The sequence below is a fragment of the Spermophilus citellus genome (assembly GCF_964194105.1).
Source record: "Spermophilus citellus genome assembly, chromosome: 10".
NCBI lineage: Eukaryota > Metazoa > Chordata > Mammalia > Rodentia > Sciuridae > Spermophilus > Spermophilus citellus.
In genome coordinates, this window is record NC_138197.1 from 67,719,484 (window position 1) to 67,831,016 (window position 111,533).

General features: G+C 45.2%; 1 protein-coding gene across 1 annotated transcript; it reads right to left on the minus strand.

Annotated features, from left to right (window-relative positions):
• Positions 1-216: 216 nt before the first annotated feature.
• VDR (vitamin D receptor) lies at positions 217-60,310 on the minus strand. Its single transcript, XM_081311865.1, has 10 exons — positions 60,278-60,310; positions 39,058-39,136; positions 35,877-36,024; positions 23,326-23,456; positions 13,400-13,584; positions 13,030-13,138; positions 10,631-10,802; positions 4,339-4,490; positions 4,012-4,128; positions 217-3,042 (listed from the first exon to the last, which is right to left on the minus strand). The coding sequence occupies exons 3-10, from the start codon at positions 36,020-36,022 to the stop codon at positions 2,783-2,785; spliced, it is 1,272 nt and encodes a 423-aa protein (XP_081167991.1). The 5' UTR covers positions 36,023-36,024; positions 39,058-39,136; positions 60,278-60,310; the 3' UTR covers positions 217-2,782.
• Positions 60,311-111,533: the final 51,223 nt, after the last annotated feature.

Here is a 111,533-nt window from a genome sequence, read left to right on the forward strand (position 1 = left end):
CCAATTCAGATCCCTAAATCTTGTTTCTTTTTTTTCCTCCCAGCTCCTAGACTTCCCTTTTGGAGTCCTGGTTATTTGCCCCTGGACTGAGTAACTGTTGTTCCCAGGGGGTCCCCTTGAGTTCCCAGGAGAGGGCAGGGGCAGAGGGAGAGCTGGGGAAGTGCAGACATTACAAAGATCAAGGTACTTTATTGATAAGGCAACAACAGCATTATACAGGGCTGAGGCAGAGACCAAAGGCCAGGGCCACCCGAGGGGAGGGGTTGATTCACATTGAGACACAGGCTGAATGTCCTTCCCCCTCCTTCTTCTGATGGTTCAGTGGGGCTACAACCCAGGGAAAAAAGGAAGGGGTTCCAGATCTAGACATGCTCTGTCTAAATTTGGGTCAGTCATCAGGGAAATGGAAAATAGGGTCTGAGCTTAAGTGTTTTGTATTGAAAAGGGCACTGGAGTATAAGTCCAAATTCTTGTCCAGCCCTGGAGTGTCTTATTTGCTTGTTTGTTTAGTTTTTTTTCTTTTGTACCAGGGATTGAACCCAGAGTGCTAACCACATCCCCAACCCCTTTTATGTTTTATTTTGGGATAGGATCTCTTTAAGTTGCTCAGGGCCTCACTAAGTTGCTGAGGCTGGCTTTGAACTGGTGATCATTCTGTCTCAGCCTCAGCTCCTGGAGCAACTTAAAAATAGTTATTTGAGCATGGGTAAGTCATACCCTCCTCCAAGTGTCAGTTGCCTTTAACAAGGGGGTCGAACTACTTTAACAATTTTTAAGCTTTCTCCCCCAGTGGAATAGAAAATTAGATCAATGCATTCTACAGCTAAAAATATTCTACAGCTAAAATCAAAAGTCTTTCCCTAGACCCTTATACAATAATAACAATATTCACTAATGTACAGTATTTTCACAATGTAAGTCCCCCCCCCCCCCATAAATAGCTCTGCCTGGTACCCTCAATATTAGAACATAGTGGAGTCTGATTCTGAAAGCAACTCATATCTAACACATTGAAGATGAAGCCATAGGTATGCTATTCTGTAATGTGGAATGTGGCCTTTAGACACGTTTTCACCTGAAGAATTTTGGGAAATGCAGGGCCAGGAGGACACTGACAGCTCTTGCCATGTTGAGTCTGATTCCTCCCAGTTTTCACAGATGTTGGTGGAGGGGTGCATCTTCTTGGGATTTGGGTGGCCATATTCCCACTGATCTTACCTCCATGTTGATTCGGAAATACTCCCCTAATTCAAGCAGTCATCTCAAAGACCCTCCATGAGTCCCTCTGGAAGAAGCCCCTCTGTGTGGCCCACACACCCACAACCCACTCGGCAGGGAGGGTTCCCATATCCTGGGTGTGGCCACTAGAGGAGGAAATGGAGTCTGAAGTTATGCATTCCCCTCCTGGCCATGTTCCCTGTGAGTTCTGGGTGGTAGAGTGATGAGAAGGGAACCAGCCCCACACTGCTGGGTCCCCACATGCTCTGACCAGCCCCTGGATCTACCAGCTCCCCCCACCAAGCCCTGAGGTGCAGGTGCTGGCTTCTTGTTCTGCATCTGGGTAGCTATCTTGGAGTTACATGTGGGCAGTCCTCTATCCCACCCTGCCAGGGGAAGAAGATGCAAGCCCCATGTGCTTGTCAGAGGGAGGCCCTGTTGTTCCAAACTGGGGCAAGAGGAGATTGGGACAACTTCCTTGCTACCGTTGGTGATCAGAGAGGGTGAGGTCTCCTTGGGGGTCAAGGTAGGAGGGCCTGCCCTCCTGGGTGGGAGGTAAGGCACTGGCAGGGTGAAGAGGAGGACAGTGGCAGGGAGGCCTTCTTTGCAGTCCCAGGGTAATTCCATCTTGCCATGTGGATGGTTGGAAGGAGAGCTCCCTCTCAACCAACCCTGGACTTTGTGACAGAGACAGCCTTGGATCACCATCCATTGCCATTCTGGGAGGCTGGTTTGCCTGTTGTCCACTGCCTGATCCTGTGTTCTGCTCTCCTGGGGCTTCTCAGCAGGTGGGTTCTGAGCCAGCAGCTCCTGCCATAGGGAGGAAGCCCAGCATACCACAGCTACTGCCTATGAGAGGATTACCATGGCAAAGGGATGGAGGTGGGCATACCAAGACTGGGAGAGTACCCTTTGGCCAGCAGGGTGAGTGAAGGGGTATCATGACGTTAGTTTTCTTGGATTTGCTCATTCTTGGCAGTGAGTGGCCCAGGCAGGCCAGGAGAAGGAAGGCAGAGGGAGGAGGCACTATTGTGGATGGGACAGAACAGCACAGATAGGTAACAGGATAAGATGGGGTAGGGTAAGGATTGTGGGTCAGTTATGTATTCTGTGTGGGCAGGGGGAGGGGTCTCCTCACCAGGCTCTGGACGTATGGGCTGGGGGAGGTACAAGTATCTCTGTCCCTGAGGAGTGGGTGCATTTGTCCTGCCTGCCTTCCTTTGCATTAGCAGCAGCCACTTAGGGAGTGGTGGGGACATCCCTGGGCAAGGCCCCTCCTCCAGCCTCTGCCCTCTGTCTCCACTTGATTTTTCTTTGTCAAATAAACAGTAACTCATGACTGAGGTCTCATGGGACAGGGGGCAACCTGTGGTCTGCAGAGAAGGGGGACCTGGTATTAGACTGGACAGGAGAGAGGATGGGCCAGACAGACAAGGGAGATGGCAGAGGTGGGGTTGAACTCCAGGAGGGGTGGGAGGGGCTGCTGGGCTGTAGCCAGTCTGGGGCCTGGGCACCAGGCCCTGGAGGAGCAACCCCACCCAGGCGCCACCACAGGCCGCCCTAGTCAGGAGATCTCATTGCCAAACACCTCAAGCACAAGGGGCGTGAGCTTCATGCTGCTGTCAGGCTGGAAGGAAAGCGAGCGATACTGCTTGGAGTGTTCTTCGTTGAGGCTACGTAGGTCCGCCAGCTTCTGGATCATCTTGGCATAGAGCAGGTGGCTGCCTGGGGGCGGGTGGCGGCAGCGAATATAGGTCTGCAGCGTGTTGGACAGGCGATCCTGGATGGCCTCCACCAGCTTGGCGTCCTGCACCCCAGGTCGGTCTGTGGCACAGGGGATAGGAGGAGAAGACACAGGGGCTCCAAGCTGACTCCCTCGCTGCTCAGTCTCACTCATATGGATACCTTGTGAGGCACTGCCCAGGCCACCCTGTATGACTGCTGACTTGAGACACCTGCCTTAAGTCCCTCAACAACTTCCCACTGCATGGAGGATGATGTCTTTTCATGAGCCCATCTGGTCCTGTCTCTCTACCTCGCCTCACTTCCTCTGTCTGTACATTGTGCCTGCATCAGTGTCCTGAGCGATGCACTCTCCGGCCTCCGGGCTTTGCTTTTGTGTTTCCTCAGCTTGGAACTCAGCTCTTCTATCTTTGCCTGACTGACTGTAACAGCTTACAAGACCTTCCTCAAGAGGGCCATTCCTGACGGCCCTTCAGCTCCATGTCTTAATCAGGCGCCCTGCTGCTGTCATATATTCTATAGATCCACAAATCTGGGCTTCATCACCAAGAGAACATCCCCAGGGCCACAACAACTTCCTCCTTGGCCTTTTTGCCCTCTTCCCACCCCAAACAAACAGAAAAGGTCAAGGGTCAAAACACACTGCCTCCAGAACCAGCCAGGTAAATGCAGAATCATTCATCATCCTCAAGGTTTTGTGTTCTTCTGAGGAACCTCAAGTGACAGAAAAGTTCATTCCAGTTCACACAGAAGAGAGCCCAAGTATTGGGAACACCCAGGCCTGTCTGTGGCCTGAGGAACCCTGTTTATCTGGTTTCTCAGAATCTTATGAATCACCTACTGTCTCTAGAAGAAAAAGCCAAGGGCAGTGAGGGATGAGGGACCCCTCAACCATTGCACACCCTAAGGGCCATACAAAGCCAGCAGAGCGATGTTTCTCTATTTCCCTTTCCTTTTGCTCAATTTTCCCTCCAGATTGCCCTGCTGGCCCTCCGCAGGTCATTGTCTTTCACCACTTCCTAGTGAGTTCCTCACTCCTGGGCTCCATACCTGGGGAGACGATGCAGATAGCCATGAGCAGGACATGTTCTTCCTCATGCAAATTCAGCTTCTTCAGCCCCACTTGGAACTTGATGAGGGGTTCAATCAGCTCCTGGGTGTGCCCAGCTATCAGAAAGAATGACCAGGTACTGTGGGTAGAACCCAGGAGCTACCCACCCCACCTCCAACCCCTGCCTGCCCTTGCTCTCTTCTCCCTGTTGTTGCCTAGCCCCACCCCCCACTATCTTCCATGTGCCTTATGGGAGCCCAAGACCTCAAGTGGGATGGAACCAGAGTCTGGGAGTTGGAAAAGGTGGAAGCAGAATCTAGACACACCTTTGGTCACATCAGTAACATTATACTTATAGTCCTGGTTGCCGCAGTTCCAGGACATGTCATCCATAGTGAAGGACTGGTTGGAGCGCAGCATGATCACCTCAATGGCACTCGACTTCAGCAGCACGATCTGGTCCTCAGAGGTGAGATCTCTGTGGTGGTTGGGGAGGTGAGGAGATCAGGCCACCAGTCAAGAACTTCAAGTCACACCAATCAGTTTAGGGTTACACCTGCTAGGTGACCATTGTGTGCCTCTGTCCTCCACTGAGGGGTTTGCTGCCTGGTTGGAGAGGGCAAGAATGTTCCTCGAGGGAGAACAACTCAACACTGACCATATGCCAAGGTGAAAATTGAAGTAACTCAGTTAATAAGAGAAGGAAAATCCAGTGACTAGGCAGCCAGAGCTATTAGTGATGGGAAGAGAAAGCCAAAGGAAGCTCCCCATACCGTGGTGTGGATAGGGTGGTCTGCAAATGCTTTGGCCCAAGTCATCTTCCATAAATCCCCTGTTTTCATTTCTTCTCCCTCTTCCTGTCCACCCGTCCTTCTCAGTAGTAAGCTCTGTCTCCAGGACCTTTCTCAAACCCTTGACCTTATTCCTACTCTCACCAGGACTGCTCCATCAAGAGCTCCATCATCTCTTAAAATAGCCTCCTCTTGGGGATCTGGACTCATCTCTTAGATCTCTCATTCATCTTTCCTTCTGCTCTTCCAGGTAAATGTCACTTTTGTGCCCAGAAAACCTCACTGATCCTCAAACACCCATAACTTGGATCCAATCTGTCTTTCCAGCCCACCCCTCCCAATGCAAATGCCATCAACCCTCCATTTCTAGCAACACTAGGCCACTCTGTATTCAGATGCTGTGTGCTTTCAGACCACAGAGCATACTCCAGCTCCAGTGAGGAACACCCTTCTTCTAATTTTCCATCATACTGTCCTTATCCTGAATCCAGTGTTATGTCTTGGACCTCCCTCCCCCATTCTCTTTAGCAGAAGCCATTTCTTTATGACCCACTGCACATCACTTAGCTCTTATTTTGTCCTTTCACCTTCAGTTCTGGTTTTTTTTTAAGAGAATTTTTTAATCTTTATTTTTTAGTTTTCGGCGGGCACAACATCTTTGTTTGTATGTGGTGCTGAGGATCGAACCCAGGCCGCACGCATGCCAGGCGAGCGCGCTACCACTTGAGCCACATCCCCAGCCCTCACCTTCAGTTCTGTTCATGCTAGTCTCTGGCTCTTATTTGTAAGTTACTTGAGGGCCAATACCATCTCTTAATTACCTTACTGTTGCCCATACTTTGACCATCAAGCCTTGAGTACAAGAGGATCAATAAATGTGTTTATGTGATAAGAGCCCAACAATTAGTTCCACTGTTCTGAGTCATAAGCTGGGCTTGTCTGAACAATGGCAAGGCAAAACCAGAGACCATGGACCCACTTGCTTTTGGCTTTTTCCTCCTTTTTCTTCCTGACTGTCAGTTTTCTCCTGGAAATCATGTAGATGGGCTGTCATCTTCTCTATGGCTGCTCTTTGGTATGTAAATACAGGAAGCAGATATTAACTGATGGGAGTTCTATATCAACAGGTGATAGATGATGGGGAATGAAAGGGCTTACATGATTAGGATGGTAGGCAAAGGACTGGTATTGAGCAATACACAAAATGCAAGAGTTGGAAAGCCTCTTGGAGACCAAGTGGGCCAATTCCTCTTCCTGCATGCCTGACAGATAGCGCTTACATAGCCTCCACAGGATGCTCCTGATGTAGGGAGCTCACAGCCTCTGGACTCAGCCATAAGGTTGTTAGATAGTTCCTGCCTTGATGGCCTCTTCTTCTGTTCAGCTTCAACCCACATGCAGAGATATTCACCCAATGCTTATAGTTTTGCACTCGAAAGAATCAGACTTCTCCTTTATCCTTGAGATGGCTCTTTAACCATGCTAGTGGAATTTTTTAAAAATTTATTTATTCATTTTTTTCCCATTCATTTGTTTGGTTGGTTTTGGGGTATTGAATTTTGCCAACTGATTTTCTCTGACAACTGATGACTATGATTTCTCTTCTTAAGCCTGGGTATGCTTTTCCTGACTGTTGTAACAAATGACCACAAATCTAGAGACTTACAACAGCAGGAATGTTTTATAGAAGTCCCAGGTAAACCTCAGGGGTCAACTCCTGATGTTGGCACAACCATGTCCTTTTCTTTTCTTGGTACCAGGGATTGAACTCAGGGGCACTCGATCACTGAGCCACATCCCCAGCCCTATTTTGTATTTTATTTAGAGACAAGGTCTCACTAAGTTGCTTAGTGCCTTGCCATTTTTGAAGCTGGCTTTAAACTCGCAATCCTCCTGTCTCAGCCTCCTGAGCTGCTGGGATTATAGGCATGCACCACCATGCCTGGTGGAATTTTTTCTTTTTTAAAGAAAAAATTACCATGTCCTCTTTCTATATTCTCTAGGAAAGATGGGCTAATAACTGTCTAAGTCTAAATGTTTCCTTATCTTTGTCACTTTTCTCTAGCTGTTCACTCTACATTTAAAAAATAAAAATTAGGGGCTGGGGTTATGGCTCAGCAGTAGAGCACTCGCCTAACACATACAAGGCCCTGGGTTCGATCCTCAGCACCACACAAAAATAATAAAAATTAAAAGTTATAAAATTTAAAAAAAATGATAAAAATAAAAATTAACATCACCTCCATTGTGTTTTGGTTTTTTAACTCATCATACAAGTAAAACATATGTATAATTAAATCTTTGGAAAACAAATGTATAAAAGCAAATAAAATTACTTATAATCACAACTAACATATACATATATATATTTTAACATACTTGAGTTCATACTAATTCCAGTTTCCCATATCACTGAAAATTCTTTCACCCAGTTCTTAGTGGGCTGGGTAATCTTACATCAGTACACTCAAAGTTATTTAAGCAGTCTCCCATTTACCTATTTTGGGATGTTATGGTAGCTTCTAACTTTTGCTACAATAGGTAATTTTGTGAGGACTATTTGTTCAGTGCCCTAGTCAGGATGGATGGCATAAGTGAACACACATCCTCTGGGTGGTTGGCCAGGGGATTTCAGTAGGGTTGCTGCTTGTTGTGACCCAGACATGCTACTGCTATGAAGCAAACCTCTGATGACCCCACATTACCACCCACAGCCAGGAAAGACAGGGACTTTCTAAGTGCGGTTCACAGCCAGAACTGGGGATGGTGGTGGGTGGGAGTAGACATGGAGTTTAAGGAAACCAGTAAGAGGGCTGCTCTGTGACAACTGGAGCCTGCTCAGTCTCTGCCTCCTCCCTGACCTGTGTGATATTTATACCCTTGTTATCATCACACCTGTGCCACTTCTGAGTACCTGAGGCGTGCCTGGTTTGATGTTGCTGTCTGGTCTTTCCCACCCCCAAGGGCAGAGTCCAGCACCCCCTCGCCTGAATTCCCACGGTATCTCTAGCAGGTTTCCAGGAGAGCTCTTATCTCTCTACAGCAATTGCTCACATGCCTATCTCTTCCATCAGACACTGAGTACCTGGAGGCAGGGACTGTGTCCTAGTCAACTTTTATCCCTCACAGTTTATATAAGAAAGTTGTTTGTTTGATGGATGGGTAAATGAATGTGGAGGAAAGGGCACAGGACAAAGGAAGTACCATGACCCCTGAGCCTTTGTCTCAAGAAGGAGTCCCTGGAAATGGAAGTGGCATTTTTAGCCCACACAGCTGGAGTGGCCTAGTCCCTTGTGCACCCACTTGGCTGTGGAATCTGAGGGTGCTTGGTCCTCACATCCAAGGCTCTTCCTGGATGTAAGGACCAAGCACCCTCAGATTTGCAAGCTGCTTCTGACAACACTTCTTCTATGCATTTCTTTTGCAGTACCAAGAAAGAGGGAGGTTTGTGGGATAAGTCTGAAAGGATGAAAGAGAGGCGGTGGGAGGAGGGAGTGGGGCCAAGTGTTCACTACAGTGCAGTTCACGCCCAGAGCAACCCATCCAGTCCCGCCCCATACTGGTCCCATGCCCAAGCTGGAGTCTCATCCAGACCCCCCTCCCCTCACCTACACAGAAGTCTCATCCTGCCTTCCCCACACCCACCACCCCCGCCTATAGGCAGCAAGATCAAAGCCACCAGGGACCATGGCCACTGTTCTTCCACTTCTTGAGAAATCAAAACCCTTAGCATGGAAACCAGAAAGACCAGGGAGCTGCTGGACTGGCCCTGACTGGCCCCTGGAAGTTGCTCCCATCTGAGCTCAGCACCCTCTCCATCTGGTCACAGTGTGTCCACATCAGTGTCCCCCCCATGCTCTTGCCAAGGTCTGCTCCATTTATATGGAAAAACATTCTGCTCTGAAACTTCTCAAGTCACTCTACAGAAAGAGAAGTTAACCCAAGGACATTCAGGATCAGTTTAACACATTTTGTATCAATGGTTTGGCACCCCTATTACCTGCTCACATGTACTTCCCTTTAGCCATGACTACAGGACCAGACTAACGAACCCTAGGGAAGATAAGACTTGAAAAGAAGAGGGCAGACTTAGGCTCAGACTTGGGGAGAAAAATTGAGGGGGAGGTAAGGAACAGGTACCAAAGGACACTGGAGAAAAATGGAGGCTGGGGACACTTAGGGAAGAGGAGTAGTGCTGAGAGATGCATTTTAATGAGGAATTTCCTTGCAGGATGGTTTCCCATGTGCGTAATCCTAGCCACCACTTAGAACACCAAAACTTAGCCTCTGGAGAGAGCCTCAGGCCATCTGTCCAACTCCCCACTAGAGCAGGGAAGAATGAATCCTGTGCAGATGAGGATGGAAGCCAGGTGCTTCAGAGTAGACTTTGGCACCTTGAAGTGTTTTTTTCTCTATTTACACAAAACAAGACTTTGGAAGAGATGGAGTTTGCAAACAGTAACATGAAGCATGGAGGAGGGAGTTGAAACTTGTGTTCAACGGAATGTGTTTTTGGTTCCAAGGGAAGGCTCTGGAGGTTAAACCCAGGGACTCACAGGAGACTCAGTCACTTGTTCTGTCTGACTGCCATCGTGGCCCTTGCTTCTGTTGCGGCAACCCAAATGTACATGTGGCAAGAGTGTCTCAACATTGTTTGATGTTCTTTTTTTTTTTTTTAATATTTTTAGTTGCTGGTGGACCTTATTTTATTTATTTGTATGCGGTGCTGAGAATCGAACCCAGTGCCTCATGCATGCTAGGCAAGCGCGCTACCACAGAGCCACAACCCCGGCCCCCTGACGTTCTTTTCTTTACAATTTTCACATTAATTTCAGGGCAAGAGCATTGGAGAGTTTCTGGTATATGGGTTGGTGAGAGGCATAAAATAAAGCAGGGCTAGTTGTCTCAGCACAGAAACAAACTGGAAAGCGTTGAAGCACTTGACTTCCATCCTAATTCTGAAGAGCAATCCTCATCTATACATTGCCATTAAGCAGGGCAATGTGGTAATTTAGACAATAACTAATTGATGGCTTCAGTATGCAGCAGAGGGATCCACAAAACAAATAATGGCAGTTCATGTTAGTTCCATCCAGAGCTGGCCAACAATGATTTATTTTCCAGCTTACAGGATCCTATTATGTATTTATTTATTTTGGTATTGGGGATTGAATCCAGTGGTGCTTAACCACTGAGCCACACACCCAGCCCCCTTTTAAAAAATATATTTTTAATTTTTTTAGTTGTTAGTATACCTTTATTTCATTTATTTACTTATATGTGGTGCTGAGAATTGAATCCAGTGCTTCACATATGCTAGGCAAGTACTCTACCACTGAGCCACAAACCCAGCCTTCCCCAGCCCTTTTTTTGTATTTTATTTAGAGAGGGTCTCACTGAGTTGCTTAGTGCCTCACCATTGCTGAGGCCAGCTTTGAACTCATGATCCTACTGCCTTAGCCCCCTGAGCCTCTGGGATTACAGGCATACACCACTGCACCCAGCTACATTATATATATATTTTAAATCAAGATACACAGTGAAGTTTTGGAAAGAATGAAGATTTAATATACATAAATATGGATGTAGCTATCTCCCAATATATTTATTAAAAATGACAACTTGGTATTGCTGGCTCATAAAGCAGTGCTGGAAGGGCTACATTTCCTAAAATACAGATTCCTGGGCCTCCCCCAGAGATTCTGATTCTGGAGGTCTGAGGTAGAGCCCAATCTCTGTTTTGGGGAAGCAGTGGTTGGTGACCTCCAAACCTTCTAGCTCCATCTAGGATTCTGACTGATCCCCAGACATTGCAGAAACTACTTACCTGAATCCTGGGATCATCTTGGCAAAGCCGATCACCTTTTGGATGCTGTAACTGACCAGGTCAGCTAGGTGGGGAAGCATGGATAGTTGGGACAGGTCCAAAGTCACAGAAGGATCATCTGGGTCTTCTTCACTTAGATCCAGGTTGGAGAAGTTAGATGGCTCCATCATGTCTGGGGAAAAGGAGGAAAGAGTAGGAACTATTTAAGAATACTCAGGCCGGAGCAAGGCATGGTGGTGCATACCTGTAATCCCTATGGCTCTGGAGTAGGAGGCATGAGGATTGTGAGTTCAAAGGCAGCTTCAGCAACTTAGTGAGGCCCTAAGCAACTTAGCAAGAACCTGTCTCAAAAAATAAAAAGGGCTGGGGATGAGGCTCAGTGGCTAAGCATCCTGGGTTTAATCCCTAATACTTCCCCACAAGAAAAGAATACTCAGGCCAGGTCCCTCTTGCCTGCCCCTACAAGGACCTCATGTGCCCTGGAAGCAAAGCCAACAAGGGACCCCACAGTGACAGCCTCCCTCCAAAGGCCACACTGCCGCTCCAGGATTCCCTCTGCGTCTCTTCTGGTCTCTTCTAGCAGTGTGAGGTGTGAAGCAGTAAAATCAAAGAGCCAGAAATACTTAGAGAAACAAGACTTCCTTGAGCCATGATTTTGGAGACCACGTGATTTTGCAGAGCATGGATCAGATGGTCCTTTCCACACAGCCTGCATCAGAACTTGGCCTCTCCCTCAGCATGGGCCCAGTGCAAGTCAGTGCTCTTCTGTGATCTCCATTAAAAATGAATTTGGGACCAATCAACTCGTGTGTGTGTGTGTGTGGGGGGGGGATGTTCAACCTCCCTAGTGATGAAAGAACTACAAAGTAGAACATCTACACTATTCACCTATAAACTGCAAACAAATGTTTAAATGTTAATACCAGTATTTGTAAAGATACAGAGAATTAGGCAATTATCATGCAGAGCTCAGTGCTACAGGTGTACATCTGTACAGGTGATCTAAGCTATTTGACAATAGGGGTCAAGGTCTGTAATTAAGTGTACTTTTTGACCAGTAATCCCACTTTCATGAATTCACCATAAGGAAAGAATTCAGAATAACTGTAAATATTTATCTACAAGCAAAGTATTATCCTTCTGAAAAGCTGGGAAATAATCTAGCTATCCAGGTGGCAGGGGATTTAGATATGTTATATCTCCGAATACTATGCAGCCTTTAAATACTAATACTATATTATAGATGAATAGTGAAAGACATGGAAATATGATACAATATACTATTTCAATTTTTTTGGAAGTACTAGGGATTGAACCCATGGTTGCTTTTACTACTGAGCTTCATCTACAGTTCTTTATATTTTGAGACAGAGTCTTGCCAAATTGACCAGGCTAGCCTCAAATTTGCAATCGCCAAGTCTCATCCTCCTGAGTCACTGGGATTACAGTCATGTGCCACTGCACCTGACATACGTATACTATTAAGAGAAAAAAAAAAAGCAGTGATCTGACTTAGGGCACAATTCCATTTCTGAATACAAGGGATCCCATAGTGACAGCCTCCCTTCAAACATATGTGTTTTTAAAAAAAAGATGAAGAAGAGATACCTCCTAATGTTAATTTTCTTGGCTCAGGAAGATTAAAGATTATACATAAAATAAATTTTATAGATAATGCACTTTAACAATGTATGCTCCAACTGTTACCTCTGTCCTGCTGGCCCTGGAACCCCTTCCATCTATTCTGGATCCATGCACAGATCCATCACTGAGTCTGAAAATTTCTTATCTAAGGGATGTAGTTATCCAGAGGGAAGATAGGGTTCCTATCCCTGCCCTCAAATAGGCCCTGAGTGGAGGACACCAGAGCTGGGTGAGGGGTGGAGGGAGAAAGGACAAGGGCAGGGGAGGATGAGGAGGAGGATGAGGAGAAAGGTATAAAAAGGCCATAAGAAGGAAAGACTGTGCCTCCCAGGCTCTTGGGTGAACTGGAGGTAGCTGATCCTCCAGGGCTATAGTGCTCTCCCAGAGCTCAGGTAAAGCTCTGCTTTCCACTCTGATTTCACCTCCCCAAACAGCCCAGAATCAAAACATCATTTAAAGGAATCAGGTCACCCCCAGGGAGGGAGACAGAACCTGGCTTAGAGGAAAGAGCATGGATCAGATGGTCCTTTCCACACAGGCTGCATCAGAGCTTGAACTCTCCCTCAGCATGGGCCCCATGCAAGTCAGTGCCCTTCTGTGAAAATGAGGTTGTTTTGAGGACACTGTGTGGTGCACAGTATGCAAATGTTGGTCACAGTAGGGAGCTTTCTGCCTCTTATCATCCAGCAGCCCAAGGACAGGTGGGTGGGCTCCCCTCCCCTGTTGGCCTGGCAGTGGTGGGAAGTCCGGCTTACCTAGAGAGGTGGTGTAGAGATCTGAGCCAGAGGAAGAGGAATTCCTGGAAAAGCTGGGAGTGTGCCCTGCAGGATGACTCCCTTCTCTCTCATGGTCTCGAACTGGAGGCTGGAAGGGAAAGACGGGGTCTCAGAGGCCCCTATTTTCAGGAATGCCTTTTTGTTTTGGTCCTGATCTCTGACAGCAATGGTTTCAAGGATGATCTACAGGAATAGAAGGCCTCCCAATGCCAGAGGGGCAGAGCAGCTTCTGTCCCTTCCCTGATTCCATGCCAGCAGGCCCATGGCTCTCCATTCCTGCTCCCAGCCTGGCTCGTTTCTGGTTCTCCGCTAGCTCTTGCTCATACTCCCTGGCTGGAGGCAGACATACCCGGAACTGGTCAAAGTCGGCATAGGTGGGATCATAGGTCTTGTGGTGGGCATCCAGCAGGATGGCAATGATGTGCTGCTGTTCCTCAGATAGCTTGGGCCGCAGACTATCCTTCAAGGCCTCTTCCTCCTTCCGCTTTAGGATCATCTCCCGCTTGCGCTGCACCTCCTCATCTGTCAGTATGACTGTGGGGGCAGGAAGGGGAGTCAGGAGGGCTGGTCCACAGCTCCTCCAGGAAATGTTCATCCAGTATTAAAGGACCAGCATGGAGGAACTGGCTGTCTCCTCACACTTGGGGCTCCCTGGGGCTCCAATGCCACAATATGGAAATAAATTAGGTTAGCTCTGATGAAAAGGCAGGCACATCCAAGAAGAAGAAAGAGGATCTGGGAGGCAAGATGGGCTGGCATTAGGGAGTCTGGATTCCCAAGAACAAGTTGTTGGATCTTTAGCAAACTGCTCAAACTCTAGGCTTTTGCCAGGTGCAGTGGCGCATACCTGTAATCCCAACGGCTTGGAAAACTGAGACTGGAGGATCGCGAGTTCAAAGCCAGCCTCAGCAATAGCGAGGTACTAATCAACTCGGTGAGACCCTGTCTCTAAATAAAATACAAGAAAAGGGCTGGGGATGTGGCTCAGTGGTTGAGTGCCCCCAATCCCAGTACCCTAAAAAACAAAACAACTCTAGGCTTTTGTTCTCCCATTTATAGAATGAGAAGTTGGACCATATAACTTGTTTCTTGCTATTTTCTCCATAATGAGTGTGTGTGTGTGTGTGTGTGTGTGTGTGTGTGTGTGTGTGTGTAGGTGGGGGAGTTTTAGGACCCAGATGCGAGGCTGACACTGTGCAGGTGCTCATGAAGCATTAGTCTTCCTCCACCCTCCCACCCCATGGCCTATGGTCCTGAAGAAGAAAGATATGAAGGTAATGTTACAGTGAATGAACAACTGTGTGGACACTCACAGTTGGAGTGATGGACGATAAGAGATACCAAAAAGATCCCTCTTCATAGTGATTCTTACATCCATTTCCCAGCATGAAACTCAGGCATCTGGTCTACCCTGACCATCTTCTTTGGTTATCTGCAAAACTACCCATCTTCCAGCCTGTCCAGTCTTGATATATCTGCTCAAGGAAGTTTTTGAGCTCTCTTCGAGTCCCTGAAGGCTAACACCTCACATCTCTAATCTGGGATGTTCTCTCCAAGTTGCTAGTGGGTGACTGGCCATGAGACCCTCTGTCACTTGCAGGTTTGGGCAGGGATGACCTGCCACACTGTGCTGGGATGGCTGCCCTGGAGGGTGGGGCTGTAGCAGGGATGTCTGGCACAACAGCCAGGCAAACAGACCTCCTGGCCAGGGCTTGCAGAGTGCTGACGGCAGGAGTGGGCACTGGGACATCCTGTAGCTACTTGCTCTTCTCTGGAGCTGCCAGGCATCTGCCCACAGTGCTGGGGAGTTTCACAAGAGCAGGGAAAGGATCAATAACCCCAGAATGGGAGAGTTCCAGGCTTCAAGAAGGGCCAATTGACCCAGGTACCCTAGGTAAGGGGAGAATGAGAGAAGTTGGTGGGGCCTGAAGAAGAACCTAAGGCTGGTGGGAGGATACAACCAGGGCCACAGGCATAGCAGGAAAAGTAAGCCTACGGCAAAAGATGGAGCCTTCCCTTCACGCTGAGGTAAGCCATACCAAGAGGAGGGCTGGGAGGAGGCCATGCCAAGGTGATTGACTCAACCACCCAGAGCTGCCAATCTCCTCCCACAGAGGGTGTCTACTCAGACTCTAAGAGGTCAAGAAGGGTGGGGAGAAAGAAGCAGAGCAGGGAAAGGCAGGATATAAGGCCCTGGCCTGGGGAATCCCAGATTAGGTGTCTGTTCTTTCTTGCTCATCTGAAGGGTGGATAAAGGGGGTAATGTGATCAGAACTAAGGAGGCCAGGCTCTGCCAGGCACACTGTGGATATCCATAGGCATGTTTTTCAGTCTTAATGGACTTTGGCATCCCTCCTGTGATTCTATGATATTATTCTTCTGCTTAGAAATGTTTCTTGGCTCCTTCCTGCTTACCAGACTCAAACCAAAGTCAAGGATCTCCAAGATTTGGCTTCTTTCTAACTTTCCAACCTCATTTCCCAGCACCTCTGGACACTGCTTCTGCTGTAGGCATGTTGGCATCGCTGACCTGTGAACATGACCTGCGCACATCTCCCCCCGAATTTCCACCTGTGCTGGATGTTTGTCCAGTTGGGTCTTCCCTCCCCAGTAGCTGTATAAGTTCTATTCACTTTCTCAATGCCCAGCTTAACACCCTCCTTTTTTGATTGCCCTGATCTGCACTGTGCTCTCGTTTCTTGTGGCTGACACGTATTTAATCTTTCCCATTCACATTGACCCCTAATCATCTTCCATTCTTTTTTTTTTTTTTTGGTACCAGGGACTGAACTCAATGCACTTAGACATTGAACTACATCCTGGCTCTTTTTAAAATATTTTATTTAGAGACAGGGTGTCATTGAGTTGCTTAGAGTCTTGCTAAGTTGCTGAGACTGGCTTTGAACTTGCAATCCTCCTGCCCCAGCCTCCTGAGTCACTAGGATTACATGCATCAGCCACATTGCCAGGCTTCAACTTCCATTCTTTAATACTAATGGTTAGTATAGGTTTTAATAAATGCCTACAGAGAGAACCTAAGAAGTTGAAAGTCTCCTTCACTAGACTTTAGTTTACTTAAGGGCAGAGGCCCTGTCTTAGAATTCTTGCTTTTCCCAACACAGGCTTCCTGGCCATGGTGCTTGCCAGAAAGTCTGACACCAAACATTGAGCACATCAACACAGACTGCACCTACTATGTGCAAGTCATTTTCCTGGGCTTGGGGAAGGACAGTAAGGAATGCATCAAGTCATATATCCCCTGAAATGTTGGAAATGGCACACATGGCACACCAGGCCACTGCATAACTGAGCGAAGCTAAACTCTTTGATTAAATAATTGTGATTGAAATATTTTTCAGAAAGACTATCTTGTAATGGCATCCTTGGACATCCTAAAACCTTTTCTCAATGATTCAGAGACCTCATTCTGAATACTCTTTGAACATTCGGGTCAAGGTCATGACCTCAGGGTTGTGCGCTTTGGAGCGTTGTGCTCCTTCTTACAGGTTGGTCTCTGCCTTTCTGCTAAGCTATGCATTGCCTCCTCTTGTCAGTATCTGCCTCTAGAAGTGTGCTTTTCTTCCTTCCAGTGTTACTTCTGATCTGTTGGGAGCTAGAAATCTTGGCGATCAAGTCTGGTATAATAAAAAGATGGTATTAATAGTAATGTATAACATACATAATTTCTTGTTGTATACCAGGCACTGTTCTAAGTGCTTTTTGTACATGCACTTATATATATTTAGTCCTCTCTTAACAATCCTTAAAGGCAGGCACTATTAATATGCCCATTTTGCAGAAGAGGGAACCGAGTCTCAAGTCACACAGCTAACAAATGGTAGAGCTGCTGTTCAGACCTGGGCAGTCTGGTTCTGGGGTGAATGGCTATAATCATAACCCCATACTGCCTCTGACCCTAGCCAGCTATGACTGCTCAGTAGGACTCTGGCTCTCAGCCATCAATTCTGACAAACAAGGTGCTCCAATCCATCTGAAGAGTATAAAGAATTCAATAAAGTAGCAAAGAATGTCAATGGCTTACTTTAAAAAGACAAAAAGGATTCATGGTTAACTCTAAAACAGTGTTCTTCCCAACTATTGCCTTAGATAGCAGCCACCATCTTCTGGGCGAGTGGGAGGCTAGACAAAGAAACCTAAGCTCTGTTTTACCCAAGGTGCCCAATCCAGGAAACTCCCTCCCACAAGGCCATGTAGTTTAGGGACTGAATAAGCCATAAGCCTCTCACATATACAGATGCTATGATTTATGAAATAATTTTTAAAGGGGTTATTAATTTCATTGGTTTCTGAAGTTGTCCTTGAACCTGTGATCCTCTTGCCTCAAACTTCTGAGTCATTGGGATTACAGGCAAGTGCCTCCATTCCTGGCAAGAGACATGTTTTGAAGAGAAAAGCCACTGAGCTAGAATAAGGGTAAATAGGTCTGAAAGAGGGCTGGGGATGTGGCTCAAGCGGTAGCGCGCTGGCCCAGCATGCTTGCAGCCTGGGTTCGATCCTCAGCATCACATCAGCACCACATACCAACAACGATGTTGTGTCTGCCAAGAACTAAAAAATAAATATTAAAAAAATTCTCTCTCTCTCTCTCTCTCTCTCTCTCTCTCTTCTCTCACTCTCTCTTTAAAAAAAAAATAGGTCTGAAAGAGCTGCATTTGAGGGGCTCTCCAGTGAATAAAGCTATGAGCTTTGGTCCCTGCTCATTGTGAAACACTGTGAAAACTACACTGCTGCTCAGCAGCTTTTTTGACATCTCCCAGGTTCCTAGCTGGATGTGACTTTGTGCAAGTTATTTCCTTATAAGCCATGTTCTCTGTCAACAAAGCCTAGACTCGAGTTGGGAAGTCAGATCCGCAAACATAAATGATTTAAAAACATTTCACGATGGCCATGGGTAACAAAGGAAGTGGACAAAATATTTTTCCAAATGAATGACAGAGACAATATCAGGTTTGGAATAATCTTTTTGGCTTCTATAGACAAGTGGCGATATAGAGACCTAAGAAGTATAGTGTGGAGCTATGTGCTCCATGTGGGGACATGGAGAGGTCTAGGAGGGGACATGGGTTGGATGCAACCCATAATAAGTAAGTAAAGCTGGAGGCTATAAAGGAAGGGTTCTTGTGTGGGAGTGCCAAATAATAACAATCACAAAGGACTCTAGAGTTGCATGTTTGTCCTGAGTTGAGTTGAGCCTGATCTCATAGACCTACAAATCTTCCTAACCTCCTACATTGATAAACTCCATCTGTTTGTAGAAATTCACACTGGGGAAATGTAACAATCATCCACTTTATGCTTTGAATATAGCTGTATTCCAGCTTAGCCACCAAATTGTTCTCAACACAGATTTATTGAGCACCTACTATGTGCCAGGCACTGTGCTAACACTGGAGAGAAAACATATATATTTGCAAAAAAAAAAAAAATTGAGGTTTACATAATAGGTGGTTCTGTGTAGATTGAGTATAGAATAAGCAACATGCAAGAGCTCAACTATGGAATGTCTTGGGTTCCAAGGACATACAGTCAACAAGGATTGGAAGAGAAAGAAGAGGACTCTTGGTGGGGACAAAGCTCTCTTTAGCTTGTCTCCAGGCAGTATCTGGAAAGGTAAAATGGAGAGAGCTCTGACTATTAGAAGCACCTGAGAGGCTGCCCTGGGGTGGACCCCATAAGCCTGGCCTTTGGAAGCAGACAGACCTATGTTAGAATGAGTGTTGAACGTTGATACCATCATCATTTTAGCTCAGAGGCATATTTTAATTCCTTCAAGCTTTCTTAGCTTTTTTTTTTTTTTTTTAACCAGGGATTGAACCCAGGGGCGCTTAGCCAGTGAGCTACATCCTCAGCCCTTTTTATCTTGTATTTAGAGACATGGTCTTACTAAGTTGCTTAGGGCCTTGCTAAGTTGCTGAGACTGGCTTTGAACTCCTGCCTCATCCTCCTGAACCACTAGGATTACTGGTGTACTCTACCGTGACTGGCTTTTCTTACCTATTAAAAAAAATAGAAGTATTTACATATTTAGGGGTTGTTTTAAGAGTTTAAGAAGAAAATGCATGTCTGACACAGTATCTTGTATCAATAAACACTGGCTTCTGCTAAAGGAGCCAAGAGGCTTTGCATACATCCCCAAGAGTGATCTCTGAGGAATCTCAGCTGACCCTTAAGAGTAGATAGGAACAAGGTCAGTTTTGACCAACTTGGTCTTAAATATCTGGCAGGAGAGTGTAGCCTAAGCACAGTCCTACATGGACATTTAAAAGGAAAAACAATGTTTTTTTTATATATAACTAAAGATGTATACTTGTGTCAGCCCTACCAAGAGTGAGTAAAGCTGGAGGCTATAGAGGAAGGGTTCTTGTGTGGGAATGCATAATAATAATGATCACAAAGAACTCATGTTTGTCCTGAGTTGATTTGATCCTGATCTCATAGACCTACAAATATTACTAACCTTCTATATCCATAAACTTCATCTATTTTTCACTGACATCATCATGAGTTACTGTCTTCATGGTTTTCAGAGACTGGCTGAAATACTAATTGTTTTTGTGCCAATTGTTTACAAAAAAGTAATGCTTTGCTGTCTTGTTTATAGTTGTCTCAGCATGATCCCTGTCCTATGTATGCCTTGTCCAGTCACCTGCCATCTGCCACTGTGGACCTCTGGACTGCTCTGATATTGAATACTCTTAAACGTCCATATCCCACATGATAGAGAACAAGAACTTTGGGTTACTTCCTTTAACTCTGCTCCCTTTCAGAAGGAAGCAGCTTAGAGATGTTGTTGCCCATTTTCCCATAGAAATGGAATGCAGGAATTCACAGTGGGGAAATGTAACAGTGGTCCACTTTATGCTTTGAATATAGCCCTTGCTGCTCTGCCACTGCAACTGATTTATTTATTTGTTTGTTTGTGTGGTTGGTGCTGGGGATTGAACCCAGAGCCTTGTGCATGCAAGGCAAGCACTCTTCCAACTGAGCTATATTCCCAGCCCTGCAACTGATTTAATTTTTTTTTTTTTTAGTTGTTGAAGGACCTTTATTGTATTTATTTATATGCACTGCTGAGAATTGAACACAGTGCCTCACATACGTGAGGCAAGCGCTCCACCACTGAGCTACAACCCCAGCCCCCCTGCAACTGATTTTTTAAATGAACATCTTTCTTTCTCTTCCTCTCTCCTTGCTCCTCTCTAATCTCTCCTCCTCCCTAATCTCAGGATAAATTGGATTTTTTTTTCCCATTTAGGGAGATTTATCTGTATTTGAGTACACACTCACCATAGGAATAAAGTAACCCAGACTTTGGGGATGGTACCAGAAGACCTCAGAAATGACTGTCTCCCAAATTAACACATGAATTACAACTCCAACAGAGAACATATGGAAGGTAGCCTTTAAATGACCTCTTTAAAAGCACCCTGTTCCTGCTGATGGGCAGAATCACAGCCTCTGGGACAGGAGTTTCCTGTGTTTCTCCTTTGCTAGCAAAGTAATAACCTTCTTTTTCATTTTTCTCAAAAAACAAAATCAAAGCAGGGCACATCAGTGTATGCCTGTAATCCCAGAGGCTTGGGAGGCTGAGGCAGGAGGATAAAGAGTTCAAAGCCAGCCTCAGCAAAAGCAAGGTGCTAAGCAACTCAGTGAGACCCTGTCTCTAAATAAAACTCAAAATAGGTCTGTGGATGTGGCTCAGTGGTTGAGTGTTCCTGAGTTCAATCCCCAGTACTTCCCTAACTCCCAGAAAAAAAAAGAAGAAAAAACCCCCCCACTAATTTCTATCTTCACCCCCTTTCCCTTTCTATGTCTCCTCTATAGAGGGCCTATCTATCCGCTCTGGCCAGAAGGAAGCCTGGGTTTTTAGCTCCCTTCCTATGGTTTTACAAATTTTGAGTCACTTGATTGTTTTAGGGAGGCTAGGCCCTGGGACAACAGCTAGCCAATCAGGGAACAGCTTTCCTAGGACTCTGAGCTAGGGACTCTGGGCCCGGACACACGTCAGCTGGGCTGACATGAGCAGGAACTAAATCTCTTCGGGGATAACCTACCCTTCAGGGCAGTGAAAAAGATGGGCTTGTGCTGGCCCAGTGCTTCAGTTCTAACTACAGCTCATCCACGGCTCAGTACAGCCGCCTGCCCTGGAGGCACAAGAGCTTGTGGGCAGGACAGGGCACAGGGCTCCGTGGGGCAGGTCTAGGCAGAGGCACAAAGCTGATTGGTGTGGGCATTCAGTTTTGGATGACTGGACCCACTATGTGGTGTGGTGTTCATGACCAGGGGCTCCTGATTTAGCTCCTGGGACCTGGTACTGCTCCTCACTGTAGTTTCTGTGCTCCTTGGGGGATCTGGAGGGGTTTAGAAGGGGACATGGGTTGGATGCTATTCTAGTCTAGCCACTAAATTATTTTCTGACCCTAATCCTGATGTTTTTCCTTTTTTGGGTTTCAGAGGATCTCTGTCTTCCTCCTCTAACAGGCTAACAGGACATCCCCTTTCCCTAAGGAACAGGCCAAAGGCTCCTGGGCCATCATCAAAGTTGACCTAACTCCTGAGACAAGTGTCTTACTGAATGCCAAGATGGAGCCCAGGCCATTCTTGGGTGGCTGAAGCTCCCTGCCCTGAAGGGGCAAAGTGCTTCACAGAGGCAGGGCAGGTGCTGCACCTTGTTTATGCCCACAGAGCAGACCTCACTAAGATGGGGTGCAAAGGCTCATAGGTCCCCAGACCTTAGGACTGCATGTTCTCACTCTCTCCAGCATAAACACAGGAGCTGGGGTGGGGCAGGGACTGGGTAGAGTGATCAGCATGTCTAGGCCTGCACTCTCCTGTAGGGGTGAGGAACCACAGCCTGGAAACTCCTCCCAGAGCTGCCAGTGTTGGCTGGGGAGCTGCGATCAAGGTGAGGAGCCTTAGTCAAGGCCTAGGAGGAAGCCCAAGGTAGGGCTCCAACACTGCCCGTTTCCCAGCAATGGTGAATTTTATTCCCATTGAGAAGACATTTCTCATCACCTAAGGCCTTTCCTATTTCTTTCTCAGCTGTTACTGGCATATCTTTCTGGTGTCTGCCTTTTCCTTACCTACCCCCAAAATGGTCCCATAGCCAGGAGGGATTCTGGGATTCTTGTGCTTGAAAGCCTACCTCCCACCCCAGACTCCCCAGGCCACAGCTTGGCAGGGCATGGGTTCTGTTCTGGGGCTGGGGTAGAGGTCTGCCTGCCAACTGCAGACAAGAGTGCTCAGCGGGAGTAGAGTGAGAATAAAATGTGCACCAGCCTCCTATGGCTGGACTGGTCTAGCCCCCTTGCTCCAGCCTAGGGGGGCTATAAGCAAGCCTCTCCCAGCATTGGCTGAATTCAACAGCATTCAAGTCAAGGGCTTGTTTTTGTTTTGGGTTTCTTTTTCTTTTTCTTTTTTGGTACTGGGGACTTAACTCAGGGGTGCTTTACTGCTGAGCCATATCCCAGCCCTTTTTATTTTTTATTTTGAGACAGGATCTCACTAAATTGCTGAGGCTAGCCTCCGACTTGTGATCCTGATGCATCAGCCTCCCAAGTTGCTGGGATTACAGGTGTGTACCACTATGCCCTACTCCATGGTTTATTTTTAATGGTGGGTCAGAATATCCCTGTAAATCATCCACGGTGGTCTTCTTCTCCAACCCTAGAGTTGTATAGGAAGTGCTATAGGAAGTGAGGGTCATCCTAGAGCTTTGGTGCTTCACCTAGCAGAATCTTCCCCCAGCCTTCCCTGGGCACCAGCCCTCAGATTGACCACGGGATCTACATGGCTGAAGGCCAGGGTGGGGACCCCTTCCTGCTAGGCTCTGCATATTTCTTCTCCCCACCACCTGCCCCTCCTCACCACAGCTGCTCTCCCTCCCAAAGTCCAGAGAAGTCTGAGCCTCATCTTTTCCTCTAGGTCTAGGGAATAAACAGGGAGCAGTGAGATTATGATGATATCCTGGAGAAAGACTGTGACCTGGGGGTCATGAAAGCAGTGCCCCCTCTCCCTCTCTCTGCTCACTCTGAGGGATCCTCCAGGGGTCTCAGGACAAAAGCACAGGACCTAGAGAGGCTCAAGGGCTCCTTGGTGCATTTGGCCCTACCGCTCCAACAGTCCTACCCTAGCAGCTGGTCATACAGAGAAAAGGCAGACAGAACTCTCAGGCAAAACTTGCACGATAGTGGTCAAAGCCTTCACGCAATTCCAGTTCAGCCTCCACCCCTGCCTCGCGCCCTAGGCACTCACATTCCTTCATCATGCCAATTTCCACACAGCGCTTGAGCCGGCAGGCCTGGCAATGGCGTCGGTTGTCCTTGGTGATGCGACAGTCCCCATTGAAGGGACAGGTGAAGAGCGCCTTTCGTTTCATGCTCCGCCTGCAGAGAAAGCACATGCCTGCACTGGGTCACTGACCTTCTGATTCCTTAGTGCTGGCTATGAATAGCCTGCCAGGTCCATTCCACCTCTGCCCCCCCCCCACCCCCCAGGATGCAGGGCCCATCCCAGCCCCTAGGCCACGGTCAGTGACCCCAGTGCCCTATGCCCTGCCCTAGCGTCATGTACCAACCAGTCCCTCCTCCTTCATTTATTGCCTCCTTAGCTCTCATCATTGCTTTTACTTACTTTTAGAGCCTTCAGTTCCCCTCTCTTTTTAAAATGACACAGGAAATACACAAGTGAATTTTTCCAGTAAAATTTTCTAAATCCCTAAAATCTGCAGAGTAGCCCTCATAATGAGGCTTTTAATGAGAGGCAAGGATGCCAGTCTCAGCTTTCAGTCTTCTAGAGTCTAGAGGTCTGAGACTAGGACAGTCTAGATGTCTGTAACTAGGACATCCTGTGATCCAGGGATGGATTTGTGCACAGGAACGTAGAGAAGGGAGAAAAGGCCCAATCCCAAACCATAGCTCTATTCACCTGAACAGCCTGCCTTGAAAGGGAGGAGCAGGTAGGAGCAATGGCCTCCTGGAAGGCAGAGGAAGCCAGGGAAAACTATAAGAACTGAAAACTACCAAAGAGTTTTGAGCTAGGGAGCTGCCCTCCCCTGTGGGGTATAGTATGGAATATTCTCTGTGTGTGATAGAGAGTGTGTGTGTGTGTGTGTGTGTGTGTGTGTAGTATGCACACATATACCCTTGCTTGCTTGTGCAAGCTTGAGGGCTCATTTTCCTAATTTGTTTTTTTTTAAAGAGAGAGAGAATTTTTTAATATATATATATATATATATATATATATATATATATATATATATATTTTTTAGTTTTCGGCGGACACAACATCTTTGTTTGTATGTGGTGCTGAGGATCGAACCTGGGCCGCACGCATGTCAGGCGAGCGCCCTACCGCTTGAGCCACATCCCCAGCCCATCATTTTCCTAATTTGATGTTCTCTCCCATGCCAACCACACCGTGTAGACTTTGGAGGCTGCATAAAGAACACCTCCCTCAAAGCCTCCCCTATCCCTGTCCTAGAGGCTTCTCACCATCCCTTCATGTGCCTCTCACCCCCCAGCAGGCCAGCCCAGGCTTATGCACATAGTGAGGGAGGGTGGAAGTCCTCTAGCTTATAGCTCTATGCAAAAATGTCCATACACTCTATGGATCAAAGCAAGTTACCAATCAGTTTAGATTCAAGGAGTGGAGAAAGATGGCTCCTTTTCATGAGAGGAACTTCAAAGTCACACTGCAAAGAGCCTGGGCTCAGGAATGGGTAAAACTTATAATCAATCTACACCTCCCAGCCCCAACAGGATCAGGCCCCACTTTTTCCCCCAGGGAAGGTGACAAAATTAAGATAAAGAAAACTGGTGACAGAATATCTTTTTGTGTGAGTTGTAGCATCTTCTAGAGAACTTCTGAGTGTGGAGATAACAGAACCTCAGGAGCAAAAGTCCCAAGTCCCAGCCCTTTCTCTCCCAAAGATGAGCAAGTAGCATCATTCTCTCCAGATGACAAGACACTAATTAGGATTCTTGGGTTAAAAAAAAAAAAAGACTCACTGATCATGTTCCCTGGAACACATATGGGGTTTAGGACAATCACACTCATCAGTTGACAGACTCAGTCCAACAAACAGACAGATGGGGACCAGACCAATCTGGCCATGGGATGGGGGAGAAGAGATCAGAGTGAGACTCTGCAGCAGCCTAGTTAGTCACAGATCCTCATATCCACAGGTGACAAGAGACCATTAGTGTGACCCCTTCATTTAATAAATGTGACCACTGAGGTTAGGAAACTTATCAATAAAACTATTTAGCAAAAGTTAAGGCTTTCATATCTGGAAGTTGGGAATCTGAGACTCAGCTTCCAGATTCTTGGATTATTTTCAACTCCAGAAACTCAAAGTACTGGGTAAAACTGAGCCCACATGCAAACAGTCGCAGGAAGTAAGCCCTTGAGTGCATTTCAAGGCCAAGAAGGACCCAGTGGTAGAGGAAGTAGCTGCTATTGGTTTTAGACACTAGCTCTGGTATGCTTCTGTGATGACCCTCATTACCCCAGGGGACAGGAGCAGACCCAGGGTTGTGAGGGGAGGTGGAGCAGAGCCAGTCTATTAGGGGTACCTTAAATCCATGCCCAGACCAGCTATGGCCCAGCCTGTCCTGTAGTTATTGCCCAGAGAGTGGTACAATACCGAGCCATTGTCTACCATTGTCCAAATTTTCAACTTTGCCTCAATACCCCGATTGCAGGGATAGTTCTTTCCTGAGCAACAGCAGAATATGGAAACTGTTGGGCTACCCAGAGATCAGACAGCCACCACCACAGGCTTGGCTCTACTGCAGGACGGGCGCCCCTCCCTCACTCCTTTCCCTCCTTCCACTCTGTGGTTTTTGAGGTTTCACCTGTTACCACAAATGCCCACAATTCTCTAAACCCACTCAAAGACCAAACGTTTCTAATTCAGAGAAAACTCTCATTTCCTTTTTTTTCTTCAAAACCAGACATTTAGCCCAGGGGTCCAAGGAACTGCTCTGTCCTCCACCCACTGTCTTGTCTAGCTCTGACCTCTTCCTGTGAAGCTTCTAGGGCCATGGGCACCAAGAAGAGCTCACAGGCGGGCTGTTGGCCTGGCCAGTGACCTGAGTCAAAGCCCTATCTGTCCCTAGCTAGGGCTGAGAGATTGCTGAGACCTCCAAAAGGGGGCATCTGGAGCCCTTCAGAGGCTCCCCTGTCCTTCCTTGGGCTTTAGGGAGCCTGCCTCTGAGCCTCACCAGGGGATAGCCTCCAAAAGCAAGGTTGCCTGAAAAGAGACTTTGGTACTTCACTCTTTTAAAAAAATTGTTCTCGTGTAGTTTTAAACCTGAAGCCCAATTTCAGGCTTCCACACAGAGGACGTTGTAGATAGCCACTCAGCCAAACTTCACCTTACTGCAAGAATGGACTCTACTGAAGCTGGGTTAGGAATACAAGGATTACAGAGCTGGGTTAACAGAAAACACTATACAAAGTGTAGTATGAAACTCGAGTATTACAAAGGAAAAAGAGAGGAAGGAAGAGGAAGAAAATGAGATGGAGAAAAAGGGAAGGGAGGAGAAGGAGAATTATAAAGTTCTGGCACTTTCTAGGGGCAGGCACACAACCTCACATCAAGACTAGAACTGGGAAGAATACAGCCTGTGCTCTTGGCCTAAATTTTTTTTTTTTTTTTTTACTTGTAGATGGACACAATGCCTTTGTTTTATTTGCTTATTTTATGTGATGCCGGGGATGGAACCCAGTGCTTCACACTTTAGGCAAGCGCTCTACCACTGAGCCACAACTCCGACCCTCTTGGCCCTTTTTTAGGCAATGCAAAAAAGCAGCTTATACATTTTATTTATTTTATTTATTTTTTTTTAAAGAGTGAGAGAGGGGAGAGAGAGAGAGAGAGAGAGAGAGGGAGAGAGAGAGAGAGAGAGAGAGAGAGAATTTTAATATTTATTTTTTAGTTCTTGGCAGACACAACATCTTTGTTGGTATGTGGTGCTGAGGATCGAACCCGGGCCGCACGCATGCCAGGCGAGCGCGCTACCGCTTGAGCCACATCCCCAGCCCCAGCTTATACATTTTATGGAAAGTTTTTTGTTTGGTTTTTGTTTTTGTTTTTGGTGCTAAAGATTGAACCCAGGGCTTTGCACATGCTAGGCAAGCACACTATCATTGAGCCACACCCCAGCTCTGGTGCTTTTCAATTATTATTACCATTGTTTAAAAATACAGTGACCAGGCCTTCTAAATGCAGAACCAGAGGAAGGCCTGGAAGATGGAGATTGGACACATGTTCTGGAGTGTGGGGTCAATGTTCAGGGAGGGTACAGAAAGCACACTAGCTGATTCCAGCAACCAACCTTGGGTCCTTCATGGAATCCTGACCCAGATCCCAGGGCGACCTTTCACATGTGTCTGGTCCAATATGGATGTTTGTGGGGCCACACTCCTCTTGGCTTATAGGCCAACTTTTTCCCTGTCCTTCCACCTTCTTTTCTTTCTTTCTTTTTTTTTTTTTTTTGTGGTGTTGGGGATTGAACCGAAGGCCTTGCTCATGCTAGGCAAGCACCTTACCACTGAGCTACACCCTCCATCCTGCCCTCCCACTTCCACACATGTGGCTGTCATCTAGTCTCTGCCCACAAGGAGTCAGGGCAGCCAGACTGCCCAGTCCTGGCTCTGTGCTTTGTCCTACAGATCCACACCCTACTCCGCCTTCCTCCCAACACTAATTGCTGAGCTGGTTTGGTTTGAGAAACAAGAGCTTTGGGATTCCACAGGAGCCTGATGCCTCGGCTGCTCTCTGAGCTGAACCCTGTCATCCCCTGGATGGTTGGCAATTATACCCCAGCTCAGGAGGGGGGGCAGGGGTGGTGCAACAAAGCTAAATATAGACACAGTTTCTAGAAAGCCAGGGGTGAGAGAGGACATTGACCGATTCTCATGCCAGAAACCAATTCATCAAAACATGAGGAAGACAGAAAGTTCATGAAAGCGTCAAGCATAGGGGGCTGGGGCCTCAAGCCTGGGGCAGAAGGCCCTGCTCATGTAGGTGTCTCTGCCAGTAGTGTGGAGTCAAATGCCCCCTGTGGGCTCTGCTGCCGCTGAGTGTCACAGAGATCCCATGTTTGGTCAGGGCACAGGAGCTGGATGGAGCCCCTGATATGAAAGACTCAGGTGAGGTGATAGAAATGTCACCTAGCTTGGGGCTGGGATTGTGGCTCAGCAGTAGAGTGCTGGCCTCACATGGCGAGGTCCTAGGTTGGATCCTCAGCACCACATAAAAATAAATAAATAAAATAAAGGAATTGTTTCCATCTATAACTAAAAAATAAGTATTAAAAAAAAAGAAATGTCACCTAGTTTGACTATGGTGGTCATTACACAATGCATATGCACAGCAAAACACTGAGTTGTATCCCCTAAATACAGACTATTTCTATTTGTCAAGCATAAACAAAGGGGAAAAAAGACCAATGTCATCTGATAGGGGTCTACATGGCAGGTTTATATGTGGTGGCATTAAGGGGTTCTGAGCAGGTAGACTTAAAAAACATTTTAAAGGAAGGTTAAAACTGTGAGAAAGAGCTCAGACCTCTTTTCTAGAAGGCAATTTGGCAACATAAACCAAATATGTTAAATGCACAGATCTTTTAACACAGTAAATCCAATTCCAGGGGTCCATCCTGCAGGTAGATCAGGCCCTGGGCTTAAGACACTGCAAAAGTGCCTGGAGACACCAGACAGAACCTACATGCCCATCATAGAGGACTTGCTTATTACACCACAGAACCTCAATACAACACCACATGACTAAGAATGTTAAAATGGGAACGAGCTTGAAGAAATATTCTTTAGTAGATGAAAGCAAGATGCAGAGCAGTGACGACAGCATCACTCCTCTGCATGTGTCACATGTATGCACGCGTGTGCACACACACACACACACACACACACACACTGCATTTTCATGCAAAGAATCCAGAAGCAAACACAAGGGGTAATAGCAATAGCTTGTAGGAGGAGGTAGGGAACTGAGAATTGGGTTGGGCGAGAAACCTAGGTTTTGCTTGTATATACTTTTGAACTATTAGCTTTAAAAAAAAATTATGGACATCACTTTTTAAAAACCCTTTCCCAACATAACTATATCAAAACTAAAAATGAAAAACAGGCTTTGGTTTGATTGATCTAGGTAGTTTAAACCCTAATGCATAACCTTGGGCAAGTTACTTAACCTCTCATGCCTTAGTTTCCACATCTGTAAAACGAAACAGCCCTACAGAGGGAGTTGTTATCAGGATTAAATAAAGGAACAGAGAATCAGACCTGGACAAAGTCAGCACCAAATAAAGGAAAGGGAGAGAAACTAGCAGGGAGAGGCAATGGGAGGCAGTGCTGGCAGGGGATTAAAGAGAGTTAGATTTTAACCATCCCATTGAGAATCTGAGACCCTGGAAGCAGGCATCATGTCCTACACCAATCCTCTAGTTCCTAGAGCAGGATTCTGCAGGCAGAAGAGGTTCAAAACATATTGATGCTTTATATATATACATATACGTACACACACACACACACACACATATATACACACACACACATACATATATATAGATATAGAGACAGATAGATAGTACCAGGGATTGAGTTAAGTGCTCCTGAGCCATGTCCCCAGATGTTTGTGTTTTTTTTAATTTATTTATATGCAGTGCTGAGAATTGAACCTAGTGCCTCACACATGCCAGGCAAGTGTGCTACCAATGAGCTCCAGCTTCAGACCCATCCCCAGACTTTTTATATTTTATTTTGAGACAGGGTCTTGCTACATTGCTTAAGGCCTTGCTAAATTGCTGAGGCTGGCTTTGAACTTTCAATCCTCCTGCCTCAGCCTCTCCAGCTGCTGGAATTACAGTGTGTACCACCACGCCAAGCTCATATTTATTCATCACTGCTCCTGATGTTTATTGCCCCAGACCTTGTGCCGGTTACAGTAACCATTCCCTAGTTCCACTGAGCACCAACCAGTTCCCAGGGAGACTTTAATGGATAGGACAGTCTCCCAGAACCCACCAGGCCACCTCTTCCTTTTTCATATCTGATATTTAATTCTTTCTGTGCAGGGACTTCTTTTTAGAGGCCCCTGCCAGCACATCATCTTCATATCTGAGCTTCCATAGTAGAGAAGAGGAGGAACAGATAGTCTGTCCTCAAAGACACTACCAAGGAATACCAGCTATCTCCACTGAAGGCCTTCTGTATCAATACTCACACATTCTCCCCAATTCCTTCAACAACCTTCAGGGAAGGTATTATTCCTATTTTACAAGTGAAACAAAAAGCCACAGAAAAGTTGAATAACCTTATGAAAGGTGGGATTAGAATGAAGATCTGTTCGACTCTAAAGCTTCTTGTCTTACATTCAAAGGTTTTCATCATGAATGTACCATTTCTCAATCTGAAGCAGAGGTCAAAAGCATGACCCCCTCCAACTCCCGCAAAGTTCAGAAGCAGGAGCAGAGGTTGTTTGAAGGACTTCTTGAGGATGAAGAAGCCATTGGAATATAGGCAGTCCCTAGATGGAAGTGCTGGGTAACATCTGGCCACATGTTGCACGGGCTCTACATTGCCCAAACAGAGAGGATCCCCAGAGCATGCTGAGGGTGAATTCATAAAAATGAACTCAGATTAAAGGGCTAAATTCCTAAAGAAATAAAACAATGACCAAAAGGAACTATGAGATATTCTTCATATCTTTGCAACTCTTTCTTGACAATGCTAGTGACTTTTGCTTTCCAGATAAATGTTCTTCCCAGGCTTTTGCAGGTTACCCTTGTACCATTCATAGCTATCTGTGCTCATCCTCTTTCAACCACATCTTGGAGCACCTGAGGAGGGAGACCAGCTGACCTGGACAGGGTTCTTTCCAGTAGCAATGACTTCCTGGTGAGCCATTTACTTGTGCCCGTGGAATGCTCTGTGTGGCCTTTCCTAAATTTTTTTTTTCCCTATTTCCTCTGCTGCCTGCAAGCACTTTGGGTTTTAATTACCTGGAAATTTGCCCTATTTCTCTATGTTTCCCTTCATGTTAACATTCTTTTTTTTAAAAAAAATTTTTTAAAAAAAATTTTTTTTAGTTGTCAATGGACCTATATTTTATTTATTGATATGCGGTGCTGAGAATCGGACCCAGTGCCTCACACATGCTAAGCAAGCACTCTGCCACTGAGCCACAACCCCAGCCCCTAAAAAAATTTTTAATTTTTAGGTGGACACAAAATATCTTTATTTTACATTTTGGTTCTCAGGATCGAATCCAGTGCCTGATGCATCATGCTAGGTGAGCACTTTACCACTGAGCCACAACTCCAGCCCCCATGTCAACATTCTTAAAGAGCTACACCTATCAATTGGGAGAACTTCCTGAAAGCTAGAACATTCCTCATGTTTCTGGATACTTACCAGTCTGCTTTTTAGACCCTGCTCTCCACAGGACCAGTAATTAACAAGGTCCCTGAGGACTTTGAGCTAGCAAACAAGAACACATTTCTCCACCCTGTCTGTTATCTTAGAGCTTACAGAAAACAGCTTCACAGTGTCTTAATTAAGGAGGTAACAACAGGGAGGAAGAAGACAAGATAGAGAGGCAAACAATGAATTGTTTCTCAACCTACCTCCCAAGATCACCTCTTAGACTTCACCATCAATCTTGATTCATTTACATCCATATATATGGATTATCCACTATATATAATTTGTAATAGATCTACATATTTTTGTCCTTCCTCTTGCTATCTGCTCTGGTTAACGCATAGCTAAGAAGTTCTCAACCATCTACAAGCTTACCTGGACAGACCTTTTATTCATGTTGGAAATATCATCTTTCTCTGACAAAGTCCACGTACTCCAGAAGAGTAGGAAGCAGATGCAACAGGAAATAGCTTACAGGAGGAATTGACCAGCAATGACCTCTAATTCCTGACCACATATCAATAGAACAATGGTCCAGTCTTCTAATCTTCATAATTGCCCTTTGGTTTGATTAGGTTGAGACTTGGACTTATCTTGGGATGAACATAACTAGCTCCTAGAGCAATTTAGCTTGACTATCTTAGAAGCTAAACCATACACTAAAATGATCAAATAGGATGGCCAGTCTCCAGAGCTTGGAAAACAACCAGTGACCCACCATTAAAGCAATGTTTCCCAAGAGTTTCCATGATAAGGGTTGAGTCTCCTTAAGAACAAGGACTTAGTGTCACTCATCTTTGAGTCCCTGAGGAGGGGGTGCCTGACACAGAGAAGGTATCAGCTACTTCCTGGGACCCAAACTGCATAAACAGACAAAAGTGACAACAAGATTCTTAAGCAACTATCTGAACTGGCTAACGTGAAAAAATTCCAAATAAAGTTTGAATAAAGCAAAGGAGGAGAAGCAAAGGGGGTAGGGAAGAGGGGACATGATGGAGATAAAATCAGTTCTTGTTATTCACAGTCATCATGATCTATAAAGTCACTGTGAACACTGGATTAGTGAATATTGGGGGAAATACTGGGTTAGGTGCTGGTCACATTTTCATCAACTGAAGAACCTTGATTTATATGTACTTTCTGTCTAAAGGTGCCTTACTTAATATACAGTTGATTTATTAATACTGAGCCAACATTCAACAGCTCATGTCTGAAGGAAGCTTGTCTAACATATGTGATCTTTCCTTAGGACACTTCATGATTTTCTTGTGCTTAAAAATACTTAGCAGCACTTCAGCGCTGTGTGTGGGAACCATTTAAAGTCCTGAAATCACCAAAAACAAAGAATTCAAAAAGATATAGCACTGGGGCTGGGGATGTGGCTCAAGCGGTAGCGCGCTCGCCTGGAGTGCGTGCGGCCCGGGTTCGATCCTCAGCACCACATACCAACAAAGATGTTGTGCCCGCCGAGAACTAAAAAATAAATGTTAACATTCTCTCTCTCTCTCTCTCACTGTCTCTCACTCTCTCTTTAAAAAAAAAAAAAGATATAGCACTAAGTGAATTGCTAAAACAAACAACCAAACAAAACCCCACTTGTTTATAGTATGAGAACTGAAATAGCATCAGGTGACTCATTTCTGCACAAGTCCATAAGTGCCATAAAAGTACTTCAAGTACTGATTATGATAACTTGTTAGCAAGTGGGCAAATTTTCAAGCACAAACCTACAAATAAGGAAGATCAACTATATGTATATCTGTGTTTGTGTGCTTATTTATTTACTTTTATTTGTAGATCAAACAATATTCAAGACAAACTCAAAGATGTTGGCTATTTATTTATTTTTGTGTTACTGGGAATTAAGTCCCAGGGTGCTCTACCACTGAGCTACATCTCCAGCCCCCTTCTTTGTATTTTTTGAGACAGGGTCTAAGTTGCTGAGGCTGGCCTTGAACTTATTATCCTTCTACCTCAGCCTCCCAAGTTGCTGGATTACAGGCGTGAGCCACCATGCCCAGCAAGAGATGTTGTTGCCTCTTTAAAAAGTGCAGCCTGGCTCAGTCACCAAGACAGGGAGACTGAAGCTAGAAGGTAAGTAGAAGAGTAACAAGACAAAAGCAATTTGCTCCCCACAATGGCAGCCCCTGAAAGCAGTGGTGGTAGTAATCAGCTAGCAGCAGACCCTAAGGGGTCCAGTCTAGAAGGGCTGAGGGGGTTATGGTAGCATCATGTGCTCTCAAGCAAAACAATTGTATTGTTGATTTATAGTGACATGCATGTGATGCATGTGCAAATGTACCACCCCTGTCCATTCTGCCATCTCCCACACTTGGCCTTGGGCATGTCAGGACCAATCCTCTCACCATTTGGAGGCCTCACACAGTCCTATTCTGAGGCTCCTGCATCCAGTGTTCTATCCCAGGGCAGCAACCACAGGTATACAGGAGTTAGAGCTACCCTAGTGAGGAACAGACCTCCAATATGTCATAATCCAACAAGTGATCACCTTTGGGCTCCATTTTGAGAGCTGGATCCCAGGGGAAGACAGAGATGGAAAGAGTCAGGTGATTTGGGGGTAGAAACTTCATAAATTAACCAAGCAGCCCAAATAGCTGTTGGGGACATTTTCTTTACAGATTGGTGACATATGCTATTTGGTGAGAATCTCCATTTTGGCAGCTCCTACCCAATGTCCTTTCAAGTCTGGTGAAGAAGTGAGTGAAAACAAAACAAAACACAAGGAGCATGGCCAGAGAATGAATGGCCATGGAGACATTAGTGGATGCTTAAGAGCATTGGTATTGGCTCATCAGGCTCAAAAATTATATCCTTATATTGAGATTCATATTTTTCAAAGCACTTTTATATAGGTCATCTCATTAATTTCCAGATTAAATTTGTATCATTGAGGGGTCAGATATTAATACACATATATAATCAGTTAACTGAAACACAGGGAAGTCAAGTTATCTGAGCAAGGACATACAATGAATGGCACCAGCCAGCCCTGCAGCCCATGATTTCCTGACTGACTGCATGCCAGGAAGTGGCTCTCAAGTGTGGACCTAGACTCCTCGGTTATCTCTTCCAAGGCAGTCCCCCCCATTCACAGCCCCTGGCAGGAAGGGGTCTAAGTAGTACCTAGTATAAAGGGCCCAAGCTCTGAAAGGCCCACCCTAGGGGAAGTGTGGGCTTCAGCCCTAAGGACTGACAGATGTGGCAACAGGACCCAGAGCCAGTGATGCTGCTGGTCTGGTTCCCCGAGTTGGGGAACAGACTGCCAGGAAGGCAAGCCGGCAACCTGTGCCAGGCCAAACAGGCAATTAGCACCCACAGAAACCCTGCTGCCCAGCGACTGCTCAGGGCCATGAAACCCTGGGCCTGCTGGTTCCTGGGCAGAGGGTAGGTGAGTGGGGAGCTGGAGGAGAGTCCCACACAAGGGCCCTGCACTTGGATTTACTCTGCCCCCAAGGTCAGGTGAGTTTGTCAGTTCAGGCAGGGGCCAGGTGGGCCTCAGAATCCTGTCCTTTTTCTAGAATCGATTTGCTCTTGCCTCTCTTGGTGGTTAGAGCCCCGTTCTCCTCTTTACCCACCTCCAGTCAAGGTGATTTTTCTGGCTGTTGTTTTCTAATATTTGCCAAATGCTAATTTTTTATAGTTCCCACTTCCACCAAACAATCCATCACTTTCCCATCTTCCCTCTGTGCCTTTAGATAGAAGCATCCTTCAGTCTTCCTAGCACTTTCCCCAGATTGTCTGCACTTGTAATCCCAAGAAGAGCAGAGGCTGCTAGAAGAGACACCAGCCCTGATTGACCCAATTGGGAGTGCTGGTACATTCCTGGCACTGCCTAGACACTCAACCTGGGACAAGCCAGCCATGGATAAGGAGCTGGGTGCAAATCAGACACAGTGGCCCAGGCAGGGGTGCATTCTCCCTTGTTCCAAGGAACAGTTTGGATTGGATGGGAAGGTAAGCTCTGAAGCCGAGCTCTGGGGCTTCCTCAAAGTCATAATCTGACTTTTATATTTGGAAGCTTCAATCCATCAACCAAGGAGAAGAAGGACAGACCCACATGAGTCAGTGCAGGTGTCTGGGTCAAGGGATAGAGGACAGAAACACAACCATCGTAGGAAAGCAACTTCTGAGGGGGTTAGAGACCACAGCTGGAGCTGAGAGGAGGTGGGAAGAAGAAACCTCTTACCAAAGCCTTATTGCTACCAGTGACTGTGAGGGCTGGCATGTTCCATGGACACAATGAGGAAGGAGAATTGGAAAGTGCAGGGGTCCTCTTCAAGGGAAAATCTTGCTCATCTTCTCTTGCCCTCAGGGGAACCTGGTAAGAGACTCACCTGAAGAAGCCTTTGCAGCCTTCACAGGTCATAGCATTGAAGTGGAAGCCTGTGGCTCGGTCTCCACACACCCCACAGATCCGGGGCACGTTCCGGTCAAAGTCACCAGGGTCAGGCAGGGAAGTGCTGGCTGCCATCGCCTCCATCCCTGCAAGAATGGTAGTCAGGCCACAGCTAGGGTCAGAGTCAGTTCCAGGGCCAGCTGGCATCCTTTTGCATTGCCATCCTGCCAGAGAGATCAGCAAAGCCTGGTAGCTCCCTGGGGCCCAAGACAGAGCGTGAGTTCTTCGGAGCTCTCACTGTATGGCTTTCCTTCCCCAGCTAGCTCAGAGCAAGGCTGGGAATCAAACTGCCTGGGTTCAAATACTGTATCAGCAGGGCTCTTTCAGGTGAGGTACTCGGCCTCTTTATGGCCCCACAGTCTTCGTCTAAAGGCATTTTACTTCATAGGGTGCACAGAAAGGTGACCCCAGTGAACACATACATGATGCTGGTACCAGCTGCACCTCAGTAGCAGATGCCCCCATCTTTCCCACTGTGCCCTTCAAGAGAAAAATGGGAGCCCCCTAATGCCCATCCCTGAACCCTTGTCATTCCAGATCTTGCTCCTTGCAGCATGTCCTGATATGAAGGTAAGAAAAATCTTTCCCCCTGTTTTTTTTTTTTTTTTGCAATAACATTTAACATTATATTGAACGTCCTTCTGAGTAATGTGAGTCATATACAATTAACTAATTTTGTTTTCAGATATGGCTTTTATAAATAGGCACTATCATCTAGAGATGGATTTCACACTTGAGGAAAGGGGAGAGGGAACAAAATGTCACAACGCTGGGAAGCCCTTCTCAGGAAGTGGCTAACCACTCTTCCATTAGGCAGATTGGGCCCTTGGCTTCGCCTGCCACTTCCACGATCCAACCGCTGTTAGGCTCAGAGCCAATTCTGGGACACTAAGCCCTCCCAAAAATGCTTTCAGACTCTGCTACCTTCCAGTTTTCCCCATTATATCTTTTTTTTTGGGGGGAGGGGGATGGTACCAGGGATTAAACCCAAGGGCACTTAACACTGAACCACACCCCAGCTCTTTTTTTAAAAAAAATCTTGAGACAGGGTCTCACTAGATTTAGTACAGCTTCACTAAGTTGCTGAGGCTGGCTTTGAACTTGTGATCCTCCTACTTCAGCCTCCCAAGCTGCTGGGATTTTAGGCTTATGCCTCCTCTCTGGCTTCCCCATTTTATCTGAATCCTTATAAGGGCCATCACAGGTTTAAGTGGCTCCTCTGCCCTAACACAAGAAGGTTACTCAGGATTAGAAAAAAAGTTAGAGAGAAAGCCAGAAAGAAGGGATGAGTATCCCTATCCCTACCCAGGCCACCATTTTTTCCCATCCCCCAGGGGAAAGGGGTAGATTCTGGGTCTCTCAAGGTGGGGTACTGAGCTGCTTTTCAATGACTAGTCTCTGAACCAGGTTTGGAATAGGAAGGCTCATTAGAGTCTAATTTCACTGCATCCTCATGCACTCCTCCCAGGTAGGTGCTGCTGCTCCCGCCGCCTTATAAGTGAGACCCAGAGAAGCCCAGACCTGGAGGCATCTCCAGCAACTACTACCTACTGCCAAACGGACAAAACAAATCCATATTCTCTCTCTCTCTCTCTCTCTCTCTCTCTCTCTCTCTCTCTCTCTCAATTTTGCAAAGAGCTTTGTGCTCAGGGAAGGAAATTGGGCAGATAAGCAAGGTCATGTCATTGTCAGTCCCAAAGGGATGGAGGGAATCCTGATCAGACTAACAACGATCCCTTAACCTGTTCTTTCAGCTTTTCTTTTTCTGGGAACTTTAATGTAATAATGATGACACTATTACCCATCCATTTTATAGTTAAATTTATACTTGTTAAATTCCTCTCTCTCTCTACTAAAACACAATGTCTAGTTTTATTTTATTATTTTATTTTTGGTATTAGGATTGAATCCAGGGCACTTTACCACTGAGCTATGTATCCAGCTCATTTTATTGTTTTATTTTGAGTCAGGGCCTCACTAAGTTGCTTAGGGCCTTGTTAAATTGCTGAAACTGGCCTCAAATTTGGGATCCTCCTGTCTCAGCCTCCTGAGTCATTAGAATTAAAGGTTTATGCCACTGTGCCTAGCAATATCTATGCCATATAGGCCCATCTACATATACATAAAATATTTTTAAATTTTAAAACAATTAAAAATAAAAGAAAAATTGCCTCTGGGTCAGTCAACAACATCCCCATAGACTATTCCAAGTCCAAGCTGACTTCTGTAAGTTTCTAGGACATAACAGGAATCCAAGAGGTAAGCAGGGATCCCAGAGCCCGGTACCATAGTGGGGTAATAGGAGAAATTGTCTAGGATGCTTGTGGCTTAACTTTGGTCAACTGACATGAAGAAGCTCAGAATCATCAGGATGTTGCTACAGAGTCTGGGTCATCCAGACTCCCCAACATCTGGTGGATTTGGTGAAAACAAACAAACAAAAAAAAATAGGAGGTGGAGAGGTACATTAGCCAAATCATTTCAACAAGGGTTCAGCAGCACATGGCCTCATTGGAGACATTATGACACAAGCGAGTTGGAACTTTACAATGCCATGGTATGTCAAGCTGCAGTCCTGCAGGGGCTGAGGCACTGTCTGAGAGTCAGGAGGTCTCCTGGCATGGGGGCAAGAGCCTAGGCACTAGGCTAGGTTGCACAGAAAGGCTGATCAGCTGCTAGAGAGCCACAGTGATTAGGACCGTTTCAACAGAGCTGAGAGCAGCCCCAGCCCTGCTTGGGGTTACTTGCTGCCATAGAAAGCCAGCGCCCAAGGCCTGAGTCCAGGTGTGAAGGGGCCCAGAGTTCTGTGGCTTGAGAACTTAAAGTACCAGAAGAGATAGGCAGAGACTACAGGGGGCAGGAAAAAGAGGAGATAGAAGCTGGCTAGGAAATGTCAAACATAGACGCCCTGGGGTTCCCCTCCTTGCCAAGCCACTCTCTGAACTGCCACCACACCCCATGTGCTTGTGGGTCTCAGCTGCACATTCTGTTGACCTCCATTTGCAAAGGCCCAGACAGTATACTCCCTTCCTTCTCCTCCCCACCCCCTTCCTATAACATATCCCTGCCCCTTGAAAACAGCAAGCCAGGGAGGTTGCAGCTGATGAGGCCATACCTACCTGAAAGTGCAGGGAGCAGGTTCGTGGAGCCCAAGAGTACTCCTCTGTGAGGTCTCACAGATGCGTCCAACCAAGGACCCTAAAATGAAGACGGGGAGACATTTTATCTAGTCTTGTGCTAATCTCCCAGGCAGTCTTCCAAGGAGCACAAGGTTCAAGATTCTTTCCAGGGACGTTAGGCCTCAAAACAGGGACTGAAAACTTGAGACTGACATGGGAGCAGATATGCCATGTTGTCATTGGAAGAGGTGATGGGGTGGGAGGTGAGTGGCAACCAGAGGCAGGGAGCAGCATGAAGGAATGGGAAGGGTTGAGAGTGGCAACTAGAACTGGGCAGATGTGGACTGGGGATGTAGCTCAGTGATAGAGCACTTGCCTGCATGCGTGAGGTCCTGGGTTTAATCCCTAGCACCCACAATAAATAAATAAATAATCAAATAAACAAATAAATGAATGAATGAATGAACAAACTGGGCAAATGCAAACAGCTTCCCCCCCTGATTAGATCCTCCTCAACTCATAGCTAAGGGAGGAAGGACCTTTTTCTAAAGGAGATCTGTTCATTCCACTGCTCCCATCCCTAGGTTTTGAGGATGCCCTGAGAAGCAGAGCCGTAGGGTGGCCTGGCACACTGCTGAGAGGGGGAAGGAGATTGTTCCCCAAGCAGGATGGCAGAGGACTCTCCAGAATCTAGGAACCACTAGGGCTGAGATGGCTGCCCGGGGTCCTGGCCTCTTGGGATGGCTTCAAAGGTAGGTGTCTAGGTCTCCTGTCTGTGGAGCCTGGGTGTAGGCGGAGCAGATGCTGCAGGGGTTAAAAACAGCAACACATTGCTTTCAAACAGGATGTTTCCTGCTACTTTTAGCTCTTTCCCAGACATGCCTAACACTCCAGCCTTAGTAAAGGCTGAGGGAGGGCTGATTCTGGTGCCCAGACTCTGGGTCTTAGTGGCATGACAAGTCACCAAGGTGGAGCTGGCAGAATTTCATCCTCCCCACTTCTACCCATGAGACAGACAGATAGATATGTGCGTGCGTGCGCGCGCGCGCGCGCGCACACACACACACACACACACACACTTCCTCCCTTTCTTGATATATTACTGGGGAAAACATAGCTATGTAGTTACCCAACCCTGAACCCTGGCAAAGGCCTTTGAGCCAAACCGCAGGTGGGGAGGTCTTGTCACTCAGGTTTTGCTTCCCTTCAGAGGCCCCTCTCTCCTAGTGACCTGACTAGACAGGGAAGGGGAGAGCTCCAAGGGGCTTCCAAGACTTGGGGACAATCCTAGAACTGCTAGCCACTGAGCCCATTTTCCACCTGTCAGGTACTGCCAGCCCCCAGGGAACATCCAAGGAAAATGCCAGTGGAGCCCAAGAGTACTCCTCTGTGAGGATGACTGACGAGCTGAGTGGGTGGGATTACTACTTCCCAGGGCCATGGGTGGTGGGAGGTATGCCTGCTAGGGACATGCTCTCCTTTGCTTCCTCTGCTCACATGACCCATGTCCCCTGGCTGACCATGATCTTCTGGATTCTACTCAATAGCCTTATGGATTTCTTGGGCTCTCTACCCAATCTTCAGGAAGACGGGGTGAGAACAAAGTGGGAACAGAGAGGACCACTGCTTTCCTGTCCTCAGATCCTAAGGTTTTCAGAGGTCAGAGGTGATAACTACTCTTGAACTTAAAAAAAAAAAATTACAAAGTATCCACAGTGTGCCTGCCAAGCCTGGTAAGTGCTGCACCCTTTATTACAATTAACGCTTACAACAGTTCTGGGAGGTGCAGAGTAGTCCCATTTCAAAGGCGGCAAAATCAAAGTTTGGGGCACTTTGACTTGCCAGTCCCAGGGCCAGGCAAATGGTGGTACCAGGCAAGGCCAAATGAGGGCAGGCTGATGGTAACACCCAAGTTCTTCCTTGGCCTCCCATTTCCATCGATAATCATCAGAGCAGGCACCTATTGCTCTGTACTGGGTCCTGCTCCAAGTTCTTCATGCATACTTACTCATTTAACCCTCACCACAACCCATCAGGAGGGTCCTGTTATTATCTCTACCTTAGGGATGGAAAATGGAAGCATGGGAAAGTGGATCATCTTTGGAGCCAGAGTTTGAAACAAGGCAGCTTAGCTCTGAGTCTCCACTCTGCTACATTTCCTAAGAGAAATATTTTAATCATTTCCCCAGCCTCAAGCCCCGGACACCCTTCACCTCCACTAAGTCAGGGAACAATGCAGAGAACAATCTCCAGGTCATGAGGGAAGAATGTTGTGGCTCTTTTCCTTCCAAGGATCCCCAGGCCAGGGGATGGCAGGCTTCAGTCAGGATCTTCTTTCCACCAATTAGCCCCTCATCTGGGGAAGCTCTGTTCAACATATGGTCCCTTCCTTCCCACTCAACTTTTCAGTACTGGATGACTCTTTTAGGAGCGATTACCCTAGATTGAACTTCTAGATCCAAGGGCAGATTGATAAGAAAGTAAAGCAAAGACACAGAATGAAAAAGAGGACAGGTCGTAAAAACCACTTCATGTTCCCCTAATCACATCATGCGCTCTCCCACACCCACCAGCAATCATGTTCTGAGTACAGAAAATATCCCACTGCTTTTGCAACCCCTTCCTGACCCTGCTTTAGAAATACTGAAACCCTCAGCGAGCTTTGGAGAAGCAGGAGGAAGGAGCCCAACTCTGCAGAAAGTCCCTTGCTTCCATTCCTCCAGAGACTAAATCTCACATCCAAACCTCTCTGTGCCCCTGGCCTTGACCCCAGTCCCGGCAAGAAATGAGAAGATCATGTAGTTCCTTCCAGTCACAGAAACCACAACCACTGCCTCTCCTACATGTCTGCCTGCCAACTCACACAGCAGGCACCCATCTTCCGGCAGCTTCTGTTCAATGGGCATCCTTGGGAAGAGCCTTGCCCAAGATTTTTTTTTTTCAGAAGTGGCTTTAGGGTGTCCTGAGAAGACAAGGATCAAAATCCTCATCTCCCTCCTGCTCTGGGCTCATTTTAGCTCTACCACATTGATTGGACCTGCCTCTAAGTCCTGAGGATGGTATGGCTATGACTCTGAGGAGGACCCAGGGGTGGACAAGAGGCTTACCACTAATGTCTTTTCCAGCTCTGAAAGTGTGTGACTCGAAGACCAGAATTCCCATCATGATGAGGACTTCAATGAAATGCATTCAAGGAGGTTTCTCCCTGACGCCTCAGATGAGAACCAACATACCTGTCTGAGCAACTGAGAACTACTATCCTCAGATGCTAATGACCAGGAAAGGCATGAAAGATGTGGCCCCAATGAACCCCAGTGGATAATGGGTACCCAGGAGAAGGGATCTCAGTCAGGACATGATCTGAGTAATCAAAACTGGAATTTCTAATTGTTGACATTGGCTCAAAGTTCCCACTCCTTCTAGAAAGAAATAGAAAGCTAAGCAATTTCACTACAGAGAAAGAGTTTTTTTTTTCTTCTTAAAATTGGCACACACAGGGGCTGGGGTTGTGGCTCAGCAGTAGAGTGCTTGCCTAGCACGTGCGGCGCTCTGAGTTCCATCCTCAGTACCACATACAAATAAAATAAAGGTATTGTGTCCAACTACAACTAAAACAATATTTTTTAAAAAAATTGGCACACACAGAGGGAACCACATGTGGGACTCTCTCTGGAGCAGACAGGTCTGCGTGTCCACCCTTCTTGACAATTTTCATTTCATCATCCTTTTGGCTTGGCCATCGCATGCTGAGCACTGTATGACCTACCCAGCTCTTCATCTTTCATCTCTTTATTCTATCATGTAACTGAAGCATAGTGTTATCATGGCTAGCTAAGGTGATGCCCTTTCTTCCTTCTCTACCCCTCCCCCGCCAGCATGTGCCCATTTTCTTTGTCCAGAACAATCTCAGCATTATTTCCCCCACCAAAAACAAAACAAAACAAAACAACAACAACAACAACAACAAAACTGGCAGGGGGGTGCTGTGGGCAGAGAAAAAATAAGGGAAAGAGGGGAGAGGATGTACTGTATAAATAGTTGTATGTAAGCTACTTCTTTGTCCTACTGTCTCCCCAGCTCCTCCATACATATATATTTTAGACACGGGTGAGAATGGTTGAAAATCATTTTCTACAGGCTACAAGATCCAAAGCAAAAACAACAGATATTAGTCATTCCAGAAAATAGCAAGATTAGAAGACAATTTAGCACTACCTTTTCCAACCATCTTAAAATCTCTTCTTATTCTAAACAAAGGGTTTCCTGGCCTGTCCTTGAATATGTGTCCTAATGGAGAGTCATCTCCCATAGCAATTCACTCTCTCTGAATGACTGCATGCTTATAAAATGCATCACTATGCACAGCTGAAATATTCCCTGTAGTTTTCAGTTGCTGGTCCTAGACCAGCTCTGTATAGCTAAGAAGATGAACCTTCTAGGCCATTTACACAAGGCCTCTAGAGGAGCACTTGGAGGGGCCACTAATTGGTATCACTGTGAAAATTAGAAAAAGAAGCTTAGTCCTCAATACACTTTTCTCCCATCAGTCAGAAAGTTGTCATTAAAAAATACAAAAATCTGTGGGGCACGATGGCACACACCTGTAATCCCAGCAGCTTGGGTGTCTGAGGCAGGAGGATCACAAGTTCAAAGCCAGCCTCAGCAAAAGCAAGGCTCTAAGCAACTCTGTGAGATCCTATCTCTAAATAAAATACAAAATAGGGCTGGGGATGTGGCTCAGTAGTTGAATGCCTCTGAGTTCAATCTCTTTTTACCCAACCCCACCCCAAAATCTATAATGCCCATGTTTATAGTAGGGGGAGAAGGAGAGGATGGAAGACAGCCTGGGCTATCATTAATTTTGAATGAGACTTCATAAACTTGCTAGGTATGATCATGATTCCCACAACAGGAAGTAAGGCAGGTAAGTGCAGACCACATAGGCCACAGCAGCCTTCACCTGGGAAGCAGCTCCCAGCACAGGGAAAGGGCCCTTGGAAGCATGTACATAGCTGCCTGTGCTCCTGCCAATGCTCTCTGTCTCCTCTGTCTGCAGCTCTGTGGTTTCCAGGGAGGATGGCCCTCAGTACCACAGCCCAAAACATATTTGTAAGGCCTACCAAACATACTTACCCACCAGCTGAGCAATGGGAAAGTAAGTGGCAGATCGTTCAGTAGTGGCAGGAGGGAGTTAACTCCTGAAGGTGGTTCTTAATTAACCCTTTTGGGTCTATGCATCACCTTTGATGATCTGTTAAAGTCATGGACTGACACCATACAGTGTCAGGGGCTAGTGGGTCACTCCATAGAAACGGGCTCTAAACTCCCATTCACCAAGACTCGTTCTTGGCTGACTGTCCCATCATTCTTGGGTATAGAGCAGCATCTTGGAGCTGAGCAGAACTCAGAGGCAGGAGGCCCCAGGCAGTGGGGCAGTAGACACATGGCTTCCTTAAGTAGTTTCCACTTCTTATCAGCAACAATTATTCCTGCAAGCTGCTTTTTTTCCAGTGGAAACTCTGCCCTCAGCTTTGTCAACAAGATTTCTGGGCTGATTACTGCTCTCCAGGTAACAGGCAGGCTATTCCCTGTCACTGCTGGAAACTATGGGCAGCTACCACAGTGGCCAGTGAGGCATAGGGAATTGACCCCATCATAAACTATAAAACCAATCACTCTGGTTTTACAGCCGAGGAAACCGAAATCATCAGAGGGAAAGTGACTTGTTCAAGGCCACATAATAGGGGAATGTGTTTCCCCATTTTGCACTCTGGTCAAGTTTGGAGGACTCTAATTGCTGGCCTCAGATGCTTCTAGAAGAGTGTGGCATGGGGGAGAAATGGCTATGGGGCTCTGTATGTATTTCACTATTCAGCAGAGGAGAGTTGTGGAAAGGCCTGATGAGAGGCCCTGATGAAGATTTCACGGGAACTACCCAACACTGACTCCTTCCTTACAACCAATACAGAGAATCAGAAAGGATGAGATGACTCGCTCCCATCTGACCAAGTCCAGCTTCTGGCTCCAGTCTTGAAGGCCAAAGAAATGGACAAGAACTCAAGACAACCATAAAGTATTTTAGAGAGAAGTGGGATTTGCCTGGCTTTGTCTTTCCCTACTCTAGATGGATTTTCCTGAGATACTAGGATGGAGGTATTTCTCAAGTATCTGCTATGGGCAAAAGTCAATGGGACTAAGGAGGTTATTTGTCCAGTGACTTGGGGACCAAGAAATAGAGACTAAGCAGCCTCACAGGGAAAGCATCAAAAATACAGGGAAAGAAGGTCCAGCCTTCTCTGAGAATTCAAAAACTGCTATTGCTGGTACAGCTGATGACTAAATGATATTTTCATTAATTTTTTTTCAAAGCCTTTGAGACAATAGCAAAGGGTTTTGCTTTCTTCCAGGACACTCTCAAGCCCACCTTTGGCATCCCTGTGTACCTGTCTCCAGGCTAAGCATTTGTCTTAATGCTGCGACCTCTAAGGCTTGAGTTCCCATCTATCTCAGACAGATTACGCCAAGGCCCTCCCCTCTCTATCCAATCCACCCTGGCCACTCACTTTCCTTGTAGGACCCATGAAATCTCTGAATAACTCACTCTCCCTGCATTGTGTAACAGGTCAGTATCCCCATCTTGGGTCTTGCCAGCTCCTAGGACTGATGATCCTTGGCCTGAGATCCCTTGCTTACATCTAGTCACCTTGACCAGCTGGGTACCCTTGGCTACTAACCACAGTCCAGCTTCCCCAAGTCCATTCCTGTTTCCTTGTCTATAAATTGGGATATGACAGTACCTGATTCTCAGGGCTGCTGTGGGCTGACCTCTGAGGAACACTCACACAGGGGCCTCGTACCTGCAAGCTAATAAAGTTAGCTATCACTGCCAGAATTGTGTTGCAAAGAGTATCACTGGAGAACCCAGGACAATGAGGGGGAAAGCTGCAGGCCCCAGAGAAGCACTGTGAAGGATCAGAAATCTGCTGTTGGTCCTAAAAGGTCCACCCCAAACAAACATTTCCCAGAAAGCCACATTTTTGCTGATCTGAGAAAAAACTGACCACCCCATATGCTGTGGCTTCCAAAATTCTGGCTGCTCCAAGTGGTTGGAAATGGGTCATTTTAATCTTTCTCCCCAAAAGCAGAGAAGCTGAGCTACAAATCTCGGCTTTCCTTCCACAAGGAAGATAAGGCCTGTGATCCTCAAGGTGTTACTGATACTAACCCTTTGGGCCCATCATTCTTTCTCTCCCCCTCTCCTCTAGTGTCACCTCCTCCCACTTCCCCGATCATCTTGTGCTTGTCCCCTATTGTGCATCTGTTCTCACTCTAGCAGCACCTGAAACATGACAACCTCTGAAAGGCCCCAGTATGTCATCAGGGCAACAGCAGCCCTCACCTAACTCCTGCCGACCAGCACATGCAGCAGAAAGCAGAGGACAGAGAAAGGCTGAGGTAGGTGCCAAGGGGCTGGAGCTGGCAGGTGGCAGGAAGTAGCTAGACCTAGACACTGGGCTGGTTCTGAGCTCCTGGATACTTCAGCTCTTAGAGGCCTGAGAAGGCCATTTGGTTATTCTGGGGTAGATTCTGAGGCCTACGTCAGAATCAGAGAAGGGTCCCTGGGGTCCTCTGAGATGGACAGGGAACTTCAGACCCAGATGGGGTTGATTTACCCAAAGGTATCATCTCCTTCTTCTGGATTATTAGTGAGGGTGTGGACACTTCCCATATTCATGACGTGTCTCAGGGCCTAGGTCAAGTGAGAGGTTCCCTTTTACTTTAGAGTACAGCAGCAGTCACCCCAAGTCAACTCTAGCTTCTACCCACTTTCTGATTAGAATGACTGTCCTCCTAAAGAGCTTTTTCAGATCTTCTGTTTCATTGGGTTTCTGGTTATCCTATGGTGGATTTCCTTTTGGGGACCTCCTTGGAGGGCAGAGAGGCTGCTGCATTTCTTCTTGTAAGGTCTCCTCCGCCTTACACTGTGATTGGCATCAGTTATAGCAGGGGCAATTAACCACTGGACCATACCTCCAGCCCTTTTTATTTTTTATTTCGAGACAGGGTCTCACTAAGTTTCTTAAAGCTTTGCTAAATTGCTGAAGCTGCCTTGAACTTGTGATCTTTCTACCTTAGCCTCCCAAGCTGTTGGGATTACAGGTGTGCACCACCAGCCTGGCTGCTGTCTGATCTTTTTAATTTTTTTAGTTATAGGTCGACACAATGTCTTTATTTTATTTTTAAGTGGTGCTGAGTATCAAACCCAGTACCTCACGCATGCTAGGCAAGCACTCTACCTCTGAGCCACAACCCAGCCCCTGATGTCTGATCTTTGATGGTGATCTCTACCTAGCTTAAGCACCAACTACATGGCAACATATGTACTAGAAGCAGGAATCACAATAGCATGCAGGACACAGGCCCTGGCCTCTTGGAATTTATTGTTTACAGGGGAAGAAAAGCAGAACCCTCCAATTCAGTGTGACACATGCTATGATGCAAAGGAAAGGAAAACTGGAGCTTACAGGAGAGCCCCTGGCTTGTCTTGGTAAGAAGAGATAAGAGCAGGCTTTTTGGAGGAGGTCTTATCCCAACCTGTTGGCAAGGACTGGAAGGAGCAGGAGAGTTTAGTGTGAGAGTGGTAAGAGACTAACAAAGTTCCAATATTAGGAATACTATGCATGCGAAGGTTGAGAAGCAAAAGGGAAAGGACACCTTTGAAGTGGAGAGACTAGTCCAATATGGCTGGAACACGTAGGAAGGCACCAGGAAGAGATGAATCAACCAGTCACATGCATTTTAAAAACCTGCAGGAAGAATATTCCATTCTTTTCTCTACCGAGAACTTCTAGTAAACCCAGAGTCTTAAATTCCAGGAATTTAAAATTACTGTAATAACATTTCGGAACTGAAGACTTTTAGAGCCCATTCAGATCCCAGTATCAGTGTTGTGAAGAAAATAAAAATGGGGCCTCTGTCTCATTGGTTCATTGAGAAATGATCCCAGAGGTCAGCAGAGCAGCTGGTCTCTTCTGCAGCACAACTGAGAGTCTTATGGGTATACACCTAGAGCCATTAACCTGGGACTAGAACCATTAGTAATTTAGTTGGAAGGAAGGGGCAGAGGACAGAGTTCTTGAAACTTCAGTCCAGCTCAACAAGAAAAAAAAAGTTTCATGAGAGAAAAAAAAAAAACAATAGGTTCAACAAGGGCAGGTGGAAGTTGGAAAACTGGTCAACCATTATATCGCCAGTCAATCCTTTCTTCATTCATCAATCTGTCCAGGGTGCCCAGATATGGTTGCTGGGTACATGATTGCTGACACCAAACAGCCTCCAGGTTCCCAAACCTGCCTTTACCAGGCCACTCAGCCCACTCTACTCTCCTGGCCAACAAGGTCACTTTCTTGTTGCCAGGACTTGCTCTAAGGAAGGGTATCAGGCACAAATTCACAATGCTCATAAACAACTTGCACCATGGACACAGGTGGAAAGTCCCATATAGATATAGGAAAATCCCAATCCATACCCTGAGACCAGAAATCCAAATTCATTGTTGGCTAACATTATACAAGCCTTTCACCTTACCCTCAAAGCTATAATTGAAGGTAATCCTCTTATTTCAACATATGAAGCCAAGCACCATAATCTGTCTGGAGGATTCTTCCCCAGAGCCACAAAGTGATAGAAGAGCTGCCTCTGACCTGACCCATGAATCCTCCCCAAACTATAATCCACCTTCCCTGGCACTATCCATTCACCATCTTTCTCTTGCTCCTCCTCCTTGTTTCTCTTTGGTACCCAGAGGTCAAGAGAGAGCAGATTTAATTCACAGAGCAGTTTTCAATGAATGCTGCCCTAGGACAGAGGAGGAGCTAAACCCTGGATCTCTAGAGGAAGGACCTCTGTCCCTCCCAGTAGTCAGCTTCCTGAAGTCCCCAGCTCCTTGAGTTAGGCCTGCTGCCCACCTGGCCTTTGTCCCAGGAAATAGAATTTTCATTCCCATCACTCAAACTCTTCCCAGCAGAGGCAAACATCCCCAAAGAGGGAAATTGATGGAGTAGCTCAGAGCAGAGCTCAGATAAAGGACATGTGAGTGAAAGCCAGCTCCAGCTGCTGGGCTAGGCCATCATGTCAGCAAGACCTTCTGCCAGTCAGCAGCCAAGGGGGAACAGCTTATGAGAGGAAGCCAGAGGCTGTGGCACCTTCCTCTGCCCCTGGGGGAGAAGCGGCAGCCCCTCCACCCACTGCTTCCCCTTCTTTTCCCAGAACTCTCCCTGACCTGAAAAACAACTCTCCAACTCGGTTCTTCAGGAGCCCTGGATTGAAGTTTAACAGACAAAAATAATTCCCTTGAGTGAGCTATTTTCTGCCCAGCGTTTGGAATAATAGCTCAGGGTGACAGGCACTGGGGATAGGCTTGGGAGGAGGCTGGCCACAGGCCACCATCTGCTTAGGGCCCTTCTCATGCTCACTCCCTACTCTCCCTGGAGCAAGGATTTTCAGGGAGGTGGGGACCTTAGTCCAGGGCTCAAACACTAATTATCTGCTACCACCTGTAGATTCCAGGGTGGGCACTGAGAGTGGCAGGATAGGGAAAGCCTGAGGGGGCCAAGGGTTTTAAGTCTCCATGGTTCCTGTTCTCTTATAGAATGGAAAGAAGAGGGAAAAAAATCCCTGCTACTTTACCACACCTCAAACAAAGCATAACATATCATTTGCCTATGTATACAAGATTATTGTATCAGCTGAGAAAAATATTTAAAAGGTGTTACAAAAAATGTTACACTCTATAAAAATGTTAGCTATTATGTTACTGTGATTCCCCTGGGTGTTTAAGAGCAATGGGAGGATAGTATCATATATAAAGTGGAAGCTGTGAAAAAAAAAAACTTGAAGAATTCTATGGAGCATGATCCTCTCGGCCAGTCTGAGGTCCTCATTGCCTAGGCAAGCCCAGTGCAATGCGGGGGCTGGGGTGCAGTTTGGTAGTAGAGTGCTTTCCCAGCACTCCTGAGGCCCTGGCTTCTATCCCCAGCACCATGTGGGGCAGGAGGTGGACAGAGGGCAAGAAGGACTTCCCTAGAGTGCAAGTTGTGCACCAAGCACATTCCAAAACCTTCCCCGGGCTGTTGATCTTTTTTTTTTTTTTTTTTTTTTTGTTATGCCTAGAGACCCTTTCCCTTTTGATTTCTCTCACATGACCTTCCCTCTAGTATCTCTGGGGAAATCCCTAACTGAAAACACTAAGTATTAAAGGAAGAAAGTGGGAGGAAAGGGAAGGAGAAAGGGGTGGGAAGGGAGGGGGGTTGTAAAGAGAAGTCATTCAGGGATTTCATTCTGAAAAGTTTCTTGATAACTCACCAGAGAGAAACCCTCTGCATCATAATGTGTGGTGATCACTGATTCCTCTAGTGAGGAATTCTCACTAAAGGGGTTTTCCCTGTCTTGATATAGCAGTCATTTACGTAAACAACAACAAAACCATCCAGAGGACACTGTAGAGGCTTATAGGCTAACCTGGCTGAGATGTATTCTGTTTACCCCCATCACCAACAGACATTACAAATACAGATTTCACTTTTGAAAAAAAAAAAAAGTCCTATATATATTTTAAAAAAAAACAGAAACAAAACAAAAAAACAGATCATGCAACTACAATGGACTGCAGTCCTAGCAGCAAATCCTCTGGCTCAAGACCAGGCTCTTACCCCCCCGTTCATCTCATCAGGGTTTGTACCCCTCCAGCCTCACTCCCTCTCCCTGGCCCTGGTCCCCTGAACCTGGCCACAGTGACAGAGGTCTGTGGTCAGGAACACGTACTTAAAAGAACAGGCTCTGGAGGAAGCCTGCCTGGTTGGCTCCAATTCCTGATTTCTCCCTGACATTAGCTATGAAACCAGAACCAATTACCTGCGCTCTCTAAGCTTCTGTTTCCTCAAATGTTAAGTAAGAAAAATAACAGCACTTACCTTCTTGGTGTGTGAGGCTTCAACAAGATAATGCATATCAAATGCTCAGCACAGCACCTGGACATAGTACCTGCTCAGTAAATGTTATACTTGTTATGGTGCACAATTGGTACAAACACTGAGGAGAATCCATCTGAGCTCAGCCCAGCTGTGTGAGATGATCTAACCACACAGAGAAATTTCCCTTCAATCTTCCTTTCTAGCTCAGGGGATGGAGCCCAGTCTACGTACAAACACATCTTCATCCAATAAACATCTTTTGAGCACATTTGTAAGGTATTGTGAAGTGACGGGATGGGATTCAGTTCTGTTCTCAGGGGCTCACAGTAGAGTGGGAACAATGGACAGTTGAACACACAGTCATAGACTGTCAAGTGGAGCGAAGTACTCCTCTCTCCATGCCAGCCCTGCCCAGAATGTCAAGCAGTTGGCATTCCTGGAGGACCCAGGGTGAGACTGACTTCTCCTTCTAGCCTCCAAACCTTTCAGGGCTTCACTAAGAGACAACCAATGGCAAAGTATCTCTGCTTCGCCTCCAGTTTCCCAGGCTGCACACTGGATTTCAACAAAGTCGGTCAGATCTCAAATGGAGTTCGTGACAATGGAATTTTACCTGAGGCTGCCCATCCTCCATTTCTTAACATCATGGCACCCAAGATGTGGGTGTGCTTGCCAAATAGGCTGGGCAGAGGTAACTTCCCACCCCTGGCAGAAGCCCGGAAATTCAGAGCCATTTGGAACAAAGAACTCTGCCCTAAAGGTGTTTTCCAGTATCTTGTGGCCAGCTTGGAACTGCCCTGTTCACCCTGCACAGCCACCACATGCTGCCTTCTTTTCAGCCTTCCTCAGAGGAGGAGGGAAGAGCAAAGGCTGAGCTGGTGATCGGGATACTACAGGCAAAGACAGGGGGCAAGTGAAGAAGGGAGCCATCCACACTGGACTTAGAAAAACCTGAATTGAAGTTCTGGTTCTGACTTAGTACCTCAATGACTTTGGGCATGCAATTTAGCCTCTTTTTGGCAGGGGGCAGGGGGTGGGGTGGTACTAGAGATTGAACCCAGGGGGACTCAAACAATGAACCACATCCCCAGCCCTTGTTTTGCATTTTATTTAGAGTCAAGAACTTCTGTTTCCTCTTCCTAAAATAGGGATAATATCTACCTCGTAGGATTATTGAGAGGCATAAATTTAAAAATGTATGAAAAACATTTAACACAGTTCCTGGAACATAGTAAGTTATACATAATCATTGGTAATACAACTTCCAGCTATTACATAATACAGTAACCTCATAAGGGTCAAAGGTTGGTGCAGAGAGAGAGACAGAGAGCCACTGGGTGGAGCAGGGGGTAGAGATGGGGGCAGAAGACTAGGCAGGGCCCTGCCTCTGAACCTGGCATGGGCCTGGTAGCCAAGGTGAGGCTCAGGGCAGAGGCACTTGCCAGCCCCTGGAGCTGACAGGCACAGACTGGCTGGATAATTACAGAGTTGAGAACTGGGGTGGCCCAAGCAACTGCCCAGCCAGCCACATTCTTTTGTTGCGTGGGTGGCTGAGTGGGTGGGCAGTTAGCTGTTCATGTGACTACCAGGATGCTGGGTATATCTAACACCTCCTTTCCCCAGCACCCCCAGGTAGTATGTTCAACCTGAGGAGGGAGATTCTCTGGAAGGATTCTCCTCTTTTCCATGGCACTTCCCTTGTTCCCTCATCTCAACCCTCCAGCTTCTCAGCTGGGACAAGACAGAACACCAGAGAACAAGGCTGGACTCTCAATAGTTGGCTAGTGGAAACTATTAAATTTCAGTCTACTTTACCTTCAGTCTAGCCCTTAAATGACCAAAAAGCTCTGGACAGGCAAGTCATGGTGGCACACACCTATAATCCCCAGAACTTGGGAGGCTGAGGCAGGAGGATAACAAGTTAAATGCCAATCTCAACAATTTAGGGAGACCCTGTCTCAAATACAAAACAATAAGGACTTGGGATGCATCTCAGTGCTAAAGTGCTCTTGGGTTCAGTCACCAACACCACACACATACAAAAGCCCTGGATGGATGGGAATCCCCTCACATATCCAGCTCCATGTACTTTGATTTAGCTAGCACACATGTGGTTCTGATACTTCATGTCCTTTTCTCAACACTGATGCCCAAGGAAAATTTATCTCCCTTCCAATCCACTTGACAAGAAACAATTCATTAGGTATTAATTGAGTATCTAGTATGAGCTCAGCACTGACACCTGACACTCTTAGCCCAACAGAAGAAGCCACCAAATGTCATGGGATTCCTCATTCACTGCTGATGAAAGCCCAGAGAGGAAGGGCTTCAGGTGCATCTGGAGGCACAGAGCTCTCAGAGTCAGGTTGAGGCATGAAGGGGGTTACTTTTGCACAACGTATCAGCCAGACACCAGGTACTGGATCCATGGACAATTCTTTTGTGTGTGTGTGGTTCTGGGGATTGAACCCAGGGCTTTATGCATTCAAGGCAAGCACTCTACCAACTGAGCTATATCCCACCCCTGGACAATTCTATTACAGCTAAAAGGGGCTACAGAAACTCATCTAATACAACTTTTTCATTTTAGAAATGAAGTCTATGGCAAACATGAAAAAGGATGATGGAAAAAATGTGACCTTTCATCCACTACTCAAAGGAATGCTTTTTGGTATAACTACTGTGGAGAACAGTTTGGCATTGTTTAGTAATGCCAAACACAGAATTCCATGTAAGCCAGCAATTCCATTCCTAGGTATGTACCTTACAGAGATTCTTACATGTGCCTCAGGAGAAAAGCATACCATGTTCCTCACTCACAGTATTGTCACATCATAATAGCCCCGAACTGGAAATGACCCAAATGTCCATTAAAAAGAGGGAGCACATAGAAGTTGTGGTATTCATACGACAGAATACTACACAGCAGTGCAAATGAATGCACAGCACCAATGTGCATCATATGAACAAACCTCAGAAATATAACACCGAGGTTGGGCATAGGGGCGCCCGCCTGTAATCCCAGAAACTCAGGAGGCTGAGGCAGGAGAATTGCAAGTTCAAAGCCAGCCTTGGCAACTTAGTAAGACCCTGTCTCAAAATAAAAAATTAAAAGGGCTGGGGATGTAGTTCAGTGGTAAAGTGCCCCTGGGTTCAATCCCAAGTTCTAGAAAGAAATACAATACTCAATGAAAGAAGGGCATTACAGAGAGTACATGTGTGTAAACTTCGAATCCATGTATAACAAAACAAACATGTTGTTCTGTAAAACGTACAGAGATGGTACTTACAAAGAAAAGCCAGGAAATAATTAACCAAAATTCACCTTGGGGTGGGGAAACCAGGAAGGGGGATGCAAATGGGAAGAGGGAAAGGGGCTTTTAAGATATTGTAAATGTTTCATTACTAACTTAGTGGTGAGTATAGCACTATATGATATTATACTATAATCCATCTATAAGCATATTATATTCTCTTGTATGTCAGATGTATTTATTTCACAGTTTTAAAAAAAACAATAAACAAGAATTGAAGAACCAAGTCCCAGAGAAGACAAGTAACCTTTTCAAGCTTATCATCTAACAAATGGCAGAAAGAGAAATCAATTTATTGAATCTGAGTTTAGCCAGGTACCAGGACACTATTCCTGAGTCCATGTGGGGCTTCTCACAATGACAGGTTTAGGGGATAGTCTATTTAAAAACATTCGCAAGAGCTCCCTGCCCCCTACCATTAAATTCCAAGTATCTTGAATAGTGCTGACACATAGTAGGACTTCAGCCCACATCTGCTGAATAACTGCACATGCTTTCAAGGGCCCAGTTTATGCCAAGAAACTGACTTATTTTATCTAATCTTCACAAATCCAACAAGGGAGCTATTATTATCCCCTATTTACAGATAAGGAAACTAAGATTTTGGAGCGATTAAGAAATTTGCCCAAGTTTGCCAGCTAGAAAGTGACAGAGCCAAGATTTGAACCCAAGAGTTGAACTTAGACTCTGTATTTCTCCTGTTCTGCCAGACTGCTGGCACAGCTTCTAGCAGCATTACCTAAAATCTCCCCAAACTACACACTAAAGAGAATGATAGGAGAGAGGAGGGGGGGGAGAGAGGGGGAGAGAGAGAGAAGGGGAGAGAGAGAGAGAGAGAGAGAGAGAGAGAGAGAGAGAGAGAGAGAGAGAGAGAGAGAGAGAGAGAAATTAAAATACCCCAAAACAAAGCTGTATAGATTAAAAGAGAATAGAGATCAGCACAGGACCTGGCAGGAGGCTGTCATAAGAAGTTAGAGTCCATTTCTCCTTCCAGGAGAACTAGGTTTGGGAGCCCTTTAGGAACAACCAGGAGGGGAGAAAAGGTGGGCAAGTGGAGAATAGCTCCCTGTTGATGGGTGGGATGATGGGCTTTTTCCCTGTTGCACTTAGCACATAGGAGGCTATCAGTAGAGTGCTTTGTTTGAAATGGGAAGAGTTTCACATTTCCCTCCCATGTCATTCAAGTCTTATTTGATTCCTCAACATTAACCTCTCTGTACAATGTTATGTCTCTTGGATTCTTTTTTATGTCTCATATTAATCCGAGGACTATGCCTAAGACTGCCAGAGAGACACTCACGTCTAAAGGTGCTGGCAGAGGTAGCCTTCTGAGATGCCACCATCCCCAGAGTAACCTTTGGGCCAACTGAGCTTGCTCTCAGGTCAACTTGTTCAAACTAGTTAGTAAATCTAACTCTGCTGCTCACAAATATTTATTGCAGGCCTGTAATAGGCATGACATGGCACTGAGTGCCCTGTGGCTGTCTTGTGAATGCAGAGGTGGTAGAGTTCTGTGGAGGCTTTGGCAGCCTGCAGACCTGCATGTGAGTCCTGACTCTCCTTCTTACACGTTATGTCACTTTGGCAATTGCTTAACCTCTCCAGCCTCAGTTTCCTCATTTGTAAGGTGAACATAGCAGCGATTCCTGACTCACTGGAACCACGGCTCATGGGTCTGGGAGGCTGCACTTGCAATGTTCTTAGCACTGCAACTGCCACCAAATGAGTGCCCAGTAAGCCACTGTTCCTAGAGCTATAACTCTGGCGCCAGCAGGTGGCACACACTGGATATGCCACTAGTAAACCCTTGAGCTTCCTTGGTGCTTCATAGTGTCTGGAATGTCACACCTTGCATAACACCTCAAAGCTTGTCATCAAAAGGCCAGCAAGAGGCAGCAGCTTCCCAGGAACTGGCCTTGGGTCCTGCCCCAACTCCACTTTCCCGCTGGTGCAGCTGTCCACACCCTGTGCAGGACCAGGACTCTCCCCTGTGCAGAATGAGGACTTTGTGTGGCATTTGGTTCTGGGAACACTGCTTAGTCTATTCCTTGGCATGGGACCTGCAGGGCAGGTTTGCAAAGGCATGACACACACTCAGACTCACAAGCGCCTACTGATTCTGCTTCTCATTCCTGCCATTTACCCACTAGTCACCCTAGCCCTCCCTCACCAGTCCAAAGTTCTGTCACCTTCCCCTCTCCACAAATTGCTTCCCAGGTGGGATTTCCCAAGAGGACTTCACTTGCCCTTTCGTGTGTTACAATGAGAACGACTTCCTTCCTGCCACAGCACAGGAGTCACTACACAGTCACAGAGGAGACTTGGCTCCCGCCATGCCTTATGCCCTAATCACTCAGACGCTAGACCTCTGGGGACTCTGCAAGGAGCCTTCCCCAAGCATCTGGACCACAAAGTGCAAGGACTCTGAAACAGGGCAGTTTATCTTCCTCATGTCACCACCACAGGATGCTGGGTTGAGCAAGAACTATCTGTCCCCACCCTGGACCATTTCCCCAACAGTCAGGACTCTCAACAGTCCTGACTGGGGAATCAAACTCTAGTGTTCAAGGGGACTGACTCCATCTCCTGCTAAGCAGCTTCTCTCCGGTTTTAGTCTCCATCTTGGTTGTCATTTCCCTGGATCACAATTACAAGTGACTTGCATTCTTTATCTATACAGACAAGGTTGACTACCCTTTCCTTCCTGGTTGTTTACCCACTGAGAGCTGGACTTTCCTGTGAGGTGGTATGGTCCTCAGAGGTCTGGGAAGCTAGAAGGACAAAATGAAGAGATGGCAGAAGGGGGAAAAGAAGGGAGAGGAAGCATGGAGCCCAGTGAGTCTTGGCCCTACTATAATTCCCAGTTCCCCCAGGGGAAGCGGAAGAGGAGTTGGCAGGTCTTCCTGTCCCTGTCTGAGGTAGGGGTGGGGCAGGAAAACCTAAGGTGAGGCCAATCATAAGCCAAGGGTGAAGAGAAGTTACATAGGTGGTGGGTTGGGTCCTGAGAGAAGGTGACTGGGAGCAGTGCTACCTTTGGGAAGAAGACTGGAATTGGCTGATAATCACAGGGAGCAGACTGGGGTGTTTATTAAAATTAAACTACCCCCATCTTCCCCTCAACATTAAGCCTCCATTGTCCCCTCATCACTGTGTGTGACCTCTGCTGGGTTTGGAATGGCATTTACTAGGATGATTAAAATTTCTCGTTTGCCCTGGACAGTCTTGGTTTATGTGCATTCCCCTGGCAAAAATCATGCAGAACATCCCAGTCACTCCCCAAAATATCCTAGTTTGAACGATAGATTATACAACCACTCTGGCATCTTCAGTGGGACACTGACACCAGGGAAAGCGATGATGAGATCAGAGAGGAGCCTAATTAGAAATGAAGCCCTCATGGTTTAGAGCAACAGCCAAGATGGCTTCAGTCCAGCTGGATCCCTCCAGAACTGGAAAGTAGTGAAGGGAGAGACAGAGGGCTGCTGCCCCTCCTGAGGCTCTGATTGTCTTGGCGGCAGGAGCCTGGTCTGCTGGGATCTACTTCCTTTCATTCCTCAGATGGCCTGGCACCACGCTGGGCACACAGAGGCTCTTCATCAATCATTTCCTTACTTCCCTCTACCTGCCTTCCAAACGGACCTGCAGCAAAAGCTAATGGAAGCTGGAGCCAAATGCGTCCCTATCCAGAATAAATCTGAATGTTATTCAGGTACTTCCTGGTCCTACTCTGTAGCCAGGAGAACTCCATTGCTGCATAGGCAACAGCAGGTTTCTAGCAGAGGTTCCAGAAGCTGATCTCAACCAGGATGTTCATGGTTTCCTTAGGATATGGGGCAAAGAAGTGAAAAACCAGAACTCTTTCTCATGTCTTGGATAACAAGTTGTTCTAGCCCATCAGGCTGCACCTTCTTTATGTGCTGGGTAGAGGGTAGAGGCCCAGGAGATGGATTGGAGCTTCCTCTACAACTCAGTCCCAAAAGGTATCAGTTCTGAGACCAAAGAGAGGAAGAAGACTGGAGAACCATAAAACCAAATAGCCAAAGCACCCAAACAGCACCTGGACCAACCACAATGTACAAACAAAGTCTGATGGTCTTGGAAGAGTGAGGGGTCAAGAAAGCTTCCTCACTGTCTTCCTTTCCCTCCTTTCTTACTCTATTTTCAGTCTTGGTAAGGGACCAAGTCATAGCTAATCAGGACCTGCCAAACCCAAAGACATGGGACCCAGCCAGAGTACAGACCGTGAATTCCCCAGCTTTTTGCAGTTTGAGTCAGCCCAGCAGCCTTGTTGGCCTCCCTGAATTCCTCTCAAACAGGTCTAGAGAGGCTACTGAGTGGGGGGCCATGGGCTCTGGGGCACCTATTTCTGCTCATGGATCTTTAGCACCCAAAACAAAAGCCAGGGAGAAATTTTCACTTTTACTACCTCCTAGTCTGGCTACATGCCTGACCTGAAACTACTCCAGAGTGACCCACAATTCCCTCCAGCACTCTAATGGCAAGGGGATAGAGGAAGGGCCCCCAATACACAACATTCTCAGTTCATAGCATTGAGGCTCCTGTGTGCAGACAACCCATCCCCACCTCAGCAAACCACCCCCAACTCTCTAGACTGGGTTAAAGCGTTATTTGCATTTTGTGGTTCCAGAATCCTCCCAATTTCTTCTTCATGCCTACCTCAGTAGCAGAGATGGGCAGCTACAAGACCACAGAGAACAAATGGGATGAGAAGCTGGAAAATTCTGCAGTGCTGGGGTGTACCTCTCAGTCCTAGAGAAGGATAAGAGATGTGGACTTACCACAAAGCCACAATCCCTTCACAGTCAACTCTTTCTAGAATCATCCCATAGCCATCAAATAACTACTGCTATGTTGGGTGTCTGAACCCCTGCCCACTGCCCAATGGCCATGGGAAGACTGCCTTCCAGAAAGGAGCCACAGCAGAGCTGAACTCTGCCCAGGAGAACTTCTGCAATGCTCAGAAAATGCCTGCCCAACTGCTTGCCTGGGCTCTGGCCCCTCTGGCTGCAACTGAGCCCAGACAGGAGGCTGACTCACTCACCACAAGGAGGAGGAGGAGGAGGAGGAGGGGGGGGGAGAAGGAAGAGAAGGGCCTAGGTTCAGAGATTCAAGGTCCCCCTAGCCCAAGCAGACTGTCTTAGCCTCTGGTCCATGGGAGAGGACACAGCTGTCCACTGACCCTGGCCACAACACAAAATTCCTTCCTAGATATTTCCTTTGAATTCTCTCCCACCACCAACAAATTCGGGGCCCCTCACTCTCCAAGCAGAAACAGCTCCTCAGGCCCCCACCGGGCTTATATACTTGCCCTTGTGTTCCTCTGGACATCTATGGATTGGCTCTCCTGAAAAGTTAATCCACTGCACCAGTCAATTACGTCTCAAATAATTGGTGGCTAAAGTCAAGAAGAGAAAAGAAAAATACTCTACGTAAAAGATCCAACTTCACCATCACAGGTGGCCATACTAGGGCTCTACAGGATAATAAATAAAGCTACACACGCTCCACCCCCAGAAGTCCTTAGTACCATCGACAGCCAATCGCACCCTTCCTTATTCTTCCCCTTCATGCCAAGGCGCCCGATGGAGGAAGAAACAAATGGGTCTAGTAACCCAAGTGCTAAGCCCTGTCCTAGCTGAGCACTTTCTACGCTGAATTGCCTGAATGAACGTCGAGGAGGTGGCTGTCCCCTCGCCAGCTTGGCACAAACTTCAACTTTTTCAAACCTCAGTGCCCCCTCAGTGTCCCAACCTCATGGCACAAGAGCCCGGATCTCAGTCGCCAAGTTTTGTTCCTGAGACTTACACTCAAGTGCTTGCACACGGGCACTCAGATCTCCGGACTTCCGAAGCCCCGAGCCAGGATTCAGTCCCTATCCTAGAACCCCCTTCCCCGCAGCTCCCAGGTCCGCACCTGGTCCGGCGGGTGAACACGCAGCCTGGCGATCCCGACTCCGCTGCTGCCTTTTGACAAGCACAGACTGCCCAGCACCTGGCCCCGCCCCCGACGGGACCCGCCCCCGGACCCGCCCCGCCCACTGGTCCCGCCCACAGCCTCTGTCCCCTGTTGCCAAGCGCTCCCTCGGCGCTGCAACCATCTTGACTTGGAATCAACCACTGCACGGCCGCCTTGGAGTCCTTGCCTGGTGAAACCTCTCACGGCTGCCTCCATAGAGTTAGGCATACCCTGCCCCGTGTGGGACGGAGTTTTCGATGATTTCGTATGTGCAGATCCACGCTTCTGCCTGCGATAATAGAGGATGCCTCCCCGCTACCCCTGCTGCCGTGGTTCTACCCAGCCTACTGCGGACGCCTCAGCCAGGTGCGTCACCCCCACCTAGGCTGACCCGGCCCGGGCCTTGTCGCCCGCAGGTCGCTGGGGGGCGCCTGCCGAACCAGAGCCATTCTCTCCGCATTCGTGGGGAATCCCGAGCGCCGCTTACAGCCATGTTACTTCTGCAGAACGCCAGGAACCTCAACCCTATTCCAAGAATTAGGATAAAACAGCACACCGTGTCGAAGTGGATCCTGGAGTTGCATCATTGCTACCACCGACGTCCCCTTGGCATCGACAGCCCCAAGCACGTTCCTGGCCCATCGCTAATCTCACTCCCGCGCGCTTAGTCTTAGCTGCTCTGATCCCCTGTCCCCCCTGCCCCCCAGCCCCGCTTCCCACCGTGACGTTGCTGTAAGGGAAGGGAGGAGATAAAAAGGGTAAAAAGTGCATCCTGAGTCCAGGATTAGTGGATGATTGTGGAAAATTCGCCACATAAATTTTTGGCTAAAAATTAACTTCGCTCTGCCTACCAATATAAGCACTCAATGCTAGAAGAGAGCTGAAAAAGACGGGGTCCCCCGCCCCCTTAGAGGGGAACTGTCCAGTAGGAGAATGTCTAAATATATATAGTAATCATAACAAAATCGCAACAGTATGTTCCAGAATAGAGATACCCACAAAGTCATCCAGCAGATGGTGACCTCCTTTAGGTAGGGAAGATATTGCTGTTTGCCTCTTGCAGAGGAGAAAGCCTGCGTTGAGGGAACAAGTGCAATAGGCAAGAAATTGAGGCATAGAAAGGGTAAGTGATTTGCCCTTCATGACCCAGCATTGCAGCAAAGCAGCGAACGACTAGTACCAGAGCCCAGCAAGTTTGCTGGTGCAATGAACCAATTTGGAGACAGCTATTCCAGACTGATAACCAGCCTTTCCCAGATCTCAACAATATGATCCCAAGAAATGGACTGAAGCTGAACAGAAGGAAGTTCAAATGGTGAAGTTGTGAGGTGAAGCCTGAAGCAGTTCATTAAGGCACTTTCTCTGGCAAGGCTTAAAAGGAGGCAGGGAGGGAAAGGGAGAGAGATACCCATTGTTTAGCTTGGGAATAGATCATCAGTTCCCCCAAGAAACAGATAGATGGAAGTGTCCCTTTGAAGGTTCTATCTATCTAATGGATAGATTCTCTATTTTAAGAAAAGTAAAGAAATACCTCCCTTGCTCAAAGCATCCTGAGAAAGCTAGCAGTGATTCTCATGGGAAGAAAAGTATAAGAGATATCTCTAACAGCCAACACCTGAGGAAGTCCCATGAGCCTCTGGAAGAGGTTGATCACTCAGAAGTCACTTTTGTGGTGTTTAAAGGGCATAGCATCTTGCAAATAAACCTTAAAAAAAGGTAATGAAAGATGAGTAATAAGAATTCCATAGTTGTTGACTATGAGTCTTTTTTCACAGCTTTTGGTTGAAGCAGTGAAACTAGCATTTAACATGTATAAAACATTTTAGAGTATAAAAGGATTCTTTGGAATATCTTTTCTTTCTTTCTTTTCTTTTCTTTTTTTTTTTTTTTTTTTTTTTTTTTTTGGTACTGGGGATGGAATTCTTTAACACTCAGCTAGATCCCCAGTCCTTTTACTTGCTAAGTTGCTGAGAGTCTTGCTTAGATGTCGAAGCTGCCTTCAAAGTTGCAACCCACCTGCTCTCTATCTTTAATCTCGCTGGGATTGAAGGCATGTACCACCATACCCAGTTGAAATATTTTATTCAGCCTTTATAATAACTTTTTGGTACAGGCAGATTAGAAAATACTCTCCCTATTGTACAACAGATGTGCAGAATTGTCAATATTTTTACAGCTAGGAAATGATAGAGCCACTTGAACACAGGTCTTCTCTCTGAACATCCTTACTGTTCCATGCTGCCTCTCAAAAAATAAAAAATATTCCCATGTACTTTTCACCAGTTGTCTAGCTAAACCAGCCTTCTCCAAGATCATAAGATTATAAATATTGTCACTGTGTTAACATATATCCTATCATAGTCATATCACTATGTCCCTAACCATTTTCTTATCAACCTCCCCATACCTGAATGACTCTCATCTGTCTCTCCAGACCTGTCCTTTAGATCCTGTATGGTTTTTTTTTTTTTGAGAATTTTTTAATATTTATTTTTTAGTTTTCGGCGGACACAACATCTTTGTTTGTATGTGGTGCTGAGGATCGAACCTGGGCCGCATGCATGCCAGGCGAGTGCGCTACCGCTTGAGCCACATCCCCAGCCCAGATCCTGTATGTTCCATCAGATCTTTTGCAACATCTTCAGGCCAAAATGACCCATCATTTCTCTAGTCTTTCTGTTATGAATTGCTGTATTGCATAGTTTGTCACCTGATAACAAGCCTCTTATATCTACATTGAAAACAAATGGATTTTTTTCACCTCAGCTTTATTCTTATGACAAAGGTTATTTTGCAAAAATAAAAAAGCAAGAATACATGAGTTGCACTTTTCCCTGTTCAGTTGTAATCACTAATTGTCTCCTGATCCTGCTTCTCTCTAGCCAGGTACCAGAAAGGCTAGAGAGAAAGAGAGTCCCCTTCTCTCAAAGCCTGATGACAGGTGGCATTTCTGCAGTATAGATTTGGGTTGGGGCAGTAGCCCAGTGTTAGAACACTTATTGTATAGTGTTTATGAAGCCCCAGGTTCAATCTCCAGCAACTCAAAAACAAACAAAAACCCTGCAGATTTAGTAGCTTAGAATTCCTTTAGTTAGACTTCTATGTAGACCATTTACCAGATCCTCTACAAAAAACATGAATTTTCCCCCTTTCCCCTCTAAAGTTAACATTTCTTGTATTTTCACTTGTCCTTAGGAGGGATAGTGGTGGTTACTAGGGGAATGTTCAGATTGGTATTGATCAGTACCTTTCTCTAATCAATTGCAACAGGGGATATTTACTAAGTTCTTGCTATGTTTGAGATGCCACACTCCAGTGCTAGAGACTCAAAGATGTGTATCAAAACAAAAGAGCCCTGCCAGGTGCATGCCACCCTTGTGAGGTGAGGCCACCCTTTTGGGCTTTATTCTACAGAATCCAGGGGAAAGCAGAACCTGGCCTCTTAACCTCTCTGACAGGCTCTGGGAGCCTGCAGGTGCCCAGACAGGTGGGGCTGTAGTCAGGGTATAGGGCTGCAGCCTATACTCAGCTGATGGGCTCCTCTTTTCTGTAGCCTGGATACTGCCTTCTGGGCTGATGGACACTCTCTGAATCTCTTGCCATGATGCCAAGACTTTGAATGGATCACCTTGTCCCTTTAAGGTTCACAGGGACCCTGTCTCCATGGACAGAGGGTTTAAGTTGTCCAGAAGCTGCTCACCAGGTAAAAGTATGCCCTTTGAGCTCTCTGTAAAACACTCCCATCTGACTGTTTGCTTTTGCCTTTTTTAGGGCCCCCTTTTCCCCTTAAATATTTTATGGTTATGGGCATGGGAGGACTGAAGAGAAGACTGTCAGTAAACTCAAAGAACATTGGGAGAGACAGACACAGTTATGGAGTCATAGAGACAGAGGGACAAGGCTTCTCATTTAGTTCTCTTGATATATATATTATATATATATTTTTTAATCTTTATTTTGTTGATTTATTTTTATGTGGTGCTGAGGATCGAACCCAGTGCCTCCTCACATGTGCAAGGCAAGTGCTCTGACACTGAGCCACAACCCCAGCCCCATCATATATATATTTATATAAATATTTATATAAATATATAAATATTTATTTCAGTTTTAGGTGGGCACAATATCTTTATTTTATTTTTATGTGGTGCTGAGGATCTAACCCAGTGCCTCATGCATGCTAGGCGAGCACTCTACCTGAGCCACAACCCTAGCCCATTGTTTTATATTTTTAAAAAATTAAGTCCAGAAAGGTTAGCTAATTTATCTTTCAGGACAAAAAGGATCTGGAACTGTTCTCTCTGTTTATGTTCCAGATGGTGAAAATGAAATGAATAAATAGAAGAAGCTGTAAGCAATGAAGGCAAACCAAACAAAAGGTCTTTCCAGGACAGTGTTTTTTGAAATTTTAACTCAACCCATAGTAACAAATGAGTTTTTATCATAACTTAGTATACTAATGCATATAGATAAATTTCAAGAAATGAGAGTTTCCCTACAATGTTTTCTATTTTTTCCCCTTCCTCCCCGCCTTCCCTCCCTTCTCCTTCCTTCCTTTTTTTCTTCCTCCCCTCCTTCCCTCCCTTCTCCTTCCTTCCTTTTTTCCTTCCTCCCCTCCTTTCAGTTTGGGGTCCAGCAAACTGATTTCACAGATCATCATTTATGGGTTGTGACCCAGAGTTTTAAAAATCCTGCAGTAGATCATGGGCTATGCTGAACTTATTGTTTGACTAACCAATAGATAGAAGGGTCTATCCAGGCATTCGATTGAATCTCGCCTTTCTGAATCACCTGCACAAGTCCATGTCACCATGGGATTCCCTTAGTTAGAACCTGAAATAAGATTGACAGAAAGGCATTTGAGAGACCAGCATGCTTATAAGGAGCAACCTCAGAACCCTAAGTGGTTCCATGGTGGCTTCAGGCCTTTCAAGGATCCTCCCTCCAAAGTCATACAGTCAGGGTAAGGTCACTGAGGAAGTGACCCAGTGTCACTGTATCCACTCACTGTTGGCTTTTGTGGCCTTAATTCTGTTGTGATCTTATCAGCCTCTTGCATATTCCAGTTTGTGGAGGTTTTTTCAGCCTTGGGAAGCTTTATGGCATCTCAGAAATCCTGACTTCTCTGGAACTAGAACTTCTTTAGTTCTGGGGAGTTGCATGCCATGCCATGAGAAGTGACAGCCTGCAGACTCAGCTTGCCCTAGAAAGAGTTGGGCACTGCCAGATATTCACTCCAAATCCATCTGGCTCCAGGGCTTCATTCCCAGTAGCCCAGCTCATGTCTCCATCCTTGGGGCTTTTGGCACTAGTCTTTCCCACCTGCTTCCATATCCTAGAGCCCCAGGTTGCCAGACTGCTGGCCCACACACAGTGTGTGCTGGCATGGTAATGCAGAGCCTGGGGGATGGACGAAGGAAGGTGCAGACTCCCACCTGCACCTCCAAGCATTGGCAGCTCAGAGCTCTCCCAGGCTCCCAGGTATTTGCTGGGCTTCTGTCCAAACCCCAGCAGACAGTGATGACTTCTCTCCAAGCCCCAACCCCAACCATTGAGACCAATGGAATAAACTAGAGGCTTGGAGTCCTTTCCCATTTGTGGCTGTTTAGGATTATGGGTTTTGCAAGGACCATGATCACTCTTGCAGGAGACAAGAGAACAACATCCCATTACCTTTGGGGAATTCCTGTTTCGCTTCTCTAGGGAAGGGTGTCTTGTGGAAGAGCCTAGTGATAAAGATAAGTGGAGAGGCTCTGTGGCATGAGATTAAGCACCTCAGGAACAGGTGAGAGTAGTTAGTGTTACATTGCTACTCAAAAGGTCAGTAGGGAAAAGCTACTGACAAAAGAAGCCCTCCCTCTAAGGAGGAAAGTCTCCAGGGAGCATGATTGGGCAATGAGCTCCTTTTCTTCATACCAATAAGCAAAAGCTCTGCAAGCCTCATCCTGGGCACGCCTGCTTGTTTCTCCAGAACAGGAAGGACACTCCGTAAGCAGCCCAGGAATGTGTTAAGCATCTCTCCCCTGGGGCCCCAACTCCAGAAAGATGTAGCTGTTGACAGCTCATCTCCTTTGTCTTTGGCCTCTGGCCTGGGACAAATGCTACAAAGCATGGCTTCCCCTTTCTGTTGCATTTGCCTCATTGTTCTGTGCCATTAAAAATGTTGCCATTGTTAATATTGTTGTTTCTGGCCTCCATCTCCTCTTGCAATGGGAGTCACCCTGGACTGAAATAGTGGTGTGATGATGCTTTGTATCATCCATATGTCCTTCAGCTGAGAAGTGGTCTCAAAATATTTGTGATGTAAAACCCTATTTTCAAAATGGAAAATTGTCATCTGCATATGTGAATATTATTTTTAAAGTACTGTCATTGGCTAATATCTCAAGTCACATTACATTTTCTAGGTGAGAGTTATCATTAACAGTAATAACCATTACTTCTAATTTCAAATGACATCCTTGATACTTTTTGGAACATTTTACTGACTTCTCTGACATTACTTCTTTGCATTCAGATACTTCACCCAACATGCTTGACATATGGCCATCTTTGCTGGTGATGCTGGTGTCCCTCTGTTAACTAAAGCTAAAGCTCAAATTTTCAAAGATAAAAAACAAATAAAAAAGGAAGTCATCTCGGGGGTGGTGATGCACACCTGTAATCCAACTGGCTCCGGAAGCTGAGGCAGGAGGATCACGAGTTCAAAGCCAACCTCAGAAACAGTGGGACACTAAGCAACTCAGTGAGACCTTGTCTCTAATAAAATATAAAATAGGGCTGGGGATGTGGCTCAGTGGTTGAGGGCCCTAAGTTCAATCCCTGGTAACAGCCCACCCTCCTACCCCGCCAAAAAAAAGGAAGTCACAATATTGCCTTCTCTTGCTCAAGGAATCCTATAGCGTATCCCTTCTTGGAGGCCACTGCTCTAGAGAACAGAAAGATTCAGCAAGTTTAGGCAACCCATCCAAGTTTATGGTCAGTGTGCCACCAAGCAGGGACTTAGAGGCTGTCTCCTGCCTTGAAACAGGGTTCTTGCTCTTCTCATCACCCTGCCCTTCCTCTGCCTTCTGGAGAAATGGCAACACTCACCTTAGGGAAGGTAGCTAGAAGGCTGCCTGAGAGCTACCACACTCTATACTCTTCCTCTTTGGAAGTTCTTCCCTGGGAGCTATAGCTCCCATATTTAGAATAGTCTGGTGAGGGGACTTATCTTTAGTCTGGATCTCTATACCCCAAATAGAGTTACCTTTTTTTTTTTAGACTTTCCTTTGAAATATGAAAGAATTTGGATTAGTGATCTCCATGTGCCTAGTAAGGTCCCTGACACATTTCTACAAGGTTCCAGGGATTGATACTGGAGGGAGAGTGGGGAGGTAAAGCATTTGGGCTTGCACTGTTTCTTAGTGTCTAAGTGACTTGGGGAAAAGTACTTAATCTTTCTGAACCATCTTACTGATGGTTTTGCCATCAGCAGAATGGGGAAAGTAATACTCACAGGGTTGTTGACTTCATAGGGTTGTTAATTATGTGCCAGGCACATAATAAACATTAGATGAATATTAACTTAATAGCTGATATCAGTTCTTTGTAATCATTTTGCAAATCCCCTTAAAATTGTCATAGCCTCTGGAGTCTCAACAGGGTATTTCCCTTTTCCTTGCTCTTTAATTCTTATCTCACTGATTAGGAAGAAAAGGACGATTGAAGGGAGGGAAGAAAGAAAGGAAGTATGAAAGGGAAAAAGAAAAGGAGCACTGAACTTTACTGTGATTAAAAAAAAATCTGTAGGTCTATCAGCAGTATTGCCATCTATTCTTAAAATGGTGGCACATAACACCATTAAAAGTATATTAAACCCCCAGATACACATAACTAATTTTTTTTTTTTTGCCTTTTGCCCAATATATTTTAGATTTGAGCTAACTTCTTGAGATCTTGACTGGAAGTGGAAAATTTTGATCCAATGAGAGAAGCAGTAGGCTCCAGACTGTGGGGTTTTGTGGGGTATTGATATTATAAAGCCTTGCTCGATTGCCTCCAAGAGGCCACTTCCTCTTTGAGAGCTGGGAGGAAAGGGAATTTAATCTACCTCACTAGACCAAGAAGAGAATAACCTGGAAAGAATTGCCCAGATTGTAGCTAATGTGCATCTCAGGAGGTCTGGAGGCCTACCCTCTAAGATCTAGGCTGCCATTGCTATTTGAGGCACAAAATTCAAACCTAAGAATGGGAGCTGTTTGTGCCAGGGCTTTCCAGGCCAGAGCTGGAAAGGAATATTTGGGATTTTTAGAGTAAAACAATTAAGATAATAATACTTTTGTGCTAGTTGTACTCCTTATATAGAAAAGACCCATCCCTTTGAGGGAACTAATTTCTTGGTTTCCAGAAGTGAATGACATTTATAGTCTCCTTTTTGCAGGTGAAGATGAAAGTTAAGACCTCAGGGTATATGAAATGTGGATTGTACTGCAGAAAAATGGTGTTTCTTCCAACTCACTGAAGAATTCAGATTGCATTTCTATCTTTTTTTGTTGTTGTTGTTACTGGAGACCGGACCCAAGGGTACCCCTGAGCTACATTCCCAACCCTTTTTATTTCTTATTTCAAGACAGGGCCTCACTAAGTTGCTTAGGGCCTCATATGTTGCTGAGGCTGGCCTTGAACTTGAGATCTTCCTGCTTCAGGCTCCTGAGTCGTTGAGATTACAGGCATGTGACGTCGTGCCTGGCTTTATGATACTTTTTAAAAACAGTTTGCAAGTATCTGTTAGGACTTTAAGTCACATGCTGAGGCTGTGATTCTGAGCAGTTAGTATCCAAAGTTAGCATCTTGTCAAGATGGCTCCTCTCAAGCAAAAGGAGTTCTCTTTGGAATCAGGGTCAGTTTGCTGTGTCCTGGACCTGTCATGGTGAAGACCCTTATGCTTCTATTGCTCAGTCCCACAAATATGTACACTGAATCTTTAAGCAGTTCTAGGCTGCAAGCTAAGGGACCCATCAGGGACATGTGGAGCCCCTGCTGATGTCCTAGGGTGGTGAGTAGATTCAGGTGGCATTCATGGATTTTAATGGGAGGCAGGATGTTTATATCCATGACACCACAGATCCAGACTGTCTCACCGTGTGTTAGACCTCTCACTTTGGGGGAAAATGCTTGAAATATACCCCCAGAAACATAGATTTTGGATCTGTAAAGGAGATCTCACCAAATTAGAAAAATGGTGTCCTTTGATTTTGCTGTATGTGGCACATACCAACTCAAGTTAACCTTCAGGTTCAGTTTAAAAGCTAGTCTGCAAATCTCTAGGGTTAGAAGTCAGAACAGGGATACTTTTGGGAAGGAGGCTGGAGATGATGGCATGACTAAGAGAGGCACACGGGGGCTTCCATGGTGTTGGTCATATTATTGGCATATTGACAGCTGGATCAGAAGCTCCCCTAGGGCAAACACCACATCTTTGTATGTTCCATTGCCTAAGGCAGTATACATAACAAGTGTGTGTGTGTGTGTGTGTGTGTGTGTGTGTGTGTGTGTGTGTATGTATGTATATATATATTGCAAAGTCTCCAGAAATGACTTGGAGGTCAAGACAGATTCTCTTTAAGACACCTGAGGGAGCTAAATCCACTTGGACCTGCTTGGCTTATTTAAGTTGAACCTACAGAAGGATTCAGGTAAAAGTCAAACTATGGTTTGCTTCTGGGATGACAGCTACCAAATCTCTAATGCCACAGATCCCCGTCCAGATTATACCAGAGGACAGGCTCTCCTGAAAGTGGCTATCTGAAGAGGGTGTGGTAGCTACTTAAAGGTAGTCAGGAGCAGGAGAGTAGCCTATTCATTCTTAGCTTGGCCACTGCCAAGAACCTTCCTTCAACCAACATTCTCAAAGACAGCTGTCACTCAATTAGGGTTCACTCAATTAGGGTTCCTGAAACCCCTCAAAAGGAGGAGGGTCCAGCTTGGCTGACCTCTGAGCAGCAGCTACCAAGTCCAAAAAGAATGTGATGAGGAGGCCCATACCATGAGGGGTTTCCAATCCTTCTTTCAGGACCTCACTCTACTCAAACTTTTTCCTGGTAAGCTTCCCTTCCCCCATGCTTCTGCTCTATAAAGACAAGCCAGGTACTCCTTAGAGCTTCCCCTTCTGCCCCTCTGTTCCCAGTTTACCTCATGTTCCTCTGTTCCTTCCATTAACAGGCTTCTCATCTGTCCCATGGTGGGCAGCTTAAGGGCCATCCAGAGCATGTGGTCAGTGAGTCTAAGACTGACTAGAACAGGTAGGAGAAAACTATGTCAGTTGCCAATATTGTCTACCCATTCTCCTTCCTTTCCCTGCAGTGAAATCTAAAACATGGTTGAAGAGGGGTGACAAAGAACATTTAAGCAAGTAGTTCAGGTTCTCAGACATGAAAACACAGGCTGTCAATACCTCACAGGGCTGGAATGGAGGTTCTGAGAAGGATGATGGACCAAGAACAACTCCACAGATAATTTTTTTTCTATAGAAATCTTGTTATTTTTGTCTTTCCCACCTTTTTCTCTCTTTTTTTTTTCTTTTCTCTCTTCCCAGGAACCTGACACTTGATCTGGATGGGAATTAGAAGTGAATACTAGAGGTAAATGTCAAAATTCCACTTTCACTTCCTAGAGATAACTGAAGTGAGTCCACCATTTCCACCATGTTGGGAGCTCAAACTTTACAGAATCAAATGTCTCTACATTCTTAGCTTCCCCTCACCTTCTCCCTGATTCCCAGAGTCTTAAACTTTGAACTGACATAGTAAACCCTATAGGTTGTACCAGTGCACTCCAGTCCAATAGAAAGGCTCCTTTTGGTGCCCACTGCCAATTTATTTCCTTATCAAAGCTCCAAATGTGAGGAGACACAAAACCTGCTTTGTGGTTAATAATGTCTCCCTTCTAATCACTTGTTATTTTACTGCATTAGATGATCAATTAACATTTGATCCTCAGTAATCAAGGATTTATTGCCATGTTTCTTTCTCCCAAGTTGCACACACCCTGTAAGTAGAGGGCATCTGGGGGCAGGTGGTGTTAGAACAGAACAACTGACAAAGAATGGTATGTGTCAACATTGCATTACCTTCCTCTTAATCATGGTTTTGAAAAAAAATGTCCTTTGCAACAGTACAATGGATTAGATATCATAAATGAGACTCCCACTTAAAACAACAATTTTCTAAAATCTTAAATCTATCATCAAACTGGCAATAAAGAAAGAAATCTGCAGAATTCAAAGTGCAAGTAAAAACACAGATTGGTAAGTCAGAACCAATAGTCACCTTCACTCTCAGAGTTTCTATAGAAGTCTGGGAACCCTGAGCTTTCACTTTGAAGGCTTCACAGGGTGTAGGGACAGGAGGTAAAGCCAAGGAATCATCTTACATAAAGCTGGACCCTCAAAAGGTATTTGCCAAGACTCTTTGTGTAAGGTGAATGAGAAATAAACCTCCATGTAAAGGCTAACAGCAGGGAAACTGGCTTGAGTCATTCTAGATGGTAGGAAAAATAATAAATATTCCTTTAGAATTTACAACCACAAGTCAATGTGACTCTGAGTTTGTAGTTCAAATTCATATGCTATGTAATCAAAAAAACACAACAAAAACCCAAAACAAACAAACAAATCTCTCAAGCATAAAATTTAAAGTGATTCCAGGTTGGTACTACTCTGGTAACTGAGCAAAATCAAACATAACTCCTCTCCACAGGAACCCCCAACCTCATCTTAGTACCCAAAGATATGTCAAAGGTGAAATGCCAGGGAGATTTGTAGCTCAAAAAGTACACCTGGAAATAAAACACATTGAGTGAGAATTAGCAGAAAGTTTCCCAAAGGCTTCAGATGTTAAAATTCTGAGACATAAAATAGTTAAGTTTAATAGGCTTAAAGAAATTTTTAAAAAGGGGGAGGCTGGGGTTGTGGCTCAGTGGCAGAGTGCTTGCCTAGGATGTATGAGGCACTGGGTTCGATTCTCAGCACCACATATAAACAAAATAAAGGTCCATTGACAACTAAAAAAGAAAAAAGAAAAAGGAAGCTAAAAAATACACAGATAACAAGTGATTATGAATAATTAAGAAGACTTGGGAAAGAATTTAAAAATTTTCTAGCTTTAAAAAATAATTACTTGAGGCTTAACGTTCAGTGGACAGATTAAATAGTAGATTAGACATAGCTAAGGAAAGCATTAATAAACTGGAAGTTAGAGTTGAAAAAATTACAAAGAATGTAGATGAAAAAGATAAAGACATAAAAATATGAAAGGCTAGGGGATAAAAAAAAGAGAGTAAGAAAACTGAACTGTGTTTAATTAGGGCTCTAGAAGGAAATAGAAGAATAAGAAAGAGAAAATGTCTTCAAAAAGACAATGACTGAGATGTTTCCAGAACTGTGGAAAATATGAATCTTTAACTAGTGAATGTCAAAAAGATAATATTTTTAAAAAATTACATCTAGGAATATCATGGGAAACTTGCTATCAAAGGAAAAAGAAGAGATTGTGTCAAGCTTCCAAGGAGAAAGTTCCCCTACCATGGAATTGTGGCTAGATGTATAACTGTATTCTCAAGAGCAATAAGAAACAGATACAAAATCAGGACAAAGTGCTTAATAAAGTGGAAGCAGTAAACCAAAGTATGTCAACAACCACAATAAGTTGTAATTAAATAGGCAAGTGATGAAAACAGTCAGATTGGATTTTTAAAATTCCAGATATATGCTAATAGTCTTTAAGGCAGCTGAAATAATTCTAAACTTGTATGCATCCAACCACATAGCCTCAAAAAAATGTAGTAAAATGATAGGATGATAAGTTTTTCACTATCACAGTGAGAAATTTCAACATGACACTAGGGAAGTGACAGATTAAGTGAACAAAAACATAAGTGATAAAAAAGACAATTAATGAGTTTGATTTAATATTCATATGCAGAATATTCCACTTAGTAGAGAATAAGTACTTTTTAAAATGTTTTATTTGTTCTTTTTAGACATACATTGACAGCATTTTGACATATCATATATACACAGAGTATGACTTATTCTAATTAGGATCCCATTCTTGGGATTGTACATGATGTGAAGTATCACTGGTGGTATATTCATATATGAACATAGAAAAGTTACGTCACACTCATTCTACTGCCTTTCCTATTCCCATCCTCTCTTCCTTCCCTTCATTCCCCTTTGTCTAATTCACTGAACCCCAGAATAAGTATTATTGAGCACTACATGGGATGTTTATGAAAATTGTCCACACGTTATCCCTTAAGCTAGCCTTGACAGGTTTAAAGGACTGCTTTTATACCAATAGGAATATTTGACCACAATTCAACTAAAAAGAAGTAATATCAAATAGGAAAGGGTAAGTTATGCTGTGGTAACAACATCAAAACTCGAATAGCATAGTGGCATAGACCTGTAATCCCAGTGACTAGGGAAGCTAGAGAGGAGGATTAAAAGCTGGAGGCCAACCTAGGCAACTTAACAAGACACTGTCTCAAAATAAAAGATAAAAGGGCTCAGTGGTAGAGTGCTCTGGTTCAATCCCTAGTGTGAGAAACAAGCAAACAACAACAACAAAAGCCTTGAGTAACTTGATATGACAAAAATTTATTATTACTTTTATTATTATTATTTGCTCAAGGTGTAGATAACCCTCCAGAGTAGCTGCTCTCTGTGTGGTTCTGTGTTCTAGACTACTCTGATCTAGTGCATCTTCACCCGTGTTTTCCCAGTCCTTGGGAAAGAGAAAGAGTGTAGAATGCTGCTTTCATAAATACCTTCACTGCATTTCACTGGCCAGAGAAAAATCATGTGACCACGACTTCAGGAGTCAGTGAAGGACAACCTTCCCCCAGGTCCAGGAAAGGAGGGTAACTAGAAATATTAAAGAATACCACAGTGTCAATAACAGAGTCCAAGAAAAGCCCTTAACAATAGGTAATTCTAAAACATGTATCTGAAAATAAACTATTATGTAAAAGAGAAAATACCTAGAACTTAATAACAATACTATATATTGAAATTTATGGATGAAGCTAAAATAATACTTACACAGAAAAAGTATAATACTAATATTTACCTAGACTGTACCTTGTGGCAGGTGTTGTTTTATGCACAAGAAACAGATACAAAATCAGGACAAAGTGCTTAATAAAGTGGTAGCAGTAAACCAAAGTATGTCAACAATATGTATATCTTACTCATTTAATTTTCATAACAACTTTCAGACAGGTATAAATGAACAAGTTGAAGCTCAAAGAGGCTAATGACATGGCACAACCAGTAATAGCAGAGGCAGGAAGTGGGCCCAGGCATCTGATGGTGGAGCCCATGTGTTATAGCTGCAAATGGTTGCACTTTTTTTTCTATTTTTTTCAGTACTGGAGATTGAACCCAGGGGTGCTCTACTACTGGGCTACATCCCCAGCCATTTTCATTTTTAAAAATTTTCAGAGAGGGTCTCCCAACATTGCCCAGAAAGGCCTTGAATTTGTGATCCTCCTGCCTCAGCCTCCTGAGTAGCTGGGGTTACAGGTGTGTGTCACCACACCCGGTGCAGTAAAATACTTCTAATGTTCAAAATTAATGTGCTAAGTATTCTATTTAAGAAGTCAGGGGAGGGCTGGGGTTGTGGCTCACCTGGCACATGCGAGGCACTGGGTTTGACCCTCAGCACCACAGAAAAATAAATAAATGAAGTAAAGATATTTAAAAAAAAAAGAAGTTAGAGGATAGGGGAAAAGCATATGAGTTCAAAAAACAGTAAGAAAAGAAAAAATAAAGAGAATGGAAATTAAATTACTGGAAATAAAGTATAAGAAAAGGTGTTCAAGTTCTTCATGGAGAAAATTACACAACTCTATTAGAGTTGTGTAACATATTAGAGAAGATCAAATAAATGAAGAGATACATTGTGTTCTTGGCTAAGGAGACACATGTAATAAAAATGCTATTTATTTACAAAATTGAATTATGTGCCAGCCTCATACCTATAGGTACACACCTATAATTTCTGAGATTTAGGAGGCTAAGGCAGAAGGATCACAAATTCAAGTCCAGCCTTGTCTGTTAGTGAGATCATGTCTCAAAATAGAAAATAAAAAGGGTTGGGGATTTAGCTCAGTGGTAAAGGGCCCCTGTGTTCAATCTCTAGTACCACAAAATTGAATTGTGAATTCAATGCAATTACAATAAAATTTCTAACAATTTTTTCTTGAAAGTGCTATTTCTAAGATTGTTTGGGAAAATTAAGGGTCAAATACAGACAAAATACTCCTGATTTGAAAAGAGAAGAAGTACAAGATGGGTAATTCCTCTGTCCAATACCAAGTCATAGTATAAAATTATAATAATTTATGAAATACCAAAACACAGAAAGGCAATAGACCAATAAATCAGAATTGAAACACAGACCCATGTGCATGTGGATATTTATTTGTAACAGAATAGGTATCACATATTAGTGGGGGGAGAGGGGAGAGAGGCTAGTTATCATATGGAAGGAGATGAAACTGGATGTTACTCCAAACAGTACACACAAACTACCTGTAGTTTGACAAGAGACTTAAAAGGGGAAATTCAAAATTAAGAAAAACTCTTAGAAGATAGCGTAGAATACTGATAGAACTTTAGTATTAAAAAGGAATTTCTTTTATATTTTAGGTTATAATCCAATACTCCATCATTTATTGGAGGCTCAAATTATTCCAACTTTGGCCATAAGACCTCTTTTATTTGACTCCTGTATCCCTTTGATGCTATCCCACCCCCATCATTTTGTGTGTGTTTGTGTGTGTGTGTATTTCTGATTAACTTCTTAGTTGCTGGCATTACGAAATGCTCCCTGTTTGTCCCTAGAATCAGCCATTTCTCTAAAGAGCTCTGGTTCCTTTTACTGAAGAATTGTATTAGGAATTGAGATCTGTGCACCAGGCATGCTATTGCTATGGGGTATCTTGCTTCTAGACCCTCTCAGCAAACCAAGCTAGGAAATATGTGTGTATGTGTACTATATATGTGTGTATATACATGTCTATAATTATTTCTGTACCTATTCATCGGGATCTTTATTAAGCTAAACATGAGTTCATATTAAAGTCATCAATTCTCTTTTAAAGCCACAAAGTTCATTCCAGCCTCCTCCCTTGCTCATCTGTAACATACCCTTCTAACAGGGAGAAACTTGACTTACACCCTTTGTTATGGTTTGGATCTGGAATGTAGCCCCAAAGAACATCAGGGACAGCATGGTTCCCAATGCAGCAAGATTCCCAGGTGGGATTTTTAGGTAATGATTTGATCATGAAAGTTCTGACCTTATCAGTGGATTAATTCATTGCTAGCTAAATGTACTAGCAGGAAGTGGGACCTAATTGGAAGAAGTAGGTCATTGGAGGCATCCCTGGGGTGGGTTTATCTCTCCCTAGACTATTCTCTGCTTCTTGGCTACCATGAGATGAGCATCTTTACTCTACCACATCCGTCCACCATGATGTTTCTGTTTTGGAGTCAACCAGTCATGGACTGAATCCTCTGAAACCATGAGCCAAAATAAATCTTTCTTCCTCTGAGTTGTTCTTGTTGGATATTTTGGTCACAGCAATAAAAAGCCAATAACACAATTTCCACATATGATAAATAAAAACTCATGATAAACAGAATAGAATGAGTAGAATAAGTAAATAAGCAGAGAAGAGTAGACAAATTTCCTATAAGAAGAATTCTAAATAATTTGCACAGATACCACCCACTCAAGGAGATGATGCATGACTCCTTACTCATCAGTGCAGCATGTATCTTGAGATTTCCTTCTAACATGCACAATTTGGAAAGGGATGGGAAACTTAACTCCACAATGGAGACACCTGACAGTCTTACCTTAGCCAGGTGAGCAAACTTAACAATATCAGTGGTAAATAATTATTAATGGTATATACCTTTGATATGATTGGATGAAAATGGGATTTTAGAGAGAAATTTAAATTGAAGGACATTGCCAAGTGTGGTGGCACATGCCTGTAATCCCAGCAGCTCAAGAGGCTGAGGCAGGATGGTTGCAAGTTCAAAGCCAGCCTCAGCAACTTAGTGAGGCCCCAAGCAGCTTAGCAAGACCCTGTCTCAAAGTAAAACATAAAAAGGGTTGGGGGTGTGGCTCAATGGTTAAGCACCCCTGGGTTCAATCCCAGTACCAAAAACAAAACAACTACAATAACAACAAAAACAAATTAAAGAAGATTCTACAAAATATCTGACCAGTTCTCCTCAAAAACTGTAAAAGCACCCAAAATAAGGAAGTTTGAAGAGACAGTGTGACATCCTAGATGGAATCCAGGAGCAGGCAAACTAAACAAATCTGAATGATTTTTTACATTTTATATTTAGATAATAGTATTTAGCAATATTTTTATTCATTAGTGTGGTGAGTGTAGGGAAACTGGGTGTGGAGTAAAAACCCTGTAATGCTCTTCAACTTTTCTATAAACCTAAAACTATCCTAAAATAAAAGATTTATTGAATGTTCAAAAAGGAAGTTTTTCTTAAGAAAGTTAAGGGGGTAAACTCAAAGGAAGTGATGAACACATTTGACTGTAGTGCAATGAAGAATTTCTGTTATAAAAAGATAGCAACCAAATATTAGAACAAGACCAGGAGAAGAGCAAGATGTTTGCCACACAGGTAACCAACAAAGACTAGCATCAGAGGTCAAGAACAGCTCTGAGTCAACGAGAGAAATAGAAGCTATCACATAAAAGATGAGCAGAAGATCTGAACAGGCGTTTCACAGAAGATACAGAAATGGTCCATAAACATATAGGGAAAAATGTCCAACCTGATTAGTAGACAAATACAAATTGAAACCACTATTTCACACCTCCAACATTCAAAAGTCACTGTGAGTTTTAGCAAAGATGTGGAACATTTGGAAGTACTACTCACATTGCTGAAGGTATGGCAAATTGGAGCCACCATAAAGAATGGCTTATCATTTCCTAGTGAAGTTTAACATGCTCCGACCTCATCACCCAGCAATTCCGCTCCTAGATATGCACTCCAGAGAAGCTTGTTCGTGGGCACCAAGAGATGAGTACTAAATATTCCCTTAAAATTATTTAAAATAACAAAAAGAACCTCTGGGAAAAAATGACTATCCTTCAATGGAATCACGAATAGGTAAACTGTGGCATGTTCCAAAACATGGGATGCTACATGGCAGTGAAAAATGAAGGAATTATGACAATGTTCATCCACATGGTACATTTCAAAAACAGGAAACTAAGGTAAGGAGGCAAGTGACCGAATGCATACAGGATAGTTTCATTTATTTAATGTTCAAAACCTGTAAAATTAAGTAATCTAATGTTTAGATATAATCACACAGATGATAAAAGGGAATGATCTAACATGAAGTTTGGGAGAATGATGAACTGGGAGGGGATAATATTGCCTTTCTTAATCTAGGTTATTGGGTATTTTTTGCAGCGTAATATTTATGTGTGGGTAACCACAGTAAAACCTTTGCATATCATATCTGTGCCTCAATAATCAATAAAAACTAACATGGTAAATAAAGGAGGTATTGATAGGTGAGCTATATAGAGACAGATAGCTGATGGTGGATGTGAGCTGGGAACTCAGTAGGTAAAAATCTCTTCCTACTTCTCCTTGCTCAGGTGGATTCCAGTGACCAGTTCACCCAATCTCTCAGTGGGGTGGGGTAGGTACTGGGGTTTGAACCTGGGGCACTTAACCACTGAGCCACATCCCCAGCCCTTTGTTTGCTTTTTTTTTTTTTTAATATTTTATTCAGAGACAGGGTCTCGCTGAGTTGCTTAGGGCCTCATTAAATTGCTGAGGCTGTTATGAACTCGTGATCCTCCTGCCTCAGCCTCCTGAGCTGCCACTGTACCACACCCAATTTCTTGTTTTCATTTTTCATTTAGTCATTCAGGTAGTTGTCAGTGTGGGCCTCTCGTCTGTCATCCTCTGGCCTTCCCTGCCATGCACGTGCTTCCTCCAGAGCCTGCATGATCATATCTGCTCTTCTCTGTCTCTATAGGGAGTACCTTTGCCAATACCTGTACCTTTCTCCAAGTTCCCAGGCCCTGGGCTCTGCTTTACAAATCTGTCCTGTTATCCAGGACTGAAAGAGCGCTGTGAAATCTTGCCCACTCACAGGCATTCCAATTTTCTTGTTGTGCTATCTCTGTTCTGTTTTGTTTTTTTGTTTTTGGTATTGGGAATCAAATCCAGGCATGCTTACCCACTGAGCTACACCCCAGCCCCTTTCTGTACTTTATTTAGAGACAGGGTCTCATTGAGTTACTTATAAGGGCCTCACTAAATTGCTGAGGCTGGCTTTGAACTCGTGATCTTCCTGCCTCTGCCTCCTGAGCTGCTGGGATTACAGATGTGTGCTACTGCGCCCAGCTTCTGTTCTTTTTATCTCAAAAAAAAAAAATCCAGTTAACAACTTTGTATACAGACTTAGGATTAAAAAGAGTCCTTTCCCCCTCAATATCTTCAAATTCAACAAGTTAGTGATCAATGTTTTGCCTCCATATTTTGGCAATATAGAGTAAGGTCTAAGTGCTATGCCTCCGGATTAAAACTGACCTGAGTTTGAATCTCAGGTCTGTCCTTTAATCTGCGTGACTTTGAGTTAGTTATTTAACCACTCAAGTCCCCAGCTTCTTCATCTTACATAATAGAGATCATTTGTTTTTTACCTCACAGAGGTGTTGTGAAGATTAAATAATGCACAGAAAGCACCTAGTAGGTCGTCTGAAATGTAGGAAGCATTCAATAAATGTCAATTTTTATCCCTTTTTAAAAAATCTTAGCTATTATTAATTATTTGGAAGCTGACTTCACATGACAAAACCATTTCTTGTTAACTTTCCTAGACTCTGACTAATTTCCTAACCCTCCTATTTTCACTTCCACTGCCTTGAATCAAAATGAGATTCCAGGAAGTTAACCTAAAATCTCTCCAGGCAGATGAGTTTGTCCATGTTCTAAAAGGTTCCTGAAGATTTCATACCACTTCTCAGTAACTCCTTGCAGTCTTACATTTTTCTCCAGTCTTGAGGTTCTTCCTGATTTCTGATTTCAATTCCTCTTACCAGGCTCATGCCCATTTGCTTACACTCTCCAGAGAGGATAAGAAATAACTAAGTGGCCTGTATCTTTAACTCCATAATAGTGGCCCAAAGATACTCATACCCCTTGCTCTTCTCTTTTCCCCACAGAAGTATCTTAAACTTGTTTGCCCTTCCCTTCTTTCTGTCATTGAATCCTGCTGATTTCGAAACTTTTTTAGGATGTAATAAAAAAGCCAACAGTCGAGAAACAGATTGGCAATAAAATATTTAAAACTTACAAAAACAATAATCTACACAAATAAACTTTTAAAGTTTTTAAAATAACTTATGACCACGAGGGCATGTTTTATGATTCAAAATAAAAATCAAAAGAGGAAAGGAAGGATGATCATCTTCTCCCATCTGCTAGCTGAAGCCTACAATTCTACATTGGTGTTCTATTCTGTTTAACCCCTGTCAGAATGCAAATTCCTCCAAGAGGATGTCAACACTTTGAGGGGGTAACACTTGAGATCTGGGTGTTACAAACTGTGTTCCACAGCATACTAATTCTATGGGATGTTAATAGATACTTTCACACTGGAAAAAAAAAGTTCTATGACCAACTACGTTTGGCAAATGCTGCATAAAGTAAATACCTTGCTATAACCAATAGGGTCCTGAATGACATAGCTCCTTCATACCTATCAGATCTCACCAAACATGAGAGGTTCACTCCAACCTTAGGATCAGCATCTGCTAGTCCCTCTGCCTGCAGCACCCTTCCCCATACCTTCACATGGCTGGCTTCTTTTTGTCATTTAAGTCTCAGATCAAATGTCTTGTCCTAGAGAGGGACTTCTCTGTCTACCTCATCTAAAGTACATACCCTCACCACATCACTCTTTATGACCATTTTTAGAACTGTTTGAAATTTTAAGTTTCATTTGTATATTAACTGCTCTTCAGATTAAAATTAAAAGCCATATTTATCCTACTCATTGCTAAAGCTCCGGTAAAGCCAACAGTCGAGAAACAATTGGCAATAAAATATTTAAAAATTACAAAACAATAATCTACATGAATAAAATTTTAAAGTTTTAAAATAACTTATGATCACGAGGGCATGTTTTATGATTCAAAAACATGAATAACATGTCATATGGTAGGAACTTGAATATTTGAATGAATGAAAGAATCAACATCAAATAGATTTCTTCAATACAGGACTTCTCAGGGCCTTTCATGTGTGAATCTATATTGGAATTCTTTGAACCAAAGAACAGCATGCAGGGTTTTTAAAAATCTATTAAAAGTATTCCTTCAAGCATACAGTGGAAATTTCTTACATTGTTCATACTTTTGGAGACATTGCTCTAGGTTTTATAAACGGCTTTATACTCAGTTGAGTTTTAGATTGTTTGAAAGTCCCGTAGCAAATTGGAGAGTCAGGAGGATCTCCCAGGCTTTAAGTAGAAGGTGTATAAATAATAGAAGTGGGGATGGAAATGATCCTGGAAGTAAGTGGTAGTGAGAAGATGGAGACCTTTGCCCAAGGTTGTTGTCTCAAAATCTAGGAGACAGGTCTCTTAAGGTGTTTTTTATTTTTATTTTTTTTAAAAGAGAGAGTGAGAGAGGGGAGAGAGAGAGAGAGAATTTTTAACATTTACTTTTTAGTTCTCGGCGGATGCAACATCTTTGTTGGTATGTGGTGCTGAGGATCGCCAGGCGAGCGCGCTACCGCTTGAGCCACATCCCCAGCCCCTTAAGGTGATTTTTAAATTAAGATCTTAGTCCAGTTGTCCCTAGCATTGGATTCCTTTGGCTTTCTTTGTAAACAGAAAAATTAGCACCCTCAATAAACACACAGGCACACAAAACATATACAACTTCAATAAGTGCTCCAAATTACATCCTAACAGGTTAATTAGAACGTAACTAACAAGGATGTTATTTTGTAGCTAACAAGGATTCCTGTGCCGGGATCTTCTGGCGGTTCCCTGTTTGCATGTCTCAGTCATTGCCTTGTGCTGCATCCATGAAGGGCTGAAGCCAGGGTAGGCTGGCGGAGCAGGAAGGAGGTGGTTTTGTCCACTCATTTACTTCCTGGAGGAAATATTGGTAGGTCTTTGCAACTGTCTTCCTGAACTTTTTGACCGCTTTCATCTGGGAAAGAGAAGATGAGGTGGGAAGTGATTAGGGAACGGAGTCGGGGAGAAGAGGCGGCTGTTATGTGAGGGAATTAAAATAATATCTCATCTTTGTCTTGGATAAACTGCAAACAAGTTCAATACTTTAATTTGCTTGGCAAATAGTTTTGCTAAATGCTTCTAAATTGGCTTAATAGTTCAGAAGAAAGAAAAATTATCTTTACAGAAATAAGGCGTCACTTAAACTGTGTACTAGCTGCAGAAGTATGATTGAGCTTAGAATGCAGGCTTCAGGAAACTTTTTTTTCTGAAGGAGAGGTAAGAAACTGTTAAGAGTAAGTCTTTGGAGAAAGAGCTTGGGTTGGGTGAGGGATGTGTGGAAGGAGATTTTCACTTTTCTTCTTTCTTTTTTGCTTGGGGTTTTACCATATACACATCTTACTTTTAAAAATGTGCCCGGCATGGTGGCGCATGACTGTAATCCCAGTGGGGGGGGGGGAGGCTGAGGCTGAGGATTGCAAGTTCAAAGCTCAGCCCCAGCAAAAGCAAGGTGCTAAGCAACTCAGTGAGACCCTATCTCTAAATAAAATACAAAATAGGGCTGGGATGTGGCTCAGTGGTCGAGTGCTCCTCAGTTCAATCTCCAGTACAAAAAAGATGTTAATGTACCCCAAATCTGCATTTCCTTACTTGGGTCACCAGTCTCCATTTTAGTACCTGGCTCTGGGTTAGGAAGAGAAGAAATGAAAAACATGGGAGATGACAGAGAGGGGGCCAACCCAGAACTCCTGCAAGAGAGGTTGTGGGGCCTGGGGGAGCCACTAGGCTGGGAGCACTTGCCTTACCTGAGGTGAATGGCTAACCACGCCTTATTCCTAAAGAAAGAGAAGGACGAGATGGGATCATCTAGTCATCATCAACTCCTCAGTTGCTTTAAACATTTAAACATTTAATAATGGTAGGCACCTACTTTGGTTCTTCAAGGAATAGACCATGCTTTTTGCTAGGAAACAAAGGTATAAAATGTTACCTTTTGCCTCTGGGGTAATAAGCAAATGCTGAACCTGAAAGTTTTCCAAATATAATTTGAAGAAGAAATAGAATAGAGGAGGAAGAGAAGGAAGAAGAGAAGGAGAAAGAAACTAAAATATTTAGTGATCCTACACTCTCCATTTTTTATGGAAATGCGATCCTTCCAACCAGGTGACTTCAGGTGCTTGTCATTAAATCTTTAACTTCTCCCTTCCACCCCTGCTTCCTCCCTTCTTTCTTTCTTTCCTTCCTGTCATTTGGCAAATGTTTATTGAGTACTTACTAAGTGAAAGGCATTGGTACAATAGAAGACACAAAGATGAGTTTTTGTTCTCAAAGAGCTCTTGAACACTGTAGCATAAGAAATCCAACCAAGGGTCAGAGAAGAGCTAACGACATGGGAGTACTCAGCAGCCTTGGGAGGGAGCAAGTAGCTCAGCAACTTGGAGGGCACGAGTGTGAAGGGATGCACAGAAAGTCTGCAAAATTGAGTTTCAGCCAGAGAAGAGTTAATTCTTTTTTTTTAATGCCTCAGTGTAAGGTATTGTGCTATAGCAACCCAGATGGACTAAGAAAACATGATACAACTTCAGAGAAGAGTTAATTCTGAATGATGAGACTGAGAAGGTTTTACAGTGGTAGTGACGGTTGCAGCAGAGAAGGTATAGTGAGTAGCATGCCTCATGCATGATAGGTGAGCGCTCTACTTCTGAGCCACAACCCCAGCCCAGTACACAGATTATCTTGAGGACCTATGACAGACCCAGCTAACAGCCAGCAAGAAACATAGGGATTTCAGTCCCTGAATTCTGATGACCTAATGAGTTCAGAAGCAGATTCTGTCCCAGAGACTTCAGATAATAAACCACATGGCCAACACATTGACTTTGGCCTGTGAGATGCTAAGCAGAGAATCTTGTGGACCTGCCTGGACTTCTGACCTATATAGAGCAGTGAGACAGCAGGTGGGTGTTGTTCAAAGCCATTCCATGTGTGGTACATATTGCACAGCACTGGAAAACCAGTGCAGAAGGATTTTCTCTTCAGAGGGAGTTCGAGTGTGATGACAGGGAAGTACTCAGAAGCTTTGGGGGAGAGCAAGTAGCTCAGCAACTTGGATGGCACAAGTGAGAAGGGATGGCACAGAAAATCTGAAAAATTGAGTTTCAGCCAGATTGGGAAAGTCATTGATTTTCATACTTGTCAAGGAATATAGCCTTTATCCTTGAGAACCATGTTCTACATCCTTTTCCCCACTAGTACCTCAGACATCTTCTGGCCAACACGGGAATATTTCTCTTATTTGATTAATATTTGGAAGTAGTTTTTCTGAGGGGGGGTAGTACTTGGGATTGAACTCAGGGGCACTAAACCTTTGATCCCCATCCCCAGCCCTATTTTGTATTTTATTTAGAGTCAGGGTCTCACTGAGTTGCTTAGCACCTCGCCTTTACTGAGGCTGGCTTTGAACTTGTGATCCTCCCATCTCAACCTCCCAAGCCACTGGGATTACAGGCATGCGCCACTGTGCCCAGCTGGGAGTAGTTTTTAATGCACTTGCCTTTCTTTTCTCTTCTCTTCTTGGTGCTTAATATGATTCCTGCTCTTCTTTCTTAGAACTGTTCCCCTTAAGGTAGGAGGATGCCCAGGAGTCTTGATGTTGTACCAGAACAAAGTTGTGGTGGAGACAGTTCTGTGTCCATGGCCTCGATAATGTCCGCCTGCCCAAGTCTACCAACACCCACCACCAGGTCCTTAAGATGGACTGACCAAGGGTGAGAGAGAGAGAGTGGGATCAGCTTTTCTAAGTAGGAGAACACAGTGGGCCGGAGCTGCAGCCTCTTATTAGGCTTTGAATGAAGCTTCAAATGAAGTTTTGAGAACCTGCCCAAGGATCCCCTTGGTCACAGAAACACTATCTGGGAAATGAAGGAGGTGATATGTATTAGTCGGGGCCCTAAAGAAAATATAATTCATCCCAGAGGATTCACATGAAGAGATTTTGAAGAAAGATCAGTTGACAGAAGTGTTGGCAAGGATAAGGTCATAAAGAGGGAGTGTGGGAATGACAGTGAATCCCTACCACCTTCACCTGGGTGGCCTGAGGGATAAAGGAAGAAGTAGTAACCTAACCCAATGACAGCTGGAACCATGGAAAGCAGGGCACCTCCCAGGAACTGTAGTCACAGCAGCAGAGAAGGGCCCCGAAACAAGGAGGAGCCAGGAGGAATACTTGAAAACTCTCCCTCCCTTGGCCCTCAGATCCCGTGGACATGTCTCCTCTGCTGGACCCAATTAGAAGTCATTCAGCAAGGGAGCACAGGGAGATGAGTCCAGAAGCAAGAGCTTCCTGTGACATGGAACAGGGCACCGAAAGGTAGAGAATGGGTCTGGAGGTGTGAAGGTAGGAGTAAGGTTCAGAGAATAACCCATTTATAAGGAAACCAGGAGACTCATTCACCTTGTCACGATGTTGACCTTGCCATGACCTGGGTCATGTATGGACTCAACCAGGATGATGTTTAACCCTGAGACCTTTGCCATGACTATTCCCCTGCTGGTGGGGACTATAGAGGTAACAATTCCAAGAGGGAAATCTTTCCATGAAAGCAAAGCTCACCTCCTGGCTCCCCAGTTCAGAGACCCTCCATGAATACAGTCACTTCCCATGACTGCAGAGGGCTTGGAGGAATATCATATCATTAGGCATATCATATGTCTTTGTGGGAGCATCTAGCCCAGGGACATTAGGGGCTTCCCAGAGACTGGAGCCTGAACTATTTAGGGTCTATATATCAGAGTGGTGGGAAACCATGCCTGGAATTGTGGCTGACTGACCACTTCTGCCAGGGCTGTGAGGCTGGGTTTGGAGGGAAAGGAGGAGCAAAGAGATCACACACAGGGGAAGGATGTGGTTGAGCCCTTATTTAAGAGCTCAGCTTGTTATCTTTTGGGTCAAGAAAATTATAGGGGATTGATAAATTTACTAGAACAGCAAGAATCACTTTGGTTTTTTTTTAGCTTTAAATAAGGACATTCTTTCCCCAAAATATCCTCTTTAGTCTTAGAATGATCCTAGGAAAGCTTTAGAACAACCAAACACTTCGAAGTTAGTTTCTGGGGAAGAGCTGGAGTTAGTGCTATTAGGAATAATGAGGCCCCAGAGTGACCTAAATCCCACAACATGCCTCATGAGGCTTCTTTGTCCACTCTTTACTTCTTATCAACCTTTTCATTCAAGAAAGTTAAGTATTATTTCTCACCTCTGGCCCAATCCCACAGCTGGCCCAGCCCTGGGAATGCTAGAGTAAAGCTTCTCTATTTCTATGGAAATTTAAGGACCAGGTAACTGATTGTTAGTAAAAATAAGGTAGACTGAAGCCCCAGACAAAGTGTCCAGGGAAACATCATCTTGCTAAGCTGTCTTCTTCTTCCAAATGATTCTCTGTGGCTTGGCCCTGGACACTGGGGCTTCTCCTTTAACCTCAAGCAGCTGGTCAGGGCAGTTCTTCCCAGAGACTCAGTTTGTTTAGCCCATGGCCCAAACTCCCTCTCAAGCCCAGAGCAAACCCCCACAACAGAGGTCTGGCCCCAAATTGCACAATCAGATCCTCTACCCTGATTGTCTGGTCCCAAGACAAAAGAGACCAGGCCAAGATTTGGTAGGAGACCCAGGTCAACATGGCCAGTGCAGAGGGGGAACTGAACCCAAAGTCCATGCTGCCCTGCAGCTCGCCTGAGCCTACAGGCAAGACACACATAGGCGTCACAGCCCAGGCCATACAGTCCTCCATGGCTCCAGAAGCTCATAAGTCTGGCCTGAAGCCCTCAGCAAGACCTTTGAAACCATTCATGCATGCTGGAGAGATAGCTGGAGGCAGGGGCTCAAATGGGGATCTGTTGCCAACATCAGGCCCTCCCTGATTTGATGTCCAAAGACAAACTCAAGATCTGACTTAGAGATTATTAGTGTTGCTGTCAGCCAGAAAAACCCACTGTAAGCAGGTGACCCACAGTTGGGAATATCTGCCCAATGTCAGTACTCCATCCTTGCTTTAATGCCCAACCCCAGACCCCAAGGTGCCCCGGGAACAGATTCTTTCTCCCTGAGGCACCAGGTGCAGGAAGGCTTCCTGTCAACAAGCCAGCTTTCAATTCCATAAACTTGCTTTGTTAGATTCAGGTCTCCCCCCTATTCTCCCCGCCAAGTGCAATTATACAGCTCACCTGCCATGGTGGTAATCAGAAATTGGGACAATTACTCTAACTGCCGGGTGCTGGGGAGGAAGGGACCCACCCACACAGTGCTACTGGGAGACTTAATTCAGAGCTGTTTGCCCATCTTGAGTGCACTGCTTCCAGGGTGCCCTCAGGGACCTCAGTACACCCACTACTCCAATGACTCCCCACCTGAGGAGATAGAGCTGAGGCAAGTCAAGGGGGGCAGAGAGTACCTCCACATCTCCTGGTGCTACAGATGAGCCTCAAGTCTGTTCTCGCGTGTGACCTGGGTGATAGTGCAGAGTTTGTTTAAAGATTTGCTTTCTGTCCTAAACTGCTGGAAGAAAACCTGAATCAGGGGAGGGGAATGTCAAAGGATCCTGGAATTCAGGCCCATGCCCCCCTATACTATGGACTGCCACCCCCAACTTTGTGTTCCTACTGCCCTGCTCCCAAGGCTGAGTACTGTTCACATCCAGCTCTGTCCATCTGGGCCAGACTTGACCTGCTAATGCTACCTGGGTTGATTATATCTGGACATGCTTAGGGATGAACCAAAGTAAAGGAGAAAGTTTCCAAGAGAGAAGATCACCTGGTTGCTTTGTCAGGTGCAGGGGCTAAAAAGCCCAAACTTCAGGCATCAGCATATGTGGATTTCTTAGCTTTGACCTCTTAGCTTAACCAGTAGAAGGTGTTGTACAGATGTGCCCACCTCCTTGGCTACTGCCTTTCATCCTAATCATTTATATCGAAAGCTAATATGATTGGCCACAGGATACTGTAGAAATTGTTTCAATGCATCATTTTTGGTCAGTGATTTGCATGGAAATATATTTTTAATGGGGTTGTTTGAGCATAACTTATAGTTTCTGAGAACTCTCTTGTTACCGAGAAAATCTGGTCCCTCCTATCACTTCCCACCAGTAGGAAGGCTTATAAGCCATGAAGCCATCACTGCCCTTGAGGAGGGTCTCTGATGAGCTGGCCTTCAGAGACTGTCATTTATCGAAGGCTGGAATGGTATAGATGGACTTAGCCACACTCACAATTTCACAGTGTCATCACACTCCTCAAATCATTCCCACCCTCAGGCTCTGTCACCCATGTCTCCCTGGGTCCCTGCACTCTACCTGGCACCTGATCAGGTCCTAAGAGAACTCCCTCTTGCTGGGCTAGAAGGTAGCGTAGCATAGGGAACAGACTGTATGTCCTATTACTCGTAACCTCCCTTGATGACTCATGTTGCATTTCTCAGACTCCTAGGTGCACAGGCACATTAGGATGCTTGCCTCCTACCTTCCAGGATGTTACCCCTCAGTTTCCAGAGCACATCCCCCACAGTTTCCAACCCCCAACCAACTAGGCTGGAAATTTCAGAAAGTATACAGCCTCCTCTGTTCAAGCCCAGTCTACCCTTGTGAAGTGTAACCTCGGGCTGGATGGGGAGAGAGAATGGAGTCTCCAAAATTAACCCTGTCATGTGCAGGAAACAGACTCACAACTGAGTGACTACAGATGCTTCTTAAGTCTTTTCCAGTGACACCATTTGGCCACCTGATTGATGTAGCCACCTACCCTTCCAAAAACATCTACTTTGATGACTTCAAAGAAATGCAGAGACATTCCTGCCAATGTAACTCTTCAAGAGAAAATTTCTCCTTATCCAGTTTATCCTGGAACCAAAATAGAAATCTGTCGGGGTGTGTGTGTGTGTGTGTGCACGCACATGTGTGAGGGGTAGTGGGTGTCTGCTTATGAGTACAAGGTAGGAGAGTGGGAGAGGGATCCATGGGACAGGAGAGACCACAGCAACATGGGGAGAAGAGGAGGGAGGAAAATGCAGATGAGAACAAAGGGTTTGGCTCAGACACGTGGATGCCAGTGGGGCTCCGTGTGGCTGAACTTGTGCGCATCCATCCTATCTGCTGAAGGAAATGGATGCCAAGTTAAATACCCTCCTGTGGATTGGGCGATGGGGAAAAGAGGTACATAGGACCCATCCAGGGCTCACATGCAGAGGGATGACTGCATGGTAAGAGCAGGATAAAACAAGTTCATGGCCAGAGCTCCAGAGAATTGTAGGCGAATAATTCAGGTTCATTCTCCTGGGAATGACAATGGTGCCCTCAGTCTCTCTAATACCTCCTGCTCAAAACCCAGGGATACTAAAAAAGTAAATGTGTATGATGCTAATGGATATAGTGTATCCACTAAAGGACTGAAATTTTCAGACTGGATTTTTTTTAAAAGTCCATCTATATTTTGTTAATAATTTGTAATAACACCAAAATGCTGAAAGTGAAGCACTATTTTACAAGTTAGGATAGCAACGTTCATATCAGATGAAATAGAGTTTAACACAAAAACAAAAATTGACAAAAATCCCACAAGCATTATAGAGATAAAAAGGATTAAAGATATACCATGAAGGGCTGGGGTTGGGGCTCAGTGGTAGAGCGCTCATCTAGCATGTGTGAGGCCCTGGGTTCAATCCTCAGAACCACATAAAAAATAAATAAAAAAATAAAGGTATTTTGTCCAACTGCAACTAAAAAAATATTTTTAAAAAAGATATACCATAAAGACATAATAATACTAAATATTCATGAATTTAGCAATATAGTTTTGAAATATAGAAAGCAAAAATTAACAAAATTACAGAGAAATTAATGAACATATAATCAGAGCGGAAGCTTTCCATTCATCTTTTTTAGAAACACAAAATTTAAAAAGTCAAAAACTGAATAAGAATATAAATTTTCTTACAAAAATGTATAATTAAGTTCTATCTGATGGATGTATGAAAATTTACCCCTAACTATAAAAGGCAAATATTTTTTTAAGAATAAATGACAAGGGGCTGGGGTTGTGGCTCAGTGGTAATGCATTCATCTGGCATGTGTGAGGCACTGGGTTCAATCCTCTGGACTATATAAAAATAAATAAATAAATAAACGTATTGTATCCATCTACAACTAAAAAAAATATTTTTTCAAAAAAGAACAAATGACAAAATCTTCATAAAAGTAATCATATAGTAGGTCACAAAATGATTTAAAAAATTATATATCCTGTGACCATAATGAAGTAGAATAAAAATACAATTACAAGAAGATAAATGAAATATTTAATGGGAAAACTTCAAGTGCTCTCGCTAAAGTATTTACAGGTCAAAGAAAAATAACTCTGCTTGAGAAATAGTTACAACCAAATAATAATAAAAACAATGTACCTCAAGAGTTGTGAATTCAGCGAACACAACTTTTATTGGAAAATGTACAACTTTGAATATATTGGTTAGAAAATAAGAGTAAACATTAAAAAATAATAAGAGAATATTTAAAAAAGTAGAAACAAAAAAATGAAAGCAAAAATTAATCAATCAAGAAGCAAATAATGATCAATAAACATAAAAGCCAGTTTTTGATAAGATTAGTAAGACTGAAGAGGTTTTAAAAGAAAGAGCAACATTCATCTAGATAGAAAAAGGAAATAAAAGAGGAGGCAGAAAGCCTGAAAGGTGTTGATATGATAAAAGCCTGAGAAAATATACTGTTCTCAGGAAACCAGTCTCCCTCCTCTTTCCAGTAGGAAACACAGGCTAATGTCTTATTTATCTTTGTATTTTCCAAGACTGGCAGCCTGATACATAATAGATATTCAGTGGTTTGTTTATAAAACCAAATCCCCTAGTTGAGCATGCAGTCTGTGGCCCCAGCACTAGAGCAAACAGAGAATGTGTGGACAGAAATCTTCAATCAGCATTATATGTTGCTATTTATTACTGATTATAAGTAAAGAACCAAGTTTTCGAACCCTTAAAAAATAATAAAATCAAGAAAATCAAGGTCATCCTTATAACAGTAGTTTTCTCATTTAACTTGGATGAGACTTACTTGAATAAGAGAGAAAAGGTTAGTTATAGCTAAGACAGGAGTGTTCATTGCCCAGGGCACACCAAGGACACCGTGTCCCACACATGAGAATTACCTGCCATGGTCACTGCAGGCAGGAAGCAGGCTGAGATCCTTTGGATGATAATGATGGCTCTGCCCAAGCTTCTGTGTGGCCAATAGGCCAGACCTGCCTGATTTTCACATAGACTGATCAGCCTATGAAATCACAGGAGTTGGTCTCCGGTTTCACAAACATACCCAAGTGGGTCAGAAGCAAATCAGGAACACAGTAAGGTTTGCCTACTGAGAATGGAAAATGAGAAGGCATACAGAGCAGGACACTGAAGTCTAGGATTTCCAAAACACTGTCTTTCCAAGGCTCCAGGGCTTGAAATTGTGTGGTTCTGACTCCCATCTTGACTGTGTTCATAAAGGAGATCACCTCTAAGTCTTATGAGTTATTGCTAACTTATTCTGATTTGTATATCAAATGCTTTTAAGAGGGGAGTGTTGAGCAGACTGAGGGCATGGGATTGAAGGGTGGTGAGCATGAGGGCATAAGGACACTGGCTGCTTGAGGGGGAAAATGAAGAAGGAAAAGTGCCCAGTGCAGGGTTGGGCCCAGGGCCAGCCCAGAATGTGTGGTTAGCTAATGGGAGAGCCCACAAGCTGGGAGAGCGAAGAAGGCATCCCGGATGCCCCAGAACAGCTGGGAGCCATGTGGCCTCTCTGGGTCAGGGTCAGGAGCACATGCAGACTAGTAATCTGAGGGTGGAGGGAGAGATACAGAGCATCTAGCTCTGCAAATAACAGCTTCCAGGGAAACTGCTTCACGTGAATGTTCCATTGAATGCAAGCTGCTATCATTCCATCAGTCCTGCCTGCTAGGTCAGCAGTGCCTGTCCCAGAGTCTTTGAAGGCAAAGCCAGGCAACCCCAAAACAATACTAACAAACATGTGCAAGGAACTTCACAGTATAAAGAGGGTTTTCAGATATGTTATCTCCTAAAAGCCTCACAACACCCTCTAGGAAGTCTGTACTCAATATTATTTTTCTTTTGCAAAAGAAGAAACTGAGGGTCAGCAAAGATAAGAAACTATGAACAGACCTTGGACTTCTAACTCCAGGCCCAGTATGTTTTATACCTTGCTTCTGAAAGTGTGGCCTATGGACCAGCAAGATGAGACTACCCTGGGAGCTTGTTAGAAATATAGAATTTCAAACACAGACCTAGTGAACTAGTGGCTGCGTTTTACCAAGATTCCTCGCAATTCACATTTTATATGCACATTAAAATTTAAAAAGCACTATTTCTACCACATCAGACCACCACTCATCAGCACCTAAAGAATTTCTTAAGTGACACACTCTTGGAGGGTCTAAGTATTATAGACTGGAAAGAACCTCTCAAGAGTACAAGTGTGCAGTCATGCACACCTATAGTCCCATGATTTGGGAGTCTGAGACAGGAGGAGTGCAAGTTTGAGGCCAGCCTCAGCAGCTTAGCAAGGCCCTAAGCAACTTAGCAAGACCCTGTCTCAAAAAGGGCTGGGATATGGCTCAGTAGTTAAGCACCCCTGGGTTGAATCCCTAGTACCAAATACAGAAAAAGAGTACATAGGCCTACCCCATCACAGCACAATGGGAGCAGGGACAAATGTTGAAAGCACATCCCTAAGGCAATTGAGGGGGGAAAATTATATATATATATAATTATATATATATATATCCTTTTGACTACCTTATACTTGCCCTCTTGCTTTTTGTTTTCATATTCATATTTGATGTTTTTACCTGGGATTCTGTTGAAAATCAGGCTTTCTCTGCCAATTATTAAAATTTAGACTAATAGTAAATATCACTACATCTTCTGAACACATGTTAATAGAGAATGGAAACAAGAACAGATATAATAATGGCCTTTCTAGTTTGCCTCCCTTCCCATCTTTTATCCCTGTGGTTCACTCACATGATAGGGAGCTGCAGAAAACCAGCCTGGTATGAAAGATTAATCTAGATAATCTGGGACAATCATTGAGTTGGTAACAAATATGTATTAGATGTAATAATATGTGGAGAGATATATTTAATAACAAGGTGTAGAGCACTATGTATCTGCAAGGATGCAGGCCACCGGAAAAGTGTGCCTATCCAGCACAAGTTCAGGGCTTTGGCAATTTTCTGGTTAATTTGCTAGGTATAGATGGCCAAACCAGACAATTCAAGCCAGTGGGAGATTCTTGTATCTAAATATTCTGGTTTGGCTGTCTTCATTCATGAAGTTAACCTGATACTTGCCCAATGACTGCCTCATTCATGTTCTATGAAGGGGAAAGAAATGTAAGTGAACACGTTTTAATATGTGCATGTACATGTAACTCAGATTTGTAGAGATGAGATCATATGGATTTTCACATTCATCCCCAGAGTGATTCCTCTAAATATCTCTAGGGATGTTTGGGATGAGAATGGCATTAGACTTTCTTCAAGTCACCTCTGGCTGTTAAGTTCCTGCTTTTGTGGACAGCACATCTTTGCATGTGTGTGAAAGTACAGCTATCATGGGTGATGTCTGGGAGACTTCAAGTAGAAAGTCCAGTAGGAACTTTTTCTGGAGGGATGGGCTGCATAAGAAACATGGGGCTTCTAGCTTATGGGTAGTGTCTAGAGCCAGGAAAACCCAGAACCAATTCCAAGGAGCACTGGTATTAGAGTCACTCTGAGGAGGAACCTGCCAAGAAGTCTGAGGAGGACCTGGTATTAAGGAGGAAAGAAGCCCGCAGGGAGAACACCATGGGGAACCCAGGTCACAGAGGGCCTCAGATGGAAGGCAGCCAAGCTGGGCTGCTAAGAGGGGCAGACACAGCAAAGAAGTGTTCCTGAGATTTGACAGATTGAATATGAACAGTCGCAGTACAGTGTTGGTGTAGGGGGCAGAAGCCAGTCTGGAGGGTAAAGGAGAAAATGGCTGGGGGTTGGGAAGCAGAAACAGCCAGTGTCCCCTCTCTTGTGAGGAGGGCAGTTGTGAAAGGATCAGAGCAATGAGGCTGGCTGGCAGAGGGCATGCATCTTGGAGAGGGACACTTTGAAAGGTGAGAGGTAGAGCATGCTGTGTGCTTCTGGGAATGGCCTGGGAGATCACTGAAAAGTGCAGATGGGAAGGAGAGCAGGGTTAGCCCTCTCCTCAGATGCCCCTGTCCTCTCTACCTTGGACCTGGCCCTGGGCCCCAGCCCCTCCCTAGGCTGGATGGAGGGGAAGTGCCAGGCCCTCAGGTGGAGGAAGCCCTGCAGGGAGGACCCGCCTTTGCTCTGGAAATAGAAAACCTAAGTTGGTAACTGAGTAACTCCTGGAGAGGGGGGCAAAGGCACTGGCCGGGTCTGAAGAAACAAAAATAATCTGTTCCGCTTGGGCAGTGAATCGGATGTGGGGGGTGCAGTGTCCTGACCTACAGGGCCCAGAATGGCTCTCCTCAGTCTTACCCTTCCACTGGCTGGGAGCAATGGTTCCTAATAGAGCATCACCAAGAAGAAGTCATGGGTTCAGTGCTCAGGCTGGCAAGGTCCATTCCTCTGCCCCATAGCCACCTGCTCCAGTGGTCCAGTCCATTGCTCTGACAGACCAACAGGGCCCCTCTGAGCCCCTGCCACACAGAGGAGGCCTATTCATGGGAATCCAGAGGCAGCTCCCCTGCTCCTCAATCCTACTTCCTTCTTCCTCTCTGATGACCCCTGCAGGTCAGCCTCAGCTTTCTTCCCATCCCCAGGAAGTAGGCCTTGGTGGCAACCAGCCTCTCAGGTGTCCCTCTCCCGAGGTCCAAACATGAACCATATCTGCCCCGAAAACACACAACTCCACATACCAGATTACAAGTTTCTCACGGGGGTGCTGGGTTTTTTTTTTTTTTTTCTTCTTCTTCTTCTTCTTCTTTTTTTTAACCAGGGATTAAACCCAGGGACACTTTACCATTGAACCACATCCCCAGCCCTTTAAAATTTTTTGTAATTTTTTTTTATTTTGAGACTGGGTCTCAGTAAGTTGCTTAGGGCCTCACTAAATTGCTGAGGCTGGCTTTGAATTTAGGATCCTGCTACCTCAGCCTCCAGAGTCACTGGGATTACAGGTGTGCACCACCACACTCAGAGATGCTAGTTTTCTAACAGCATCTTTGCATCCATTGAGTAAGTGGTTAGTTTTGAGTGTAAAAGCTGGTGGGCAAGGATTGGGGCCTTCTGGCTTTGGGCTTCAGCACCACCAACTTTCCTTACCTGGAGCTGGGGCTCCTGCTTCCCTTTCTGCTTCTCTTTCTGCCCCCAGGTTTACCTGTCAAGTCACAGGGAACAGAGGAACACCTCCTTCAACAGCAGGTGATGACAGAAGGCAGTGAGGCCCTGCTTTGGGTTCATCCCTAGGCAGGCCCTCCTCCCCCACAGGGAGGACAGCTGGGCTGTGAGGGAAAGAAAGTGCCAGGCCAGTGGAGGGGGGTTGGGCCTGCTCTCCTGAGCAGGAAAGGAAGGATAGTCATTGACCCAAGAAGTTTCCATGAACTCTGGCCATGAGGGAGAGAGGAGGGGAGGGGTCACTAGGAGGCTGGGCTTGTTCAGGAGGAGGGAGAAACCTCACAAAGTGGTTTCCTTACCATAAACTTCTAATTGTATCTCACAGTAAACAGACATACTAGACCTGCCGTGAGGAAGGAGAAGGGCTGGGAACTGCATGCCACCTGGGCATAAGAGAAATTGGAGGTGTCTGGAGCAAAGGGAATTGGGGCAAGATGAGAGGGGATGGCATGCTCAGGAAGGCCCTGCTTTCAGGGCCTCCCAGTCGGAAGCTCAGATTGCTGATAGGTAAACCGTGAGTGGAGAGAGAGAAGGGGTCACCGCTAGTCTAAGGAAGTTCCAACTGCTGCTGACTCAGCCACCTCCCGTCTCCCCACCCTCAACACCTCCCTCTCAAGCTGATGGGAACAAAGACTCCGAGAGTTTCCAGTTATAAAAATCCAGAAGGAACAATCAAGAACAAAGATCAAGGTCTCAGATTTTCCATGACATTGGTACGGGGCGGGGGCACCATGCCTATCTGGCACAGTCCCCATCCCCAATGCCCTCTGGGAAGCAGGAAACTGCCATCTGGGCATGGGCAGTGCCAGTTAGCATGACACCTCCCTTGGGTCAGCCTGGGCAGGAGGCGTGCTCACTGCCAGGCCAGAGCCTCCTATGCTCAGGGTCCCTTAAGGCCTAATTCCTCTCAACTCTGAGATCAGACAGCCTCAGAGGCCAGGTGCTGGGAGGCAAGGAGCTCACCCCGAAGACCCCAGACCCTCAGCACTCTGAAGAAGTCACAGTGAGGAGGAGAAGGGCAGGGGGACTGAAGACATAGGACAGGTAGAGGAAATGTGGACTTTGGGTGGGTGGAGCTGTAGGGGTGGTGAGAGGGGCAGAGACCTGAAATCTATTTGTAGGAGGTCAAAAGGCAGCTGGCTCAAGGGTGGGGCTGACAGTCTGGAACCAGTCTTCTGGTCCTCCCCCATTCCCTTGGCACTCCTACTGTCTCAGCTTCTAGAAGACTAGGGGAGCTCAGACACAGGGAGGTGAACCCACCCAGTTAAGCATACATACATTCATTGAATGAAGTGCTCTTTATCTGTTAAAAGTGAAAGAAATCCACTCATACTGATGGTGAAGAAGAAGAACGTATACTAAATAGGGGGTGGGAATGGTGAAAAAGGCTGTAGATCCTGAAATCGTTGTTAAAAATAGACTCAATTCCACTACATTTGGATATATATGTCTAAATAATGTAACTATATATTTCAATGTGCTTAGAAAGAAGAATAGAAGGATAAGTGCTAAATTAGAAAAAGAAATTATAGCTGAGATTTGGGTTTGAATCAGGAGAGACTTTGATATTTGAACTTTTTATAATAAGCTCGTACAGTTTTATAATTAAAAAGATAAAGAGGTGAGGGTGGGTGAGATGGTTCAGAACAATGGGAGTCTGTAGCCTGAGCCAGGCATCTGCACACACACACCAAGCACACCTGCCCGACAAGGAGAGCACACCTGGTAAATCTGGCAAAACATGGGAAACACCTGGCTCAGGCACATACCCATAGTCCTGGGTTCCCTTGGCTTATGCCAGCCCAGGCCCAAGGTTCTCTCTAGGCATAGATCCCATCCCAGATCAGCCCCAGCCCCTGTGCTTCCCAACCTCCCATTTATTGCCCTGTGCTTCCTCTATTCCTAACCAGGTACTCACAAAGCAATACCCTTGGGAGTCTAGAAAATCAACAATGCTGAAGGGAGGCACCAGCCTGGCCATGAAGTTGGTCTCCTCCTTTCTAGGGCACTGGGGTTCCTGTCTCCACTGCTATGGATGGCCCAGGGTTTCCTGTGGATTCTTATTTGAGCAAGGGACCACCCCAGGACACCAGCCAATCCAAACTATGACCCTGCTTCCACCATTTACTTGGAGGCTGGCCTTGGACTAGTTATTTTAACCTTTCTAAGCCTCAGTTCCCTCATCTGTAAGATGGGAATAATAAGGCCATTGTAAAACTCAAAGCTGATAATATCTAAGGAACTCTAAATGCTTCGGAAGATAAACAAGGAAATGACGATTATGGGAGTCAGGATACCAGTTCTTTCTGGGGTAAGGGATGGGGCTGGAACCAGAGGACTTCTGGGGTGCTGGAAGTACTCTACTTTGACCTCACAGTAGAAACACAGGTGTTTGATTTGCACTTGTTTATTAAACTGTCCATATGTATTTAATACACATATGATCTGTTTCACAGTAAGAGGGAAAAAAGGTACATACTTTGGAAATTTTCATGCTCAGTACAAAGTAAAATGGTATCGGAAGTGCAGAATCCCATTTTTGCACCCTCTGAGGCTCTCCAATTTGCCTGGTTTCCCTGGGGAATGGAAAAGGGTGGAGAGCAGCAGGGCTGTAGTATGAATTAGCAAGGCGGCAAGGATCTGCTAAGTACAGATTTCAGTCAAAAATTCAGACCAATGTCATTTTCCTTGCTGGGGGATGCCTAGCAGGGCAGAGGTGCCTAAGGGGTGCAGATCACTTGGGGATTTCTTTTTTTTTTTTTTTTTTGTGGTGCCAGGGTTGGAACCCTGGGCCTTGAGCATGCTAAGCAAGTGCTCTAACACTGAGCTATACCCCCAGGCCCACTTAGGGAAATTTCTGAAGAAGGCTGTCAATCCACTCAGAAGAGCTTTGCCTTCCCCAGGTCTCCCAACCCCCACCCCTGCCCATAGACTTCTGAGAGCAGCAGGCCCATCTTCCCACCCTGACTTCCTGACTGGTATCATCCTCCACCCTGCCAAGCTGCCTGGAGCCCGGAAGGCCTTGTGGCCACATCTGCCCACCACTGTGTAGGCTCCAACAGCGTGACCCCTTCCTGGTCCTCAGTGCAGCACCTTTCTGTCCCACTGACATCCCTCCTTGCTCTGGCTCCACAGTCTCCCCACAGTGCAGAGGAGGGAACCCCCAGGAGAAGCCAGGACATGGAGGTCAGGCCCTCCCTGCCGCCCAGGCCCAAGACCCCATGATGGGCCCCCCCAACACTGGCACCAGGGAGCCCTCAGGGCTGAGCCCACCCTGCCATCAGAAGCCACAGGAATGTCCATGTGGGCCTGGCCAGGGCACTGCTGGTGACCGTCTGCTCCCTCCCTCCAAGTCTGACTTTCTCCCTGTCTCTCTCTGACTTGGCTTTTGTTGGACTCTGTGATTTAGCTTCTCTCCTGTCCTGAGTTTTCTGTGACTCTCTGTCTCTACAATCTGCCTTAGCCACACAGGACAGCATGAATCTTCCTTCTGCGTGTGGGGTGTCTGGGGGGCCTCCGGTCCTGGCTGTCGCCTGTCCTGCTGCCAACCCTGGAGCTGTCTGCCCAGGCTGAGGGGAAGAGTCCTCAGAAAGCTCCAAAGCCTGAGGGCTGCAGTGGTAGAGCAGGGCTGAGGGAAGAAAAAGAGGAAACTGTGCAGGAGGATGGCGGAGTGGAAGAGGCTAGTGGGAAGTAAGATGTTGGGTAAGAGCCTCCGAGGCAGAGTCTCAGGTGAAATAAAGGTGGATTGCAGAGATGGGTTCTGTATTAGGAAGCTCTTTCCAGTGTCTAACCTCAATCCTGCCTGCTGCACACCCAGCTCTCTCCCATGTGTTTATTTCTTTTATTCTCAGAATTCAAGAAGGGCACAACGTGAAAGAAAGCACAAGGGGTATTTGTGACAGGCACAGAGTCTCTCTCCTTAACCTGTAAAGCCACCGGAGGGTGGCTTCCCACCCCCAACCACCTGATAGCCCTTGTCATGAGACCCAGCTGTGGGCAGTAGTAGCTTCAGGCCATGTAGACAATCTTCCTTTCACAAGCTTATTTGTTATTCTTTTCCCACCTCTCCACCCCTTCCCCACCAGCTGCTTAAAATATTTTTCAAACAGAAAAATCCAACCACAGCTGGAAACCAACCCTAAAGTTAGTCCAGAACGTGGGAGCTGCCAGGGAAAATTGCTGGGGTGCAGGCGGGGCTGTGGGAGGAAGAGCCTCAGCCACGGAGACAGGCCGCTCTGCAGGGGCCTGCAGGGGCACGAAGACCAGGGGAGAGGACACAAGAATCCCATGCTTGTTCCACAAATGGTCAGTAGGGCCCTGCACTGGGACTGTGTGGGACACAAATGGCCTTAGGGTATGACCCAGGTGCAAACTCTCTCATGACTACAACAGCAGGCAATATGGAATGTTTAAATGCTGGCGCTTTCTATTCAGTGACCTGTTTCAAACCCCTGCAAGAAAGGTACTACTATTATTATCCCTATCTTATAGAGGAAGAAATTGAGGCACACAGAAGGTAAGGAACTCTCACACCACCATACACCAAGGAAGCAGTGGAGTTGGGGGCTGGGCCCAAGGAGTTAGTGCAGTATCCACCTTGGTGGCTGGGCTGTTCTACCTCTGAGCACTCAGGAAGGGTGAGACACAAGCTCCAGGACAGAAATGCAGCCAGCCCTGGCCTTCCATATCCAAAAGGGAGGATTTTAGGACTCTCCACTGTAAGAAGACTAAAACCCAAGGATACTCAAGTCCTTTAGTACTTACATATATAACCTGCACACAATCTTCCTGGATACTTCAGATATTCTTTAGATTACTTATACCTACTATGAGGTAAATGCTGTGTAGAGTTGTCATGCTGTATTGTCTACGAAATAATGACAAGGAGAAAAGTCTGCATGAATTCAGAATTGATGAAAATTTTTTTTAAAAAATATTTTTGGTCTGCAGTGGGTTGAATTCTCAGACACAGAACCCATGGATACTGAGGGCCAACTGTATTTGGAGAAAAAAAAACTGTGTCTGTAATGAATGTGTGCAGACTCTTTTCCTTATTATCATTCCCCAAACAATACAGTATAACAATTATTTGCATAGCACTTACACTGCATTAGGTAGTATAATTAACCTAGAGATGGCTTGAAGTATACATAAGGACCTACGTAGGTTACATGCAATTACTATGCCATTTTATATAAGGAATTTGGGCTTTCTTGAGTCTTGTATCTGCAGGAGTCCTGGAACCAATCCCCAGCAGACACTGAAAACCAAATGTGTAAACAATGGGAGAAGTCAGAGAGAGATTGTCCCCAGTAGACATTCAGAATTCCTCCAGGATCATCATGGAGAAGTCACAGAGCTGCATCTGGAAGGCTTCTGAGCCTCTGCTCAGGGCAGGGACAAAAGCCATATAGCAAAGAAAGATAAAGCAGAGCAGACAGGACCCAAGAGGCCAGCGTCCAACATGTGGTGCCCACCATTTCAGAGTACCCACAGGGGACAGGACCCAGCCATGGTGGCACAGTGATTTACATTCATGTTCCCTCTCTCCAGTGTCCTGGCCTGCTTCTCATCTCCCTGGCACCTTCCTACCTGCTCAGTTCTCTCCCTCACTGTTTATCCAGGTCCCCTTGCAACCCTGTTCACAGAAGGGAAGACAAAAGCCCAGTGCTCCAAAAAATTAAGATTATAAAAATGTTTGTGGCCTCTAATTTGACAGAAACCTCCAAACTATCTTGTTTGGAATGGGTGGGTCCAGCCCGGTGGTCTCACAGCCTTGAGCCCTAGGACCCCAGGAGACAAGGGGTAGGTTGGGGGACTGGACTCTTCCTCTCCCTGACTGTGTCTCCTTTCCTCTGTGATCTTTCCCAGGCATTTGGCACCTCTGGGCCTGTACTCCCTGGTTGGCTTTCTTTGTTCCCTTTCAGTCCTAAAAGGTCAGGGCACTCAGTACTCTTTTGCCACAATGACCTGCTGAATGGATGCCCAAGACTAACCAAAAAATGGTATCAGGAGTGCCAGGACACTGGTTCAGCCGGTCTCACATGTGCTGTCTGATGCAAGGTTCTAGAGACCTGCTGCTGGTAGAGAATCAGCATCGTGGTCACAGCTGACATGTACTGAATGTCCATTTCTTGACTGACACTACTCTAAAACTCAGCTAAAGGCTTTCATATATCAACTTATTTATGTTTTTTTTTAAAAACCCCACCAATGAGGAAACTGAGTCAGGGAAAAGTTAAGGACTATGCCCAAGTCACACAGCCAGTGAGGGGCTGGGCCAGGACTCATACCCAGGCCTCCAGGCTCCAGAGCCCGCTCTCTTAACCACATGCAGGGTGCTGGCTGTCTCCATCAGAGGGAAGTAGCTGGAGGGCAAGGACCATGTCCTGCCCATCACTGTGCCCTGGAGCCCAACATCAGGCCTGGCACAGGTGGTACCTGGAACTAAAGCCAAGGCTCCTGGCAAATTGGGTTGGCCTTGACTGGAAGGGGGACAGGATGTGAATTCTCAAGAGTTGCCAGTGTCCAGGAATTTGTGCAAACGACCTCGTGATGTAATGGCTGAAGGAATTTAAGCCCTTTTCTGGCTCTGAACTAACTCAGCTCTAGTCATAGCCTCCAGCTGAGAGCATCTACCTGTTCCAAGGTGAACCTGGCCTGGGGGCATCCAGATCCCTTCCTGTCCCAGCAAACAAGATCAGGCCAGGCCATCCAGGGCCTGCTGCTGCAGGTGAACCAGCTTTGGGTGGGCTCCTTCTCTGATCTCAGCTGCCTCCTGAACCCTTCTGCAAAAGGGAACAAACAACCCCAAAGCTTCTATGGGTTTTAAGAGGGCCCTTGAGTCTGGAGGCTGGCTGCTGGTCTCCTGCGCCCCCTGGTGGAAGGAAGAGAGATGCATCTTCCCTGCACAGAAGTCCCAAGCCTCCATGCCTCCCCAGCCTCCTCCCCTAAGTTCCCTTCTCTTCCTCTTGTCTTTATTCATTCATCCTAACTGAATTCTTGTCCACTAGGTGATGGGCACATGCCACACGACAGGGACACAGAATATTGATGCTGTCCCTGCTCCAAGATACTTTCCAATCATTCACTCAACTCATTCATTCAACAAATATTTAAGGAGCTCCTACTGTCTGTCAGGCTTTTCTCAAAGCCCCCACAGAGTTCACAGACTAACAGGACATACAGCCTGGTGGAAAAACAGTGGCTATATGATGGGGGAGACTTAGGTGCTAGAGGGACCCCACCAGATAACCACAACAGAGGCCCTAAATGGAGCAGTGGCAGTAGAAGAGCAGAATGAGTGTGTGGGGTCAGGGGAGTAGGGGGAGGGGGTGTCAAGAGAGGGGGTTAAGGGGGACTGTCTGTTCATGCGTGTGTCTGTGGGTGTCTGTGTGTATGCGCCTGTTACTATGCATCTGTGTATGTGTGTGGGCAGCCAGTCTGAATGATTCGCATTCTCCATCCTAGAGTGGAGAGGCTTTGACTACATCTCATAGTGACCGGGACATTGCCCCATCCCAGAAGTCTGAGGACGCATCTTCAGACTTGTCTCCCCATGGATTGAGTTACACTCGCCTGTTCCTTTGTGGTGTTACCCCTTTGCCCTATTTGGGATTGAATGTTCCATGGAAACGCCCTTTGTGTGTCCCTTTCTCTTGCTCTGCCTTTGGGTGTGGCCTTCCTAGATGTCAGTCAACCTGCTGACAGCAGACATCACAAAGCTACATTCAACTCCCTGAAACCTGACCCTTTGTTTCATTTGAATGGCTTCTCAATAAAAGGGTTCAGCGTGTGCTCTCTCTTTCTCTTTCTGTGGACCCTTTAGGTCAGAGGAGCCATCACAGGACCCCAAAGAAAAAGGTATCTCTGTCTCTTGTGTGATTATTTCGTGCAGCCCAGTTCACCTGGAGTGACCCTGAATGTTTTAGTCATGAGGAACGCGACATGTGTGCGTGTGTACATGCATGTGGGGTGGGGCAGAATGTGGGTTTGCAAAAAAATGTTGAAGCAACATCTGGGCTGGGCTTGGATAGCTGTGTAGGGTCTGTCCGAGTGTAGGAAATGGGGTGTGGAGTGGGGTGGGGCAGAGAGAAAGAACATCCTAGCCAGAGAGGCTAGAACAAACAAGCACATGCAGTACAGGCATGTTTAGGAAGCTACAAATAGTCTTCTGTGGCTCAAGTGTGTGGTTAGCAGGAAGAAGGCAGCAGGAGAGAGGAAAAAGCCTGGCGAGTTGGGGTGGGGGAGTCTTACCCTGGGGCTGAAAGGAGCCATGGAGGCTTTAAGAAGCAGAATGAGATACCCCCATTTGCATTTTAGAAAAGGGCCATTAGACTAGGCCACTGGATCCATGGATGGAGGAAGGACTGGGAGGGCGAGAGGCCAGAGCTGCTGTGTGCTTGTAACCCAGCGGTGTGATGCTGGGCAAGCCACGACACTTCTGTGAGTCACAGACACCTCATCTGTCAAATGGGGATAATGGTATTAAGCCTGTAGAGTTAGAAAGATTAAATGGAATAATATTCAGGAACCATCTACTACTGTGCCTGACACATATTAGGAAATTATAATATTTAATTAAATTAGAAAGTCAACCAGGAAAGCAATTGTAATTGCCTACGCAAAAGGTGGGAAGGCAGGGCTGGGGTTATGGCTCAGTGACAGAGCGCTTGCCCTCATGTATGAGGCACTGGGTTCGAGCCTCAACACCACATAAAAATAAATAAATAAAATAAAGGTATTGTGTCCAACTACAACTAGAAATATTTTTTAAAAATGGGAAGGGCCTAAGTGCAACCATTGACATGGAGGGAGAGGGGAAGAGGACACAGAGCTGTTTCACACATCTGACTTTGGGGATGGGGTTGGGCCTTTCTAAAAACTTCTCAAAGTACAGTTTTGCCTCTTGCCCCCCTGGGGGTTACCCTGACTAAGATCTCATCCCCCTCCTGGGTTCCTCAATGCCTGCACTTTACAGGATATACACTAGTTCAGGATTCCTACATCTCAGGCAGAGCTGCTTGGGCATCAGGCAAGGGCTGAGCCTCTAGGTATGACACCAATGCAGCAGTCAGCATAGACAGGTGTTTAATGGAGGTATCAGATGACAATCAAACGTGGTTCTGTTCAGCCACCAGATTTATCCCTGAAGTTGGTGAAGGCAGTGAGAAAGGATGTGTTGGGGAAGCTGACCATGAAGATTGCCTGGATTTCAGCTGCTAAAAACACTGATATGGCTGTGTCCCTGTAGTATGCTGATTTTAAGTCCTTTGGGTATAAACCGAGGAGCAGGATAGCTGGGTCAAAAGGTGGTTTCATTCCAAGTTTTCTGAGGAATCTCCATACTGCTTTCCACAGCAGGTGCACCAATTTGTAGTCCCACCAGCAACGTATGAGTGTACCTTTCCCCCTACATCCTCGCCAATATTTATTGTTGCTTGTATTTTTGATAATTGCCATTCTGACTGGAGTGAGATGAAATCTTAGCATCGTTTTGATTTGCATTTCTGTAACTGCTAGAGATGTTGAACATTTTTTTCAAATATTTCTTTGACCTTTAAGATTTATTCTTCTTTGAAGTGTCTGTTTAGTTCCTTAGACCATTTATTAATTGGGTTATTTGTTTTTTTGGTGGAACCAACCTAGGTGCCCTTCAACAGATGAATGGGTAAAGAAAATGTGGTGTATACACACAATGAAATATTATTCAGCCTTAAAGAAGAATGAAATTGTGGCATTTGCCGGTAAATAGACAGAGCTGGAGAATATCACGCTAAGCGAGATGAGCCAGTCCCCCAAAACCAAAGGCTGAATGTTTTCTCTGGTATGTGGATGGTAATTCACAATAAAGGGGGAGCTAAGAAAGAATAGAGGTACTTTGGATTAGACAGAGGGAAGTGAAAGGAGGAAAGGGGGAGTGGGGTAGGGAAGATAGTAGAATGAATCAGACATTATTATCCTATGTGCATACATGACTACACAACTGGTGGTTCTACATCATGTACAAGCAGAAGAATGAGAAGTTATACTCCATTTATGCATGATGTGTCAAAATGCATTCTAATGTCATTATTAGAACAAACAAAAAACAAAGAATGGTATACAAAGGGAATTGTACAGTTAAAAAAAATAACCTATGAAACTTCTGTTGTATTACCTAATAAACGATAGTTACAATTACAAAAAAATAAATTGACTGGATTTCATCACTCACTCAGTGGAGAGTAAAAATCTAGCAAATCCACCCTCAGGCACAGGTCTCCAATTTCCCCAGCCCAGGCAACCTTCCTCCCACACCTGCTCCTGGGGTGTTGGCTCTTAGCACGTGCCCATTGCATCGGTAGAAGGGTGAATGGTGGGGACAGTTTAAGGTACACCTGTAGCTCACTCACTACTACTCCTTGGAGCACCTGTTCCTCAGGTTGCCAGTAGTAAAGAGACTTAGGTAATTGTTAAGGACTAAGCCCTCAAAGCCACTATGTGACGTTGACACCCTCTTAATGCCTTACTCACTCTGTGGACATTTGTTAATAGTGTTCAAGGGCCAGCAGTTAGTCTCTTTGGTCTGTAGGTCCCTTAAAGTCTGGTTCAGATGTGAATTTTAAGATGTTAGTTTGTATTTGGGGAATGCTGTCTCTGTCCCTTGTTCCAAGGAAACAACTTAGACCTTTAGATTTCTTTGATTTCTATGGGGTGGAATTTTTTTCTTTTTTAATCGCCTGAAAACAGCCCCTGGAATTGACTTCTGTGAATGCCTGAGCTTCCTGAAGAGATGTTATTTATTAGGTATTCCTGAGATTCTATTGAGCAAAAGGAAAACTGTGGGACAGCAGGGCAAGACTGAATGCAAGGGCTAGGGGATCGGAAGGTGAGCTTGCTAGCAGGACCTGGGAGGGCTGGAGACCCTAGTAGCCTTGAAATCACTGCCTCCAGCGGGGTGGCTACACTGAGCTCTGAGCAGACCAGGCCGGGAGCATCAGCTCTGCCTACCTGGCCCCAAATCCTCCAACCCCAGGGCAGCAGAGGCCAGTGAGAAGCTCTGAATGAAGGGCTCAGCATGACACACACTAATAATGACAGATCCTCCCGAGCTCTAGGAAAGCAAAGTCTTAGGTAAAGGTGGCATCAGCAACCATGGAGATTAAATTCCCTGCCAGTCAATCAGGAGGGGACTCTGAGTTTGATTTAGGTGGGCTTATAATTTTTTAAAAAATAAAATCTTTTTCTCCTACCTGGCTTTGGGGAGGAAGGGTTACACCTTCTACTGAAGCCGGGACTATTATAGGAGCATCCCAGATTCAGGTCAAAGTGAACACAGTGCAGGAGAGATCCTCCCTCCCTACTCCCTCGTCAGCTCATTGATGCCACTCTGGGAAGGAGCTGGGGGGAGCCTGGCTTTGCAGACTGACTTGGCCAACTGTGGCTTTGGGCCCCCTTTATATGGGATGGTGGGTTGTCAGTTTCTTGATGTCATAAGGCCTTGGGCCCTTCTAGGTTTAGCCTCTCTAAGCAGAGCTCCCTGGTGTGGCTGCTGTCATGGCAGCCTGCAGGTGCAGCCTCTGCCTGGACCTCTTTTTTTCTCTAAGCACCCTCTGGGTCTCCTCTTCCCAGAAAAGGTCTGTGAACTCTCTGCCTTTGACCATTTTTCATAGGAACTAGCACAGAAAAAGTGAAAAGAGAGAAAACTTGGGAGCAGAAAACCCACAATATCTAGTTGGACCCTCCCACCAAAGCTGGGGCAAATCTGCTTTCCTGTCTCAGTTTCTCTACCAATAAAACAGGAATAACAGCTTCTTCTCATCAAAGAAGTGCTACACAAGTGGTAGAATACTTTGTGGCTGTGTGCTGTTCTTCAATGCAAGAGAACTTTCTTTCCCCCTTCTTTCTTTAGACTTTTCTTCCCTTGGAGAACTGAACCTGGAACTTCCTTGCAGTAGAAACCCATAGGCCAGAGCTTTGGGCTCTGGGATCCCTGATTCACGAGAGAATAAACACAGACTCCATTAAATAAAAAGGTTTTTTTGTGCCCCTTAAACCTACCTGTGTGCCACAGTGGGCTGCAGCAAAGGGACTTAGCAGGTCATCAGGTCCTTCCGTAAAGTATACCAAAGAAGGAGACAGAGTACTTGGTTCTGGTATTGGTGTTTCCACTTATTGGGTGCCATTTAATCTCAAGCAGTTTTCTCATCTACAGAATAAATAGAGGGGGCAGAAGAAGACTTCCAAGTGTAAATCTCAGCTGACAAAGGGAGGACAGAGTTGAGCAGAGCTCATCCCTGACCTCCTGTTCCTCCTCACCTTTTAGGATCAGCAGCTCTATCAGGGCTCTCCTGCCTTCAGCCTATGGGGCCCAAGTACATAATGGCCATAGAAGAGGTTGGAAGGATAGGGATGCCCAATTGGCCCTACTCTGCCCTGGCCCACCCAGAGAGCCTGTGAGCTCATGTCTGCAGTAACTTCACTGCTCATAACCAGGATGGTGAGACAAACCTGGAAGCCATGCACAAGTGAGAAGTGATGGCTGTCTCCTTAGGAATGTACTGCCCAATTAAATCTGTCTCCCATATGGCTCCAGAGGATATTGGGACCACTCCGCAGGCCATCTTGGCCAACCTCCAGGCTGTGTGGTTCTGCAAGCATTTATTGAGGGCCTACTATGCATCAGACATCAAGCTGGGTGTCAGGGAGAAAAAGAGCAATAAAAGTAACACTAAAAAGTACAGTCTATCTGTCCCAAGACACACTTTTGGAAGCAGACTGTCAGAGAGCTTTGGGTTGTGCTGGTGATGCCCCGGACTCATTTCCAATCTCCCATTAACCCCAAGGCCTGTCTTTCCCTGATCACAGGCTCCAAGCCCTTAGATTGTTTCCCTCCCTTTAGAAAGCATCCCAAGCTCCCTACCTTCTTCTGGCCTCCTCTTCCTCCCCAGTTGATATGGATCAGGCAGCTGACTCATTTCTACTACTTCTGGTATAGTCTGAAATTCCTCTGTAATGTCCATCCATAATGCAGATGTTAGGTTTATTGCATCCTGTCCTGGGCAGGGTGTCCAGCAGAGGTCATGAACTGAAGTGACACCCATGCAATAAGAGAGGATGGGGTCTCAGTAGAGGTCATTCTCCAAGTGAAACACCTGAAGGAGGCAAGTCCTCAGACAGGAAAGACTAACTTGGAAGACTGGTGTCTTCCTCTTTCAAAGGGTGAGAATCTTGAGGGCTAGACTTGGGAGAGGATGGAAACCTAAGTGTGGCCTACGTGGCATGTGGTTAAAATAGGCTGTCCGGGGGCTGAGGCTGTGGCTCAGTGGTAGAGCACTTGCCTAGCATGTGTGAGGCACTAGGTTCGATTCTTAGCACCACAAATAAGTAAATGAATAAAATAAGGTTCATACATCTAAATATGTGTGTGTGTGTGTGTGTGTGTGTATATATATATACATATATATATATATACATATATATGTATATATATATATATATACATATATATATATACATATATATATGTATATATATATATATATATATATATATATATATATATATATATATAAAAGGCTGCCTGCTTGTGTTTTCCCTTAAGTAGCTCTGTGTCTATATTTGTTAGGATCGCATTCCACTATGAAAAGACACCCCCAAAACTGGCTTACAGTTATTTTTCTCACATAATGAGAACTCGGAAGACAATCAGTCCAGGACCTGATCATGGACTTTTATCCTGATACCTAGCCTTCCTTAGCATGCACTTCCTGCCTCATGGTTAAAGGTGGCTTCCCTGTCTCCAACATCAAGTTCAAATTCCAAATAGGAAAAAGAAGATCAAAAGACCACTTGAGTCTCCTTTCCTTTTAAAGTGCTTTCCCAAAAGTTCCATACAACTTCTTTCACCTCATTGGCCAAAACAGTGTCACATGGCCACTTCTATCTGCAAAAGAAGCTGGGGAATGTTTTTTGTTTTTGTTTTTTAGGTGTTTGATGACTTTATTTTCCATTAATTATTTATGCCCTGTCCATATAAATTCTAATATATGAAAATTATTTCTGCAGAATTTCCCAAGGTGGCCTCTGGTATGGAGGTGAGGGAGAATGACCACAAGAAACTGCAGTGCAGTCTCTCCATCAACCAGGAGCCATACACTGAAAATTAGCAACTGCTACACTACCATAAGTGTGGGGGCTGATAAGGAGAAAAGCCACCAAGGGCAAAACTTCAGAGAACCTTACAGTTTTTGGAGGCTGAAAGTCCAAGATTGGCCTCTGGTGAAGATTGTTTCACAACATGGTGGATGGCATCATGGTGGGAGTGCATGTGAGAAGAAGAGATCTCATGGTAAGACAGGAAGCTGGAAAGAGGGTACAGGTGTGTCTTCTTTTTATGACAACCCACTTCTGGAAGAATGAACCAGGTTTCCCCCCAAAATTATATTAATCTATTCTTAGGGCAGTGCCCCCAATGACCTTGCACTAAGCCTGATGTGGTAAGGGTTCCACCACTTCTCACATCATCTCTCCAGAGACTGAGCATCCAGTACTTGAACCTTTGGGAAACGAGTGACATACAACAGCACCAAGTAACACATTGTATATATGTTAATGGGCACCTATGGTCACAAACATTTTTATCAACTATTTTTTCCCAAAAAAAATTATTTACCAAAATAGGGAATATTCAACTTATCTGATATTTATGTTCTTATAGAAAAAAGTTAAATAAATAGAATAACTCTAGTTTTTACGTGGTCTTAATAAAGGTATTATATGGTTTCATTTAATTTGGACTTGCTTACTTTTACTTTACCAATTTAATATGGCGATTGGAAAGCTTTAGTTTTATGGGGAATGTGTCTTAAGTGAATGAGCATCTGCTTTCCCCCAACAACATAGATTTGTTTAAATAAGAACTGTAAACTACAAGAAGGATAAAAAAAAAAAACAGATTTCAGGAAAGAGAAGGTGTAGCTTAGGGGTGGAAGAAGGGGAGCAATGGCTCAGTGGGCTGATGGCGGCCAGCAGTTGGCAGGTGCCTGGACAGCAGCAGGCAAAAAGAGAACACGGAAGTAGCAGAAATCAGGTGCCCAACCTCGCTCTTCATTGCCAAGTGGGTCCCTCGTTCATACAATCTCAGAATATCTCCTCTCCTCACTTAAGCTGCTTAATGTGAGCCTCACTTCCTTTTGCTGCGGGCTAAGCTCAGCCTGGAAGCATGTACAACTCCATCTGTTAGAAAAGAACCCTCCGGTCTTTTACGTGCACGCCTGTGTTGTGGAAGGCTGGGACGGCGAGGTCCTGAAGCAGAGTCAGTCTACATCCCAGCGCATACTACTTTGAGAGCTCAGCGCTTGGGTTTGTTTCGGAAAGAAGCTGACAGGAAGCTCCCTGGAAGCTTCCCTATGCTGTGCTAGGGGACTCTCCTATTTGTGCGTCCTCCTGCCGCACTGTTATCTACAACACCGGAGTGT

What these genes read in the sequence shown, in the direction of transcription:
- VDR (XM_081311865.1), bottom strand. Translation starts at nt 36,022, where the DNA reads ATGGAGGCGATGGCAGCCAGCACTTCCCTGCCTGACCCTGGTGACTTT. An exon ending in GGCTGCAAAGGCTTCTTCAG is followed by an intron (nt 23,457 to 35,876) that starts GTGAGTCTCTTA and finishes CTTTCTCTGCAG; the next exon opens with GCGGAGCATGAAACGAAAGG. An exon ending in TCTCTACACCACCTCTCTAG is followed by an intron (nt 10,803 to 13,029) that starts GTAAGCCGGACT and finishes CCTTTTCCCCAG; the next exon opens with ACATGATGGAGCCATCTAAC.